Below are 144179 nucleotides of genomic sequence, written 5' to 3' on the forward strand. Positions count from 1 at the left end.
ACTGTTTATTGTTATCCTGACCAGTTCACTGTTTGTAAGACAATTTGTATTTTGGAAATTAGATGAGCTGCTGTCTTCTGTCACATGGATGTACTTTCAAAGGAAGGCTACTGACCTGTGGTCTTTGTAGTGTTAAAACAGTGTGTGACATTTACAATAAATCCAGCTGAGCAAAAGTATGTGTGTATGAGGAAGGGATGGGGTGATGTTCATGTGTGCCCATGCGTATGATGTGGCTCTTTGCGGTAACTCTGTAAAAAATGTGGCTCTTCGTCTGGTTGGCCACCCCTGCTCTAAGTCAATCTTTTTTTTTTTGGGGCAAATGGGCCTACCTTGAGAGAGGGGCCTGGAGCTGCAGCTCCAATAGCCCCTATGTTAATGCGGCCCTGGGGACGTGGATCAATGCAAAAAAAAGTTTTAAAAACGGACGTTTTTTCAGGAGCAGTGATTTTAACCACTTGCCGCCCGCCCTATAGCAAATGGACGGCGGCAAAGTGGTTTCATAATCCTGACCGGACGTCATATGACGTGATCAGGATTATGAGCCGCTGCGCGCCCCCGGGGGCGCGCATCGCGGCGATCGTTGTTGCGGGGTGTCAGTCTGACACCCGGCAACTACGATCTCGGTAAAGAGTCTCCGACGGAGACTCTTTACCACGTGATCAGCCGTGTCCAATCACGGCTGATCACAGTGTAAATAGAAAAAGCCGGTGATCGGCTTTTCCTCACTCGCGTCTGTCAGACGCGAGTAGAGGAGAGCCGATCGGCTGCTCCTCTGACAGGGGGGGTCTGTGCTGATCGATTATCAGCACAGCCCCCCCAAGGATGCCCACACTGGACCACCAGGGACGCCACCAGACCACCAGGGATGCCAAGGACAAGGTATGCCACCCTAGACCACCAGGGATTCTAGTCAGTGCCACAATGGATGCCAATCAGTGCCCATAATGGATGCCAATCAGTGCCCACAATGGGCATCACTGATTGGCATGCATTATTGATTGGCACTGATTGACATCCATTAGTGCAATATATTATAATACAATGCCGCCTATCAGTTCCCATCTGTGCCGCCTATCAGTGCCTACCCATGCCCACCTGTGCCGCCTACCCATGCCCACCTGTGCCGCCTACCCATTTCCACCTGTGCCACTTATCCATGCCCATCCATGCCAATTTGTGCCACCTATCAGTGCCCATCCGTGTCGCCCATCAGTGCCACCCATCAGTGCCGCCTATCAGTGCCACATATCAGTGTCCATCAATGCCACCTCATCAGTGTCACTTCATTGGTGCCACCTCATCGGTGCCCATCAGTGCCGCCTTATCATTGCCCATCAGTGTAACCCCATCAGTGCCCATCAGTGAAGGAGAAAACTTACTTATTTGCAAAGTTTTGAAACTGAAACAAAAAAAAACATTATTTTTTTCAAAATTTTCGGTATTTTTTTATTTGTTTAGCAAAAAATAAAAACCGTAGAGGTGATCAAATACCACCAAAAGAAAGCTCTATTTGTGGGAAAAAAATGATACAAATTTCATTTGGGTACAGTGTAGCATGACCGCGCAATTGTCATTCAAAGTGCGACAGCGCTGAAAGCTCAAAATTGGTCTGGGCAGGAAGGTGTTTAAATGCCCGGTATTGAAGTGGTTAATAATGATTAAAGTGAAACAATAAAAGTGTAATATTCCTTTAAATTTCGTACCTCGGAGTGTCTATAGTATGCCTGTGAAGGGGCGCATGTTTCCCGTGCTTAGAACTGTCCCTGCACAAAGTGTAATTTCTGCAGGAAAAAAAGTCTTTTAAAATCACTCGTGGCTATAATGAATTGTCGGCTCCCGTAATACAGAGAACACTCAATGAGTGTTCTCTGTATTACGGGAGCCGACAATTCATTCATTGATAAAAAAAATAAAAAAAAATAAAAAAAAGCGTGGGGTTCCCCTAAATTCAATTACCAGGCCCTTCAAGTCTGGTATGGATATTAAGGGGAAACCCGCATCAAATTTTAAAAAAACATTGACGTGGGGGTCCCCCTAAAAATCCATACCAGACCCTTTATCCGAGCACGCAACCTGGCAGGCCGCAGGAAAAGAGGGGGGATGAGAGAGCGGCCCCCCTTCCTGAACCGTTCCAGGCCACATGCCCTCAACATTGGGAAGATGCTTTGGGGGTCTGTGACCCTTCAAAGCACCATGTCCCCATGTTGATGGGAACAAGGGCCTCATCCCCACAACCCTGGCCGGTGGTTGTGGGGGTCTGCGGGCGAGGGGCTTATCAGAATCTAGAAACCCTCTTTAACAAGGGGACCCCCAGATCCCACCCCTCCCGTTTGAAATGGTAAGGAGGTACAAAAGTACCCCTACCATTTCACAAAGAAAGTGTAAAAAATGGTTAAATAAGACAAACACACTTTTGAAAAATTCCTTTATTAAAAATAAAAAAAAATAAAAAAAAGATTCCAGCGGTGGTAATCCACTCTTGCTATCCAGCGACGGATGATCATCTCTCCGGGGTCCAGCAATGGCTGATCTGATCCAGCGACGGGTGATTTTCAGTCCAGCGCAGTCCATCCATGCATCCATCTTCTGTCTCCACTGAGGAGACACTGCGGGGATCCCAGCGCCTGACGTTTCTTATATTAGGAGGGCGCCTGACCCCGCCCCCTCTGACACTAGTGGGGGAAGCCAGGGGTTCCCCAATGACGTATGGGTGACCCCACTTTACAGCCCTTTAAGTGTACAGTAGAGCATAGGCCGGGTGAGCTCCAAAACAATGCGGATGGCCTCTCCTGCAGGCACTGTATGCTTGGGAAAATTGCTCAGCCGCAGGGGCTTGAGCAGAGTGGGAGGATATGTGATGGTATGCGAGGTGAGGTAATATATAATTGGTATATTTCACCTCGCATGTGTTCTATTGTAAGAGACTGAACCGGATTTTTCCAGCCTCTGTGGCAGGCTTGGTTCCGGTTTGGATGTTGTGGTCCACTTGAGTCCACACTCAGGTGGACTTTAAATGAGCAGGAAGAGAGCACAGGGTAGCTCTGGCCTGAGACTCAGAAGGGAATCAGAGAGAGAGAGAGAGAGAGAGAGAGAGAAAGAGATAGAGAGAGAGAAGCTCCGTTTGGATTTAAAATGGTTTGCTTTACCACATGTTTAGCCCCACACTGTATAGAGAGGAGTCTACTGTTTAGTTTAGCGTCGGGCGGCAAAGATTTACTTTACTGTTTTTTGTTTGTTTTCATGACTTTGCAAACCTCTTCTAAATAAATCTGGCAACCCAGATTTTAAAGAAACTGCCTGCACGCTGACCTTAATTTCCAGAAAAGGTCATCCCACAAGCTAATCTCCCACAAATATATATATATATATATATATATATATATATATATATATATGTGTGTGTGTTTGTGTACTTAAATTTTTTTTTTCTTTAACTTTTTCTGTTTTAATTATATGGAAAAACAATCTATAGCTGATTATTGTGCATCATTTTCATTGTGTTTTTTACCTTTAGTGCCCTCTCACACTGCCTGCATACTCCATTTTAGCTCTCCCTATCCTCTCGCCGGCACTGGCATTACAACTGTGGGCACCCAGCTGTGACAGCTTTCAGCTTCACAGCCGGGTGTGCACTGCGCATGCACGAGTTGCGCTGCGCCTCCTGAATAGTCGGGCAATCTTCTGGGACCTGTGGCGTGTGCCAGAAGATTGCAGGGGCGAATTTCCCCTCGGATCGCCTAGGCGAGTACCTGTCAAAACTAGGTATGATCAGAGAGCCAGGCGCATGATCGTGAACAAGGATGCCTGTGCAAAAAAAAAAAAAGTAGTAAAGATCTGTTCCAAAACTCATACAACCAAATGAAAAACAACAAAATTCCAACACAAGGAGCACTGTTCCAGTATACTATTAGGCCCCTTTCACACATGCGGACAGTATGACCGTATTTCATCCATCTGTTTGCGGATGAAATACGGACATACATGCATCCCTATGGGATAGAGTGTGTCTGCGGATGAACATCCGCAGACACCCGCTATTGTCCGCCTCTGCAACTGTCCGATTCTGCAGACGGAGGAAAATCCTATTTTTCTATCCGTCTGCAGAGTGGATCGAATGAACACGGACAGACGGTCCGTGTTCATCCGATCCCCCATAGAGGAGAGCGGAGAGCTGACAGGCTAAGCGGGGACAACGGAGCGATCCCTGCTGAGCGAGCGGATCATCACGGGGCGGATCATTACTGATCCGCCCCGTGTGAAAGGGGCCTTACACAAGAAAATTAAGTGAAAAGTATCAATCTTTAATGACAATTGTTTCCACGCATAAACTTCACCAATGATCGAATAAGGGAATGCCTTGAAAACAGAGTAATGCCGCGTACACATGATCAGAATTTTGGACGGAAAAGGCTCTGATGGTTTTCCCAACGGAATTCCGATGGGATTTTGCTCAAGCTATCTTGCATACACACAGTCACACCAAATTCCGACCTTCAAGAACGTGGTGACGTACAACACATATGACGAGACTAGAAAAAGGAAGTTCAATACCCAGTAGCCAATAGCTTCCAACTTGTAGTTGAATCTGAGCATGCGCATCAGAATAGCATACACACAAATGCATTTTCGGATAGGAACTTTTTCCGACCGAAAAATTGAGAACATGCTCTCAATCTTTTGCTGGCCGAAATTCCACCAGCAAAAGTCCGATGGAGCATACACAGAATCGCATTTTCCGACCAAAAGCTCTCATCAGTCTTTTGCTGGCCAAAATTCCGATCATGTGTACGGGGCATAACTCATGGCTGGGCATGTCATCCTCTGTAGTCCCGGAGGGATGGATGGCTGTGACAGACCCTGATGGTATGTAAAAAAGCAGCGAGGCATTCATGGAGGATGTAAAATCAAGCACCCACTCTCAAACTGTCAGGTTCCAAACAAGGAATGGTGGAGAGGGACACAAGTGCTCCAGGATGTAAGTTTTCAGCCCCGGAAAGGCACACTCAGTTCCCGGTGATGTAGAAGGCACACTCTGTTCCCGTTGATCGGGTAGGGGAGACAGAGCTGTACAGTGCTGCACAGTCCTTACTGGAGGAACAGGGACAAACCAGTAGCTTGTAGTAGTGATCACAGACTAGCTGGAGACGGTCATAGGACCACAGAGCAATTGAACGAACAGGATTATGATATAAAGCCAGAGCTCAGTGTTTGACTACATGTTTCTAGGATTAACCCCTTTGTCAGGTCCATGATCTGAGCTGACAGGAAATGGGAGTGTAAGTACCAGGGGTGGGACAGCCATTTAGTTCCGAACACATATCCACATACATATAAAAAAAGATAAGATGTTGTAATATTACCATTCGAATATCAATATATGAGAAAATTATTTTGGTGAAAAATAGATTAAAATACTTTTTTTTTTTTAAACAAAGGACTCTAAAATTATAATAGCTAACTGAAACCAGCTTTTATCAGAGTCAACCAGACTGAAAACAACTAACATATGTGACAAGGACACACACATTCAAACCATGACAAAAACGTTCTTGGGAATATGAGAGTAGCTAAAAACTGTCAGGAAATCATTCCATGACAGGGTGGATATCCAGATCTTCATTCAAACCATGAGGAGAAAGAGAATTCAATTTATAAAACCATATGGTTTTCCTTTTGCATAATAACATAAATCTCACATTGTCTTTGAGAGACTTTTTTGGTATATGTTCAATAGCTAACACTAAAAAATTATTGTTATCATGAAAACGAGAGAAATTACGTGATACACTGTATTTGTTCTTTCTTTTTATGATGGACCAACGATGTTCACCCACTCGGATACGTATCTATCTTTCGACCCACATAAAGCAGATTTCAGAACATATATCACAAACTGGGTAGAACACATAATGAACTGTTTTATTGAAAAGATCTTTCCAGAACTATCCGATAACGAAGAATGGCCATGTGGAATAGATGATCCAAGCTTTTTTTCAAATGTCTCTACGAGGAGGTCTTTAGGATAGCCCTTTTCCCTAAATGTAATAATCAATGTCTGACTCTCAAAAGTATAATAATGGCGTTTGAAGCAATTCCTCTTGAGTCTGAGGAACTGGCTCTTCAGTATATTCTTTTTCCATGCTGGGTGGTGGCATTACTGTCATAATGAAGATAAGAGTTGCCACCGACCGGCTTGGAGTGGTTCCTGGTATAAATAGAACTTCATGCAACAGTTCGAGGTCCAAAAAGACCAGCCGATCAGGATCAATGACACCACTGAAACTCAAACCCAAATTGTTACCGTTACAATGGGCAACAAAGGACATGAACAGATCCTTGTCACTGTCCCATATTAGAAGCACATCATCAATGTACCTCCCATAGTAGATTATGTGCCTAAGGAAAGGATTATCTTTCCAAACTTATTGCTTCTCCCATAGCTCCATGGTAATATTCACATAACACGGGGCAAAACTAGTACCCAATGACATGCCAAATGTGGCATAGGAGGGGGAAGGAGTGTTTAAAGAACTTCCCCTTTTGGGTGGAGTTATGCTTTAACGTTATAAGAAATGCACACAGTGACACTTCATTTACAGTATGGCTCCGCGCAGCAGTGCATTGTTGCTCTCTATGACATGTAGTGCTTACCTGTGGGCTGCAGTAACATGCAGCATGTCTGCATTTTACTGCAGCTTACTGCACACGCACCTCCAGGCTGCAGTGCAGTCCAAGTGGGGCACATGGCAAAACAATTGCCCTAGCAGTCACCAGTCACTGGGCTTTTATTCAATGCGAAAAACACCGGTCTCTGCCCTATGTGTGAACAAACCCTTAGGCCACATTCACTTGTGTGCGACATGTCACTTTTCTTGTTAATTTTTTTGGCACGTTTGTCGCTCAGCAACATAGGGAAGACAATTCACTTGAATGAGCTTCTCTATGCACGAAAAAAATTCACCAAAAGTAGCTCAAGCGCCTTTTTTAAAGTATGTTTTACATTCTGTTTTGCTGCATTTTTCACACGAATACGAGGGCAGAATTGTGCATTTCTGTCCATGTTTTTGGAACTCCTAGGTGTGAAAAGGGCCTTACTGTTTCACATTTCTCCTCTAACCAAGACTGCAATCTGATCAATGTTACATTAGCCCATAAGGACAACACATTTGTAGCCTACCCAGTTTGCAGCAATGTTGCTAATGCTGTGATAAAATTAATGCTTTCATAGTGATATGCTGTACATTGTACAACATGTAAACAACTAACCAGTTTTGGGAACCTAAAAAAAACATTCATGAAGGTGTGGCATGAAGACTGTAATTGGCTTATACATACAAGCAAATAAAAAAAACAATACTTTTAACAGACATTTATTATTTGTTTTTTATGCAGTTTATGGGCAGCTCTAGTTGGAATGCAGCTTTTACTGACAGTCCATAAATCTCTGGGTGGTTGGCAGCCCTCTCTACAACTGTGGGTAAGAGTTGTATTTTTAGAGGAATCGTGTGGTGATTTTGTACATATTAACTTTCTTTATTTAATACAAATTTAAATATGAAATGCTGCATATGAATATTGTGTTTTCTCCAACAGATGTAGCTCGAGTTTATATACACTCACCGGCTACTTTATTAGGTACACCTGTTCAATTGCTTGGTAACACAAATTGCTAATCAGCCAATCGCATGGCAGCAACTCCATGCATTTAGGCATCTAGATGTGGCGAAGACAACTTTCTGAAGTTCAAAGCCAGCATCAGAATGGGGAAGAAAGGGGATTTAAGGGACTTTGAATGTGGCATGGTTGTTAGTGGCAGATGGGCTGGTCTAAGTATTTCAAAAACTGTGGGGATATTCACGCACAACCATCTCTAGGGTTTACAGAGAATGATCAGAAAAAGAGAAAATATCCAGTGAGCAGCAGTTGTGTGGATGAAAATGCCTTGTTGATGTTAGAGGTCAGAGGAGAATGGCCAGACCGGTTTGAGATGATACAAAGGCAACAGTATCTCAAACAACCACTTGTTATAACCAAGGTATGCAGAATACGGTCTCTGAATGCACAACACATTGCACAATACATTGAAGCAGATGGGCTACAGAATCAGAAGACCACACCGGGTGCCACTCCTGTCTTTAGCTACAATTTGCACAGGCTCACCAAAATTGGACAATAGAAGTGTAGCACTGACCCCCGAAAGAGCAGCTGGTTTAATTGGGCTTACCGTTACCTTCTTGACCTTTTGTACATCTAGGGGTTTCCTGAGGTAGATGGTCCAAAGAACTGCAGAAACTGACACTGGATCTACTTTTGGGATATTTATTTAACAACAAGTAGACAGGACAGTCTCTCAATGAAGGATAGAGCGTCGCGTCGGGTAGGAAGTTCAGGTACTCTTGGAACTGCAAAAGATAGGAAGTCTCTCACTATAGAAATCCAGAAATGTACTGCTCACAACTGGATTCTCACAGCTACCGGATAGATATCCTCTTACTAGGCCTAGCAGCCGATAGAGTGTTTAAGTAAAGCAAAGTCTCTTCCACAGACTTGCATATAGAACACTTGAACAAAGTCTCTGCCACAGACTTGGATGTAGAACACTTGTGAATAAAGTCTCTGCCACAGACTTGGATGTAGAACACTTGTGAATAAAGTCTCTGCCACAGACTTGAATGTAACTGAAGGATGTAGATAAATTTTTCTGAGAAGCCAGACTTATGCATGGCCTTCTCCCGAAGAGTCCCTCCCTGGTTACTTCTCCAGTTGTTGGGCCTCTCCACAGATGAGACAGCACCGGACCACGTTTAAATCCTCCTCCCAGTTACTTTGCTTCGGAGGGTAGCCAGCCCGAGACTCTGAATTGGATGGATCCGCACCGCAGGCCATGAGGGCCATGGGAACTGGTCAGAATGACCAGGACCAAACAGACAGAAAGATCTTCTGGACCGGAACCCAGAAGCATGTGATGTCAGTACCTTAAGTACCCTCTCCAGAATGCACAGCAAGATGACACTACCACTGGGCTGGTTCAGAGAAAGAATGGCACTCAATACACCTAGCTAAACTGCGTTCTCACACTTGCCAGTGGTGACAGCAACACCTGTGGCCAAGCAGAACCCAATGCAATCCAGCTAGACTGGTACTGAAACCATAATTTGGTGTAATTGATCCTAAAACCCAACTGTGGCTTTAGGAATTTGAAATAAAAAAAAAACACATAGCGCGTGTTCTTCAGGAGGTGGTGGTGTAACGATGTGGGGGATATTTTCTTGGCACATTTTGGCCCCCTTAGTACCAATTGAGCATTGTTTAACCACTTGCTTACTGGGCACTTAAACCCCCCTCCTGCCCAGACCAATTTTCAGCTTTCAGCACTGATGCACTTTGAATGACAATTGCGCGACCATACAACACCGTACCCAAATGAACTTTTTATCATTTTTTTCCCACAAATAGAGCTTTCTTTTGGGGGTATTTAATTACAGCTGGGAGTTTTATTTTTTGCTAAACAAACAAAAAAAGATGCAAAAAAAAAAAATCATGTTTAATAGTTTGTTATAAAATTTTGCAAACAGGTCATTTTTCTCCTTCATTGAAATGCGCTTATGAAGCGGCACTGGTGGGCACTGATAGGCTGCACTGGTGGGCACTGATAGGCACAGTTAAGGCGGCACTAATAGGCACAGATATGGTGGCACCGATAGGCACAGATAAGGCAGTACGGATGGGCACAGATAAGGCGGCACTGATGGGCAAAGATGGGCACAGATAAGATGGCACTGATGAGTGGCACTGATGGGTGGCCCGGATGGGTGGCACGGATGGGTGGCACTAAGGGGCACTGATAGGTACCACTGATAGATGGGACTAATGGCCACTGATAGGTGGCTCTGATAGGTGGCACTGCTGGGCACTGATGGGCGGCACTGATGGGCGGCACTGATGGGCACTGGTAGATGACACTGATGGGCACAGATATGTGGCACTGGGGTGCAGCACTGTTGTTGAGGCAGATTATAGGCACTGATGGGTGGCACTGTGGGTACTGATGGGTGGCACTGTGGGCACTGATGGGTGGCACTGATGGGGGGCACTTTTTTATTATTTGGGTGGCATTGGCAGGGGGCAGGTGGGCACTGATAAGCTGGCCCTGATTGGGACTGATGTCCCGATCACGGCCGCTGGTGATCGGATTTTTTTTTTCTCCTCGCGCTGTCAGCGCGAGGAGGAAAAATAGCCGATTTCCGGCTCTGTTGTGTCACATGATCGGCTGTCATTGGCTGACAGCTGATCACGTGGTAAGGGGTTCGGGATCGACCCCTTGCTCCGATCCATGATCAGGTGAGTCTTATAGACTCTCTGATCACATAGCGCACCACGCGCTCCCCTCAGGGGGCGCGCAGGCCACTCGTGCACGGGACAACGTCAATAGATGTAGTCCCGGCAAAGCAGGTCCGCGCTGTAGCCGTCATTCGGCTATAGCGCGGATCTCAAGCGGTTAAATGCCACAGCCTACCTGAGCATTGTTGTTGACAATGTCCATCCCTTTATGACTACAGTGTACCCATCTTCTGATGGCTACTTCCAGCAGGATAATGCACCATGTCACAAAGCTCAAATCATCTAACAACAGCCCAAATCATCTCACCACTGGTTTCTTGAACATGACAATGAGATCACTGTACTCCAATGGCCTCCACAGTCACCAGATCTCAGACCAACATCTCAGAGAAATGTCAAGCCTGGTACCAATCAATACTGTAATATTTATAATGGATAGATTACAGAATGGGTAGTAACCTTGGAGGATTGTTTTGTTGTCTATGGCTTTTCACCCTTACCTTGCAATCCTGCCATTGATACATTTCTTCATGTATTATGGTGACAACGTTAACTCATTGTAAGGTATCTATTGAGGAGCAGTGGACAGAACTACAGAATGACTTTCCTTTTTTCCATAACATAGGGAAATTGTCCTGTAGTCCACAAAGATTGCGGGTAACAAGGCTGTCTGATTAGAGTCAGAAAAAGCAGAGAGCAAAGTAAATTAACGGCTCACTGGATTTCTGCATAGCTCCCCGTTCTGGATTACGAGGGACTGTCCCTGATTTGGAACAAAGTCCCTGTTTTCTCCTCATTTGTCCCTCATTTTGGTCTGATGTAATCTTTTATTTTATGGTGCCAACCAGGACAAAATAGTACAACATGTCATCACAATCTGTAAAGTTAGTTACATGCAAAACGCATACAAACATGAGTGCAAAGTGCACTAGCAATAAAATGTACCAGGAAACACCACTTGGACATGATTTAGCTAAAGTCTAAGGGCCGTAATACCCATAGAAAAGTGACTGTGCTTTTGGAGAACAATACTAACATGTTTATAATGGGAGGATAATCCCACCTATGGGTATATTACCACTATAAGGCAGGGGTAGGACAAAGACCCCCCCCCCCCCCACAGTAAAGGCCGCCAATCTCCAGCTACAGAGTAGTTATACCCCAAAGTCAGCGTATATCGGGTAGAATCTTCCTGTGTTTTTAGGATAGAAAAGAAGACACCAAGGGTGTCCAAAAGGAAAAAAAAGGAGGGAGGGGGATAGGGAGTATAAGGGTGCAGCAGGGTAGACAGCACAAAGAGTGGAGCTCCATTGGGAAGCAGCCTCAAATTAAGAAAAGGTTAACTATGCATTTGAAAAGTAAAATATGTCACAATGTCACCAGCGTGTATTGTGGTCCTCTGTCTTATCTCTGAGGACAGTCGTCAGAAATTCCATCTGTTGGATATCACTCACCCTGGCAAACCATTGCGACACAGTGGGGCAAGGATTGTTTCCACATGCTAGGGATGCATGCCCTAAAGACATTCAGGAGATGTTTCAGTAACAACTTGCGATAACTCTTAAAACACACTTTTTATCTTTCGGAAAGTGTTTTCAAGTACTAAACCTTTCATTCAATTTCTAAATTTCTAAATTGCACATTTGTAGATTTCAGAAGCCAGTATAAAGGAATGTATTGGTAAAAAAAAGCACTTGTGAGTAGGGGCTGTGCACTATGCTGACATACCTTTGCTAATAGTTGTCCCTCGTTCCCATCTCAAAAAGTTGGGAGGTATGTTCTTGGCAGGATCAATGGGTATTTTTTTACTCAACTTATCGATATAACAAAGCACTTTAAATTATATATTGATTCCCTTGACTCCAGCTCCTGCTGCCCTTTTAAGGGGTTCTGAAAGATGGGTGGCTAAGTTCCTGATCATGTTACCACTGTGATTGGCTGTTGCAGTTTTCCCATGATTGAAAGCTCTAATCACCAATTCTTGATTGTAAGAAGTGACAGAGAGCTGTTGATGAAAGCACAATCACTGTGCTGGGGAGTCACATGATCAGAAGCCCTACCCACCGACTCCTGATGATGGGAGCTGTTGGTAATAGTTCAGTCACTGTGCTAATAAGGAGAAAAGAGTGTTTGGGACTTTATATGAGGCACAGTGCATGTGCCTCCATCCCTAATTGCTGAGATACATGGGAGAGGGGTTTGGGACTTTATATGAGGCACAGTGCATGTGCCTCCATCCCTAATTGCTGAGATACATGGGAGAGGGGTTTGGGACTTTATATGAGGCACAGTGCATGTGCCTCCATCCCTAATTGCTGAGATACATGGGAGAGGGGTTTGGGACTTTATATGAGGCACAGTGCATGTGCCTCCATCCCTAATTGCTGAGATACATGGGAGAGGGGTTTGGGATTTTATATGAAACATGCAGCCAGTGAGGCATCATGGAATGAATGTGTCTGGTGGGTAATTATCTCAGTCACTGTGCTGACAGTGCACAGTGAGGGCGCTCTTAGCACAGAACAGTGGAATTAGCTTATACATATACAGTTAGGTCCATATATATGTGAACACAAGCACAATTTTCATACCACCAGAATAAAATTAAAGCAAAACAATCCAAATTAATTTGAAGTGCAGACCTTTGGCTTTAATTCAAGGGGTTGAACATAAGTACCAAGTACAATTTTTTTGGAATTGCAACCATTTTTATACACAGTCCCCATGGGGGATTAATATGATCATATATAAAAAGTTCATTTTTAATATTTTGTTGTGAATACTGACTGCCTAAAGTCTAGAACCCGTGGACATTACCAAAGACTGGGTTTTCTCCTTTCTGATGCTTTGCCAGGCTCTAACTGCAGCTGTCTTCAGTTGTTCTTTGTTTGTGGGTCACCTTTAGTTTTGCATTCAGCAAGTGAAATGTATGCTCAGTTGGGTTGAGATCAGGTGATTCACTCGGCCATTGCAGAGTATTCCACTTCTTTTCCTTCAAAGGCTACTGGCTTGCTTTTACAGTGTTTTGGATCATTGTACATCTGGGCTGACAGTCTCTCTCTAAACACTGCATAATTCATCCGGCTACTTCTGTCTTCTGTCACATCATCAATAAATACCAATGACCCAGTGCCACTGGAAGCCGTACATGCCCATGCTATCACACTGCCTCTACCATGTTTTACAGATGACGTTGTCTGCTTTGGATCATGAGCTGTTCCAAGCCTTCTCCACACTTTTTTCTTACCATCATTCTGGTACAGATTAATCTTAGTTTCATCCGTCCAAAGAATGCTTTTCCAGAATTGGTCTGGCTTTTTTAGATGTTTTTTGGGCAATGTCTAATCTGGCTTTTGCATTGTTCAGGCTTTTGTCCTATGGATTTAGTCCGAAACTGTTGCATACACACGGTCGGACCAAGTTGTCGGATTTTGCGGTTGCCAAGAACGCGGTGACGTAATCCGTGTACGGCGGGACTAGAAAAGGGAAGTTCAGCACCACATCCGGCACCCTTTGGTCTCCTTCTGCTGATCTCGTGTTAGTAGAAGTTTGGTGAGAGACGATTCGCGCTTTTCAGATTAGTGATTCAGATCGCTACTGCTCTTCGGTTTGTGCTTGTGTGTGCGTATCTGATAATCAGTGCGTGCAGTCAGTAAGTATTTGTTTCTCATTGTGGACTATATCTTGGTATAGTACACTTTGAAAGGCATTTCTTATTGTCTGCTTGCTTCTGCTATTCAGGTCGTTCTTTCAGGCCTTGCTGTTTATCGGTGCTTTCTGTTGTCCGTTCTGACCAGCCGACCGTTTTCAAACCATGTTTCGTCTACGTACTCATCGTAGAGTTTGTGCTGTGCAGGGTCTTCGTGTTGGGGTTCTTATTTTGACACAAGCCCGGTCCATGAACAGGGAGGGGAGGCGTTTGTGGACCAAGAATTGGCTGCGCCAGCGTGGCCAGTTCTCGCACATGCCTTTGCTCAGTGAGATCCGCGAGAATAATCCTGATGATTTTAGGAATTATCTCCGGATGACGGACCCCGTTTTTCACCGTCTGCTGGCTTTGCTGACCCCTTATATCACCAGGCAGGATACCTGCATGTGGCAAGCCATCACTCCGGAGCAGAGGCTCATCGCCACGTTGCGCTACTTGGCGACAGGGAGAAGCCTTCAGGACCTCAAGTTCTCTACAGGCATCTCCCCCCAGGCTCTGGGGATCATTATTCCAGAGACCTGTTCTGCCATCATTCAGGTCCTGCAGAAGGACTATATGAAGCTAAGTTTTCTCCTTAAACATCACATTCTATGTATTTCATGATTGCTAATGTCTTGCATTTCTTTCCTCATTCCCTAATTACCATCATTGCAATATGCTCTAATTCATATGCTCTGCCCCTTTGTCCTCGTGCATTTTTGCCTCACTAACTTCCCCACCATGCTTTTCTTGGCCCATCAAACTATAGTCTAGTCACTTACCAATGTCTTTTGTCAGCTCCATAGTATTGTTTTCCCCTAAACACCCCCTATAATGTCTACAAATGTGACGTGTGTGCTTCAATTCATGCAGAGTGACATTTTAACATTTTTTGGGGTTGTGCCAAACTCATTAGGAACCCCCCTCCCCCAACTGCTAGCTCAGCTGATAGCAATCCTCTATCTGATGACTTTACCAAACCCAATACACACTATACCTACCTTTTTGGCGCAATGAAAAAGGAAGCCCCACATTGTTGATAATTAAACTTTTTAATATAAGCACATTCACATGTGCGTTTCGAAAAGGTTTTTACAACAAACCAAGAAATTGTGTGTATCAAAAACAGAGTTTAATCAAAATTTTGTTTACTTGTTGTTTTTGTGTAAACAGGCATGTATCAAACCGTAAAATACAGAACACAGGAACTTACAAAGTTCAACTTTGAAAAGTGAAGACAATATCAGACATGAGTATGTACAAACTGGGCTGATATTGCCTTCATCACATGGGGTGTCACCCCTGAAAAATCCAAATTTGGAAGATGCACACAGTGTGTCAACATGTGCTATCTCCCATCATGGGGGATCAATGTACATGCTTTGGGGCTGCAACCCCTTCATCTCAGACACTTTACACAAAACACGTACATTGATCCCCCATGATGGGAGATAGCGCATGTTTACACACTCTGTGCATCTTCCATATTTGTCATTTCGATAAATACAAATTTTTTTGTTTAAAATAGCAAAAATAAAACCCTATCTAGTTTTTGTGTTTCACACTCTCCCCAAAACATCAATGATGTTCTTCGTTTTATTTTTAACATCATTGATGTTTTGCTATATATTTTCCAAATCCCAATTGCACCCCATTATCTCCCTAATCAGGATCTGAGCACTTTCACTGGTAAAATGGGAATCTTCTTCCTCATCACCAACAAAACAAAGCAAAAAAACACACCATGTAATAAAAATATGGTGACATACATTGATGTGCTTACCGGAAGCTGTGTTCTCCGACACTCACCTGTTGTGGTGACAATTTGCCCAACCTCCATGATCTCTCCTTCCTCCTCCTCCTCCTGCTTCTCTGTTTCTGCTTTTGGAAGTTGCCCTTCTTTGGGAGGGGTGTGGTCCCTGGTGTCCTCATACTTGCCGAGTCTTCTCTCCCCTATGAGAATGTAAAAAAAGAATAATTAGCACACAGAGGGCAGAAATAGGAATATGAAACATTGCTTGGAAGTGTTGTACAATTGTGTTTTTTGGCCGAGTTCCAAGGTGAGACGAACGAATGAAACCATGAACTTGAAAGGGGCCATTTTAAAATGCACAACATGAAATCAAAGCACATTGGTGCAGTATGCAAGCAAGAATAATCATATGAACACACGACAACTACTTACTTTTTTTAAGAAACATCACATTCTATGTATTTCATGATTGCTAATGTCTTGCATTTCTTTCCTCATTCCCTAATTACCATCATTGCAATATGCTCTAATTCATATGCTCTGCCCCTTTGTCCTCGTGCATATTTGCCTCACTAACTTCCCCACCATGCTCTTCTTGGCCCATCAAACTATAGTCTAGTCACTTATCAATGTCTTTTGTCAGCTCCATAGTATTGTTTTCCCCTAAACGCCCCCTATAATGTCTACAAATGTGATGTGTGTGCTTTAATTCATGCAGAGTGACATTTTAAAATTTTTTGGGGTTGTGCCAAACTCATTAGGAACCCCCCTCCCCCCAACTGCTAGCTCAGCTGATAGCAATCCTCTATCTGATGACTTTACCAAACCCAATACACACTATACCTACCCTTTTGATGAGCACATTTCTGGATGAATTCACCTAAGCATGTAGTGCCTGCCTCAATACTTTCAAATGCTATTTTTTTTTAACCTATTAATTATCTTGATATGTAATAGCAGAATGTCAAAATGTGCTTCCATTTTGTTTTCTTTTTGGGATTATGACACTTCTTACCTGTCCGGTGGGCTGCCAATAGTGTAAGTAAGGAGGGGCTTCCCAAAGTATCACACATTATTTAGGCATTCAGCTCTCAATCAAGTGGAGAGGGTTACCTGTCCTAAACATCCCCCCTCATTTTTTAGCAAGGGCCCATCAGATGGGGGGGGGGGGGGTGGGGGGTGATGACTCTCATAAGGGGACCTTATACTTTAGGCTTTAAATACTCAGTTCCCAAAATGTTATACTAATTTGGTCAAAAAATGTTGGTGTCTAATCTGCTTGCAATGTGCATTTATCAAATTACAAATTTTTGTTCTTGTTTCACTACACAGTGTCCTTCAACGCCACAGGAATGGCAGACTGTGGCCTCCCACTTTGCCAGTTTTTTTCAAGTTGTGCCTTTTTCACCAACAGTGCAAACCCAAGTTCAGAGCGAGATGAGGGGACAGTCTCTTCTTCAGATAATGTTATTATGTTGTGGGTCTGCTACACACACACCTTGTTTATGTAACTAATGTATGTAGTGTACTACTGACCAAAATCGTGTTCATTTTCAGCACCATGGCAGGAAAATGGCCTGATTGTCCAAATTTACACCTCACTGTGGGTGTTTTTTACTAAAGGCACATCCACTATGCACTACAAGTGCACTGCAAAAGTACACCTGAAACTGCACTTGGAGTGCAAAGTGGAGTTGCCTTTAGTAAATCACACTCCTTCTCAGCACAAACTAAAATTTTTCTACAAATACATTTTTGGAGCAATGAAAAAGGAAGCCACACATTGTTGATAATTAAACTTTTTAATACAAGCACATTCACATGTGCGTTTCGAAAAGGTTTTTACAACAAACCAAGAAATTGTGTGTATCAAAAACAGAGTTTAATCAAAATTTTGTTTACTTGTTGTTTTTGTGTAAACAGGCATGTATCAAACCGTAAAATACAGAACACAGGAACTTACAAAGTTCAACTTTGAAAAGTGAAGACAATATCAGACATGAGTATGTACAAACTGGGCTGATATTACCTTCATCACATGGGGTGTCACCCCTGAAAAATCCAAATTTGGAAGATGCACACAGTGTGTCAACATGTGCTATCTCCCATCATGGGGGATCAATGTACATGCTTTGGGGCTGCAACCCCTTCATCTCAGACACTTTACACAAAACACGTACATTGATCCCCCATGATGGGAGATAGCGCATGTTGACACACTCTTCCAAATTTGTAATTTCGATAAATACTAAATTTTTTGTTTAAAATAGAAAAAATAAAACCCTGTCTAGTTTTTGTGTTTCACACTCTCCCCAAAACATCAATGATGTTCTTCATTTTATTTTTAACATCATTGATGTTTTGCTGTATATTTTCCAAATCCCAATTGCACCCCATTATCTCCCCAATTAGGATCTGGGCACTTTCACTGGTAAAACGGGAATCTTCTTCCACATCACCTACAAAACAAAGCAAAAAACACACCATGTAATAAAAATATGGTGACATACATTGATGAGCTTACCGGAAGCTGTGTTCTCCGACACTCACCTGTTGTGGTGACAATTTGCCCAACCTCCACGAAGTTGCCCTTCTTTGGGAGGGGTGTGGTCCCTGGTGTCCTCATACTTGCCGAGTCTTCTCTCCCCTATGAGAATGTAAAAAAAGAATAATTAGCACACAGAGGGCAGAAATAGGAATATGAAACATTGCTTGGAAGTGTTGTACAACTGTGTTTTTTGGCCGAGTTCCAAGGTGAGAACATGATTGTGGACACTTTGTTAAGCTGGAATACTTCCCTGCAGAACGATGTTTCTTACGAACGAATGAAACCATGAACTTGAAAGGGGCCATTTTAAAATGCACAACATGAAATCAAAGCACATTGGAGCAGTATGCAAGCAAGAATAATCATATGAACACACGACAACTACTTACTTTTTTTAAGAACACGCTTGATCCTTAGGTACTGCTCGTGCTCCCTCAGTTTCAGGTCTGACCAGCATTTTCTCAGTTGATCCTTGGATCATCGTACCCCAAAATTCTTATGAAGACTCTTCACAACTTTAGACATGATCTTGGCCTTTCTGATATTTGGGTTTGGGTAAGGTCCATACTTCCCATCATAGTCGGTCCTGTTCAATATGTCCACCATTTCCAACATCTCTCCAAAAGACATATTTGAGGCCTTAAATCTCCTCTTCCTGGATCAGGACGTTTCAGGCTCCGGGCTTTCCTCACCCTCCTCCTCGTTAGTGGAACTATTATTAGTGCGCACCTGCGTTCTCTCCGCCATGTGCTCTCCCCACTGCGCCAGAAGCGAAAGGGCGGGGAATAGTCTAGAAAGAACGTCAGGGGCGGGCGGAGTTTCACGCATGCGCACTGTATATAAAACACAACATACGTGTATCGTCCGTACGATCTGTGAAGGGAGTGAGGCGCGGACGCGACGATCGAGCAAACGAAGGTACAATTTTTAACTTGGTGCATCACTAGACTAGACTGCTTCTATCTAGGCCGATGTTGGGACAAGATTAGGAGGTTTTTTAATGGCATTATTAGTATTTGAGGGTTTGTCTTGTGTTGTGTCTTGCAGACAATATGGATCCATTCAAAAACCCAAATTTTATGGGGCTATTCCTCGAACTCTACAAGGAGATGCCCTGCCTGTGGCAGTTCCACAACGAGTTTTACTACGACATAAGAAAGAGGAATGCAGCGCTGGAGAAACTTCTTTCTTTGGTGTGGATCATGGTCCCCACGGCAGACATGGCCTATCTGAATAGGAAAATTGGGGCCATGAAGATTACATATCTCAGGGAGAGAAAGAAGCACCTGAAGTCCTTGAGAGCAGGAGATCCAGATGCAGTTTATTACCCCAGGGTGGTTTACTTTGAGAGGCTGCATTTTCTGGTAGACCAGGGGGTACCCAGGCCACCACTCAGGCCACCACTCTCCAGTCTTCCTTCAAGGCATCCTTCACCCCCAGCTGAGGCTTCTGATGTCCAACCTGGGCCTTCCAGGCAGCAACATGTGGTGGGGCCCAGCTTGAGACAGGTATTGCATTGTTGAACATATTTCTTGTGTTACATTTAATGATGTTAACTAGCTGTTCTTATTGATCAGTAAGTTGTGATTTAACAAAGTGGTTTACATATCAAGAGACAGTAGTGACCAAAAATGATTGGGACGGGAAAGAAAAATGCTGGGCTCAGAATGATAGTCTGTTCTATTTGGTAACATTCAATTTTCAAAAGCCAGGAGCACAAAATGGTGTGATTGTTGAGCAAAAAACTAAAACTATGTCCCCTTTTCATACACAGGAAGACCTCAGTCGGGGGAGGCTGTGGCAAGTGGCAGCCAAGAGGTTCGACCAACGCCCTCCTTCTCCTCCTTCTGCCCCAACTACAGGAGCCCAGGCACAGCCTCGAAGGATGCCTGGTGGGAAGTGCCGAAGGAAGACGAGTGAGTGATGGCCTGGGTTCAGTCTGGTCTGCCAGAAGATGCAGCCTCTTGAAGAACCACAACCTGGGGACATAAATGGCATCTGAATTTCCTGTTCTCTAGGACTTCGGGACCAGACTTCTCTCCCTGAGATAAGTACTCCTCAGGCCACCAATTTTTTATATTCTAATTTTTTCATGTCTGCCCTGGGGGCCAAAGGCTGCACCAAAGTAACAAGTTTCTCCAGCGCTGCGTTCCTCTTTTTATTTTATTGCGACCAAAATAAAGGTCTTTTTTGTTTGATGAAATACTTGTGTATGTCTTTTCCTTCCAAAAGGCCAGTTTATTTGTGAGCAGGCAGGTACATTTCAAAAATACAAAGTGAAATGAATAACAAGGGGCACCAACACTAAACAACCGAAAAACCAAAGATAAAAAATAAATAATGTTGTTGTGGTAAGTTTACACACAAAAAACACCCCAAAAAAAAGGAGAAATTAGCAAACTGTCTTTAAAGGAGATTTTTAGGAATTTAAACAAAAAAAAATCCAAAAAAGAATAAACAAAATCTAAAATTGTGTAGATGTGACGCAAACTAAAATTGTATTTCCGAAATGGTTAAAAAAGAGTAATGACATATGTTCGGGAGAAGTGTGTGTGACTATGAGCATCAAAAGAAGTTCCTTCTTGCAGCATTGTAAAGAACAAGAGAATGCGCTTCATGAAAGAATTTTTAACATTGCAGCGTGACGAATGTGCTATATCGCTTACGAGCAGTAGTTTTACCTGAACGAGCGCTTCCGTGTCAGAATTTGAATGTGAGCATGCGTGGCACCTTGTCCGTCGGAGTAGGCTACACATGATTGGAGTATGTCCGATTGGACCAGTTTGTCGGAAAATATTTCCAGCAAGTTGGAAAATTTGGTCCGACGGAAACAGTCCGATGCATACCACACAAAGTCGGATTATCCGACAAAACGGTCCGATAGGACACATTCCGTCAGAATCTCCGACCATGTGTACAAGGGCTTAGAATCAACTCCAGACCTTTTACTTGCTTAATTGATGAGCAAATAATGGAGTAGCCCACACACACCTGGTTATGAAACAGTTTTTGATTCAATTGCCCAATTACTTTTGGTCTCTTTGAAAAAGGGAGATGGCTATTCTTAAAAACTGTAATTCCTAAACCCTTCCTCTGATTTGGATGTACATACCCTTAAATGAATCCTGCGAGTGTTCACTTTCAGCCCATATCCATTATATAGCTTTAGCTTGAATATGCTTTGGTAAATACCCGAAAAAAACTAAAACTGTGCCTGTGTCCAAATATATATGGATCTGACTGTATGTGTACAGCTGACGTTAAGGCCCCCCACGCACATATGTTTGTTTACATCTCTGGAAACAGACTAACAGTCCCACAGGTAGTAAATAAGCGCATTGTTAGGATATACTTACAATGTAACCTCTACATCGGTCTTGTGGCAAATATGTTGCTTGTAGGATGACTGGTATCAGCTGGCAGGAGACCTGTATGCTTATGGTCTTGTACCCACTGAAATTATACAATACTAGCCCATTTGCCTTGTGTGCCAGGCAGTAGACTGCATTTTTTATTTCTTAAGAACAAAAGTTTGGAAATTTAGATATATTTTGTCTTTCACCACTAATCTGATTAATCTGATTTTTTTTTCCTTCTTTTTATACTTTTGTTTAAAAAAGAAAAATATTAATCATAAGATCAGTGGTGAATCTGAAAATATGCCACTGGCAGACAGAAGCTTTGACCAAAGTTTTGACCAAAGTTCAATAATGAAAATTATAAAATGTATAATTATTTGGAAGTACTAGGGAGATATAGTAAAGTGCAAGTGCTAACACCTAAAACTATAAAGTGAAAATGGCATCTGTAATGACTGGGATATTAGCATATAAATATGCATATAAACAAGAAAATGCTATTCCTTAAAAGTATATGTAGGGGCCATAACCCTTTGTAGGACAGCCTTAACTTACCGGTTACCTCCGCTTGACTTGTTCTTCCACGTCTAGGGGTTCCCAGGGTTGATACCCAACAACTTGGACGCTGACAACAATAAAGTCCTTTTGAAAGGTTTTATTTTGCAGGGTTAACATCCAACAACACAGTCTCATATAGGAACAGAGTGCAAGGGTGAAGAACTCAGGCACCTTGAACTGCAGACATAATAAAGTCTCTAGTACCACCCAGAGAGTAGCCACTCCCAGCTGGGCGCTTCAAGGCTGAACAAATCTCTAGCCAGAGATTATGGCAGTCAGCATTTTGATTCAGAACTTGTAAAATCTCTGACCTTGAACAAGTTGTAACTGAAAGTGAACAGGAACCTTTTTCCTCAGTACCTGGAACGTTCTCTGTCAATATCCTTCCCAACTCAGTAACCAGGCACTTCTCAGGATGCCAGCTTGTTGGCCCTCCTCCGAAGAGTCCTCCCCAGTCACTTTCAGGAGCTGTGGTGCCCCTCCAAGCCGAGGGCACCCCCGGACACCTTGAATCCTCCCTCAGTTACTGCGCCTCAGACCAGCCGGCTCCGAGACTCGGGAACAGACGGATCCCTACCCCAGACCAGGCGGGCCTATTGGGGGTAACCAACAGAAGCACGTTGCGGGATGTCGAACACCCCATGACAGGGACCCCTCGCGGGGCTACCCTGGTCAGGAAACAAGAACAGACCACTTGGGCCTCACAAACTCCTCCTGAACACGTGACTTCAACATCTTAAGTGCCCCTTCCCAGACTCCTCAGCGGGGCAGGGGCACACCCACTGATTGGTTTCGAGAAGGCTGATACCCAAATCGTCCAACCAGGTCTGGTTCTGGCTTGTCATGTGCACCTCAATGTACACATGACCAAGCAGAACGTCTAACACTGCCGAGCCAAACTAATGTCAAAGTTAACCTACATAAATAACCCTCAGAACCCCTTTACTGTTCTGAGGCAAAAAACTAAATTTGACACATATATATATACACACACACACACACATATATATATATATATATTCAAAAATATAGGGAAAAAAACCCATATATATATATATATATATATATATATATATATATATATATATATATATAAACATAAAGTGACAAGTGCTTGTGTTCTACCAAAATCAGTCCCAAATCATATACGTAAACACATAAGTATATAAATATAAAAATAAAGTAACAAGTACTAGTGTTTTACAAAAATCAGTCCCAAATCATATACCTAAACACATGAGTAAGTGTCCAAAAAAAAAAAAAAGTAAAATTGTATATATATATATATATATATATATATATATATATATATATATATATATATATATATATATATGTGTGTATATACACCACTTAGGTGGTGTTCTTTAATTAGGGATGGGCTGCAGTTCAGCATTTTTCCTAAGCGTGGAGATCTGCTTTTTAATATCAAAGTTGAATAATGCCCTTGCTGTAGGTGTAAGCCATTTTCATACCTCATGAAGCCCATTTCCTTAGCAACGTCCTTGGAGTTTTCCAGTCAGGCTTTCATGAAGTATGTAAATGGCCCACCCCTAAAGCAAGGGCATTATTTAAAGTGGAAGTAAACCCTCCTATCGTTTTCAGCAAAGGAAGCTGACATCTTGGCCTCTCTTTAATCTTAAACTGCCATGATGCTGCACATGTGATCAGTTCTGACACCAGCCTTTGGATGGTTTGACAGTTAGCATTCCGGGCACACTGGGAATGTTACAGTTTTTTGAAACTGTTAAATCAATGCCCTTACTTCATCTTTAACTTAGGTCAAAGCTACACAGCTTGTTGTTATCAACAGACGCCCCTTATCTGCATAGGCAGTTTTTTGGGAAAAGTGAACTAACCCTTTAAGGATAAACAGCAGGCATTATAACTGCTTGAAAAGAAATTTTTTTTTTTTACTGCAGTTCCTTTTAGTCCAGTTTATTTCTTTCCCTTTACTTCCTTAGCCTTAATGAATTGTGCCGCCTGCACAGGCAATGGCAAGGCCGGACTTGTGTAACTGAAACTTCTCTATCAGGGAAAGAAAGAGAAGGGAGTTATTTTGTCTGTCCCTTGACATCTCTTTCCCTCTCTCTGACTTGTCATTGCTGTTCTCCATTGAGACCCATTTCTTTCAGCAAAACACACTTTGCTTCATCCCCCCCAGCCATATAATGGAGGCCCAGCTGAGCCAAACAAAAGTCTTGCCCTCCCGCTGCTCCGTAGTAAAACAAACCAGGGAAGGCTCAGTCATTCTTGTCTGTTGTGTAGTTTTACGGCCCTTCTTCACCATGTAAAAGTATCCGTGTCCTGCGGGTTTTAATGCAAGTTAAAGAGCTGTGCTAAATCTGTGTTTGAATAGGGTGAGGGTAGAAGGAGGGAGAGAGCGGGGGCCAGCTTACAAGGCGAGCCCGGGCCTAATATGGCCTCCTGCAGCTCTTCCTCTCTTTCACAGGACCTCAATTGTGTGGAGGCTGCTGACAGCACAAATAGGGCCACAAAAAGAGTTACGTATCCCCCTCCCGAGGTCACTGGTGGAGCACCCCTCCAAAAGCATCAAAGAAGATGTTTATGGGCAACAACAAGTTAATTGGCGTCAGAGATTTGGGGTGCCAGAAATGCAAACAAGATTCTGAGAAGTTGGGGGGGAAAAAAAATCATAATCTGCCCGTGATGTTTGCTGGTCTTCATTTATCATCTGTTTGACGGGACAGCTTGAATAGAAATATAGATTTAACAAGTACAGAAAAGAACCATGTGCAGAGTACTATAGGCCACAGCAACCAATCAGGAGTGTTCTTATATTGATCTAAATCCCCATATAAAAATGGTACTATATTGCAGCTTACCTTAAGTCCTTAAGTGTGGTGGTTGCATTTAATACATTTTTTCATGCTAAGACAATTTACAGAAAAATACCAGATTTTCAGTGTCCATGTAACTTTCAGTGAACTAGGGCAACCACATGTTTTTACCACCTAGTTTCATAGTTATAGTTAGTAAGGTTGAATAAAGACACCAGTCCATCCAGTTCAACCTGAGTGTCTACAATTGTCCCTATCCCTGTACATTACACACTCACATTGGTCCCTACCCTCAAGGAGCCCACAATCCAAGGTACCCATTCATATACTAGGGCCAATTTTTGATAGAAGCCAATTAACCTACCTGCATGTCTTTGGTTAGTGGGAGGAAACCGGAGTACCCGGAGGAAACCCACGCAGGCACAGGGAGAACATGTAAACTCCAGGCAGGTAGAGTCGTGGTTGGGATTTGAACCAGCGACCCTTCTTACTGCTAGGCGAGAGTGCTAACCACTACACCACTGTGCCACCTCACTAGCCATCCACATAAACAAGGCCTAATAGAGAAGAGGATAACGGAAGGTGCTGGTAGTCCGAATCAGGAGAACAACCTAGGGTGACAACACTGGTGCTCCATAGATCCTCTGGAATGAGTAAGCGTTGTCACCCTAGGACAGGAAGTGAGTTACTGGCAGGATCACCAGGTGAAATAAAGGGGAAACGCCTGAAAGGTAAACGAATGCAGCCACTACGTCTAAAGACTAATAGGTTACAATATAATACATTATATATTATACATGGGTTTAGATACGCTTTAAATGGTTGTAAACCCTTGCATATACCCAGTGAAGTTACTGGCCTAGGGTGATACACAGAGATGAAACAAATCCTCCTACATAAGTTGTACCCGTTTATCTGAATTATTCTCCACATCTGTTCAAAGTACAGAATTTCTAAAACTTGTCGGAGCTCTCAGCGGGGGGGGGGGGGGGGGGGGAGCTGAAGTTAAACTCCACAGAGCTTAGTGAGGAGAGCTTTGAGAGCTGATTGGAGGGAGGGGACACACCCAGTGATGGAACAAAGTCATCTAGAGCCCAGGGCAAACATGCAAAATTGTACCCCCCCCCCCCCCAAGATGTTATGAGCGTTATGTGCCAGCAAAAATCTCCCCCGAAAAAACATTGAGCACTAATCTGCATGTTTACCCATTAAGAATAAATTCCCCCTACTCCCAGTAAACATCTGCCCCCCTGCTGAAATCCCTCATTTCAGCACAAATCTTTGACCCATCCCCCAAATAATCCCAACTCAAATGCCACCCCCCCCCCCCAAAAACAAATCCTCTACCCCTAAATATTCCCCTCCAAATACACATCTTATCCTCCCTCCCAGCACAAATGCTCCTCAAATTCCCCCACTCAGCACACATCTTCTTTCCCCCATCCCCCTCTCAACACAAATCCCCCTAAGGCCCCTTTCACACTCGGGCAGTGCGGGCATCCGTGGTAAAGCGCCGCTATTTTTAGCGGCACTTTATGGTCGTTTTAGCAGGGGTATACGGCCGCTAGCGGGGCGGTTTTAACCCCCACTAGTGGCCGAAAAACGGTTAAAACCATCCGCAAAGCGCCGCTGCAGCAGCGCTTTGCCTTGCGGTATAGCCACGCTGCCCCATTGATTTCAATGGGTAGGAGCGGTTTAGGAGCGGTGAATACACCGCTCCTTCACCGCTCCAAAGATGCGTCTAGCAGGACTTTTTTCACCGTCCTGCCAGCGCACCGCTCTAGTGTGAAAGCCCTCTGGCTTTCACACTAGAGTGAAAGGGGCCGTTTTTTTCAGGCGCTATTTTTAGCGCTGTAGCACCTGATAACCGCCTCGGTGTGAAAGGGGGCCTAAATCACTCTTACCACCCCCCTAAATTTCACCTCCTAGAACTATCCAATACCACCTGCAGCCCCCCATATTCCTCTTTCAAACACAAATCCCCTCTCCCTCAATCTCCCTGTGGCACCCCCCTCCTCACATGATACCACAGTGCCCAGGGCTGCCACCCCTTCTGTCCATCCCTGGACACACACCCCTTCACACAGCTCACACCCAGATAGCAAGGATAACTTGCTCCAAATATGTGGCAGATTGAAGTGTAATGCCCCATACACAAGGTCGGACATTCCGACCACAAAATCCGTCTGATTTTTTCGGACAGATTTTGGCCGAAACTTGTCTTGCATACACACGGTTGCACAAAGTTGTCGGAAAATCTGATCGCTCGGAACGAGGTGACGTACAAAACGTACAACGGGACTAGGTAGAAATAGCCAATAGCTTTCGTCTCCAATTTTTTTCTGAGCATGCGTGGCACTTTGTGCGTCGGAATTCTCTACACACGATCGGAAAAAGTCCGATAGGATTTTGTTGTCGTAAAATTTTAGATCCAGCTCTCAAACTTTTTCCGTTGGAAATTCCGACAGAAAAAGTCCAATAGAGCCCACACACGATCGGATTTTCCGAAAACATAATCCGATCAGACTTTTTCCGTCTGAATTTCTGATCATGTGTATGGGGCATGAGTCTGTTGAAGCGGAGTTCCATCCAAAAATGTAACTTCCGCTTTAAGCACTCCTCGCCCCCTTACATGCCACATTTGGCATGTCTTTTTTTGAGGTGGGGAGTGGGGGCTTCATTAGGGGGGGGGCTTCCTGTCCCACTTCCTCCTTCCGCCCAGGGACCGCCAAGGCGACTCCTCCTTTCGTTTCAGGCGGCCCCTCCCTCTAGGCGATCTCCTGGGACACATGACAGGTCCCAGGAGATTGTCTGTCCACTCCGGGAGCGCAGAGCGACTCGTGAATGCGCCACGCGTGCCTGGCTGCGAAGCCGAAAGCTGTCACGGCCAGGTGCCCAGAGTGGCAGTGGAGGCGCCAGCGCAGAGGAGGGGGAGAGGAGTGACACCCCCTTTGGTCGCATCGCTGGACTGTGGAACAGGTAAGTGTCTGTTTATTAAAAGTCAGCAACTACATTTTTTGTAGCTGCTGACTTTTAACATAAAAAGCCTTTAACTCCCCTTTAACTTGTTGCATATTTTCACTGGTAAGTTGTACACTTGCAAAGCACTTGAAGCACAATTTCTAGTTGACACTTTTCCAATTTGTAGCCACATTTGCGTTGCAAGTCTCTAGCAAGAGCAAAGTTGCAGTGCTGAGTCTACAGCAATAGCGCTGCAAGTCTACAGCATGGCATTTCAGCCACAGTGACCCCTGTGGTGGTAAGACTATTGCATAAATGAACCAGAACTTGCAGAAGACTTGCAGTATGTTTGCAAAGGAAGTTGATCTGGAGTCATGCAACGAGGACTAGCTGCAATTGTGCAACAAACTCGTGAAGCCTGGCAAGTCTAGCAATAGCTTAGCAAGTCATTTTACAACTTGCAGCACAATTGCTTGCTATCTGGGCAGGAACAGAGCTGAGCCTGTCTCTCAGCTGGAACTCCCTCCCCTGTCACCTTTTTTCTCTTGGTGTCAGGAAAACCTGCCAGAAATGACTCAGCCTGACAATGAAGCAGCAGAGAGAAATGACACTTAGTGCTCCTAATTGAGACAAGTAAACTCTATAGATATGCTTTTTCATATTTCAGCCACTTTAAAGAGGAAGTAAACCCTGATGAGTTTTACTTTCTCTTTATTCCCCTGCAAAGTAAAAGCATAATGGGCTAATATGCATTGCATACTAGCTCATTATCTGGCACTTACCCACAAACGAAACCGTTTACAATATGCCCGCTGGTGGAAGCATCCATCTTTGACCTTCTTCCTTCTTTCAGCTCCTTGACTGGCCAGAACCACGTGACGTCACTCCCGCGCATGCATGCAGTAGCCGCCAGTCACGTCACATGCTGGGGAAGAAATGGCACGGAGGATCGATTCTTCACTGCTCATGCGCAGATGACCTCATGGGCATGCTACAAGGTAAATATCTCCTAAACAGCGCACATTTAGGAGATATTTTCAGTACATATAGGTAACCCTTATTATAGGCTTACCTATATGTAGAAATGTCTCAGGGGGGTTTACAACCACTTTAAGTCCAATTCATAAGGTGTCCATAGCGTGCTCCCACTGCTGTGCATTGTAGATGTGTGCTGCAATGTATTGTACAACACATTGCAGTGCTTGTTATTGTTTTATTTTTTCTATCTTTATTAATGCCTTCCTGCTGCCACCCCCAGCTCTTTAGGAGAATCTAAATGCAGTGATAAAGAGGTGGACCATCTAATCATTTGACAACTGTGATTGGTTGTCACAGCAGTCACATGATCAGAAGTTCACAATCATCATTTGCAAGTATGCATCAGGACTTTCCATGACACTTTAGTTACTGTGTTGGAAGCGCACAGTGAAGTGTTCTCAACACAGAAAGACATTCCCTATGGATGCATACATTGGCCGCTTGGCATTACAGGTTGTGTCTTGTTACACAGTTACATAGTTTAGTCCGGTTGAAAAAGACACAAGTCCATCTAGTTTAACCACTTCCCACCCGGCCAATGCACATATACGGCCGGGTGGGAGCCGTCTACTCCTGATAGGACGTTCAGGAACGTCCATCAGCAGGAGCGGGATCGCGCGCGCGCGTGCCCGCGCAGCGGCGCGATCCCGATGCTCCCGTGTCACCGTGTCTCAGATCGGCAGGAGGGCTCTGTGATTGGCCCTCCTGATCACATGACGGCCATGTCCAATCACGGCCGTTATGTGATGTAAACAAACAGCCGGTTGCTAGGCAATCGGCTCCTCCTCTCCTCACACAGAAGTCATCGCTGAGGAGAGGAGAGCAGATTGCTGCAGCCGGCTGATGATCAGTGAGTATGAGCTGTTTTTTACAGCTTTTTACTCACTGATCTTCAGTCTAGTGTAAACACACAACACACCACACAGTGTAAACACAGTCCCCACATATGTCCCCATAACACACATGTCCCCAAAACATACATGTCCCCAAAAAATAAAAACACATGTCCCTAATAATAAAAACATGTCCCCCACATATGTCCCACTAAAATCACTTGTCCCAATGATTATGTGCACACATATGTACGTGATCACCTGCACACATATGTACATGATCATTTGCGTACATATGTCCGTGATCACACAAACCAATTATTATACACTTAACGGAATTTTTTTTACCAAAAACATGTAGCAGAATACATTTTGGCTTAAATTTATGACAAAATTTGATTTTATTGGATTTCTTTTAAAATAGAAAAAAGAAAATATAGTTTTTTTTCCAAATTTCCGCTTTTTTGCGCTTATATCGCAAAAAATAAAAAACGGAGTCGTGAATAAATACCACCAAAATAAATCTCTATTTGTGCGAACAAAATGATAAAAATTTCATTTGGGTACAGTGTAGCATGACCGCGCAATTGTCACTGAAAGCGCTAGAGCGATGAAAGCTGAAAATTGGGCTGGGAAGGAAGGGGGCGAAAGTGCCCTGTATTGTAGTGGTTAACCAATAAAAGAGAAAAAAAAAATCATTTAATCCCATATACACAATCCTATACCCACAGTTGATCCAGAAGAAGGCAAAAAACCCCAGCAAACCATGTTCCAATTTGCTACAGTGGGGGAAAATATTCCTTCCTGATCCCCCGAGAGGCAATCGGATTTTCCCCGGATCAACTTTACCTATAATTGTTAGTACCCAGTTATGTTATGTACATTAAGGAAATAATCCAGGCCTTTTTTAAAGTAATCTACTGAGCTGGCCAGAACCAGCACTTGAGGGAGTCTAGTGCACATTTTCACAGCTCTTACTGTGAAGAAACCTTTCCGTATTTGGAGATTAAATCTCTTTTCCTCTAGACGTAAAGAGTTGTGATGTGTTGTGGCTGCATTGCGTAAAAGTCAAACATGTCAGCACATGCCAAAGCAGTGCACTAAAGCAATAAAACATAAGGTAAACTGCTTTCTCTATGCCTTGGAAATGTTTGCTGAACTCTTCATACTTAGGCCGCGTACACACGGGCGGATTGTCTGCCCAACTAAGTTTGTCAGACAATCCGACAGACAGTCCGTTCAACTTTTGAACTTTTTGGCCTAAGGCCGCGTACACACGAGAGGATTGTCTGCCCAACTTAGTCCGCTGAACCGTGTTTCAGCGGACAGTCCGCTCGTGTGTGGGCTTCAGCGGACTTTTTCAGCGGACAGTCTGGCGGACTAAGTCTTTCGGAATTTCCGTAATACAGTCCGTCCAAACTTGGTTTCAGCGGACAGTCCGCTCGTGTGTAGGCAAGTTGGACGGACTAAGTATGCCGCATGCTCAGAAAGGATTTACACGGCCGAAGGTTGCATTGCAGTGTATTGGACGTCGTATTCCTAGTCCCGTCGTACGTGCTGTACACGTCATCGCGCAAGCTTTCAGCGGACTGTCTGTTCGTCGTGTGTGGTCAAGTCCGTTCATTCAAAAGTAGGACGGACTGTCTGTCGGATTGTCTGACGGACTTAGTTGGCCAGACAATCCGCCCGTGTGTACGCGGCCTAAGTGTATGTAAACCCTAAGGCCGCGTACACACGGGCGGACTGTCCGCCCAACTAGGTTCGTCAAACAGTTTGACAAACAGTCCGTTCAAAATTAGCATGAACGGACTTGACCACACACGACGAACGAACAGTCCGCTGAAAACTTGCGCGATGACGTGAACGGCACGTACGACGGGACGAAAAATTCGAAGTCCAATACACTGCAATGCAACCTTCGCCGTGTAAATTCTTTCTGAGCATGCGCGAGACTTAGTTTATCGAACAAGCCTACACACGAGCGGACTGTCCGCTCAAACCAAGTTTCAGCGGACAGTCTTACAGAAATTCCGAAAAACTTTGTCCGTCAGACTGTCCGCTGAAACTGTCCGCTGAAGCCCACACACGAGCGGACTGTCCGCTGAAACACTGTTCAGCGGACAAAGTTGGGCGAACAGTCCGCCCGTGTGTACGCGGCCTAACAATAAACTTTTCTCATTTGGTCCCTTTATGTCTGTTAAATATAAGAAAAAATTTATTCTAGGTTCAAAAAATACCTGTTGATCCTGCCAAAAATCGTGTGAGCTGATAACACAGGCCGCACAGGAAATTGACTGATATCATTTACATTGTTCTCTGAGGATTAGTGAACAGTTCTCTATGTTATAAGAGTAGACAGTAGAAGAGGTTTGTCCTGATTGAGAAAGGTGAGTGAGTGTTGTCACCCTAGAACTAGAAGTGTCTTACTGACAGGATCACCAGATAAAATAAAGCACGCTATATTTAATTAATTATTTACATTTATTTTATTTATTTAACCACTTCAATACAGGGCACTTATACACCTTCCTGCCCAGACCAATTTTAAGCTTTCAGCACTGTTGCAGTTTGAATGACAATTGCACGGTCATGCTACACTGTACCCAAACTAAATTTTTATCATTTTGTTCCCACAAATAGAGCTTTTTTTTGGTGGTATTTGATCGTCTCTAGGATTTTTAATTTCTGCTAAACAGATAAAAAAAGGCCGAAAATCTTGAAAAAAAAACATGTTTTTTTTGTTTCAGTTACAAAACTTTGTAAATAAGTAAGTTTTCTCCTTCACTGATGGGCACTGACTGGGCTGCAGTGATGGGCACCGATGAGGTGGCACTGATAGGCGGCACTGATAGGTGGCACTGATATGCGACACAGATAGACACTGATAGGTGGCACGGATTGTCATGGATAGGTGGCACGGATTGGCATGGATGGGCGGCATGGATAGGTCGCACAAATGGGCATGGATAGGCGGCACGGATGGGCATGGATAGGGGGCACGGATGGGTGGCACGGATGGGTATGGATAGGTGGCATGGATGGGCATGGATGGGCACTGATAGGTGGCTAGGATGGGCACTGATAGGTGGCATGGATGGGCACTGATAGGCGGCATTGTAATTTAAAGTTTTGTAGGGATGGATGCCAATCAGTGCCAAACAATAATGCATGCCAATCAGTGATGCCCATTGTGGGCACTGATTGGCATTCATTATGGGCACTGATTGGCATTCATTATGGGCACTGACTGGCATCCCTGGTGGTCTAGGGGCCATACCTGGTGCTGGGCATCTCCTGGTGGTCTGATGGCGTCCCTGGTGGTCCAGTGTGGGCATCCTCGGGGGGGGCTGTGCTGATAATCGATCAGCACAGACCCCCCCTGTCAGAGGAGCAGCCGATCGGCTCTCCTCTACTCACGTCTGACAGAAGCGAGTGAGGAAAAGCCGATCACCGGCTCTTCCTATTTGCACTGTGATCAGCCGTGATTGGACACGGCTGATCACCTGGTAAAGAGTCTCCGTCGGAGACTCTTTACCGAGATCGTAGTTGCAGGGTGTCAGACTGACACCCCGCAATAACGATCGCCACGATGCGCGGCTTAATATCCTGATCACGTCATATGACGTCCGGTCAGGATATTAAAATCACTTTGCCACCGTCATTTTGCTATATGGCGGGCGGCAAGTGGTTAAAAAAAGAAAACAAATGCTGCAATGTTTTAAAGAGTAACTTCACCCTCCCTAACTACATTCACACCACCACGCATGCACGTTGCAGTGCTTTTTTGAAATGCGTTGTAATGCATTGGTTTACATTTTACATGTGTTGCGTTTTTGTTTTTTACATTTTTTTTCTGCTTGTTAACCTTGCTTTTCAGGGAGTTGCATTTATGCGCATTTTAACGCACTGTAATGTGCTGTGCTGAAAAAAGGTAGTGCACGCTGTACTTTTTCTCAGCACTGGGAAAATGCAAGGCATTGCAACACACCGGTGTGGACTGCATTAAAATGAACCATTTTTTTTTTTTGCCATGCATTGGGAATGCACTCACAAATTAACATTAGCGCATCTGGTGTGAATGAACTCTTATGCCACGTACCAAAAGCTCACATCAGACTTTTTCTGGCAGAATTTCTGATCGTGTTTTTTCATTTAGAGGTTCCTGTGGAGGCAGAGTCATTAAAAAATGACAGAAGCCTATAGGGCAGTGATGGCGAACCTTGACACTCCAGATGTTTTGGAACTACATTTCCCATGATGCTCCACTACACTGCAGAGTACATGAGTATCATGGGAAATGTAGTTCCAAAACATCTGGGGTGCCAAGGTTTGCCATCACTGCTATAGGGAAAAGAACTCAGGATTCTGTAATTGGGGTGGAGGGCTACAGACTGTGACCATATGGGTGTAAGGCTGGCCATACATCTGAAGAATTTAGTTCTCAAATTTTCATTTGAAGCATACACTGATCAGCAGCTGCAACTGATTGGCTACAGCCGCTGATCTAGAAAAGTTTTCCAGCAAGTCCATTTAATAGAAGCCGATCAAACAATCGACTTCTACTGAGCGGGGATGACCACACACTCGAATGGCGGCTACAGCGCGGACCTACTTTGCCGGGAGTATGTCTACTGACGTCCTCCCGTGCTCGAGCGGCCTGCATGCCCCCTGCAAGGCGCACGCATCACGCTCTGTGATCAGTGAGTCTATGAGACTCAGCTGATCACTGATTGGAGTAAGGGGTCAATCCCCATCAAATGGTCAGCCAATGACAGCTGATCATGTGATGTAAACAGAGCCGTTAATCGGCTATTTTTTCTTCTCACACTGATAGCGTGAGGAGAAAAAAAAAGGCGATGAGCTATAAGAGGGACATCAGTCCCGATCAAGGAAAGCTGCTGCCAGCTCATCTGTGCCCACCTGTGCCACCTAGCAGTACACAACAGCACCGCCTACCAGTGCTACCTACCAGTGCCCACAGTGCCACCTATCAGTGCCCACAATCAGTGCCTCATCAACAGTGCTGTCCAACAGTGCCGCCTATCAGTGCCCACAATCAGTGCCTCATCAATAATGCTGCCCATCAGTTTTACCTACCGGTGCCCATCAGTGTCACCTACCAGTGCTCATGAGTGCCATCTATCCGTGGTACCTATCAGTAACACCTATCAGTGCCACTCAGTGCCACCCATCAGTGCCACCCATCAGGGCCCATCAGTGCCATCTTATCAGTGGCCATCAGTGCAGCCTTATTTGTGCCAATCAGTACAGCCTTATCTGTCCCCATCAGTGCCGCCTTATATGTGCCTATCAGTGCCGCCTTAACTGTGCCTATCAGTGCCCAAAAGTGCACGATGTCAGTGCCCACCAGTGCGGCCTCATCAGCACATATTAATAAAGGAGAAAAATTACCTGTTTCCAAAATGTTATAATAAACTATGAAACATGATTTTTTTTTTTATCAACATTTTCCATTTTTTTTGTTTGTTTAGCAAAAAATCAAACCCTCAGCTGTGATTAAATACCACCAAAAGAAAGCTGCATTTGTGTGAAAAAAATGATAAAAATGTAATTTGGGTATAGTGTAGCATGAGCGCGCAATTGTCATTCAAAATACGTCAGCGATGAAAGCTGAAAATTGGTCTGGGCAGGAGGGGGGTTTAAGTGCCCAGTAAGCAAGTGGTTAAAGGGCTGTCAAGGCATGGAATTAAGGGGTTAACTATTCAGAAATCTAACGATTGTTGCAAAAACAAATGTTGACAGAAATTCTACTGGTGGGCGGCCGGTGTTAGCACTGGGGCTCAATCATCACTTGGGAGGAGTTCACAGAAATGCTGCCCTCATGTGTTTGCACCTTCGGGGAAAATATTGTATAAATTGAGTGTTTCTGCTTTCACTGTGCCAAGTCCTAATCGTTCTAATTGTCCCTGTTCATACGTTCTATGCTCAAAAGGGTACATGAGCTTTCTTTTTAGCATGTTCAGGTGTTTTTTGTCCCATAGACATCAATTGGAGCACCTGTAAACGCACATTACATGCGTTTTTTACGCCTGAACAGCTCCTTTCCTCCTATAGAACTACTCTTTCCCATCTCAGGAAACAAACTCTTGAAGCTTGATACACATGCAAAAGCACCTGTAATGCAGCGTAAACACGACCGGACTTTTCGACAGACTAGGTCCGACGGTCTTCCCAGCGGACTTTCGGTGGAGGTCCGACGGACCTTCTGAACAAGCGGACTTGGCCACACACAACCGGACTAAGTCCATTCGAGACTCCATTCGTTTTGAACGTGATGACGTAAACGGGACTAAACAAGGAAGTTCAATAGCCAGTAGCCAATAGCTGCCCTTGCGTCGTATTTGGTCCGTCGGACCAGCATACAGACGAACGGTTTGCCTGATTTTGTGGTCTGTCGTATAGATTTGAAACATGTTCTATTTCTAGGTCCATTGGACTTTTGGGGAAAAAAAAGTAAGCTGGAGCCCACACATGATTGAATTGTCCGGCGGATTCCGGTCTGCAGAACCAAGACTGCCGGAAAGTCCAATTGTGTGTACACAGCATAAGGTCTCTTTCACATTAGTGGTAATGCTTAGCTGGTGGCAGCGGATCACATTGTATGATCGCATCTTAACTATCGATCAAAATCCACTTCCCCGTGTGTGGCATATTGATTGTATGGGTGATCAACTATAGAAAGATTTTCCCTTTCGGAAGAGAGCGATCGGAAAAGAAGTAGATAATTTATTGAAGCGTGTTTGGCTTGGAAATCCCCAGAAATACGCTCTGCTCTGAATGCAGGCTAATAAAACATTCTCATAAGATTTGATGTATCTATATATCATTATATATATCCATATATATCTATATCTACAAATCTATATAGGTAGATAGATATATCTGTATATATATATTAATTGATTATATATATATATATATATATATATATATATATATATATATATATATATATATATATATATATATATATATATATATATATACATACACACACAGATCATTTGTAGTAACATTAAAAACATTGTCCTGATGTTGGATGTATCAATACAAACATGGATCATTTCTAATAACATTTTGGTTTCCAGCACACTGTTTTACTCAATCATCCAGTTTTAGAATGTGTGAACTAGTTGTAACGCTGCCCCCCTCTTATTGGCCACAGTCAGCCAGAAGCCAGTTGTGATTGGGCTAGGCTTGGGAAAATTCACTAGAGCCCCGCCCCCTGGAAGTCTGGAGACTTAGCTGAAAAGTGAGCTTTGAATGTGACACCCGGGAGTCAGAGAGACACACAGGAGACAGGAGGGACACAGGAGATACACAGGACCACAGGAGATCTACAGGGACACAGGAGATCAATAGGGACACTGGAGATCCACAGGGACACTGGAGATCAATAGGGACACTGGAGATCCACAGCCCACAGTAGATCAATAAGACCCAAGAAGATCAATAGGGACATAGGAGATCAGTAGGACCACAGGAGATCAACAGGGACATTGGAGATCAATAATCAGACAGGAGGGACACTGGAGATCAATAGGACCACAGGAGATCAGGGGGGACACAGGAGATCAATAGGGATTCAGGGAGAATAGGTAGGTCAGGGACACCAGGGAGATAGACACACAGGAGAAAGGAGCTCAGGTAGGAGAGGGACACAGGGGGACTTTATCCAAAAAGCGATTCTCTATTTATGTCATAGAACATATTTAAAGGGACTTGAGAAGGAACTCCTGTGACATCTGAAGCCATGTCCCTGCACTGGATGATGCTGATCTTCCTGTCTATGGAGCTGATCCAGGCTGCTGACTCGTCTCCTGCAGGGATGCTGAACCCAGCCACAGACCCCCTATCCATGCACATGATGAGACTCTATGAGAAGTACAGCCGGGAAGGCAGCAGAGCTCAGGATGGGAACACGGTGAGGAGCTACAGAGCGCAGCCAGGTAAGTCCCAGGTCGGTGTGTGGATGAGGGGTGATGGGGTTCTGGTTCTGGATACAGGGAATCAATGGATAAACGAGCTTTGTTTATGGATTATAAATATGTGCAGCACCTTGTAGAAATCAGAGCAATCATGTGAAAGTTGTCGGTAGGTTCTGCGAAATCCATCAGGGTACCAGACTAAGGCTCGGTTTCCACTAGTGCGACTTGGGACTGCAAAGTCACATGACAAGTCGTACCCCATGATATCCAATGAGTACCGTTCATATCTGTGCGACTTCAAAGTAGTCCCTGTACTACTCTGGTCCCACTTTGATACGACTTGAGGTCCATAGACCTCAAGAATATACAGGCATTGCTGCAAGTCGTGGAAAAATCACGCGACTTTGGGGTTGCAATAGTGGAAGCCGAGCCTTAGGGTGGCAATACACAGTACAATTTGATTATACAATCACATTTAGATTGATCAAAACAATATAATATAAGAAAAAACCTATCCAATCCAATCTTTATCTATTAAACCACACAGGTACTTATATTACATAGTTGTTGGTAGATCTAAAGGAAACTGTACAATCCAATTGAGTAGTGTATGGCCAGCTTAAGGTCACCATATTACAAAATAACCATACAATTTCTGTACAATCATGTTTAGATTTACCAAAACTTTGTTATATGAGGACCTACCTCTCCTAGCCAATAATTTTATTGTTGTCAAGTTATTGGCAGATTTAAAGGATATCGTACAAGTGCGCATCATAAGCATTGCTCGGTAACTGTACAATCTCTGTAAAACCAACCTTAGATTTACTGGAACTGTGTAATCTAAGAGGATCTATAGACTAGCCAATCAATTTGTATCCAATCAGGCAGATCCTTGCACTGTATAGATCTGATGGGGCCACACACTTTTGGTTTTATTATCCAATCAATGTGCAATTCGATCAAATCTGTAAAAAATTGATTTGCCATAACTTCCCTTCTGATTGATTTACATTGTATTCGATCAAACTGACCTTTTGGGTCAGGACTGGAAGTAATTGATAGTTTTGCATTGATTAGCATAAATGCTTTGTTCACGAATACAATCACAGATAATGGTTTACATGGCGGAGAAGCAATCGCTAACTTGTTGGTACGAATATTCCCAGTACAATCGATAACTTGAAGAACGTCAGTCAAAAGTATTTAAAAATTGAATTTGCTTTTAGCATTCAGTTTTGGAATGATTGGACGTTTCCTAAACAAGAACCACTTTCTACTAGTGTATGGCAAAATTTGGTATATTGATTAGAATCAAATTGTGATTACAATTTTCCTCTGTGTGGTATATTGATTGGATGGGTTGTCAACTAAAGATCGATTATTCCTATTAGAAAAGATTGATCAAAAAAGAAATCAATCATTTATCAAAGTGTGTATGGCCACCATTAAGGAGATTGTACAATCAGAATGAATAATATATGACCAGCTGACATCAGTCATGGAAAACTTTTATGGCGTTTTTACATGCATTGTTGTTGCATTACCATTGAACTCTATATTCTATATAAAATGTGTTTTGATTAAACTTGATTTGAGCTATAAAAATACAGTAACGCACTGTACCTAAAGCCCATGTAAAATGCACAGGACCTAAGGTTGGCAATACACTATACAATCGGATTGTACAATCTTATTTAGATCTATAGCAGTGTAATGCAAGGGTCTGCATGTCTGAGTACATATTGAATAGATTCTTTAGATTAGTCTTTTTAGTAAAGCTAAATGAGTTTGTACAAACAGATCATATAGTGCACAGCCAACCTATGATCTGTCAAATCTGATATAGCGTTACTGGGCTGACTAAAGATTGACATACACACTACAATCTGATTATACAATGTTCAAGCTCATTAACCTCTACCTAAACTATGTAATAAGAGGACAGACTAATGCCCTGTACACACGATCAGAAAATCATATGGAAAATACCGATTTCGAATCGATCTTACGACAATTGGATTGTTAATACAGAGCTTTCAACAGCCGATCATGACAGTTCATCCGATATTATTCTATCGGACATACACAAAATGTTTTTTTTTTGTACGGTGCCAGATCGTACGATTTTCATTAAATCAGTACAGCAATCGTTTGATAATGCAATACAAATACATTACAGCACATGACATCACTTCCAAAAAAAATTTCTGTCGTACGGGAATTTTCGTGACTTTAGTAAACTCATCAGATTCGATCTGAGATTTGCATGCAAAAAAAAAAAATGGACGATCATTCGTCCGATAATCTCACCGTGTGTATGAGGCTTAAGGCTGGCCATACATTATACAATTTTCTTGTACAATTTACCAAAACCATATGATATGAACAAACCTAAACACTTTCAATTTGTATGCAATCAGGCAGACCCTTGCACTACATAGCCGAAAGTAAATCTAAAGGAAATTGAATAATGTATGGCCAGCATTATACAGTCCAATCAGTGTCTGTCCTTTCACACAGGCCTTTATGATTTATAGTTGTTAGCAGATCTAAAAGAGGTTATTCAATCAATTGAATAGTGTATGGTCAGCTTCAAACTATGTACAGATTACTTTTCTTTTTTATAGCCAGTCTGTCATTGCTGAGTAGCCTGCAGTGGAAAATGAATGGCTTTTGACCTCTCTGATACTACAAGAGAAAATGGTATGGAGTCAGGAGCTCCTGATGCTGGATGATGCTTGAACACTGCATATTATCTAATTGGCTGCTCCTGGGGTCCATTCAGTGGCTACTGGTGGTATATTCTTTGGGGGGGGGGTGGCAAACAATCCACCACCTCACCCTCGGTCGGGTCACCAGCCCCGCACTTACCCCATATAGGTTGCGGGCAGCGCTTCCCCCGGGCAACGGGCGACATCTCCTCATGGCAGCTTCCTATGCATCTCCTCCCTCCTACTCCTCCTCCTCGGCCATCAATAGGATTGCTTCACCTCTCTGCCAATCGGGTGATGGGTCTCATGAGGAGAATCAGGAAGACAATAGCGAATATTAATTTGCTATTGTCACACAACTGGGTGCAGTGCTCCGTGCCCCGAGCCCACCCCTTTTTGAAGCCTATTAGAGCCTCAGGTTCTAATCACGTGCTTCTAAAAAAGAAAACCACATTGGAATCCATGTGTCCGGTGCCCGGCATGCAGGTTAGGGGGCCGGATGCATGGATTAGGTGGGCAGCGCCCCTGCGCCCTGCATTACGATCCGCCCACTTGGTTTATTGTTACAATGAAGCCGATATGACAGGCTGTACTGTAACCTGGTACTTTATTTAAGGAATTAGCTGATACATCCTCTACAGTTCTATTCTAGGAAACACATCTTTAACCCCTTTATGACTGCCCAACACATATTTAAGGGAGCAAAAGAGTGGGTTCCAGTGTTTTTGTGCCGAGAGCGTGCCCACTGTGTGCTCCCAGCACAGAGACTGAGCTGTCAAAGACGGCTCTCAGTCTAGGTGGGACCGGCTCCTGATCATGTGACCACTGTCACAGCAGTCATATGATCGCCTATCCCTCCCATCCCTAACGATCCACAGCGGGAAGGGGTTAAGGGCTCACATTCAGAGGTGCTGCAGAGGGGGGAGTAAAGTTTAACCTTCTAAATGTAACCATACACTGTACAATCTCTTTTAGATCTACCATTAACCATGTAGTGCCATGTAGGACACAATTGGAATGCATTGTTTAGGTGTGTCCTCTTATTACATAATTTTGGAAGAGCTAAGATTGCACGGAGATTGCACAATCTTATTGTATGGTGTATGGTGTTTACATCCCCTTGACAGAGATATCTCTTCCTGCCTTCAGTTCATTGTGAATGCCAGGAATCTGGCTGGACTTCTCTAGGAATTCTACTTATATTTATAGGAGACATTCCCTACGGGTGGGTGATGTTGTTGGCTCTCTGTGGATTATAGTAATATATGAAGAGCGTACAGCAGAGAGGAGCCCTAGCTCTCTGCAATGGGGCCAAGGAAAGCAGTAAACACCTGGGATGATCATAGAAGGTTTATTCCTATTGGATTCCTCCATCAACACAAGCACAATGGATAGAGCATAGGTGTGCGCACAGGCTGTGTCAGCTGTGCCTGGGCACACCCTAATCGCCCCATGTGGCACTGCTCATGCCCTGGTCTGTTTAGTCTCCTGATAGCTCACGAGCCCCCACCAGCGTGGCTAATAAAAAAAATTGTAAAAAAAATTATAAATGAAAAATATTATTGTAAAAATGATATAAAAAATTAAATTGTAAAAAATATAAAAATGTATAAATAAATACTGACTGACCCACTGACACCTATCCGTGCCCTACTGACACATCCACTGCTCTACTCACACCGTCCACACATACATGCGGTTGAGCTTTCGGATGCCCAACCTAATGCAATAGGCTGCACACAGCTATGGGATGGAGGAATCCTCCTAGCTGGGATATTGTTTTCTGACAGCGGTTCCCACTATTGTCAGAATACAAATGATCAGCCGCTGCAGCATATTGGCTGCATCCGCTGATCGAGAAAAGTTTTCCAGCTTGTCCATTAGATAGAAGCTGAACTAATGTCCGGTACACACGATGAGATTATCGGACGAAAGATCGTCCTTTGCATGCTAATCTCAGATCGAATCTGATGAGTTTACTAAAGTCCCGAAAATTCCCATACGACAGGAAAATTTTTTGGAAGTGATGTCGTGTGTTGTAATGCATTTTTTGAACGATAGCTGTACTGATTATATGAAAAAAAGCTTGAAAGCTCTGTACTAACAATCCGATTATCGTACGATCGCTTAGAAAGCTGTATTTTCCGCATGATTTTCTGATCGTGTGTTCAGGGCTTAACAGTCAACTTTTGTCTAACAGGGATGTCCCCACACTGATCAAAATTTTGGCTGGTCCTGCTGAACCGTGCAAATTTTATCTATGGCCAGGTTAAGTGACTGGTCAACATTGTATTTCTGGCCATCCAGTTCTACGATTTACACAGCTTTGCTCCACCGCACAATCCAGTATGACAGGGCAGGAGACCTGTTTTGTCTTTCCAATGCAGATAAACCTCAAAACAAAAATGCCATTCCCAACATGCACAGGAACATACTGCTCTTTAGACAAAGTATTGGTGGGGACAATAATTATCAATGCCCCCCCCCCCCCCCCCACACACACACATTGGTAACTGTGTGTATTTTTGTTCAAATCGCATGGTGTTGCAGGAGATTTACAAAAGGGGTGGGGGACTTATTTCCTTGGGTTTCTTATGGGTAGGGCAGCCCATTGAAATGAATAGACTGGACTACAGGTAATGTGGGAAACGCACTGAAAACATGCAGAAAGCCTACATCCACAGTAGTGTGAACCAAGCCTTAGGGCTCATTCACACAGAGTGAAGAGCCCCATGTTTATCTTTTCTTTCATACCACTGAGCTGCTGTCAGGCAGCTCATATTAGTGAATGGACACGCTGTGAAGCCGACAGCATCCTCAAAGAGGAACTGCAGTCTGCTCACATAATTTGTAATAAAAACCTCTTTGCCATTCTGAAGCTTCCCTCCAACCACTTTGTATATCATTTTATACTGTGATTTTGTACTTGCCAAATATGCTGCAGAAATCTCCCTCAACTAAGTCTGGCTGCATCCATTTTAACTGTGGGAAGCTGAAGCGGATGCCTGTTCACTTCCTGGATTTACACAGACACACTGAGGCACACCTTCAGCCTTGTAGCTCTCATTGGCCCTCTTATGACTCATTCCCCCTCCCTTCCTGGCAAACTCTCACAAGAGTGAGAGAGAGAGCTCTGATGATGTCATCCGCCTAGGTTTTTTTCCAGAGAAGAAACAGGAAGTGGGCTGTATAAGGTATTTACTGGCAGAAAAAAATATATTTTACTATCCAAAGTTAAAGCAACAAGGCCAGAAGATTTAATAGATGGAAAGATGAAAAAATGACTCTCTGCCCGTCTCTGTACACCAACTTATGCCCTGAACACATGAGCAGAATTTCCGTCTGAAAAATCTTGGATGGTTTTTCTGCCGGAATTCCACTCAAGCTTGATTTGCATACACACAGTCACACAAAAGTTTTCTGAACTCTTGACTGTCAAGAACGCGGTGATGTACAACACTGCGACGAGCCGAGAAAATAAAGTTCAATGCTTCCGAGCATACGTCAAATTGTTTCCGAGCATGAGTAGGAATTTTGCACGTCAGAATTGCTACAGACGATCAGAATTTCCAATCGGAACTTTTTCCGACTGAAAAATAGAGAGCCTGCTCTCAATCTTTTGCTGGCAGGAATTCCGCCAGCAAAAGTTCGATGGAGCATACACGTGGTTACATTTTCTGACCAAAAGCTCACATCGGTCTTTTGCTGGCCGAATTTCCGATCGTGTGTACGCGGCTTTAGAGTAGGTCTTAATTACCTCCAATTTTGTTATCAACGAACTGGAAGTAATTCTTTTTGAAATTGATGTGTCAGAACTACCTGAATTTGTAGTGTCAGTAAAGTTATGGAAACAGATGGCAGAGATTTTTTGATTTAAAATAGGCCATAGCCAGAAAAATGTCTGTAGGGATTTATTGAATCCTCCCCAATTGCTTATTACAGCTACATCACTTTTGCAATGCCGAGGTACACTTCTGCTGTCGGCATTTGAATCACCTACAGGACTCCATGATGCTGACCACGGTGGTAGAGATGTCAGCAGAATAAGCTGTCTAGTAGCCAAGGAGAGACATCTTCTAGTAAAAAAGTCAGTGCCAAATGGATCTTAATATGCTTCTACATTCAATCCCCAACTGGAAATGTCCCAAACTGGTGAGATACTGGCTGGATGTTATCAAGTTTATTAATGATATATATCAGGTCCAACTTGACTTTAATCCAGTTACGTGTATTTTGGGTGGCTTGGTAGAGGAACTATCACAAAAGCATTTGACACAGTTCCCCTTAAACATTTACTGTACAAAATAAGGTCCGTTGGCATGGACCATGGGGTGAGTACATGGATTGAAAACTGGCTACAAGGGCGAGTTCAGAGGGAGGTGATAAATGGGGAGTACTTGGAATGGTCAGGGGTGGGTAGTGGGGTCCCTCAGGGTTCTGTGCTGGGACCAATCCTATTTAATTTGTTCATAAACGACCTGGAGGATGGGGTAAACAGTTCAATGTCTGTATTTGCGGGCGATAACTTCTCCGTAGGAGGTCGAAACCTTGCAAGAAGATCTGAACAAATTAATGGGGTGGGCAACTACATGGCAAATGAGGTTCAATGTAGAAAAATGTAAAATAATGCAATAATGGCAAAAATATGAATGCAATCTGTACACTGGGGGGAGAACCTCGGGGGGAATCTAGGATGGAAAAGGACCTGGGGGTCCTAGTAGATGATAGGCTCAGTAATGGCACGCAATGCCAAGCTTCTGCTAACAAAACAAACAGAATATCGGCATGCATTAAAAAGGGGATCAACTCCAGAGATAAAATGATAATTCTCCTGCTCTACAAGACCCAGGTCCGGCCGCACCTAGAGTATGCTGTCCAGTTCTGGGCGCCAGTCCTCAGGAAGGATGTACTGGAGATTGAGTGACTACAAAGAAGGGCAACAAAGCTAATAAAGGGTCTGGAGGATATTAGTTATGATGAAAGGTTGTGAGCACTGAACTTATTCTCTCTGGAGAAGACGCTTGAGAGGGGCTATGATTTCAATTCATAAATAACATACTGGTGACACCACAATAGGGATAAAACTTTTTTGCGGAAGGGAGTTTAACATGACTCGTAGCCACTCATTAAAATTAGAAGAAAAGAGTTTTAACCTCAAACTACGTAGAGAGTTCTTTACAGTAAGAGCGGCAAAGACATTGAAGTCGGTGGTCTCAGCGGGGAGCATCGATCGTTTCAAAAAACTATTAGATAAGCACCTGAACAACTACAACATACAGGGATATACAAGGTAATACTGACATATAATCACACACATGGGTTGAACTTGTGTCTTTTTTCAACCTCACCTTCTATGTAACAATGTAACTATATCCCCCCGTCTACTAATATCTACCATCACAGGAATACCCCTTATAAATTTCAAGAAGATTTGTCAGGAGTGTCTGGAGACTCCTGGGGTGGCTCCCTCTCAGCTCACACTTACCAGACTACTTCAAACTTGAGAATTCCATATGTCCCTGTGCATGGTGTGCCAGATAGAGGAGGGCAGATTCCTTTATACCTATGTATGGAAGAGATACCTACACTGCAAGAGTTCGTTTTTTTTTTTTTTTCTATGTTTTATGTTTGTTTCATTTTTATTGTTACTTTGCCTGAGCTGAAAATATCACTGTTTGAAACAAGCTCATACTTTATGTAGTGTAAAACAAATCTTTGTCTACTTACTGCATATGGAGTCTCTGCTTGAATGTTTGTACTTTATATTTTCTTGTACAATAAAACCTTTTTTGATCAAAAAAAAAAGGCTTAACCACTTGAGGACCGCCGTATTGCCATTGTACGTCAGCACAATGGCACAGGCAGGCATAATCACGTACATCTACGTGATTGCCTTCCAGCGGGTGGGGGGTCCGATCGGACCCCCTCCCGCTGGTTACGGCGGTCCGATTCGGTCCAGGAGCGCTCCGTGATGAGGGGATGGCCGTTGGTTTTCGGCCACCCCCTCTGGATCGCTCCTGGCCAATGAGAAGCTTCCTCCCCTGTGTATTGTTTACACAGGAAGGAGGAAGTGATGTCATTCTCCTCGGGGCGGTCTTTTTGACCGGACTACGAGGAGAAGAGTAAAAGTAAGTGTGCACCAACACTACACTGACATGTAGGTACACACAGGCACACAAACCCCCCCCGATCCCCCCCCCGATCGCCCCCCGATCCCCCCCGCCCCCCCTCCCCCCCCAGTCACAGTGTCACTGATTGCATTGATCATTTCTTTACTGATCAATGCATTCAGTGTCAGTTGTGACAGTAAAAACTGTCAGGACAGTTAGTGTTAGGTCCAGGGTAGCCCCCTATCACCCCCCAATAAAGATTTAACCCCCTGATTGCCCCTAGAGTTAACCCTTTCACCCCCTTTTGCCAGTGTCACTAAGCGATCATTTTTCTGATCGCTGCATGTGTCGCTAGTGTCGCTAGGTAGCTAGTTATTTTTTTAGGTTCACCGCCAGGTTTTTATATCGCTAGGTACCCCGATATACTACCCAATAATGTTTTTAACCCCCTGATTGCCGCTAGTTAACCCTTTCACCCCCTTTTGCCAGTGTCACTAAGCGATCGTTTTTCTGATCGCTGCATTAGTGTCGCTACAGTCGCTAGGTAGCTAGTTATTTTTTTAGGTTCACCGCCAGGTTTTTATAGCGCTAGGTACCCCGATATACTACCCAATAATGTTTTTAACCCCCTGATTGCCGCTAGTTAACCCTTTCACCCCCTTTTGCCAGTGTCACTAAGCGATCATTTTTCTGATCGCTGCATGTGTCGCTAGGTAGCTAGTTATTTTTTTAGGTTCACCGCCAGGTTTTTATATCGCTAGGTACCCCAATATACTACCCAATAATGGTTTTAACCCCCTGATTGCCGCTAGTTAACCCTTTCACCCCCTTTTGCCAGTGTCACTAAGCGATCGTTTTTCTGATCGCTGCATTAGTGTCGCTACAGTCGCTAGGTAGCTAGTTATTTTTTTAGGTTCACCGCCAGGTTTTTATAGCGCTAGGTACCCCGATATACTACCCAATAATGGTTTTAACCCCCTGATTTCCGCTAGTTAACCCTTTCACCCCCTTTTGCCAGTGTCACTAAGCGATAATTTTTCTGAACGCTGCATCAGTGTCGCTAGTGTCGCTAGGTAGCTAGTTATTTTTTTAGGTTCACCGCCAGGTTTTTATAGCGCTAGGTACCCCGATATACTACCCAATAATGGTTTTAACCCCCTGATTGCTGCTAGTTAACCCTTTCACCCCCTTTCACCAGCGATCACAGTATAAGTGTCACTGGTGACGCTGGTTAGCCAGTTAGTTATTTAGGTTCCCCGTCAGGTTTTTATATAGCGCCAGGGACCCCCATATACTACCTAATAAAAATTTGAACCCCCTGATTGCCCCTAGTTAACCCTTTCACCACTGATCACCGTATAAGTGTTACGGGTGACTCTGGTTAGTTTGTTTTTTATAGCATTTTATATTCAAATCCGGAAGGCAGTGCTTGGTTTTCGGGGTCCCGTACGTGGCTAGGCTCCCAAAAAGTCCCCCACATGTGGTATCCCCGTACTCGGGAGAAGCAGCAGAATGTATTTTGGGGTGTCATTTCACATATGCCCATAGCATGTGTGAGCAATATATCATTTAGTGACAACTTGGTGCAAAAAAAAAAAAGTTTGTAATATTCCCGCAACTTGTGGCAAAATATAAAATATTCCATGGACTCAACATGCCTCTCAGTAAATAGCTTGGGGTGTCTACTTTCCAAAATGGGGTCATTTTGGGGGGTTTTGTGCTATTTTGGCATTTTATGGCCTTCGAAACTGTGATAGGTAGTGAGGAGTTAAATCAAAAATTTGCACCCTTAGAAATCCTGAAGGTGGTGATTGGTTTTCGGGGTGCCGTGCGCGACTAGACTCCCAAAAAGTCCCACACACGTGGTATCGCCATACTCGGGAGAAGTAGCGGAATATATTTTGGGGTGCAATTCCACATATAACCATGGCATGTGTGAGCAATATATCATTTAGTGACAACTTTTTGTAAAAAAATTTTTTTTTTTTTTTTTTTTGTCATTATTCAATCCCTTAGGACAAAAAAAATAAATATTCAATGGGCTCAACATACCCATCAGCAATTTCCTTGGGGTGTCTACTTTCCAAAATGGGGTCATTTGGGGGGGATTTGTACTGCCCTGCCATTTTAGCACCTCAAGAAATGAGATCGGCAGTCATAAATTAAAAGCTGTGTAAATTCCAGAAAATGTACTCTAGTTTGTAGACGCTATAACTTTTGCGCAAACCAAAAAATATACGCTTATTGACATTTTTTTTACTAAAGACATGTGGCTGAATAAATTTTGCCCTCAATGTATGACTAAAATTTAGTTTATTCGATTTTTCTTATAACAAAAAGAAGAAAATATCTTTTTTTTTCAAAATTTTCGCTCTTTTTCCATTTATATCGCAAAAAAAAAAATTGCAGAGGCAATCAAATACCATCAAAAGAAAGCTCTATTTGTGGGAAGAAAAGGACGCAAATTTCGTTTGGGTGCAATATTGCATGACCGCGCAATTACCAGTTAAAGCAGCGCAGTGCGAAATTGCAAAAAGACCTCTGGTCCTTAAGGTGTTTATTGGTCCGGAGCTGAAGTGGTTAAAGAATGCCAAGGTGCAAATGTAAATACAATAAATACAATTCATCTATATATTGCACATGAACATCCATGTGATAAATCATTTATTCACATACATTTTTCACATGAATATTTATTTGTGTGTAGATGAATATGTAGATGAATTGTATTTATTTATTTTAGCCTTAATGCCGTCACATTTTTTAATTTTAAGGTGAGGTGTCTGCCACCCCCATCAGCTGCTGTAGTACCGGTATACTGTATGCAGAACACGGGCACTTTCTTCGGTGGGTGAATCAAGTCCATCTGTCTTGTGGTGATGTATTTTAGATGAACCCTCTCTGCTTTGTGTTCTAGATATTGGTTGGCACGATGTCTGTAGGAGATGGAAATCAGACAAGAGGCCATACCTCCTACATTACTCTATGGGGGTTATTTACTAAAGGTAACTCCACTTTGCACTACCAGTACACTTGGAAGTTCAGTCGCTGTAGATCTGAGGGGACATGCAAGGAAAATAAAAAAACAGCATTTTTGCGTGCACATGATTGGATGATAAAATCAGCAGAGCTTCCCTTAATTTCAGAGCTTCCCCTCAGGTCTACAGTGATCTATAGCGACTGCACTTTCAGTGCACTTGTAATGCAAAGTGGATTTGCCTTTAGTAAATGTGCCCTGATTGTACATACCTTGGTGGAGTTCCTCTGCTGATAGCAGGGTTGTTTACGTCTATGTTTAGTTGGCAGTTGTTATATTTTCTTTCTGTACTGTTTTGTCTATTTCACAGATAATCCATGATCTTCCCTCATGGGTCTGCTTTTTATTTACATTTTTTTTTAAACTGCACAACTGTGCCGGAGTTTAAAAAGTCCATTAAATGTATTTTAAAGGCAACTTCTACTGAGGGATTGAAAGTATTTCTAAACCTGAGAACAAAAATTTAATATAACCACTTGGTCACTGGGCACCTAAACCCCCCTCCTGCCCAGAAGAATTTTCAGCTTTTAGCGCTGTCGCACTTTGAATGACAATTGCGCGGTCATACAATACTGAACCCAAATGAAATTTTTATAATTTTTTCCCCAAAAATAGAGCTTTTTTTTGGTGGTATTTGATTACCTCTGTTTTATTTTTTATTTTTTGTTAAGCAAATTAAAAATGACCAAATAAAAAAAAAAAAAAATCTGTTTTATATTTTGTTAATACATTTTGCAAACAGGTAATTTTTCTCCTTCATTGATGTATGCTAAAGAGGGTACACTGATGGGCACTGATAGACACTCATAGGCTTCACTGATGGGCACCGATAGGCTGCATTGGTCGGGCACCGATAAGGCGACACTGATGGGCACTGATAAAGCGGCACTGATGGGCACTAATAGGCGGCACTGGTGGACATTGATGAGGTGGCACTGGTGGGCACTGATTGGCGGCACTGAAGGGCATTGATAGGTGGCACTGAAGGACACTAATAGGTGGCACTGATAGCTGGCACTGATGGGCACTGATCGGCACTGGTAGGTGACACCGATAGGCAGCAGTGCTCGTGGCACTGATGAGGCACTGATTGGCACGACTGGTGGGCATTGATAGGTGGCACTCATGGGCATTGATAGGTGGCACTGATTGCTGGCACTTATGTGCTGGTGGGAACTGATTGGTGGGTACTGTGGGCACTGATTTGTGGCACTGGCAGGTGGTTCTGGTGGGCACATATGAGGAGGCTTTGCCTCTTCATCTTTGGGACCGATGTGCCTTCCACAGAAGCCGGTGATTGCCTTTTTGTTTTTCCTCACGCTGTCAGCGTGAGAAGAAAAATTAATCGATTACCGGTTTTCTGTTTACACCATGTGATCAGCTGTCATTGGCTGACAGCTGATCACCCGATAAGGGGTCAGGATCATCCCCTTAGTCCGATCTGTTATCACTCGAGTCTCATTGACCCTGGTAATCACAGCGCGCGCCCTTCAGGGGGGCGTGGCTAGAGTGCAAAGGGAAGATGTCTATTGATGGCCTCCTGGCAAAGCAGATCTGAAGGTGATATATGGCAGCGTACCAGTCCTTAGATATGTGGTGGCTGCATTAAGGGGTCCCCACTCTGCATGGAGGAGCAATGGAGACACTATTGGCATTTGCAAAGGGTGTGCCAGGTGTGCCTTGGCACACACTACTGCTGAGGTTGGCAACCCGTCAATTGTGGGCAGCTGACAGGTAAACTGCGATCCTTCCTTGCTGACCCCCAGAACCTGGTCAGGAGAGGCGGCAGGAGTAGAATTTAGTGGAACAGATCAGTATTTTCCTCCTGCAGCAGCTGAAAGTAGGCTTCTCCTCAGCTCCCTCTCATCGACATTCAGCTAACACAAAAGGAAAATTCAGGGGGTCAGTACCAATATATGCCACCCCTCCTGTCCCTGTTCTTTCTGCCACCCCCGTGTGCTTCCTTGCTTCCCTCATTGGTTCAGGACGCAGAGCGGGGAAGAGGCCGGTACGTATGTCACACACACACACACACACACACACACACATATATATGTTGGAGCCTTGAGGTGCGCACTCCAATGCAATAGGCTGTGCACGCCTGTGGGAGACACATTTGGACACCAGCATTGTCACTGTAGAAATTAGTGATAGTGGTAGATGCACTAGCTGAGTTATGCCCAGTGCACACACGATGAAAAAATCCGACGAAAAATACCACTTTCGGAGTGATCGTCCGATAATCTGATTAGTATGTGGCTTTTCGAGAGCCGATCACAACAGTTCATGTGAAATTTTTCAGAAGGGAAAAGCATGAAAATGATTCAATAACAGAGAAAACGATTTTTGTGTAATCAGTAGGGTATTTGTACAAAAAAAAAAATTGTGTGACTAAGGCCACTCATGCTCAGAAGTGAAAGAGTACATTACAGTACAATATATTACATCACTTCCAAAGTTGTATTCTGTCGTACGACAATTTTTGTAACTTTAGTAACCTATTAAGAAAAGACAGGAGAAGGGGCGAGTGGGACTTTTAAGGTACCAAGGATTGAAAATTAACAATACATTTAGAAAAATATTAATTTTATTATAAACAACTCGTAAAATCACGATAAACATTTACAAGAATCCTTTATCAGTTTTTTAAATGTACAACCACTTCTTACTCTACATGTTTTTCGCTCAGATAAGCTTCCTCAGGAGATTTTTTGAAGTGTCACATGAAGTAAAGTATACTATAAGAGAAACAACATTTGTAAATGATTATACTTGAAAAGTTGCCAGAAAATAAAATAACAAGGCATGTCAAACAAGCATGCCAATATCCATTGTTGTAGTGTAAACATGTAGAAGAAGTGGTTGTACATGTAAAAAATTTATATTGTTTATAATAAAATGTATACTTTTCTAAATTTATTGTTTATTTTCAATCCTTGGTACCTTAAATGTCCCACTCGACCCCTCTCCTGTCTTTTTTCTTTATATATATATATGGGATGCGGTACCTAATCTTGATCTCATGTCACCCAGTTCCTAAATTTAGTAACCTATTGGTTTTCAATATGAGACTAGCATGCAAAAAACAAAACCAAAAAAAACCTGTCAATCATTCGTTTTATATTCTCATTATGTGTATGAGGCTTTATATGGATTTGACTAACAATTAAAAGCTGAACTCCATTTAACGCTTTTTAATCAGTTACAGGAACAGTTTTTTTTTTTTGTGAAAAATAAACAAAAATCTAACCATTGTAGGCACCCCTGTCAGTGTTAAAGGGTTTGTCTCAACCCTCTAACTGTCACTTTTGCTGGACAGCTTGGTCTGTTAAAGGAAGTTGAAAAATAGCAGACCACCTTATGAATATAAGAGAAATAAAAAACAAACCAAAAAAACAAAACAAATGCAGTCACCAAATCTAAATATGGGTAAGTGGCAATATAATACATTTTATCGGGTTTAATACCACTTTAGTCCTAAATATAGGTTTGCTTAATAATAATTGCATGCAAAAAGCAGTTTATCAGTCTATTATCTAATAGTTGGACAGTTTTTTGGATCTGTCATACTCCCTAAGTGTCGTGTGTCATAGTTTAGAGAGTTTTCAGAATAGGCGTGAGAGTGGCATGGGCTTGTATTGCCATGGAGCTGTATGTAATCGAATCATTTGTTATTTCTGTTCGGAGGAATCCTGCAATAAAAGTCCTTACTGCCTGCTCCTGGTCTGTGAACCATGCATGAGAAATAGGGGACTAATTACATCCATCTGTCAAGTCACCTCACTGCCTGGGAAAGAAGTCATTAGAAATATATCTAATACAGTCATAGACTTATGATGTAAGCAGGGAACTCTGAGAAGTCATTATTCCAGAATACCATTCACTGTTAAATCTACTTCCTTCCATAGGATCCCCTTCATTTCCCTGCCAGAGGCTGTGGAGCAAGTTAAGTGTGTTTATTGATGGTTTCTTTAGCCTGGCATAGCATTTTCTACTCCCACTGGCCACAGTCCGGCAACCCTAAGTTTAAATTGCAGTCCCTTTGTTTCAAAAGTTTGGAGACATCTGCTTTAAACCTTGTGTCACTAGATCCTGCCTATTTTTTGACAATTGTTAAGTTCAGGGACTTACACGGAAATAAATGTTAAAGGTTTTCATGATTTCAATTCCCGGTCAGCAACCACTGTCAAGCTGTTCCTACTTTGGAGCAGGTCCAGTACTAGTTCTACTATAGACCTGTGAAGTCAAAGTTTTCTGAGTCCCTCATCTTGTGTTGAGCCCTGATGAAGGGTGAATGGTGTTGTCCCCAAAATGCGTAGGCTGTTTTTTTTTATCAGCAATTAATAATATCTTGTACTCTTTTATGCGGTTTTCTCTGGAGCTCTTTTCTGTATTTCTGTGGTTTGAACTACTGCTGGGTGCCCATCAAGAGAAGCCTTGCTGTGTGAAAGCCGCCTTTTCAGATCATTGAACTTGTTTGAAGTTTTCCTTCATCTGGCTATATATGCAATTCTAAAAGTTCCCAGGGAATCTTTAAGTAGGTTGTTCTGGAGTTCATCTGTTTTTATGACAGCTTTTCTGTAATTTATTAGGATATGTGCTACAATTTAGAAATTTGAATGACAAATACTTCTATGCATAGCTCAATTATGCAAACACATTGAGGAACTTGAATGCATCTACCCATGATGTCTAGCGGTTAATCCAAACATAAAAAATAGATTGACAGTAAACGGGTCTTCATTAACCTAAAGCTGATTTCTCTTCCAGATTTTTTGGCTCCTCGTCCCGCGTACCGCTTCAATTTAACTTCTCTCCAGTCATCTGAAGTTGTCTTGGCTGCCACTCTCCATTTTGGACCTGACAAAAGCCCTAGACCTCCTAGAGACTCCTTCTGCAAACGTTCCAAAAATGCTTCTTGTCGCCTCTTGCTGCCATCTCCATCCCAGAAGATCAGCGTCACTTTTCGAAGCCTTCTTCACCACACAGACTTGGGTATGGTGAAATGGAATGTCAGCAGCGCTGTGCCCTATAAAAAGGGGGTCTGGCACACCAAAGACATAACGAGCATTATCAAGGAGGCCCAACATCAACAAGACTTGTTTATTTCGGCTGAGATTGACTTTGGACATAAACATTCTACAATCTTTGAGACTAACCCTAGTGATGTTCCATATATCCTGGTATTTGCTAATGATAGAGCAATTTCAGAACCCAATAGTGTGGCTTTGACCTTGCAGAGATATGACCCATTTCATTCCAATGGTGGAGACCCAAAGCAAGGGTCCAATGCATCTTCAGACAGCAGAGTGAAGAGGGACATCCCATATGTGACTTCCACTCATGATAATGAACTGCCGGATGTCAAGTATGTACGTTACAGCAAACAGGACTTGTGGGAGGGCACGTACAAAGCCCTTAAGCAAAAAACCCCAAAGAAAGAGAAGAAAAAGAAGGGTCCCGAAAGTTTGGACAAGGTTTTAAAGTCTCCAGTGCTGCACTTTGATGAAAGAACCATGAAAAAAGCGCGAAGGCGCCAGTGGGATGAACCCAGAGTGTGCTCTCGACGATACTTAAAAGTAGACTTTGCTGACATTGGGTGGAGTGAATGGATTATATCTCCAAAATCATTTGATGCTTACTACTGCTCTGGAATTTGTGAGTTTCCCATGCCAAAGGTATGTGAAGGATATATTTGTAAAATATAAAAATATGAAATCCAGGTAAGCTGATTAATAGGCAAAATACATACCTGTTGACCGTTTACCTTCCAAATGATTTGCTTCATGCCTGGGATGCTGTAGATGTAGCTGGTTAAAGCAAAAAAGTCAACAAGCAATATAAACATTTCCCATATTGTTTCAACATATACATCAAGAGTCTGTGCAAGACTTAATTATTGATACTAAACTAAATTGTATTCAAGTATGTACTCTTAAGGCCCAACTCGGGACAAACAATAAATTATTCCTTGCAGTGGGGCTGCATCATTAAAATTGCTGTGGCTGCTGCATATGTACAGCCCCCATGGCCAGAGTGCGGTAAAACTATGGCTCAACTGCCTGTTTTTACCACACACACCCCCCTTGGCGTGTGAAAGAGCCCTTATACACTTCCTCAATGGTGGGAGCAAATAAAAGAGGATATTAGGCTTATGTTTTTGTACAGCATTTTCCAAGCATTTTGGAGCATTGCCGTTTTTGTAATAGCCAATAGAGAATACTAATCTCTCTGACATCATTTGTTGCTATGTGTTTTTGCTTTTAGTTTCTTAAAAAACGCAGCAATCTGCCTGAATCGAGCTAAAAAAATAGCTCCACAACTTTTTTGAGCTTCAGGCATTTTGGAGTGGAGGTGGACCACCACCATAGAGAAAATTTGTTTTATTTTCTCCCTGAGCGTTTTCGAGCTTCAAGCTCCAAAATGCTCAGGTGTCATTTGCTTCATGTTGAAGATGAATGTGAAAGATTTGTTTTTGAATGTCACGCTGTAATCCACTGATTGCAGAGGAGCCAAAAGGAACTAATGTGCCTAATCCTAGCAATAGACACATGCAGTTGGCTTTGGTCTGAATGCAGATTCGGATACATTTTTGGTTACTTGGAGATTCGGATCTAAAATATTAACGAATTTTGTTGAAATTAGTTTTAGTTGTTTTCTAACAAATTCCACATTTTTAGAACTCGAATTTGGATTGTTTGAACAGTTATAGACTGTTTTGAATTCTGTGTGAAGAATAGCAGCTGGTTGTTTAGGAGCGGGCTGAGAAGCCGGCCGCCGCGTCCTTAAAGCAGAGTTCCACCCAAAAATAGTACTTGTGACCCCCTGAAGTGCCACATTTGGCATGTCATTTTTTTTGCGGGGGAGTGTGTACCTAGTTTTCACATGTTCCCAGCTCCCACTTCCTCTTCTGGAGCAGAGGTTCACCTCTCCCCCTTCCTCCCTGCAATCTTCTGGGACACATCACAGGTCCAAGAAGATTGCTCGGCCATTCATATCGTGCAGCGCAGATCACAGCCGGGCATCCACATCAGTGCCGACGCCGCAGAGAGGAGGGGGAGAGAAGCGAGGCTTCGGGTGCCCACATCACTGGACCATGGGACAGGTGAGTGTTTGTTTATTAAAAGTCAGCAGCTACACTTTTTGTAGCTGCTGACTTTTAAATGTGGTGTACTCCGCTTTAACAACTGACGATCAGTGGGCTTCCCCACTGAGAGCTGAAATGAAAACAATAGAATGCCGGTGTTCTGCCTAATAGAGTCCGGCCATCAATATGTGTCCGCTCCGTACTGCGCATGCCCAGTACGGAGCAGACGAAGCTTCGGAAAATCTCCGAAGCTGAACGGCGCCTGCGCCGTGAGTGGAGGTGGTAGGCCCACCATCCAAGCGGACATAGGGTTGTGAATTTTAGAGGGCCCCTCGCGGGCGAGCTTCGCTCGCCATGCTTCGGGCTCGGCCTCGCTGCGCTCGGCTCTTTTTTATTCTAACTCTATGTCCACTTATATAGTGGGGATAGAACCTGGACTCACGGCGCAGGCGCCGTTCATCCTCTGCAATTTTCGGAATCTGTGTTCCTGTGTACTGCGCATGCGCAGTACGCAGGGGACAGCATCTGATGGAGGACCCTATTTGACAAGACACCGGCAATGCAAAAGTCTGAAAAAAAAACAGTGTGGGGTCTCCCCCAATCCATTCCAGGCCCTTAGAGTCTGGTATGGATTCTAAGGGGAACCCCATGCCAAAAAAAAAAATCTGTCCCCCCCCCAAATCTATACCAGACCCTTATCCAAGCATGCAGCCTGGCAGGTCAAGAATGGGGGGAATGAGCAAACGCCCCCCCCCCCTTCTGAACCATACTAGGCCACATGTCCTCAACATGGAGGGGTGCTTTGGGGCGGGGGGGGCTCTGCCTACCCCAAAGCACCTACGTTGATGGGTACAAGGACCTCTTTCCCACAACCCTAGGCTGTGGTTGTGGGGGTCTGGGGGCCCCCAGATCCCCCCCATGTAAATGAGTAGGGGTACATAGCAAAAAAAAAGTGAATAAAGACAGTACACAAGTTTTTGACAATTCCTTATTTTCCTTTATAATTCCTTTATTAAAAAATAAAGAACAATGTCCACCCGATGTAGAGCAATCATCAGTCACGGCGCCCGCTGCACTGCCAGACCCGAAAACCCCCAAAAAACGAATCGAAGGCTCCCCACCGACTGCCTGCTCCTATGTCTGACACGTCAGTGGGCAACCCAGCCCCTTGTGAAGTCACTGACCATGGCATGCTTGGTCATTCTCATTCACATAGAGGGGGGTAATAAATACCTGGGTGCTTTCACTTACTACACTATGAGGCGACCTTTGTTCTCATTCTGGCACATCTATATAGGAATCTAAACTATTTTTTATTGAGATTTTGTCAGAGGGGACAACAAAATGTGAGCCTTTTGTGCAGTCTATAGTGAACAGGAGCAAGCCTGATGACTGTTTGGCCGCTGTCAGACCACCTAGTGGTCCACTTCTGAAAGTAAAAGACTCAGTTTGCTGGGGTCTTGTTGAAGGATTGTCATTTCACCTGTAGATTTGCTACTGTTACACACCCTGGGTGCTCCCTAACAATTGTGGACTTTATCTGAATGGACTTTTAATAATAATAATCTTTTATGAATGTTCTGTTGATTGTTACCCACAGTTTATGCTAGCTGTTGTTCTTTGTAAAAAAAAAAACATGTTCAGTGAAGTTTTCTATTTACACATGGGGTGGGGAGGTGGCTGTGGGTACCCCTGTTAAAGGGGACTTCCAGGATTCTGATAATCCCACCACCCCCCACAATCACAGCCCAGGGTTGTGAAGAGACTTGTTGTTCGCTCACCCCCCCCCCCCCCCTTCCTGACCTTCTGGGCTGCATACTTGGACAAGAGTCTGATATGGATCTTGGAGGCGTGGGGTTCCCCTTAGAAATATCACCAGACCCAAAGTGCTTGGTATATATGGATTGGGGGGTGACCTCACGATGTTTTTTTTCCAGACTTTTCTGTTGCCAGCATTCTTTTGTATACATTTCAAACTTGTTTCCCGATTGGCCAAAATGTCAGTCGGACACCTAGCCTGATGACTATGCTGTACTATGGGGACAGGAGGTAGCTGGCAGAGGTAGCTGGCAGATGTGCTAGTGTCGCTCCACCGGGGGGGGGGTGTTGTTTGCCGCCCCTCCAAAAAAACAAAACCACCAGCCGACCACTGTTGCCAACAATGGAGTATCCCATAATTACAAGGACAGTGAAAGGAATGTAACAAGGTAGCAGATGTGGCATCCCACATAGTAAAATTCATTTGATCAAGTGCAAAACGTTCAAGTGCAAAATTTTTTGTACATTTTTGTACATGAAAATGGGGGACTGGTGCCAGGCCAAGTAGGTAGCCTTTCAGCGTCAAAACTGTTACAGCAATAATCTGACATATAAACATATATAAACATTTAAACAGTCTAGACTGTAGCTTAGACCAGCTTTTTTTAACCAGGATGCCCAGACACCCTGGGGTACCTTCAGTTTTCTTCAGGGGTGCCTTGGTAAAATCCCTAAAAATTGCCCCAAAATTGTATACAAGCCAGTGGGTGGATGAAGCCTGACTTTTAATTACACAAAGCCATCGGTTTTCATTGTGCATCTTTATAACCTTCCAGCTATTGAAGTTCCAATAACCAATGATATTATAGGTTGATAGGGAGGAAACCAAATCCTTGTTTGACCCTCCCTTGCCCCTCTCCATTGTTACTGGGGTCAGATTTAGCTGAGTGAGGGAGAAGAGAACAGAATACTAGTCAATTCCAGTGTGCAATGGTATATTTGATTTAGAAGAATAAAGCGCCTCTAATGTTGGTTGTCCTATGTGTGATGTTGCTGCATATGTAAAACTATTACCTTAGTTTTTTCCATTTTAGAATGGGGTGTCTTGAGATTGTCAATAATATTAAAGGGTGCCTTAAATAATAAAAGGTTGAGAAACATTGGGTGTGACTGTAGTAACATGAAAAATTTTATGAAGACCTAGATTTCCTAATTAAAGTGGTTGTATAGCCAAATTGGGGACTTTTACCTACAGGAAAGCCTATAATAGGGCTTACCTGTAGGTAAAAAAAATATCTCCTAAACCTGTACGGTTTAGGAGATATTCCCCTCGCATTGCGATGCTGACTGCAGCGGCGCATGCACACAGGGGATTCCCGGCTGGAAGATCGGCAGACGGAAAAAATAAAAATTCAGCGGGTATACAACCGCTTTAAGAAAAGTAAAACTAGATTTTAAGCGAATGCCAAAGAATTTGACTCATTCTGGCGAACATGCAAATGGTGAATCTCAGAGAAGTGTGAATGTAGCCCCCAGAACCCATTTGTATAGGTTTTTCAAGCTTTTAGAGGAAAAAGCAACACACTGACATCAATACATTTTTTTTTTCTACATGCTAGTATAGGAGGCCCCATGCACACGACATCTAGGGGCTGCAAAATCCTCTAGTGTAAAATCCCTGATACTTTAGGAAAACTGTAGATGCCACATACAGTTGCCCTCACAAGTGAATGACTATGTGTGGTCATACTAATGTAAACACAAATGGCATCAGCATTTATCGGCATAGGCCCATATGGCATATTTACCCAATTGTGATGCTTTCACATTTGTGGAAATACCCTGTACTTGCATGCGTGAAGCCATCTATGTTTACAGAAATGTGGCCACGTGCAGCCATTCACTTGTATGGGTGGCTGTACATGCCACCTATGGCTCCCCTGGCGCGGGAAAGTGCCTAGGATTTTATGCTAGAGGGTTTTGGAGCCTCTTGGCGTCAGTGAGTATGAGGCCTAATAAACAGTGGAAAACCTATAAAATTCAAGTAAGAACTGAGATGGTTACAAAAGATGACAGTTATATTGACCGGAACTGAATGGCGTGAGATGTTGTCTTTGATGTCTGATTTAGCCACAGAGATCAGCTTTCCTCCTAGAGGATCTCTAGCCATGCACCTATATGTAAAAACAACATGTAGCAAATTCATGGATTCTTTCAGAAGTTAAATTCAGCTAAGGCTTTGTGTTAAAGGGTTAGCTTACCTACCAAAAACTGTCAATGCAGGTAAAAGGTGCCTGTAGATAAAAACAAACGGGGCAGCTTTGACCAAAGTTGGTTAATACACCCTGCTATCATTGTAGGCTATTTATGTTCCTCCAGAAGTCTAGCCAACAGACTCCAAAAAATGCCATCCTGCGTTGTTGCTGGAATATTGCTAGGGCAATCCCAGCCATTACTGCTCATCCCGACCATCACAGGAGCAAGTTCACAAACCTATAAAAACACATGTGGTCCACTATCTCCTTAGTCACAGCATTGCTTAGCTCAGAGCTACTATGCCAGTGGAGAGAAGAGCACATATGAGGTTTGAATTGACTGGGAGTGTCTTTACAATGTCCTAGTAAAACTGCACAGTTGGTTTTTATCTACAGGTGCCCCTTACATACACAGGCAGTTTTTGGTAAAGGTGAACTCGCCCTTTAAGCTGACCATACACCAGCAGAATTTTCATTCAAACCTTCGAGAAATCTTTCGCTAGAGCATCACATCTTGCCATCATTGAGTCAATAACAATTTTGCTAAAAAGCCCTTAAGACCCCTTTTCCCACTGAGGTGCTCCAAAACTGCTCATAAAACGCCTGGCATTTTTGCGGTGCTTTTGCAGCGTTAGCGGTGCGCTTTCTTTAATGTAACGTAACTCAAAAGAACCATTTTGCGGCACTTTTCTTGTCATTTTCAGGCGCTTTTGGAGTGCTTCAAACATGCTCCAAAGATGCTGCTTGCAAGACTTTTCACCACCTCAGTGTGAAAGGATCCATTGATATTAATGGCAAGCAGTTTCCAGGAGCTTTTTAGGCACTTTTCTTTTAGCATGAAAACACCTGAAAAGTGCCTCAGTGTGAAAAGGTTCTAAATCTTTTTCAAATCTGATACTTGAATGTAATCCCAGATGTAATAAAACGTTTCTTTGCACCTAGGTCATGCCCATTACAAAAATGTAGGATTTTTCCTGAACAAAAACCACATTCAAATCTAGAATGTCTTTCATTCTTATATTGATTTGACCCCACTAACAACTAGAAAAGCAAACAAATGTCCTGAAAATGTGCTCGTAACTGAACTTCCAACCCATCAAATGTCATAACTGTTCACACGTGCAGCACCATGGCAACAGCAGATCAAACAGAGCCTAAGATGGCAGCTTCCATGGCTGAAAAGGATAGGAGGGTTTAGTTCCACTTTAAAACTGAAATGTTTCCTGTCACTTTAAAAAGATCATAGGTTCCAACTTGGCACAAATTACATATTTAACCACTTGCTGACTAGCTCAAGTACTTTTACTGCGGCAGGTTGGAACCGCTGAGTAAATCGCCGTCCCTGTACGGCGGCTCACGCAGTTGCGGGTACCCATGATCACCTAGTACTGAGGCAGAACGGGGATCTGCCTATGTAAACAAGGCGGATCCCCATTTTGACATGTCAGAGATCTTCTGTTCTCAGTAATTGGGAACAGTGTCATATTCCTGGCAGCCCATCCCCACTACAGTTAGTCCCCTAGTGTTAACCCCTTCCCTGCCAGTGTCATTTTTACTTTGATCAGTGATTTTTATAGCACTGGTCCCCAAAAAGTGTCATTTAGGGTCAACATTGTCCGCTGCAATGTCGCAGTTCCGCTAAAAATCGCAGATCGCCACCATTACTAGGAAAAACAATAAAAAATAAATAAAAGTACCTAAATCAATTTCATAGTTTATAGGCGCAATAACGTTTGCGCAAACCAATCAGTATATGCCTATTGCGTTTTTTTTTTTTTTTAACCAAAAATATGTAGAAGAATATATATCGGCCTAAACTGATTAATAAATGTTTTTTTTACTTTTTTTTTTTTTTGATATGTAGTATAGCAAAAAGTTAAAAAAAGTTTTTCTTTTTTAAAATTGTCGCTCCTTGTTTATTAAAAAAAAAAAAAAAAACTGCAGAGGTGATCAAATACCACCAAAAGAAAGCTCTATTTGTGGGGACGTCTATTTTGTTTGGGTACAGCCTCGCATAATTGTCAGTTAAATCAACGCAGTGCCTTATCGCAACACTGTCATTAAGGGGGAAAATCCTTTCAGGTCCTCTGGTTAAAGTGGCTGGAAACATGAAATATAGCTATATCTTAAGATTCAGTCTATGTACTGTCTGACCCTACCTGGGGCCTGGCTAAAATCTACTAGTGGGCCGCATGCAGCCTACGGGTGGTAGTTTGCAGAACTCTGATTTAGAGCCTTAGATCTGCTATCGGAGCATCTGTAAAATAATGTTTGGAAGCTTTTCTGGATGTAGAACAGCTCCTCCTAGTGGCTATTTTCTATTAGACATTACCTAGGAAAAGATAAAAGCATCCAAGTTTTTTTATCGCGTCAGTCTTGAAGGGAAGCTTTACGCTTGCTAAATAAAAAATTGAAACGTATATAACTGCTACATATGCCATTTAGCAATTTAATGTTATTAAAATTACTATTGAATTTTAAACTCCTACGCTATTTGAAAATTAAAAAGATTTTGCTTTAGAGAGACACAAGCAAGAAATCAAATTACTCAGTTGCAAGAAAGCAACATTTGGATTTTCTGGCAGTGTTAAACATACAGTATCTAATGGAAAAGTAATTTTTAATAATATTAAAATACAAATTTGCATGCATAGCATGCATAGCATTGGTATGAAATATTCATTTTTTCTTTATTTCCAAAGTATAATTTTCCTTATCCTATTATAATTATTATAATATATATTGTATATAAATTACATACAAATGCAATTACAAATATAACTATTTTCAAATAAGATCTTGAGACATAGATGTAGATTTGGCAATGAAAATAAATGTTGTGTACTTACAGATTTCAGCCGAACTGTCCATAGGTCATAAATGACACGCCATCGGGCTTTTGCTACTTTAACACATAACAGACGTTTTGTGCGTTGGTGTCATTCTTTGGCACAAGAAGTGCTTTGTTCTTGTAAGTAGATTCATGTATGTCTCAGGGGGCTTCTTCTGTATTTATAGAAGACATTTATACACAAGGCTTAGACTGCTTGAGGGACTTGTATTCTTAATGGAATTTAAAAGGAGATTTTATTAACTGGCAGCTTTCAAAAACTGTTGAAGGATAACAATAATTTTTAAAGACTGGTTGACAATTGCTTCCCTGGGAATAAAATGACATAGAAGTGCAGACCTATGATTGTGCCTTTACTGGGTTTCTGCTTCAACTGCCCAACGGCTACTAGTCATTGTTCACTGACTGGTACTGTGCGACTCACCCACTGAAACAATAGAAATGAATAAAATACATGACTCAAGTGGGTAATATTAAGGGCTCATTCAAACATCCTAAGCGACTATGGGTGCGGCAAGTTTACCTGCAGCTGGGATACCAGGTTATTGCATGTATGCTCACATCCAGTGGTTACCTGCGATTAGGGAAAGATGTCCGCCTATGGACGAAATCACTCTGCTTCTAGATATGTGAAAGAGGCCTGAGACTTCTCCTTTATAAAACCAGTTTCATGGGAATTCTGTATTGTTATATTTCATGAGATTCGGAAGATCAGTGAACGTTAAGAACTCTGTCCAGATAGCTGGCCATATAACATGCCCTCTGTAAAATTGTGGAAATTCAATAACCTCCTTCTGTGAAGAAACAAAAACATGTCATGGGGTCTCTGTGTCTCTAACAGTCATAAACATGACAAAATAAATGTAAGGCTACCCTCCCCGTCTCATTGTTTTGCAGCTGTCGGTGCTGGAGATGGATAGGGACCCAGGAATAGTTTAGCTACCACTGAGTCCCTTTGTTCTTAAAGTTAAGAAGGACTATATATACACTATCTTACTAAAAGTATTAGGGAGTCTGCCTTTAAATGCACATGAACTTAATGGAATCCCAGTCTTAGACCCCATATGCACTATTAGATTTTCTGCAGATTTTTGTCTTCAGATTTACCAAAACCATGTAGTGCAAGGGCCTGCCTGATTGCATACAAGTTGAAACTCTTAAGGTGTGACCTCATATTATATGGTTATGAACTAATAATGTGTTTGGGGTCTTAGTCCGTAGGGTTCAATATTGAGTTGAGCCACCCCTTGCTGCTTCAACTCTGTTGGGAAGGCTGTCTACAAGGTTTAGGAGTATATCTATGGAAATGTTTTTACCATTTTTCCAGAAGCACATTTGTGAGTTCAGGCACTGATGTTGGACAAGTCTCCACTCAAATTCATCCCAAAGATGTTAAGGTCAGGACTGTGCAGACCAGTCAAGTTCTTCCACAACAAACTCATCCATGTCTTTATGGACCTTGCTTTGTTCACTGGTCCAAATCATTTGGTGGAGGGGGGATTATGGTGTGAGGTTGTTTTTCAGAGGTTGGGCTTGGCCCTTTAGTTCAAGTGAAGGGAACTGTTAAGCTGTCAGCATACCAAGCCATTTTTGGAAAATGTAATGCTCCCAACTTTGTGGAAAGAGTTTGGGGATGGCCCCTTCCTGTCCCAACATGACTGCGCACCAGTGTACAAAACAAGGTCCATAAAGACATGGATGAGTGAGTTTGGGTTGGAGAAACTTGACTGGCCTGCACGGAGTCCTGACCTCAACCCAATAGTGGAGATTGTGAGCCAGGATTTCTCATCTCCATCAGTGCCTGATCTCACAAATGTGCTTCTGGAAGAATGGTCAAACATTCCCATAGACACACTCCTAAACCTTGTGGACAGTCTTCCCAAAAGAGTTGAAGCTGGTATAGCTGCAAAGGGTGGGCCAACTCAATATTGGACCCTACAGACTAAGCCCTTTACACACGGTCGGACATTTCGACAACCAAATCCATCGGATTTTGTCCTTCAGATCTTGTCCGAAACTGTTGCATACACACGGTCGGACAAAGTTGTCGAAAAATCCGATCTTTCAGAACGTAATGACATAATTTCGTTACGATGGGACTACGTTCAGGCTAGTAGCCAATAGCTTTGATGTAGGAATTTGATCTGAGCATGCGTGGCACTTTGTCCGATCGAAATTCTCTACACATGATCGGAGTATGTCCTATCGGACCAGTTTGTCGGAAAATATTTCCAGCAAGTTTGAAAATTTGGTCCGACGGATATTCCGACGGAAACAGTCCGATGCATACCACACACAGTCGGATTATCCGACAACGCGGTCCGGTAGGACACATTCCGACGGATTCTCCGACCGTGTGTACAAGGGCTTAGACTGCAATGCCATTAAAGTTAACGTAAAGGCAGGCATCACAATACTTTTGGTAATATTGTGTGTGTATGTGTATATATATATATATATATATATATATATATATATATATATATATATATATATATATACAGTGCCTTGCGAAAGTATTCGGCCCCCTTGAACTTTTCAACCTTTTGCCACATTTCAGGCTTCAAACATAAAGATATAAAATTTTAATTTTTTGTGAAGAATCACCAACAAGTGGGACACAATTGTGAAGTGAAACTTTTTTAGCTAATAAAAAAATGAAAAGTGGGGCGTGCAAAATTATTCGGCCCCCTTGCGTTAATACTTTGTAGAGCCACCTTTTGCTGCAATTACAGCTGCAAGTCGCTTGGGGTATGTCTCTATCAGTTTTGCACATCAAAAGACTGAAATTCTTGCCCATTCTTCCTTGCAAAACAGCTTGAGCTCAGTGAGGTTGGATGGAGAGCGTTTGTGAACATCAGTTTTCAGCTCTTTCCACAGATTCTCGATTGGATTCAGGTCTGGACTTTGACTTGGCCATTCTAACACCTGGATACGTTTATTTGTGAACCATTCCTTTGTAGATTTTGCTGTATGTTTGGGATCATTATCTTGTTGGAAGATAAATCTCCGTCCCAGTTTCAGGTCTTTTGCAGACTCCAACAGGTTTTCATCCAGAATGGTCCTGTATTTGGCTGCATCCATCTTCCCCTCAAGTTTAACCATCTTCCCTGTCCCTGCTGAAGAAAAACAGGCCCAAACCATGATGCTGCCATCACCATGTTTGACAGTGGGGATGGTGTGTTGAGGGTGATGAGCTGTGTTGCTTTTACGCCAAACATATCGTTTTGCATTGTGGGCAAAAAGTTCAATTTTGGTTTCATCTGACCAGAGCACCTTCTTCCACATGTTTGGTGTGTCTCCCAGGTGGCTTGTGGCAAACTTTAGACAAGACTTTTTATGGATATCTTTGAGAAATGGCTTTCTTCTTGCCACTCTTCCATAAAGGCCAGATTTGTGCAGTGTACGACTGATTGTTGTCCTATGGACAGACTCTCCCACCTCAGCTGTAGTTCTCTGCAGTTCATCCAGAGTGATCATGGGCCTCTTGGCTGCATCTCTGATCAGTCTTCTCCTTGTCTGAGCTGAAAGTTTAGAGGGACAGCCAGGTCTTGGTAGATTTGCGGTGGTCTGATACTCCTTTCATTTCAAAATGATCGCTTGCACAGTGCTCCTTGGGATGTTTAAAGCTTGGGAAATCTTTTTGTATCCAAATCCGGCTTTAAACTTCTCCACAACAGTATTACGGACCTGCCTGGTGTGTTCCTTGGTCTTCATGATGCTCTCTGTGCTTTCAATAGAACCCTGAGACTATCACAGAGCAGGTGCATTTATACAGAGACTTGATTACACACAGGTGGATTCTATTTATCACCATCAGTCATTTAGGACAACATTGGATCATTCAGAGATCCTCGCTGAACTTCTGGAGTGAGTTTGCTGCACTGAAAGTAAAGGGGCCGAATAATTTTGCACGCACCACTTTTCAGTTTTTTATTTGCTAAAAAAGTTTAAATTATCCAATAGATTTCATTCCACTTCACAATTGTGTCCCACTTGTTGGTGATTCTTCACAAAAATTTTAAATGTTATATCTTTATATTTGAAGCCTGCAATGTGGCAAAAGGTTGAAAAGTTCAAGGGGGCCAAATACTTTCGCAAGGCATTGTGTGTGTGTGTGTGTGTGTGTGTATATATATATATATATATATATATATATATAAAATCACAGTCACGGCGTCCCTGCATTTCTGTCAGATAATGCACTACTTCACCCAGAAGATTTTTGCAATTACAAATGTTTAGGCATTCTCATGTTTATTTCTTTTGTTTGTATTGGTATGATGCAAAAAAGTGGAGAAACAAAAAGCCAAATCTGACACATTCCAAAATGGACTTCTACCTTCTAAAAAATTTTAAGAAACAGTGCATTCCAAGTTTGTGATACTCCTGTAATTTGTAATTAAACTCACCTGTATCAATTAACGGGTGCTGACAATATAGAAATCACACTGGCAACCAGTTCAAATGGTGAAAAATTCACTCAACTTTTCTGTTGTCTGTCTGTGTGCCATATGGAGAAGAGAAAGAGCAGAAAAGAATTGTCTGAGATTTGAGAACAATTATGCAAACGCATAGACAATCTCAAGGTTACAAGCCCATCTCCAGAGATCTTAATGTTCCTGTATCCACCGTGGGGACAGTTGTTGTTAGGTGGGTGTGGGATAGGCTTCCCTGAATAAATGAGTTTTCAGGGCTCTCCTAAAGGTGGACAGGGTAGGGGCTGATTGGACATACTGGGACAGGGAGTTCCAGAGGATGGGAGAGGCTCTGGAGAAGTCCTGAAGGTGAGCATAGGAGGAGGTAACAAGGGAGCTAGAGAGCAGTAGGTCCTGGGAGGAGCGGAGGGGATGATTTAGGCGATATCTGCAGATGATGTTGGTGATGTAGATGAGGGCAATGTTGTGGATGGCTTTGTATGTTATGGTTAGCATTTTGAATTTTACACAGTGGTGTAGGGGAAGCCAGTGAAGGGATTGGCAGAGAGGGGCGGCAGTCATGGATCGGTTAGTGAGGTGTATTAGTCTAGCAGCAGCATTCATAATAGACTGAAGGGGGGATAGCCAGCTTAAGGGGAGGCCATTAAGGAGAGAGTTGCAGTAGTCAATGTGGGAAATAATCAAGGAGTGAATGTGTTGCTTTGTGGTGTCATTAGTCAGGAAGGGTTGATTTCTGGAGATGTTGCGGAGGTGAAAGCGGCAGGATTTAGCCAGTGATTGGATATGGGGGCTGAAGGATAGGTCAGAGTCAAGGATTATACCCAGGACCCTGGCATGTGTCGAGGGACCAATGGTTGTGTTGTTGATATTAATGGTGAAGTCACGGGGGGGGGGGGGACGTGAAGGAGGAAATAACAAGCTCAGTTTTCGAAAGATTGAGTTTGAGGAAGTGGTATGACATCCGTACCGATATGTCATTCAGTAAGTTTGAGATCTGTGAGGAGATCGAGGGGGTGAGTTGAGGAGTGGAGAGATAGATTTGGGTGTCGTCAGCATTGAGGTGGTATTGGAAACCATGGGAGGTTAACAACTGGCCCAGGGAAGAGGTATAGAGCGAGAATAGGAGGGGCCCAAGGACGGAACCTTGGGGTATCCCAACAGAAAGAGCAAGGGGAATGGAGGAGATGGATATTTAAGTGACACTGAAAGTGCGCTGAGATAGGTAGGAGGAGAACCAGGATAAAGCAGAATCACGGAGGCCAAGGGAGTGTAATTTGCTGAGTAGGAGCAGGTGGCCAACTCTGTCAAAGGCAGCAGAGAGGTCTAAAAGTATGAGTATGGAGTAGTGGCCGTTGGTTTTAGCAGTTAGTAGGTCATTGGTGAGTTTTAGTAGGGCAGTTTCAGTAGAATGTTGTGGGCGGAAGCCAGACTGTAGGGGGTCGAGAAGGTTGATGTCCATGAGGTAGCGATTCATTTGGTCATGGACAAGGTGTTCAATGAGCTTGGAGGCAAACGGGAGCAGGGAGATTGGTCTTGAGTTATTCAAACAGGTGGGATCTAGTGAGGGTTTTTTGAGTATGGGGGTAACCTGTGCATGTTTGAATGGGGAAGGAAAGGTGCTGGAGGAGAGGGAGAGGTTGAAGATGTGGGTTAGGGAGTTGAGGATAGAGTGGGAAGGTGGTCGCAGTAATTGTGAGGGGGAAGGGTCCAAGGAACAGGTAGTGAGGTGGGCCATGGAGAGGAATTTATCAACTTCATCTGTGGTAACTGGGAAAAAAGAGGAGAGTATTGAGTGTGGTGTTGGACCTGATGTATTGGGTAGGGGAGGAATTTGAATGCTAGCTATCTCCTTGCGAATTGTGGTGATTTTACTATTAAAATGGTTGGCAATCTGTTGAGTGGTAAGCAAGTTGGTGGGTGGGGCAGTGGGAGGTGAAGTAAGGAATTAAGGGTAGAAAAGAGTTGACAAGGTTTGGATGAGAGGGTTTTGATGAGAGTTTTGTAATAGGTTTGTTTAGCAGTGTGGAGGCAGGAATTGTATTTGAGAAGGGAAGATTTGTAGAGGGTAAAGTCTTGCAGGGACTTAGATTTACGCCATGCTCCCTCAAGAGCACGGCTGTGTCTCTTGAGACTTCTGGTGTCGTCTGTTTGCCAGGATTGTGGCAGATGGGGCCAGGATCTGCGTGTAGAAAGAGGAGCAAGTACATCTAGGGAGAATGACAGCGTGTTGTAGATGGAAGTGGCTAGGTCTGGGCAGGACAGGGGTGCGATTTTGTCATAAAGGCCATCAGTAGCAGAGTGAAGAAGGGGGTTTGTGGGTTTGTATATATATATAAACATACACACACACATATACGGTATCTCACAAAAGTAAGTAGTACAGCCCTCACGTTTTTGTAAATATTTTATATCATTTTATGTAACAACACTGAATAAATTACACTTTACTACAATGTAATGTAGTGAGTGTACAGCATGTATCACAGTGTAAATTTGCTGTCCCCTCAAAATAACTCAACACACAGCCATTAATGTCTAAACCGCTGGCAACATAAGTGAGTACACCTCTAAGTGAAAATGTCCAAATAGGGACCAAAGTGTCAATATTTTGCATGGCCACCATTATTTTCCAGTACTGCCTTAAACCTCTTGGGCATGGAGTTCACCAGAGCTTCACAGGTTGCCACTGGAGTCCACTTCCACTCCTCCATGACAACATCACGGAGCTGGTGGATGTAAGAGACTTTGTGCTCCTCTACCTTTCATTCGAGGATGTCCCACAGATGCTCAATAGGGTTTAGGTCTGGAGACATGCTTGGCCAGGCCATCAGCTTCTTTGGCAGGGCAGTGATCGTCTTGGAGGTGTGTTTGGGGTCATTATCATGTTGGAATACTGCCCTGGGGCCCAGTCTTCACAGGGAGGGGATCATGCTCTTCTTCTGTATGTCACAGTACATGTTGGCATTCATGGTTCCCTCAATGAGATGTAGCTCCCCAGTGCCAGCAGCACACATGCAGCCCCAGACCATGACACTCCCACCACCATGCTTGACTGTAGGCAAGACACACTTATATTTGCACTCCTTACCTGGTTGGCGTCACACACGCTTGACACGCTTGACACCATCTGAACCAAATACGTTTATCTTGGTGTCATTAGTCTGCTTGTCTTCAGCAAACTGTTTGCGGCTTTCTTGTGCATCATCTTTAGAAGAGGCTTCCTTCTGGGATGACAGCCATGCAGACCAATTTGATGCAGTGAGCGGTGTATGGTCTGAGCACTGACAGGCTGACCCCCCACCCCTTCAGCCTCTGCAGCAATGCTGGCAGTACTCATACGTCTATTTCCCAAAGAAAACCTCTAGATATAACACTGAGCACGTGCAATCAACTTCTTTGGTCAACCATGGCAAGGCCGGTCCTGAGTGGAACCTGTCCTGTTGAACCGCTGTATGGTCTTAACCACTGTGCTGCTCAGTTTCAGCGTCTTTTTTTCAGATCCTCAGAGAGTTCTTTGCCATGAGGTACCATGTTAAACTACCAGTATGAGAGAGTGAGAGCGATAACACCAAATTTACACACCTGCTCTCCAGTCACACCTGAGACCTTGTAACACTAACGAGTCACATGACATGACATGAGGGGAAATGGCTAATTGTGCCCAATTTGGACATTTTCACTTAGGGGTGTACTCACTTTTGTTGCCAGCAGTTTAGACATTAATGGCTGTGTGTTGAGATATTTTGAGGTGACAGCAAATGTGCACTGTTATACAACCTGTACACTCACTAATTTACATTGTAGCAAAGTGTAATTTCTTCAGTGTTGTCACATGAAAAGATATAAAAAAAAATTACAAAAATGTGAGGGTGTACTTTGGTGAGATACTGAATTTACAGGGCTTTCTTTCTCAGAGAATATGGGCTGGAACTCAACCCCATAACCACCTTCCCCCAAACTACATGAATGGTGGGTATGGCTAAATTGGACTGGCAGGGCCTTAAAGGGGCATTAAAATATCAGAGTTCAGAGGTGTGCCATGTACAGGGAGTAGATTTCAGGGGTGCTAATGTACAGGTTGCAGAGTCCAGGTCTATTTCACGGCTCTTCACCTCTGCATCCCCCATCCACATTTCCCTTCTATCCCTCTTCAGCCCTGACCTCTGCATAAACTGTCCCTCCCCAATTAAAATCTATCCCATCTTCCATGTGTCTCATCTTTGTTGATACATAAGGCTGAACCACTTGCTCTTGTATCTTCCTGCATACTGTGGCTCAACCTCTTGCATTTGCAGTCATCATCCAGCAAGGGCATCGGCATCTGGCCACCAGATGAAAGATGGTGATCATGGGGGGTCAGCCTACCATACAACGCCCCCACCTGTATTCAAAATAATGTGACTGCGCTAATTTTGAGTAAATACATATATATATATATATTACCACTAATACAGTGTTTAAACGTTTGTATTTTTGCATGTCAACCTCATTTTTTAAAGTGCAACGTGAGAAAATGTAAAAATTATAATATTAAAATATAATAGAAAACAAAAAAATGACAAAATTTTAAAAGTGAAACAGAAATCACAATTATACATCATGTACATATATCATAAGTCTCCAATGTTCATGCTATTCTAACATGTATATTCAGAAGTGCTCTTGTGCTTCAAATTTCATCCGTGCTGCATAACCATGACTTGTTCACCACTTCTTGTGCCACCACCACCTTCTAAAATGGTCACTTACCAGAGCCTAGAAAAAGTTTTGCCTTTGGTTCATATAGGGATAACTATGCCACTATCCTGGCGTTCTCCCAGTCAGTTAACTACTAGACGTTTCTTAATGCCCAATGTTGGTATCTCATAAAGATTAAAGATTTATCATTGCGCAGTATGTTTTATAAAATAGATTTATTTGTAGCCATTAAAAACATAAAGAATGCACACTCACATTTCATAGTTACATAGTTACATAGTTACATAATTAGTCAGGTTGAAAAAAGACACAAGTCCATCCAGTTCAACCAAAAAAAAAAAAATATATATATATAATAAATATCATACCAACCCATATACCCAATTCTATACCCACAGTTGATCCAGAGGAAGGCAAAAAACCCCAGCAGAGCATGATCCAATTTGCTAAAGCAGGGGAAAAAATACCTCCCTGATCCCCCGAGAGGCAATCGGATTTTCCCCGGATCAACTTTACCTATAAATTTTAGCACCCAGTTATATTACGTACACTTAGGAAATAATCCAGGCCTTTCTTAAAGCAATCCACTGAGCTGGCCATAACCACCTCTGCAGGGAGTCTATTCCACATTTTCACAGCTCTTACTGTGAAGAAACCTTTCCGTATTTGGAGATGAAATCTCTTCTCCTCTAGACGTAAAGAGTGCCCCCTTGTCCTCTTTGTTGACTGTAAAGTGAATAACTCGACACCAAGTTCCCTATATGGACCCCTTATATATTTGTACATGTTGATCAAATCCCCCCTTAATCTCCTCTTATCAAGAGTGAATAAATTCAGTTCCTCTAATCTTTCCTCATAGCTGAGTTCCTCCATGCCTCTTATCAGTTTGGTTGCCCTTCTCTGCACTTTCTCCAGTTCCCCGATATCCTTTTTGAGAACTGGAGCCCAAAACTGAACGGCATATTCCAGATGAGGTCTTACTAATGATTTGAACAGGGGCAAAATTATATCTCTCTCTCTGGAGTACATACCTCTCTTAATACAAGAAAGGACTTTGCTCGCTTTGGAAACCGCAGCTTGGCATTGCATGCTATTATTGAGTTTATGATCTACCAAAACCCCCAGATCCCTCTCCACTAAGGATTCCCCCAGTTGTACTCCCCCTAGCATGTATGATGCATGCACATTCTTAGTCCCCAAGTGCATAACTTTACATTTCTCAACATTAAACCTCATCTGCCACATAGTCGCCCAATTAGACAGAGCATTGAGGTCGGCTTGTAAATTGGAGACATCCTGTAAGGACGTTATTGCACTGCATAGCTTGGTGTCATCTGCAAAGACGGAAATGTTACTTTTGATCCCAGACCCAATATCATTTATAAAGATATTAAAAAGAAAGGGTCCCAGCACTGAACCTTGGGGTACACCACTGATAACCTTAGACCATTCAGAGTAAGAATCATTAACCACTACTCTCTGAATTCTGTCTTTTAGCCAGTTTTCTATCCATCTACAAACTGATGTTTCCAAACCTGTAGACTTTACCTTACACATGAGCCGTGTGTGCGGAACTGTATCGAACGCTTTTGCAAAATCCAAATATATCACGTCCACCGCCACCCCTCTGTCCAAGGTTTTACTTACCACCTCATAAAAATAAATCAGGTTTGTCCGACAACTTCTGTCTTTCATGAATCCATGCTGTCTGTTGCTCAAAATATTTTTTTCCTGCAAGAACTCGTCTATGTGGTCTTTTATTAATCCCTCCAGTATCTTCCCAACTATAGAAGTTAAACTAACGGGTCTACAATGACTTGGTAAAGACTTTGTTCCCTTTTTAAATATAGGCACCACATTGGCCCTGCGCCAATCCAGTGGTACTATTCCTGTCATTAATGAGTCCCTAAAAATTAGATACAATGTCTTTGAAATTACAGGGCTCAATTCTTTTAGGATCCGTGGGTGGATGCCATCAGGTCCAGGTGCTTTATCCACCTTTATTCTGTCCAAATATTTCTGGACCATATCACTTATGAGCCATTGTGGATTTGGGGCTGCGTCAATACCACCCCCATTATGGACATGAGCTCCCCCATGCTCCTTTGTATACACAGAGCTGAATAAAGTATTTAATAAGTTAGCCTTCTCTTTGTCCCCAGTCACACACTCTAGATTATTTATTATTATTTATTTATTATTATTATTTCCCAGTACCTTAGACCGCCACTGGGTCTATCCAGCGTTCTATTGTGGGGCTCTGTTATGCCGATTCGCTCGTCGTTCCGGCTTGCACTACAAGCATCATTTTAGTTCGGGTTAGTTACCGGAAGTGACGTTCGTAATTACCCAGAAGCCTCTATGCATTTTGCATTCATACATTTGTCATCAGGAAGCCCTAATTCAAAGCTGAACCACTTGCCCTTGTATTTTTCCTGCATACTGTGAGTGGCTCAGCCTCTTGCACTTGCAGTCATCATTCATCAAGGGCATTGGCACCTGGCCATCAGATGAAAGATGGTGATCATGGGGGGGTTAGCCTACCATACAATGCCCCCCTCCTGCCTATGACCATCTGCACTACACCCAGGACATATGCATCTACAAGTGCAGGGCATGGATGGATATGTTTGAGCTGCTAGAAGGGAGTTAGCTGTGACTTGTGAAGTGAGAGTGAGAAGTAAAAGGCTATAGTCGGAAGTGGCTGGACCAAGCCACATTCCGGCTGAAAAAAGCCATATACAGTGGGGGAAAAAATATTTGACCCCTTGCAGATTTTGTGATGTACAAAATAAAATGAAGGGCCTATAATTGTTATTGGTGTATTTACGGGGGCGGCACAGTGGTGTAGTGGTTAGCACTCTCACCTAGCAGTAAAAAGGGTCGCTGGTTCAAATCCCAACCACGACACTACCTGCCTGGAGTTTGCATGTTCTCCCTGTGCTTGCATGGGTTTCCTCCGGGTACTCCGGTTTCCTCCCACAATCCAAAGACATGCAGGTAGGTTGATTGGCTTCTGTCCAGGATTGGCCCTAGTATATGGATGGGGACCTTGGATTGTGGGCTCCTTGAAGGTAGGGACCGATTTGAGTGTTCAGTGTGCAGGGATAGGGGCAATGCAATTGTGGACACTCACTCAGGTTGAACTGGATGGACTGGTGTCTTTATTCAACCTTACTAACTATGAAACTATGAAACTATGAAACAATGACAGAGACCGAATATAAACCAAAAATCCATAAAAAACACATCAGGCAAATGTTATAAATTGAGTTGCAATTCATTGGGTAAAATAAGTATTTTATCCCCTACCAACCAACAATAATGCTGGATCCCACAGCCTAGCTACAGTATGTGCTCATGTGGTACACAGATTAGTCCTGTATAATATAAGAAGATGCTCCTAAAAACAACTCTTTCTTTCAAACCACGATCTTGGGCAAGACCAAGGAGCTGTCAAAGGATGTCAGGGACAAGATTGTAGACCTGCACAAGGCTGGAATGGGCTACAAGACCATCAGCAAGAAGCTTGGTCAGGAGACAACTGTTGGAGCGATTATTCACAAATGAAAGAAATACAAAATAACCATCAATCGCCCTCAGTCTGGAGCTCCATGCAACATTTTGTCTCAAGGGGTAAGGATGATCATTAGAAAAGTGTGGAATTAACCCAGAACTACATGAGAGGAGCTTGTGAGATTATGTCAAAGCAGTTGGGACCACAATTGCCCAAAAAAACATTGGTAACATAATACGTCACCATACAGTAGATTGAAATCCTGCAGCGCCCACAAGGTCCCCCGCCCCAAGAAGGTACATGTAAAGCCCCATCTGAAGTTTGCCAGTGAACATCTAAATGACTCATCTGACTATGACCCTAAGAACACCACCCCTACAGTCAAGCACAGAGGTGGAAATATTATGCTTTGAGGCTGTTTCTCTACTAAAGGTACAGAGCAACTTTGTCGCAATGAGGGGCCAATGGATGGGGGCATGTATTGTAAAATCTTGGATGAGAACCTTCTTCCCTCAGCCACTGGAGATGGGTCGTGGATGGGTCTTCCAGCATGACAGTGACCGAAAAAATACTGTCAAAGCAACAAAGGAGTGGCTCAAAAATATGCACATTAAGGTCATGGAGTGGCCTAGCTAGTCTCCAGACCTTAATGCTATAAAAAATGTAAGGAGGGAGCTGATACTTCGAGTTCTCAAGCGACAGCCAAGAAACCTTAAGGATTTAGAGAAGATCTGTAAAGAAGCATAGTCCAACATCCCTCCTGAGATGTGTGCAAACCTCGTAACCAACAAGAAATGTCTTAACACTGTGCTTGCCAACAAGGGTTTCTCCACCAAGTGCTAAGTCATGTTTTGCTTGGGGATTAAATACTTATTTTACTCACTGAACTGCAACTCATTTTATAACATTTGTATCATAGGCATCGGCATAGTTCAGGGCTTACATTAGAAGACAGTTGTGCTCCATTCAGGGGACAGGTGTGCTCCACCCAGTAGCCAAGAGATCTCAGGCTAGGACACAGGAGGGCTTCATACAGATGCCGGTACATTCTCCAATTGAGAGGCGAGGGTGTGGATCCATGCAGCAGGGAGCTATGGAGTGGTATGCAGAGGATGCGTGCAAGAGGTGCATGGACTGCAGTTGAGCACAGTTGGTACTGTTGACTGGTCCAAGGGACCAACTCATAGGTCTGAAGTTGAGGCCTGAGCAGCACACAACTGAGAGTACACAACTGAGCATACAGCAGCAAACATCAAATATTGACACAGTTAAGTTACATAAAATATTTGTAAGTGTAGATGAATCAGCCAAACGGATGTCCCCATGTAATTTGACAACATAGTACGTCTGTTAAACAAGATCAGAAAGACTGTCCGAGCTCTGTGAGTGGTTATGGTTAGTGTTCATTGATATGTGGCTCAGAGTTAATTGGGACTCCAGAGAGTCCCCTATTTTATTGATATTACATGGGGGAGAGGGGGGTTAAGAACAACGTAGAGGAAGGAAGGACAGGGGGAAAATAAAACTGATTGAATTTTCTCATTCAGTCTACAAGCTGAATGAAAAAAAAATAACAGATTCTTCTATCCATGCTATGAAGTACAGATAGATGAATCTGCAGTACCAGCTATTATATATATATATGGGGGATTCCTTCCTGAGGCAATCGGATATTCCCTGGATCAACTTTATCTATAAATATTAGTATCCAATTATATGCATTTAGGATGACCTTAAAGTGAATAACTCAACACCAAGTTCATATGGACCACTAATGGATTTATACATGTTGCGCATATCCCCCTTAATCTCCTCTTCTCAAGAGAGAATAAATTCAGTTCCTCTAATGCCGCGTACACACGATCGAATTGTACCAAAGTACGCTGGACAATTCGATCGTGTGTGGGCTCCAGCGGACTTTTTCATCTTAAAAGTCCGGCGAACTTAGAAAGTAGTTTTGACTCAAAATATGTCCGCCGGACTTGGCTTTCAGCAGACAATCCGTTCATCGGTGTGCTAGTCCGGCGGACTAAGAATGACGCATGCTCTGAAGCAAGTACGAGAAGAAAGCTATTGGCTACTGGCTTTTGAACTTCCTTTTTCTAGTCCCGTCGTACGTGCTGTATGTCATCGCGTTAGCAATCGCTGGAATTTCGGAGTGTCCGTGTGTTGCCAAGTCCATTCGTTATAAAGTCCGGCGGATTGCTTGCCGGATTGTTTGCCGGACCAAGTCCACCGGACAATTCGATCGTGTGTGCGCATAATCTTTCCTCATAGCTAAGCTCCTCCATGCCTCTTATCATTTTGGTTATCCTTCTCTGCACTTTCTCCAGTTCCTCAATATCCTTTTTTTTATGAACTGGTGCCCAGAACTGAACTGTCTATACTTCTCTTACATAGTCTATGTAAGAGTCTATACTTCTCTTACATAGTACATAGTTATATTGTAGGTGAGGTTGAAAAAAGTCCATCAAATCCAACCTAGGTGTGTGATTTTATGTCAGTATTACATTGTAATTTAGTATTTTGTGGTCGTTAAGGTGCTTATCTAATATTTTTATTGAAATTATCAATACTCCCCACTGAAACCACTGCCGGTGCAAGGGAATTCCTTACCACTCTTAGACATAGAGATTACCGTTCCAACCTCCCAGATCCACAATAAAGTGCTCACCCTGATGGAACACACAGGTGCTGGCTCTGCTCAAGAATAAGGCGCTATGAATAAGCGCCATGATGGGGCATGAAAAGCGTTAGCTATTTGTCCTGTTTTCCCTACCTTTATGAGGTGACTGTACTTGGATTTTAATAGTTTGCCAATAAAGATGCCTTTTTTGATGTGCGGCCATCCAGGAATTCTTTTTCTCCTTACCACTCTTATGCCCCATACACACGGTCAGATTTTCAGATGGAAAATATTCGATGGGAGCTTGTCGGAAATTCCAACCACGTGTAGGCTCCATCGGACATTTTCCATCAGAATTTCCGACACACAAAATTTGAGATCTGGATCTCACATTTTCAGACAACAAAATCCGTTGTACACAATTCCGACGAACAAAGTTCCACGCATGCTCGGAATCAAGCAGAAGAGCCACACTGGCTATTGAGCTTCAATTTTCTCGGCTCGTCAATACATCCCCGAGTTCTTGATGTTCGGAATTTCCGACAATATTGTGTGACCCTGTGTATGCAAGACAAGTTTGAGCCAACCGTCTGAAAAAATCCCATGGATTTTGATGTCGGAATATGAGATCGTGTGTACGTGGCATTACAGTAAAGAACCCTCTACACAGTTTAAGGTTAAACCGCTTTTCTTCTAATTTTAGTGAATTTTAGTGTGGCCACATGTTTTATTAAATTCCCTTACGCTGAAAAGTTTTATCCCTATTGTGGGGTCACCAGTACGGTATTTGTACATTGAAATCATATCCCCTCTCAAGCGTCTCTTCTCCAGAGAGAAAAAGTTCAGTGCTTGTAACCTTTCTCCTAACTAATGTCCTCCAATCCCTTTTATTAGTTTATTAGCTCTGTTCTTTCTCCAGTTCCAGCACATCCTTCCTGAGGACTGGACAGCATACTCCAGGTACGGCCTGATCAGAGTCTTGTAGAGTGGGAGAATTATCTTTTTATCTCTGGAGTCAATCCCCTTTTTAATGCATGCCAATATTCAGTTTGCTTTTCTTGCTGCAGCTTGGCATAGCATGTCATTGCTGAGTCTGTCATCTACTAGGACCCCCAGTTCCTTTTCCATCCTAGATTCTTCCAGAGGATCTTCCCCTAGTGAGTAGATTCATATTTTTGCCATACAAATGCATTATTTTCAATTTTTCTACATTAAACATAATTTTCCATGCAGTTGCCCACCCCATTAATTTAAGACCTTCTTACAAGGTTTCCACATCCTGCAGAGAAATTATTGCCCTGCTTAGCTTAGTATCGTCTGCAAATACAGAGATTGAACTGTTTATCCCATCCTCCAGGTCGTTTATGAATAAATTAAATGGGATTGGTCCCAGGACAAAACCCAGGGGGACCTCACTTTCCACCCCTGACCATTCTGAGTACTCCCCATTTATCACTACCCTCTGAACTTACCCCTGTAGCCAGTTCTCAATACATGTACTCACCCTATGATCCATGCCAACTGACCTTACTTTGTACAGTAAACGTTTATGGGGAACTGTATCAAATGCTTTTGCAAAATCAAGATACACCACATCTACAGGCCTTTCATTATCCAGATGGCAACTCAGCTCCTCATAGAAGGTTAATTGATTGGTTTGGCAAGAAAGATTCTTCATGAATCCATGCTAATTACTGCTAATGATACCTGTTGTACTGTTGATGTTGCTCAATGAACGGTACATTGAGGTCACCTTGTAAATTGGAGACATCCTGTAAGGATGTTATTTCACTGCATAGCTTAGTGTCATCTGCAAAGACTGAAATTGTACTTTTAATACCAGACTCTACCGTATATAATTTATAAATATATTAATAAGTAAGGACCCTAGCACTGAACCTTAGGGTACACCACTAATAACCAGAGTATAATTAACCACTGTTCTCTGAATTTGGTCTTTAGCCAATTTTCTATCCATTTACAAACTGATTTTCCAAGCCTGTAGACTTTACCTTACACATTGACACAGTTACCCACACACAGCTAAACGCTTTGGCAAAATCTAAATATACTATGTCCACAGCCACTCCTTTGTTCAAGGTTTTGCTCACCTCTTAAATAAAAGAAATCAGATTTGTTTGACAACTTCTGTCGTTCATGAATCCATGCTGTCTGTTACTTAAAATATTTTTTCCAGCAAGAACTCATCTATGTGGTCTTTTATTAAACGCTCCAGTATCTTCCCAATTATATAAGTTAAACTAACAGGTCTATAGTTACTTGGCAAAGACTTTGATCCCTTTTCAAATATAGGCACCACGTTGGCCTTATGCTAATCCAGTGGTACTATGCCAGTCATAAAAGAGTCGCTAAAATTTTTAAACAATGGCTTTGAAATGACAGAGCTTAATTCTTTTAGGATCTGTGGGTGCATGCCATCTGGTCTAGGTGCTTTATTCACCTTTATTCTGTCTAAATATTTCTTGATCATATCAATTTTGAGCCATAGTGGTTCATTTGAAGCTGTGTCAATTTCATCTCCATTTTGGACATGAGCTCCCCCTATGCTGAAGAAGGTAGTTAATACATTTGCCTTCTTTTTGTCCCCAGTCACTGGTGGCTGTCAGGATACCCAAACAGCAGCTGCATCAGACTGACTGCAGATGCTGTTGTGATGACCATTTGCCAGTCAGCTCCTTTTAGTTTTTTTTATCTAAGAGTGTTGGCCTGGAGGGGGAAGACAGGGTCACCCACAAGGCAAATTTTGGCTGGCTCATGAGAAACTGGTCAAATTCGCTCAGTGTATGGCCAGCTTAAAAGGGATAGGAAGCTTGAGGAAAAAAGAGTGCACTGATTAGGGTAATAAAGAAGACTAAAGAAGAGGAAGAAAGGGCGAAGAGCTAGAAAACAGTGGCAGAGAAAAGTAAAACCAAGTGTACCAGGTGGTTGAATAAGCTCAGGCCCTCAGCCCCAATTTCCAGAATATAAATTGCTGCAATGTTTTTGTACGCAGATGAGAATCTGAATTGATGCCAGTAGCACCAGGTCTTTTGAAAGAAAAGGAACTATAGTTTTATATGCTTTTATACAGTGTATGCAGGTTAAAGAGAACTGATTGTTCCTATTTATCTTGTTTCTATGTTTGCTCATAGTGAGGCTGCATAATTAATGATGTGAATAGTCTTGGTAGTCAGAAAACATGTGACCATTGTCTAGAGTTTAGGTCATGCCACAGAACTTGGGAGCAGTATTTTTTTCTGAAAAAAGAGGTCCGTTTAGGAATGATAATGGTATTTGACTTGCTAAAATGTGCCTTCATTCAAGTAGTGTTAATATAGACACTAAAGCCCCACATCAGATTTTCTGCTGATTTTTGTCTTCAGATTTACCAAAACCATGTAGTGCAAGGGCCTGCCTGATTGCATACAAATTGAAACTCCTAATGTTTGACCTCATATTATATGGTTTTGGTAACTCTGAAGGAAAAAATCAGCAGAAAATCTGTGTGTATGGGGCTTAAGAAGTCTATATATCAAGCATTCGCTTTGTGGATGTCTTAAAGAGGAAGTAAACCCTGATTCCCTGCAGAGGTAAAGCATAATGGACTACTATGCATCGCATAGTAGTCCATTATGTGTCACTTACCTGACACAAGAGCCAGCGAAGTGACTGCTTTCCCCTTGTGTACAGAGCCTGCATCTTCTTGGTGGGTCTCGCTGCTACGGCGCTGTCATTCGATGGAGCCGCGATGACCTCACTCCCGTGCATGCACATGGGAGCCGCCACTCGCGGCATATCGCCGTTAACTGCGGCGTGCTCAGTGCGCCTGTACGCCGCTGTCTACGGCGCATGCGCCATAGACAGCAGTGCCTGTCTTTTGGCAAATATCTCCTAAACCTACACGGTTTCTTGGACCTACAGGTAAGCCTTAATCTAGGCTTACCTGTAGGTCAAAGTGGTTTGTAAGGGTTTACAACCACTTTAAACATTCGTACAGGCACCACAACTGTCTGTAATGTTTGTCATAAGATTATCTCCTCTAATCATCAGCCCTATGCTTTGGCCATAATGCAGTATTTTTTGAGGTATTTCAAAATATCAGGAATTGTGAAGGTATATACATGTTACCTAGGTTTGTCACCTATGTACTAGGGCTGCGGAAATTCATGATTAATTGTTCGATTAACTGTTAATTTCTTTGATCGATCAAAATTATTGTGAGCTCCGCAGTCTTGCCCATAGGAAAGGCCTAGCTCCGGAGCCGCGGCAATCTTGGTCCACCCGACGGTGGCTTAGACGCACGTGCTGACGTCATCATCGCCCGCCTGCTTGTGCCGTCTACTCTGAGGACGGACGGGTCTGCCTGCTGTCTATTCCAGACAGAGCAGACAATCATGAATATTAAGGTATGGGGGAGATGTGGGGAGATGTGGACAGTACAGCATGGGGGGAGATGTGGGCAGTACAGCATGGGGGGAGATGTGGGCAGTACAGCATGGGGGGAGATGTGGACAGTACTGCATGGGGGGAGATGTGGACAGTACAGCATGGGGGGAGATGTGGGGAAATGTGGACAGTACAGTATGGGGGAGATGTGGACAATACAGTATGGGGGGAGATGAGGACATTAAAGTTAAACTACATTTCTACGTTTTTCTTAAAGTTTAATAAAAAAAAGTTGTAAAAACTGTATGTGCGTTATAATTAATCGAAATTAGTCGATTAATCGATAAAAAAAAAAACGATTAATCGAACAGGAAAATTTTAATCAGTAACAGCCCTACTATGTACACATGGTGAGGGGCTCCAGGGTTTAAGTCTGAAAAGGATTAAAGACATTTTGTTTTCTCAGAATCTTGATAGGTCCTGTCCTTGATTCTGGAGCCCAAGGGGCTTGTAGAGGTTTGGGTGGATAAAACCCCATTATGAGGTCCATATCGTACGTAGTAGCCAAACCTCATCACTAGTCTGCTGCTGAGTGAAAAGGCTTACTGCTGACAGAACACCAAAATGTACAACAGTTTGTTTAGGGAAACCCATTGGGGGCACCCAGTTAATAAGGAACTGACATTAGTTTAGGTACCCTGCAAAACAGGGGATTTATGTTTCCCTGCTAAAAACGAAAGAAATAATGTATCTATAGATACTTTAACCACTTGCTGACCAGCCGCCACAGTTTTACTGCAGCAGAATGGCACGGCTGGGCGAAGCGATGTTATGTTATGTTGCTGCGCCCTGTGGCCACTAGGGACGCGCGCGTCGCCGGAGCCAATGCAAGTGACCGGCGGTCATGATCACTGCCAGGCTCCCACGATCGCAGCTGACACACTGTGAACTGGGATCTGTGTGCGTAAACACACAGTTTCCGGTTCTCTGAGGGGAGAAGAGACAGATTATCTGTTCATACAGAGTATGAACAGTGATCTGTCATCTCCCCTACACAGTCCCCTCCCCCTTCAGTTAGAATAACCTCCCAGTGAACACAATTAACCCCTTGATCGCCCCCTAGTGTTAATCCCTTCCCTGCCAGTGACATTTTTACAGTAATCAATACATTTTTATAGCACTGATCGCTGTAAAAATGCCAATGATCCCAAAAATGTGTCAGAATTGTCCGATATGCCCGCCATAACGTCGCAGTCCCAATAAAAATCGCAGATCGCCGACATTACTAGTAAAAAAATGAATAATAAAAATGCCATAAAACTATCCCCTATTTTGTAGACACTATAACTTTTGCGCAAACTAATCAATATATGCTTATTGCATTTTGTTCTTACCAAAAATATGTAGAAGAATACATACAGTGGTGTGAAAAAGTGTTTGCCCCCTTCCTCATTTCCTGTTCCTTTGCATGTTTGTCACACTTAAGTGTTTCGGAACATCAAACCAATTTAAACAATAGTCAAGGACAACACAAGTAAACACAAAATGCAATCTGTAAATGAAGGTGTTTATTATTAATTATTATTGTGGCGGGAGGCCGTCATATGACGGCCTCCCGTTTAAACAGGGAATGCGCGCGATCGTGCGCGCGCATCCCTGTTTCTTCGGTGGCGGCGTGTCACGGAGACACCGCTTGCCACCGAAGGGGGTGAACAGCCATTCGTTATGGCTGTTTACCACGTGATCGGCCGTGATGAAGTCACGGCCGATCACAGATGGTCACACCCCGAACGTGCACGGCGCATGCGCGCGATCGCGCACACGCTGCGCGTGCACGTCGGTGTCGGCGTGTTCCCCGGGAACACTGCTCGTCACCGACGCTGGTAAACAGCCATTGGCCGGCTGTTTACCCACGTGATCGGCTGTGATCCTTTCACAGCCGATCACAAAAATGTAAACAAACTGCGGTAACGGGATGTTACCGGGTTCTCCTCCTCACACACCGATCGTGTGTGAGGAGGAGATTGCGGTAACATCTCGTTACCGCATACAGTGTACACCAATCATACTGATTGCCCCCCCCCCCCAATAAAGAGGACCTGTCACCACCCTTCATAGTACCTGTCAATCACAGTCCATCAGAGTACCTGTCACAGTCCATCAGAGTATTTGAGTAGCTGTCACAGCACATCAGAGTACCCGAGTACCTGTCACAGCCCATCAGAGTACCTGTCAGCCCATCAGAGTACCCGAGTACCTGTCACAGCCCATCTGAGTACCCGAGTACCTGTCACAGTTCATCTGAGTACCCGAGTACCTGTCACAGTTCATCTGAGTACCCGAGTACCTGTCCCAGCCCATCAGAGTACCCGAGTACCTGTCACGGCACATCAGAGTACCCGAGTACCTGTCACGGCACATCAGGGTACCCGAGTACCTGTCACGGCACATCAGGGTACCCGAGTACCTGTCACGGCACATCAGGGTACCCGAGTACCTGTCACGGCACATCAGGGTACCCGAGTACCTGTCACGGCCCATCAGGGTACCCGAGTACCTGTCACGGCCCATCAGGGTACCCGAGTACCTGTCACGGCCCATCAGGGTACCCGAGTACCTGTCACGGCCCATCAGGGTACCCGAGTACCTGTCACGGCCCATCAGGGTACCCGAGTACCTGTCACGGCCCATCAGGGTACCCGAGCACCTGTCACAGTCCATTAGAGTACCGAGTACCTGTCACAGTCCATCAGGGTACCCGAGTACCTGTCACAGTCCATTAGAGTACCGAGTACCTGTCACAGTCCATTAGAGTACCCGAGTACCTGTCACGGTCCATTAGAGTACCGAGTACCTGTCACAGTCCATTAGAGTACCGAGTACCTGTCACAGTCCATCAGGGTACCCGAGTACCTGTCACAGCCCATCTGAGTACCCGAGTACCTGTTCCAGTCCATCTGTGTACCAGAGTACCTGTCACAGTCCATCTGAGTACCCGAGTACCTGTCACAGTCCATATGAGTACCTGTCACCGCCCTTCAGAGTACCCAAATACCAGTCACCAAACCATCAGAGTACCTGTCACCAGGCCATCAGAGTACCCGAGTACCTGTCACCAGGCCATCAGAGTACCCGAGTACCTGTCACCAGGCCATCAGAGTACCCGAGTACCTGTCACCAGGCCATCAGAGTACCCGAGTACCTGCCACCAGGCCATCAGAGAACCCGAGTACCTGCCACCAGGCCATCAGAGTACCCGAGTACCTGCCACCAGGCCATCAGAGTACCCGAGTACCTGTCACCAGACCATCAGAGTACCCGAGTACCTGTCACCAGACCATCAGAGTACCCGAGTACCTGTCACCAGACCATCAGAGTACCCGAGTACCTGTCACCAGGCCATCAGAGTACCCGAGTACCTGTCACCAGGCCATCAGAGTACCCGAGTACCTATCTCCAGCCCATGTCTCATAGAATATACGTTGGGGTGTTTGCTTTCCAAAATGGGGTCATTTTGTGGGTAATTTCACTGTCCTGGTGGTCCAGGACCTTCAAAAGTGTGATGGGTAGGAATGAAATGAGATGCGTCATTTATGCTCCTAGAACGCCTGAACGTACTACTTCAATGTTCGGCCTCTCTATGTGGCCAGGCTGTGTAAAAGTCCTACACATGTGGTATCGCCATACTCGGGAGGAGTAGCAGAATGTATTTTGGGGTGTAATTTTTGCTATATACATGCTATGTGTTAGAAATATCTTATAAATTGACAATTTTGTGTAAAAAAAAAATGCGTTTTAATTTTTTTCCACATATTCCAAAAACTTCTGGAAAAAAATGAACCGTTCAAAAGACTCATTATGCCTCGCAGATTATACGTTGGGGTGTTTGCTTTCCAAAATGGGGTAATTTTATGGGAAATTCTATTGTCCTGGTACTCCAGGGCCTTCAAAAGTGTAATAGGTGGTTGAGAAATGAGATGCGTAATTTTTGCTCGTAGAACGTCTGAAGGTACTACATCAATGTTAGTGCTCTGTATGTGGCCAGGCTGTGTAAAAGTCCTACATATGTGGTATCACCGTACTCGGGAAGAGTAGCAGAATGTATTTTGGGGTGTAATTTGTTGTATGCATATGTTGTGTGTGAGAAATAACCTGATAATATGACAATTTAGTAAAAAAAAAAAAAAAAAATCTTCATTTTGCAAAGAATTGTGGGAAAAAATGACAACTTAAAAAAACTCACCATGCTACTTACTTAATACCTTGGGATGTCTACTTTGTAAAAAGGGGTCATTTGGGGGGTATTTGTACTTTCCTGACTTGTTAGTGTCTCAAGACATGAGGTACACCTGATGTACTGAAGGTCTGATCAGAAGTGATCAATTTTCAGTGATTGGCACCATAGATTGTAGACTCTATAACTTTCACAAAGACCAAATAATATATACTAATGTGGGTTATTTTTACCAAAGATATGTAGCAGTATAAATTTTGGCCAAAATTTATGAAGAAAAATTACTAATTAGCAAAAATTTATGACAGAAACGAAGAAAAAGGCATTTTTTTCACAAAATTTACGTTTTATTTTATTTATAGCACAAAAAATAAAAAACCCACTAGTGATTAAATACCACTAAAAGAAAGCTCTATTTGTGTGGAAAAAAGGACGCAAGTTTCATATGGATACAGTGTAGGATGACTGAGTAATTGTCATTCAAACTGTGAGAGCGCTGAAAGCTGAAAATTGGTCTGGTCAGGAAGGGGGTGTAACTGCACTGTATTGAGGTGGTTAAAGGTGGAAAAAAATCCAAACCATCATGGCCCTGTGTGAAAAAGTGATTGCCCCCTAAACCTAATAACTGGTTGGGCCACCCTTAGCAGCAACAACTGCAACCAAGCGTTTCCGATAACGTGCAATGAGGCTTTTACAGCGTCCTGGAGGAATTTTGGCCCACTCATCTTTGCAGAATTGTCCTAATTCAGTTACATTAGAGGGTTTTCGAGCATGAACGGCCTTTTTAAGGTCATACCACAACATCTCAATAGGATTCAGGTCAGGACTTTGGCTAGGCCACTCCAAAGTCTTCATTTTGTTTTTCTTCAGCCATTCGGTGGTGGACTTGCTGGTGTGTTTAGGATCATTGTCCTGCTGCAGAACCCAAGTTCGTTTCAGCTTGAGTACACGAACAGATGGTCGGACATTCTCCTTCAGGATCTCTTGGTAGACAGCAGAATTCATAGTTCCTTTTATCACGGCAAGTCTTCCAGGTCCTGAAGCAGCAAAACATCCCCAGACCATCACACTACCACCACCATATTTTACTGTTGGTATAATGTTCTTTTTATGAAATGCAGTGTTCCTTCTACGCCAGATATACTTGGACACACACCTTCCAAAGAGTTCCACTTTTGTCTCATCGGTCCACAGAATGTTGTCCCAAAAGTCTTGGGGATCATCAAGATGTGTTGTGGAGAAATTGAGACGAGCTTTGATGTTCTTTTTGCTCAGCAGTGGTTTTCTCCTTGGAACTCTGCCATGCAGGCCATTTTTGCCCAGTCTTTTCCTGATGGTGGAGGCATGAACGCTGACCTTAACTGAGGCAAGTGAGGCCTGCAGTTCCTTGGACGTTGTTGTGGGGTCTTTTGTGACCTCTTGGATGAGTCGTCGCTGCGCTCTTGGGGTAATTTTGGGCGGCCGGCCACTCCTGGGAAGGTTCACCACTGTTCCATGTCTTCGCCATTTGTGGATAATGGCTCTCACTGTGGTTCGCTGGATTCCCAAAGCTTTGGAAATGGCTTTATAACCCTTTCCAGACTGATAGATCTCAATTACTTTCTTTCTCAATTGTTCCTGAATTTCTTTGGGTCTCGGGATGAGGAGTAGCTTTTAAGGATCTTCTGGTGGACCTTACTGTGTCAAGCAGCTCCTATTTAAGTGATGCCTTGATTGTGAACAGGTGTGGCAATAATCAGGCCTGGGTGTGGCTAGAGAAATTGAACTCAGGTGTGGACAACCACAGTTATAGTATGTTTTAACAAGGGGGGCAATCACTTTTTCACACAGGGCCATGATGGTTTGGATTTTTTTCACCTTTAATAATAAACACCTTCATTTACAAATTGCATTTTGTGTTTACTTGTGTTGTCCTTGACTATTGTTTAAATTGGTTTGATGTTCCGAAACACTTAAGTGTGACAAACATGCAAAGGGACAGGAAATGAGGAAGGGGGCAAACACTTTTTCACACCACTGTATTGGCCTAAACTGAGGAAAAAAAATGTTTTTTTTATATATATTTGGGGGATATTTATTATAGCAAAAAGTAAAAAATATTGTGTTTTTTTTCAAAATTGTCACTCTTTTTTGTTTATAGTGCAAAAAATTAAAACCGCGGAGGTGATCAAATAGCACCAAAAGAAAGCTCTATTTGTGGAAAAAAAAAGGACAATTTTGTTTGGGTGCAACGTTGCACGACCACGCAATTGTCAGTTAAATCGGCGCAGTACTGAATCGCAAAAAGTGCTCTGGTCAGGAAAGGGGTAAAATCTTCCGGGGCTGAAGTGGTTAATGTTCCCCCAGTTTGGTGTACCATACCAAAGACTGTTATACTGCACACCTTTAGTGAATGGGACATAAGCGCCTAAATTGATGTATATTGTAATAAACAGCAGGTTTGAAGGCTTAAAAGAGACATTGTCACTGCTACATATAGTTGCGTTCACACAGACGTTTAAAAAAACGGTCTGTAAAGCTAGTACAGACACCAGGAAGAAAGCTGCGTTTGCATTGAATTCAATGCATGTTAAGCCGCGCTAGCTTTCAGCCGCATTTCTCTGTCTCCATTCAAAATCAATGGTTCTCTATGGGAGCCTATTGATTTGAATAGAGGTCGTACCAGAAGTCGGATCAAGATGATCCGACTTGCGGTGTGACTTCTGTGCTGAGAATCTTGAAGGGGAAAATTAAACATTTTTTTTTCCGTGAGGTTCCCCCCAAGACGATACCAGACCCTTCGGTCTGGTATGGATCTTAAGGAAAACCCCCACACCGAAAAAAACGGTGTGGGGTCCCCCCAAAATCCATACCAGACCCTTATCCGAGCATGCAGCCCCGCCGGTCAGGAAAGGGGGTGGGGACGAGCGAGCACCCCCCCTCCTGAACCGTACCAGGCTGCATGCCTTCAACTTGGGGGGGTGAGTTCTTTGGGGAAGGGGGGCACCCTGCGGGCTCCCCACCCAAAAGCACCTTGTCCCCATGTTGATGAGGACAAGGGCCTCTTCCCGACAACCCTGCCCGTTGGTTGTCGGGGTCTGCGGGCGGGAGGGTTATCGGAATCTGGGAGCCCCCTTTAATAAGGGGGCCCCCAGATCCTGCCACCCCACCCTATGTGAATGAGTAAGCAGTACATCGTACCCCTACCCACTCACCTGGGGGAAAAGTGTCAATATAAAGCAAACACACTACACAGGTTTTTACAGTAATTTATTAGGCAGCTCCGGGGATCTTCTTCGGACTTCGGGGGTCTCTTCCGACTTCTCTGGCCTCTTCTCCCGCTCTCTGATGTCTTCTCCCGCTCTCTGGTGCCTTCTGCCATGCTCCTCCACTACCTTCTTCCAGCTCTTTTACTAGCGTTGGCCAGGTCTTCTCCACCGTCGCCGTCATCTTCTCTCCACTCTCTTCCGATGTTGACATAGCTCTCTCTCCCGCTGTAATGCAGTGTACACGGTGCACAATTATTTATATAGGCATGGGGTGTGGTCACCGGGTGATGTCACCTGGTGACCCCGCCACCTTATGACATCACAGCCCGGGGCATGATGGGACTCTGACGTCATAAGGGGGTGGGGTCACCGGGTGACATCACCCGGTGACCACACCCCATGCCTATATAAATCAATGTACCCCTTACTCACCCAAACCACTCACCTCCCCCCATGTTGAGGGCATGCAGCTTGGTACAGTTGGGGGGGGTGCTCACTCGTCCCTACCCCTTTCCTGACTGGCCGGGCTGCGTGCTCGTACAAGGGTCTGGTATGGAGTTTGGGGGGACCCCCACACTGTTTTTTCGACGTAGGGAGTTCCCCTTAAGATCCATACCAGACCGAAGGGTCTGGTATTGTCTTGGGGGGAACCTCACACAAATTTTTTTTCTACTTTGTCGTGGCGTTCCCCTTCAAGATTCTCAGCGCGCAAGTCAGATGATCTTGATCTGACTTCTGGTACGACCTCTATTCAAATCAATGTGCTCCCATAGGGAACCATTGATTTTGAATGGAGACAGAAATGCCCGACAAGACTTAACACAGCATTAAGCCTCGTTAATTCGCATTTAACACCTTTTGCCGGCGTCTGATGTTTTTACAGCTCTAACGCTGGAGCCTCAGAACGCACTGGTCCTGTTTTTTTTTTTTTACAGCTTAAAAATGCCTATGCCATTTGCAGCTCAAAAATGCATAGGTGGGCATGAGGCTGTAGACTAACATGGACAGGCGTTTTTAAGCTGCAAAAAACGCTAAAAAAGTGACTGTAAAAACATGTGCATGCAGCCTTAGGGCTGCTAGCTTCTAATAGCCCACACCCCTCAAACAATCACATTGCTTTACTAACTGCTACAGGAATCCACACTGGGTAAGATTTGACCTATGGTGTCAAAGCTTATCAGAGTGGGTGACATCACTGCCCTTTCCCAGGTAATGAACTCTGGGTGGGTCTTGAGGGGTACCAAATACACACCCAATGTGTTTGGGAAGGAAAGGCCTCCCCATGTGACAGCGTTTCTGTCTGGGGATTGGCTGCTAGCATACTCTCCTATATCCAGGAGCTACGCTCAGTTAGAGTAACTGTGTTTTGATTGAGCGGGAAGTGGTGATGGATGTATATCGCTTTCTTGGGGAAGGGGTTGCTATCAGCGGACACTGCATTTTTCACTAAATGGACAAAGTAGCACTATCTTTTTGACAGTTGCAATGGTTACTGTTTATCTATATCATATTTTATTATTACAGCTTTGGGGCCTGAAGTATTAATCAATTTGTCTAGTTAGTCTATTGTTAGACAGTTTTTTTTATTGAAGAACAATGAAATTTCAGTAGCAGATATACTCTGATCCTTCTGCTTTTTTTTTCCAACAGGTTGTCCGACCTTCAAACCATGCAACCATTCAGAGCATTGTCAAGGCTGTAGGGATAATACCTGGAGTCCCAGAGCCCTGTTGTACACCTGACAAAATGAGTTCTCTCAGTGTTCTTTTCTTGGATGAAAGCCGAAATGTGGTGTTGAAAATCTACCCCAACATGTCTGTAGAGAGTTGCTCCTGCAGATAATCAACCTTCTTGGTCTTCTATTGCCAGCAGGTCATGGACAGTTGGGGCCTGTATTCTAGTCATTGGCTGCCCTACATCAACCCTTCTGAACAAGGATTGCTAGGGGATAAACAATTACAGGAACATTCCAGGCAAAAACATTTAATTACATTCATGTGCCACTGGACACATAAAGTTCTTGGTCAGTAATTATGTGGTATAAGAGCAGAGACTAGTCCATTCTCACTGAACAAGCATGTATCTGGATTTTCTTGACTGGTTTCAAATCATTTAATTGTGTTAGGCTAGGTCATTGAGATGCATGATTGTAAGTGATTATGAATGTTAAAAAAAATAAATAAAAGTGCAATAAACTGCACATCACAGTTACTTTTATTATTTTTTTTAGTATCATTATCACTTATGGGTACTTCTCACCATAAAAGTGGAAATTCCAATCAAGTATACATAGCTTAGAAGAGTTGGAAAATAATGCATAGTTGATTGCAAGGGGAGTGATGATGTAATCAGAGCTGTAAGGTTTCCTCCATAGTGTCTATGTCCACTTTGGACAGCTCTGATGCTGGCAGTTTTACAGCATACCGTAAGCATTGGGGTAAAAAGGAGAGGGTCTAACAACAGTCAAGGTGGACCCTGTAGAGAAGTATTTGCCAGAAAGCCATCTAATAGCTAGTGAGAAGAAGAGAATCTTTTATTGTCCGCTTCCTTATTATTAAGTGTTTGACATTTGTACAATGCAGACTATAGAAGCCATTAAAACATTTGCTTTGCAAAATCGTCAAATTAAATTTACAGTTAATATCACACAGCTTCTTTAACTTTTAAAGCCTAACTTTAGCCGGTTTTAATAAAAAAAAATTGACCCTTTCCCAACAATGAAAGAACACTCACCAATTAAATTAAAGGAGAATTAACTTGGAAAATAAACCTATTTACCATTTGTTTCTGTCTAAATGCAAATGCAGAACTAAAGGTTTAATATTTTGCTGCATTAATGATATATATATATATATATATATATATATATAAAAAATTATTGTAGGAAAAATTGGATTCAAGTATTGATACAAGGGAAATCATTTTTCTATTATTAACTATGGAATTTAGACCATTTTTTTACTATTATTAAACTTAGTATTTAAATCTATTAGATAAGATATTAAATGAATGTCATTTTATTTAATTAGAAAAATAATTCATAGCCTTAAATATATGTAGTCTCCTTTTTTTCTTTTTTCTTTTTTTTTTTTACTGTTTACAGGATAGCTTTCACCGATATCAATATTAATACATATGTTGCCTAGCATATTAAAATAGAGCTTCTGATCTTCCTATCTGTTAAATATATACATTTTGTCAGGTTACATAGTCTCAGAAACTGCTTGATAGGCAGTACCAAATAATACAAGGCACTTTAGAATTATTATTATTTTTTTTTCAATTGAATAAGTCTAATTTAATAGCTATTGAGCTTATTTGGACCTATTTAGTAAATCGATAAGTCACATTGAAAGCGCAGTTACCCACAGCAGCCATCAACTAGCCAAATATAAATGGTTGTTAAAGGTGACCGACAGTGTTATAATGTGTGACTGTGACTGGAGAGCATGTTAGCGTCTTCCTATTGTGCAAGAAAAGTAGAAAAACCTGTTAGTTAATTTGAATATAAATGGGTCAATTACATTAATATTCTCTTTTTTAAATAATATATTGAATTGTATTTAGCCTGGAATTTATCTTTAAACTGGAATTCCAGACTATACCTATATAATCTTAAAAATCCTCCTATGCTTACTAACCTGTGTAAGAAAGATATGCATACTTACGGTACCTATTTGCATGCTGCTCTGGTTTAAGCATATGATCTCCCCTGTGTCAGCTAGTGGTGGCTGCAGGGGAGAGGACAATGACTGAGAATACCAGGAAGCGGCGAGATTGTCAGTTGTTGGCTATCCCTTCTCTCCCCTACTGACTGACACGGGGAGGCAAGATCATATGTTTGGACTGGAGCAAGCCGAAAATCGGTAAGTATATACAGTATATCTTACTTACACAGGTTAGTCAGCATAGGTGTTAGGAGGGGGAGGGAGCATATTAAAAATGTGTTTGATATGACATGAAATTCCAATTTAATGTAAACCTGTGTTCAGTATAGGTTAACTAAACTTTTGTTTCTGAATACAGCACCCAACACATTAGTTATATAAAATTGTGTGTATCCCATTACCTGCAGGTGGCCACTTCCGGTAAAAAATGTCCATGCAGTGTCTCCTTAATAGCCGCTGAATACTGCCTTGAGCAGCTGTTTCCAATGCCACGACGGCAGCTGAGAAAAGTTGCACTGCTCTCCCATGCCCTTCTGTCTTATCCACTATTTATGTTGCATGTGTTACTACACTCCCACAATGCATTCTGTGAATAGAGGAGGAGCAGTTGAATGACAAGATCTCCAGCGCACATTCACTGAATGGGATGCATTGTGTGACAATAGTATTATGAGCAATATGAATGGCAGAGAGGGCAGAAGAGGTGCACACTGAGTTCCCAGAATAACTAGAGAACTGACCACAGTGTGTTTTCCTGCTTAGTGTGGTCAGTTTTTAATAGGTAGGGAACTGACACCAGGGATTTCACATAAAATAAACCATACAAAAAGAAAAGGATACTTTCTCAAACAAGTACATGGTACAGCAGGCACATATCAGGAATATGAAGGGTTTGGGTAACAAACACTTTAATTCTTACACCAGCAGAGGACAGCTTCTCAGACCAGTATCCAGATTCTGTGAAGGAGGCACTACAGGGAAGATTTTTACCAGAAGCAGCCACTTGTCAGTTATTACGATACACATCATTACACATAACTATACATGGTGCATTGTCTAAATAAAAAAAATAAAAAAAAAAGACTGAACTTTACTCTTAAAGCCCATGATCACATGAACTTCTCCCCAACACCCCGGATCCTTCAATAGAAGGAAAGGGTCCCTTTTTTAATCCTATCACTTCAACAAGAAGTAGAGTAAAATATCCCCAACGGGACAAAACATGACTGAGTTTAGCCTTCCCAATAGGGTTGCTATCTGTACAGGATTCACCCAGATAGTCTGGGGTTTTGAATCTTGTGTCCGGGTTTCAGGTGGACTGAAACCCAGTCACATTATTCAGACCAGGGTGTGGATATCCAAGTAACCCAGATAGTCACGCACAAGTCACACACAAAAACAGCTGTAGATGGCTGTCTGGGGGCAGGTCCGACTTCACAGGGGGGCAGGGGGATGATGTAAGCAAAAGCAATTTGCCCAAACCCATTGTTCACTGCGGCACGCTATGCACACCGCATTACTACTCTCCTTGGGGTACCCATAGGGGTCCCAGACCGCTCAAGTGTTTGGGGTTGGCTTGAAGAAAAGGTGGCAACCCTACTTCCCAAAGCTGCTAAAATATTGTTATTTTATTTTCTGCTGGCTGTTTTTCCATTGGTGAATGTTTGCTTCATTTCCTGTTTAGGTGACAGTCACTTTAACTTTAACTTTAGATCAGTTAAATACATTCCAGCTACATCAAAACAAAAGCTGTACATTTTATTTATAAATGCAGCCACAGCATGAATAAATAGCCTGTCCGCTGCCAAGATGTTAGAGAGAAAAAACTCTTGTTCTCTGTGGTGAAGAAAGGATCTCTCTGCAGAGGTCTGCCACACCTCCTGCTCAGTCGGAACAATAGTCCTGTAATCAGTATAGCTCATGCTTTCTTCTGATTGCAAAGCTATAGCTCTGACTCCGTGGGAGGTGTGACCAACTATAAGCCTTTTCACATGTCTTATTTTAAAGCACTTGGAATTCACTTAGCTGATTTAAATTGGAAGTAAAGTACAGGCAAAGTACAGGTTCACTTTAACTGCCTTAGTTTCAAAAAGTCAAAATCTTAATAGGAATTACAGGGATTATTGGAATGGTGAGGGAACACTGGTGGTAAGCATTGTCAATTTAGGGTGCCTTCTACACAGCCTGGCAGATAGTTACATAGTTGGAAAAAAAGGCACAAGTCCACCTGGTTCAACCAATAGAATTTTTTTTTTTTAAAACCTCCATATACACTATCCTATAATTGATGTAGAGGAGGTGTTAATTAAGTAAATGTGCAGAATGAATGCTACAAGTCACAGCGTTACTAGACTGATGACATTAACATAGTTTTAGAACAAGCAGAGTAATCATGGACAAGGTGATGAGTGTAATGCCCTGTACACACGATCGGACATTCCGACAACAAAATCCATGGATTTTTTCCGACAGATGTTGGCTCAAATTTGTATTGCATACACACAGTCACACAAAGTTGGTCGGAAATTGTGAATGTCTAGAACTCGGTGACGTACAACACGTATGATGAGCCGAGAAAAATTAAGTTCAATAGCCAGTGCAGCTCTTCTGCTTGATTCCGAGCATGCGTGGAACTTTGTGTGTCAAAATTTTGTACACACAATTGGAACTTCCGATAACGGATTTTGCTGTCGGGAAATTTAAGATCCAGATCTCAAATTTTGTGTGTCGGAAATTCTGATGGAAAATATCCGATGTAGCCTACACGCGGTTGGAGTTTCCGACAAAAAGCTCCCATCGAATATTTTCCGTCGGAAAATCCGACCACGTGTACGGGGCGTTAGAGATGAATATTCAGACTGCTACTTAACCACAATTGATAAAATTGTCAGGATATATTTGGCAATGTTGGTTGACAATTTAAAAAAAAAGTTTGGGAATTATGTGTTTATTTGAACATGTTTCTTTCTTTCTTTCCATGTACTGATCTTTGCCATTTTATAATATCAACATAATATAAGATTTTTATTTTTGTAACATTAATGGTCATCTAAAATTTTCAGAACTGCCTAACTGACTTTTATGAGACATCCAAATTACTAAGGTAAACCCTTCTACTTTGTAAAGGAAATTTAATAGCATCCCTTATTTTTCCTTCCAGCACCCCCTTAAAAGGAATTAGAGCTTTTGTACAAACGTTCTTTATTTATTATGGTTTGGAATAAAAAAATATTTTAAAAAACTTGTTTCCTCAGTTAGGTAAATCTGAAATGCTGCATATAAAAATGATATATATTAATATTATATACACTTGTGTCTCCTTACATTCTGTTGTTAAAATCCCATTGTTAACAGTGTTTAGTAGCTCAATCAGAAATTGACACCTGAAAATGAACGAGTCAAAGCAGTGACTTCCACTAGCCCCCCCTCCTTTCAGAGGACCTGGTCAGAAGTGTCAATCAGAGTGTATGAAAGGAAACAGTCGTGTGTGTTTGTGTGTGTGTGTGTGTGTATATATATATATATATATATATATACACACACACACACACATGTGACAACACTGAAGAAATGACAATGTAATACAATGTAAAGTAGTGAGTGTACAGCTTGTATAACAGTAAATTTGCTGTCCCCTCAAAATAACTCAACACACAGCCATTAATGTCTAAACCGCTGCAAACAAAAGTGAGTACACCCCTAAGTGAAAATTAGCCTTTTTCCCTCCCCGGTGTCATGTGACTCATTGGTGTTACAAGGTCTCAGGTGTGAATGGGGAGCAGGTGTGTTAAATTTGGTGTTATCGCTCTCACTCTTTCATACTGGTTGCTAGAAGTGCAACATGGCACCTCATGGCAAAGAACTCTCTGAGGATCTGAAAAAAAGATGGCCTAGGCTATAAGAAGATTGCCAAGACCCTGAAACTGAGCCTGAAACTTAGCTGCAGCACGGTGGTTAAGGACATACAGCGGTTTAACAGCTCAGGTTCCACTCAGAACAGGCCTTGTCATGGTCGACCAAAGAAGCTGAGGGCACGTGCTCAGCGTCATATCCAGAGGTTGTCTTTGCGAAATAAATGTATGAATGTTGCCAGCATTGCGGCAGAGGTTGAAGGGGTGGGGGGTCAGCCTGTCAGTGTTCAGATGGTGTCAAGTGTGTGTGGCAGGAACCAGGTGAGGAGTAAAGAGACAAGTGTGTCATGCATACAGTCAACCATGGTGGTGGGAGGGTCATGGCCTGGGGCTGTATGAGTGCTGCCGGACTGTTCGTTCGTCGTGTGTGGGCAAGTCCGTCCATGCTAATTTTGAGCGGACTGTCCGCTGAAACTGTTTGACGGACAAAGTTGAGCGAACAGTCCCCGCGTGTGTACGCGGCCTAAGAGGGTTAAGGCAATGCTGGAAAATAATGGTCGCCACCAAAATATTGACAATTTGGGCCCAATTTGGACATTTTCACTTAGGGGTGTACTCACTTTTGTTGATAGCCGTTTAGACATTAATGGCTGTGTGTTGAGTTATTTTGAGGGGACAGCAAATTTACTTTGTTATACAAGCTGTACACTCACTACTTTGCATTGTAGCAAAGTGTAATTTCCTCAGTATTGTCACATGAAAAGCTATAATAAAATATTTACAAAAATGTGAGGGGTGTACTCACTTGTGAGTACACCCCTCACATGAGATGATTTATGTAAATATATATATATAGATAGAGAGAGAGAGAGATGGTTTTGTATGATTGACCAGATAGGATATAAGATTTAAGGTTTCTTAAATGCTGTTACGTAAAGCGGTTGTTTACTTTGGAAAAAAATAAAATAAAATTCAGCAGCCACAAATCCTGGGATACAGTGCCAGCCACTGTATCTGCCAGGATCCAAAGGCTAGTTCTTCACTAGCCTTTGGGTTCCTGGCAGCCAGCTGTGCTGCTTGTGCCTTCACAGCAGGCCACCCACACTGCACATGCGCAAGACTGAGGGAGAGGAGAACTTCACCTAGGCGATCCTAGCATAAGTGGGAGCGAGTACAAGTCAAAACTAGGTACCTGCTCCCCCTCCAAAAAAATGACATGCCAATTGTGGCAGGAGGAGGACTTAAAGAAGATCTTCTCCTTTTGGGGGTAGTTCCGATTTAAGTACATTAATTTTAAATTATTTTGTTCATGTTGTCCTCTTATATTTTCACCCAACTATGGGACAGACCTGGTCAGCACTTGGTAGGGGGTTTTGATCCATACCAGCACTCCCTCAAAAATAGAGCTGAAGTGGTGTACTAATCAGCTTGGTTCACGTGTGTTTGATTAGAGGGTAGTGCATTATGGCTGCCTGAACGTTTTGTGTTTCACTTGATCTATGGGACAGGCAAGAGACCACCCTGGAATGGTTCTAGTTTTGTAGAGAAAGAAAGGCACAATGCAGTCAAACACAACTGCATGCTTATTCAAAGCTGTCTGTCCATCATAAGTTTTGGGCCTTAAAGTGGTTGTATGGTCAATTTTTTAACTTTTACCTACAGGAAAGCCTATAATAAGGCTTACATGTAGGTAAAAAAAATATCTCCTAAACCTGTACGGTTTAGGAGATATTCCCCTCGGTATGCGCCGCTGACTGCAGCGGCGCATGCGCACAAGGGGGTTCTCGCCGTGAAAATCCGGCAGCGTTTGTCCGGCCGGACTGAAATCTCCCGCGTGCATGCGCGGGAGTGACGATATCGCGGCTCCGGCCACTCACAGCGCCGGAGCCGCGATACCCGGAAGAGACGCCGAGGGAGCATGTCAGCTCCCTCGGCGTGGATCGGGCCAGATGTCGGGGCCTCGTTCTAAGGTAAGTATTTCATAATGAGCTAGTATGCGGTGCATACTAGCTCATTATGCCTTTTGCTTTGCAGGTTTAAAAAAAAAAATAATAATTTGCGGGTTTACTACCGCTTTAAGGGGAATGCTGTGGAGAGAAAGAGGATTGGTATAAATTTATGTCACCCCCATGGTAGGGTAGGGTTTTTTCTTTGTCAAACCCAGATTGTTGTCAAACACTGTGTTATTAGACTAGTGTGTGCGGAAGATCTAATGTCTATAGCCAACTGTACACACATTTGCCATGCCAGTGATTGCTTTCAGCTGTTCCTCAGTAATAATATATTGGCATTAAGGGTTGGTGTGATTCCACACAAACCTATTGGGGGTCCCAGCAATATATCAAACCTACTTTGCTCCCCAAAAATTCACACCTCCATTTTTATTATCCATACTGTAAAAAAAAGTTACAAAATAAATGGTAAGTCTTCCTCTTAGCTACCCTGGCACATAGTTGGTACTGCAAAGTCAAATTTTCTCTTCAAAGGGTAAAATAAGGTGGTGGGTGACTCAGTCTGCCAACATCTACCCAACACCAAAACGTTGGTTTTGAATCAACAGACCCTTTAAATAGTTCAGGAAGTTGTTTTCTTTGTTAATGTAGATAACGTCCACTGTGCCTCATCATTTTGAGAATGTAATTTATATGTTGGAATCTCAAGTAATATGTGTATGAGATATTTTTATATTAAATAACTTTAAAAATATATTTTTTGTTTGTTTGAGTTTTAATTAAAGATACACAATTTTTCAATGCAGTCTTTACTTTTACCTCTGGCATTCTATCTCTATGAGACATACTGTTTATTAGCCTGCCCACATTAAACTTTAGTCAGAAGCCCCATGAGTGTTTTTATCATGTAGAATTCTCTTTAATTTTTGGTGTAAAGACAAGGGTACTGGTATCACCGAGGCTTTTTTATTTCGTTGTGAGCACCAGTTTGGCAGCCCAATTGGGATAATAATTACTTTATATTTCTTACATGTTCCCATTCACATAGCATAACTTAAAACTTCAATTCACACAGGTATGACTTTCATGCACCTTTTGAGGGTTAACATTGAAGCCTATGACTCTCAAGTTTCATGAAAGTCGGGCCACAGTAGTGCACAAACTACTTTGAAGTCGCTGCACCTTTAAGTCACACATACATGAATAGTTATCATTGGAAAACATGGGGTAGGACTTGTCATGCGACTTTGATGTCCAAAGTCACATGACAAGTTGCACAAGTGTGAATGGGGTCCTACTTGTATAATTAACTCTGTCCTTACTGTGCTAGCAGATCCTCAACATCCTCAACAAGACCAACCCCTGAAAACCAACCCCACACCATAAAATCCCCCTCCACCAAATGATTTGGACCAGTGCACAAAGCAAGGTCCATAAGCGAGTTTGGCGTGGAGGAACTTGACTGTCCTGCACAGTGTCCTGACCTCAACCTGACAGAACACATTTGGGCTAAATTAGAGAGGAGGCTGCAAGCCAGGCCTTCACATCCAACATCAGTGCCTGACCTCATAAATGTGATTCTGGAAGAATAGTCAAACATTCCCATAGACACACTCCTAAACCTTGTGGACAGCCTTCCCAGAAGAGTTGAAACTGTTATAGCTGCAAGGGGTGGGCCAACTCAATATTGAACCCTACAGACTAATGCCCCATACACACGGTCAGATTTTCCAATAGAAAATGTGCGATCGGATCATGTTATCGGAAAATCCGACCGTGTGTGGGCTCCATCTGACTTTTTCCGTCGGAATTCCCGACGCACAAAGTTTGAGAGCTGGATCTCAAATTTTCCGACAACAAAATCCGATCGCATAAATTCCGATCGCGTGTAGCCTAGTCCGACGCACAATGTGCCACGCATGCTCAGAATAAATTAAGAGCGCTTGGTCTGGTAAAACTAGCATTCGTAATGTATATAGCACATTCATCACCCTGCAATGTTAAAAATTATTTAATGTAGTACATTCTCTTTTTCTTTATAATGCTAGAAGAATGAAGTCGTTTTGCTGCTCATATTCACACAGACTTCTCACAAACTTCTTTCTTTATTCTTTCTCTTGATTTCATGAATAGAATATTTTTATTCATCAGATCTCCAAATCCTTTTTGATTTTTATGTTTTAATATGTTTAAAAAAATGTGTGGTTGCGTTTTTAATCAAGATCTCCTTTTTTTTAATTTTGGTCATCTTCGTAAATGTTGTGTGTTTTGTGTGTCAACTTACCACAACACTATTATTATCTTTTTATTTTATTGTTTTATTTTTTAATCTCGAGGAGGTTTTTTTTATTGTTGACGTCCCTTGTTAATTTGATTTTGTATTTTTGAAATGTACCATCCTACTCACAAATAAACTGTCCTTTTTTTAAGTAAAGCACATAGGCAAGTATTTCTTTAACCAAAAAAACCCTTTATTAGATGTTATAACCAAATAAAGAGGAAGACAAAGCTGGAAAAACTAGTGAAATTGGCAAAGCCTTTGGCCCCCGGGCACACATCAACTATTTAAAGCCAAAAATTGGTGGCCTGAGGAGTCCCTATATAAGGGAGTACAGTCTGGTCCTGAAGACCAAGAGATCAGGAACAGCAGCAGATGACATATATGTCCCCAGGCTGTGGTCATACAAGAGCCTGCATCTTTTGTCAGACCAGACTGAACCCAGGCCATCACTCTCTGGTCTTCCTTCCAGGAGGAGTATGGTCCAACTAACACAGGTGGGTTTTTAGGGTTAGTTCACCCCTCAAACCCTTGTTTAGTGTGAGGTAAATTAGCTCCTCACACATGAGGCGTTGGCCCTCCCCCATTTTCTCCAGTTTACAGGCAGCCAAGGTGGCAAAGGCCTCTTGATGAGTGGGGGTGTTTTTTTTTAAATGTATTCTTTATTTTAATATTTTTTTTACAAATTCAATATACTCACTTAATAAACAAGGTATACAAAGATAAAACCATCTTGGATCATATGGGACTACATTTGAATACACATTCCCTAGGCATGCCTGAGGATGGTAGGGGGGGGGGCTTCCATTGCCTTACCCCATCCTCCTCTATCCAACCCAGACAAGTATAGGCACAATACATCCCTTTCCCTTCACCATAATAATCCTTTATTTCCCCCTTCCCTCCCTTCTATTTTATACTTCTCCCTCCCTCCCACCCCCTTCTCTATCCTCCTACAGCCCTATTACCTCGCTATATTTCTTCGTTAATTTGAACAGTTTCCATTGTTCCCATTTCTTTTGAGGATTCCTTCTTTCACTCTCCTCATCTGCTATCCAGCCTTCCATTTTATACATTTCGTCTACCCTTTCTAACCATTCCCTCATTTTCGGTGCTTCTACTTGTTTCCAATTCTTTGGAATCAGGCTCTTTGCCACATTTATTAGGCAACTTATAAGGGAATCCTTATACTTTTTTATTGGGATATCTGTACCATGGAAGAGACATGTCCAGGGATTTTCTGGTATCTGTATTTCAGTTATTATTTTTATGTAACCCAGTATTTCTCTCCAAAACTCTCTGATCTTTGGCCATTCCCACCAAATGTGTGCCGTGTTCCCCTATTGTCCACAATCCCTCCAACAATTCCCAGATTGACCTTCTTGATATCTCTTCATCGTATCTGGTGTCCTATACCACCTTACAAGACTTTTATAATTCATTTCTATTACACTAATATTTTTGGAGGTCCCGTGTATTAGGTGCAGAATTTTTTCTATGGTCCTATTTCTTCTTCCCATTTTTTTTTATATAAATAGGCACCTCCATCTCATCCATTCGTCCGAGCATCTTATATATCTGCAAAATATTTATCTGTGTTATATTCCCTTCGCACATCCGTTCAAGAGCGTTTAGTTCTTCTCCACTTCTCAGGGGTTGCAGAAATGCAGAGACAAAATGTCTGAGCTGGAGGTACCACCACCTATCTATATCTATATATTCCTTCCCTTCCTGTAGTATTTCTAATGTGTTTATTTTCCCATCTTTTATTATATGTCTCAATTGAGTGTCTTCTCTTTTAATCCAGTGCCCTCCCATGGTGCTTTTCCCTGGTGGGAATAAGTTATTTTCTTTTAAAGCCATTAGTGGGGAGTTATAGTTCCATTTGTTATGTTTATGGGCTCCATCCCATATTCTAAACACATTTTTCGTGAGTGCAAGTGTTGTTACCCCTAGTGTTCTATGTTTTGGCAGTATCCAAATTTCCCTTCCTAAACGTGTCCCTGCTAAAATGTGTTCTATTGCCACCCATCTCTTTTTATTTTCTCGTTTTGTCCATTCCACCACTCGTGTTAAGATTACTGATTCATAATATTTTTTGAAATCCGGTATATTTAAGCCTCCTCTCTCTTTTCCCAATTGTAGTATCCTTAAAGCTATTCTAGGTTTCTTGTTTTTCCAAATAAGCTTGGTGATTAAGGACTTAATGATATTAAAATATATTGGAGGAATGTATATCGGGAGCATCTGGAGCTTGTATAGGATTTTTGGTTGTATAATCATTTTTAAGCCATTTATCCGGCCTATCCACAAGGGTTTCATCATTATTTTTTTTGTATCTTCTCTTACTTCATCTAGAAGGGGGATATAGTTCACCTGATAGATTTTCTCCATTTAAGCAGCCAATTTTATACCAAGGTATTTGATTTCCTTCTTCCACAAGAAAGGGAATTCACCTTTAATATTCTGCTCCTCTTTATTGCTAACGTTGACATTTAACACTTCTGATTTCTTTGAATTTATTTAAAAATTTGATAGCTCTCCATACTGCTCAATAGCCTTCACCAGGTTTGGCATAGAGATTCTGGGTTTTGACACAAAAAATAGGACATCATCCGCAAATGCGGCTACCTTATGTGTCTCTTCCCCGACCTCTATCCCTCCTATATCGATGTTTTTCTCGACTGTCTCCAGAAATGGTTCCAATGTCAACACAAACAATAGGGGTGACAGAGGGCACCCCTGTCTGGTCCCGTTGTACATCCTAAAGGGGGCAGACAGATTACCGTTAACCCTTACCACTGCCATTGGACACTTGTAAAGTGTCTTTATCCAACTCAGGATTCGGTACCGAATCCCATACCCTCCAGCGTGCCTATCATGAATCCCAGGTCTACTCGATTGAATGCTTTACCGCATATATTGATAGGAGTAGACTGGGGATTCTACTCTCTTGTATTTTCTGGAGGAGCATTAGTGTCCTCACTCCGTTATCCTTTCCCTCTCGGCCCGCCACAAATCCCACTTGATCTGAGTGGACCAGACTCAGGATTCGTTTTTTGATTCTGGCAGCTATTACTTTCGCAAACAATTTTTAATAATGAGATTGGTCTATAGTTCGAGCATATTGTACAATCTTTCCCCTCTTTCAATATTGTAGTAATTGTCACTAAAGAGGCTTCTTTACTCAAATCATAGTTTCTGCCTAGTCCATTATAATATGTACATAACCTTGGTACCAATATTTTCCCAAATTTCTTTTCCCACTGACTTATTTCCTGTACTGATATGGGGTTCTCCAATTCCTTTGCTATTTCCTGTGATATTCTAGGTACCTTGGCTTTTTTTTACATATTCTTCAATTTTTCCCCTTCTGATGGTCTCTTGTTGTTCTGTCTCTTTTTTTTTTAACCAAGTATAGTTGCCCATAATATTCCCTAAAAACCTCTGCTATATCTTTGGTCTTGTACTTCAGTTCACAATTTTTATCTAATATTTTCTCTATATAATTTTTAGCTTTCTTTTTCCTCAGTATCCTGGCTCTCTTTCGCTATCCTATTATATTCTCTCTTCATTTCCTGTTCCATTATTTCCTTTAACTCCTCTTTTTTAATAACTAATTTACGTTGTATGCCCTGTACCTGACCCTGTTTATTCTGTTTCTCTTTTTTATGTTTTAATTCAAATCTACGGATTTCTTCCCTTAGCTCCTTATCCTTGTTATTTCCTTATTTTTTGCTTTTTGCTCCAAGGGAAATGTATATTCCTCTTATGTAGGCCTCGTGAGCCTCCCATAACATGTTCTCCGCAATCTCTCCATTTCCATTTGTGGCAAAAAATAACTATTTTCTTATTATTTCCTCTCCTTCTGCATCTAGCAGTTCCTTGTTATGTTTCCAAGTGAATGGAGGTTTTTTCACTTCTGGGATTTTAATTTTCATATTTATAGGGGCGTGATCTGAGAAGGTCCTGATTCCTATGTCCGTGGATACAACCTCATCCAGTAACTGGTGTTCCACCAACCAGTAATCAATCCTGGTGTACGTCCCGTGCACAGGTAGAACGAGTAATCTCGAGTCTTCGGGTGTTGTATTCTCCACACGTCTATCAGCTGTAGCTGCGCCAGCCATTGTTTCATTGCTTTCCGCTGTGTGCTCCCAATCCCCTGTGCACAGGACGAACTATCCATCCCTGAGTTCATCAGGAAATTCAGGTCTCCTGCAATAATCACCTTCCCCTCCTTAAAATCCCAGAGTTTTTCCAATGTTTTTTTCAAATATATTGTTGGGTTCTTGTTCGGGCAATATATATTTGCCAGAGTATATTTTATTCCCAATAATTTCCCTTTTAGAAAAAGGTACCTTCCTTCAGGGTCCCCTAACCTATCCTCTAGCCTAAATTGTATGTCTCGTCTTATACCCACAGCCAGCCCCCTTGACTTGCTTGACACTGAATCTCCATAGAACCAAAGCGGGTACTTTGGGGACTATGATCTTATTTTACTTTCATGGACTAGGTGCGTTTCTTGCAGGAACACAATCCCTGCGTTTAGCTGTTCCATTTCTTTCAATACTTTAAACCGTTTGTTTGCTACATTCAAGCCTCTCACATTATACGTCACACAATTTACTATTGACATCATAGCACCTTACATATGTCCTTTTTACGCAAGGTCCTGAGCTGTAGTTCCTCCTCCTCCTGTTCTTCTTCCAGAAATCTCAGCCTCACTGTCTTTCCCTCCCTGTGTACTATCAATGCTGCTGGGAATCCCCAGCTGTATCTTATGTTGGCCTCTCTTAATTGATCCAGCAATGGCTTGAGTTTTCTTCTTCTTGTTAGTGTCTCTGCCGATAGATCCGCGTACACTTGCAGCGTCTTTTGTTCGTACTGTAGGGGGGGTCTTTTTCTTAGATTACTCCATATTCTTTCTTTAACTGAGTACTCATGAAACTTGATGAGCACATCTGGGGGTATATCCTCCTTAAATCCTAGTGGTTTCCTCACTCTGTGTACTCGGTCGATTTTTATCTTTTCTACTTCTCCTGTCTCCAATAAAGGATTAAATATTTTCTTTATCTTTTCCTCCAGGTTCTCTCCATTTTGTTCTGGTATAGCCCTTATCCTTAGATTTTGGTGCCTGTTCTGATTTTCTTGCACTTCCATTTTATAAGAACACTCTCTCTGCTGTCTTTGCATTTCTTTCATTTGTGTTCTTAACTCAACAATCTCTTGTGCTTATCTCTCCGTTTTCTCCTCTGCCTCCTCTACTCTCTTTAACAGGTGCCCCAGATCCATACGTATATTAGAGACCTCACTTTTAATCAGGTTCTCCATTCTCTCAAACATTGCTAGCATCTCTAATTTAGTGGGCATTTGAGATACACTTCTCGGATCTTCTCCTTCTATAGCCTCTGTATCCATTTCCATATTTTCTCGTGATTTATCCCCTTGAGCCCCCTTTAATTTAGCCAACTCTTTTTTGGCACTTTTAGCTGACTGGACTGTTTTTTTTTCCATACTAGGACTGCTAAGATTTCCTTCTTTAGTTGTCAAATATTTCTGGATTGAACTTGTATTTGTACTTGTATTTAAGCTCTCCCTGGGGATTTTTTGGTTCTGAAGTTTTTTGGGATCGGCCTCTCATTTTTCTTTTTTCTTTTTTTTGCTCAACTCACACCACCTCTGGCCACTCTTCTTGCCACCTTCAATAGTTTACCCTATGGTATGTATAGTATCTCTCCTCCTTTCCTTCCCCTCTCCCCTCTTTTTATTGTTGGCTGATGACCTTCCTTAAGGGAGGTTTTTCTCTTTAGGGGTTTGGGGGTAACCAGGTCATGTATTTTTTAGCTAGATGCCGTAAAAAAAAAAAACAAAACCGTTCCAACGTGACCTTCACTCAATCCGTGCCCATCCATATTTATCCAATATTTCCAGTCGCTCGTATCCTATATTTATGAGTAACCAATATCCTTCACCCCCTCTCATTTAATTTTACCATTTAATTCTACCATTTAAGTCTACTAGCATGGATTTAAAGGCGTATATACCATAGGAACATTTCAATAAGGTCATCGCCTCCTATTCATTTCCGTTCCTGGATAAGAATATCTTATATATAACAAGTGTCTTATATGAGACAGGAGAGTATAATCGCCTTTTTCTCTTTATGAACTATCAGCAGCAGTAAACATCTTAGCGTCAGTCCCCTCAAGCAATACACAGTCTGTATCTTTATCCATTCATGTTCAGTACCTTTGCATTGCATATATTGTCCATAAATTAACTTTATACCTTTAAGGGATGTTTCTCTTTACCTTCACTGCGCCGTTCAGATCCCAGACCAAGGTCTATTTTTTTCTCTTTACCATACAGTACCTTATCTCCTTGTTTCCGTCATATTCCTGTTTAAGGCTAGTGAGCCTGACAGAGCCCGTCGGAGAGCAGAAAGAGGGATGAGGGAGGGGAAGGGGCGGCAAGATCTCTTTGAGAAGAGTAGGAGTAGGGAGAGTTCACCTTCTACCACCAGCTGCCTTCCTGTGACGCCCTGTGGAGGCCATTCGAGGGAAGGCTGCTCTCACCAGTCCTCCGGTAGCCACTGCACGCCACCGGCCATTCTCCCGCTCTGTGTGAGGGTGTCTGTGTCAGGGGGGCCTCCGTGCAGTGTCCCTAGAACATATATTCAGTCCCTCCACCGCCACAGAGATCTGTCTCCCCTTCCGCCCTCACGGGCGCCGCATCAAGCTTCTCCCCCAGCGTTCTGACGTCATATCACGTCCGGCGCCCGGCCGCTGACACTGGGTGAGTGGGGGTGGTTTTGAGGGCAGTGAAAGCCTCCCCAATCAGCCTGAGCTGACTCCTCCACGCCCCCCCCCCCCTTTTTGGGCCTTTTGGCTGGAAGGTGGAGGGGAGGGACCTGGGATTCTGTCAGGCTCCAAGGCCTGCTCACCTCCTGGCTACCACTAACCCCTGCCTCCTCCTGGCTGCCACATTCCACAGCCACCTCCTGGCTGCCACATTCCACGCCCTCCTCCTGGCTGAGGTCTTCCTGTGCATGAAAAAGGGACATACTTTTAGTTTTTGGTTCATCAATCACACACAATTTTCAGCTCATGACTGTTGCAAATTGAATGTTAACAAACAGAAAAGACTATCATTCTGAGCCCAGCATTTTTCATTCTTGTCCCAATTATTTTTGGCTACTACTGTCTATTGATATGTAAAACACTTTATTAAATCAGCAATTAGTGATCAACAATCTCATATAGTTAACCGCATTCATTTTTACTCAAAAAATATGTTGAAAAATACTATACCTGGCACAAGCTGGGCTCCTCCACTTCTTCCTGGCTGGAAGGCCCAGAGTGGGCATCGGAAGCCTCGGCAGGGGTGGAACAAAGCGTGGGAGGAAGTGTTGAGAGGGATACCCTGACCTCATTTTCTCTGCAAGACACAACACAAGACAAACCCTAATGTCAGGCTAAACTCTCCTAATCTCGACCCAATCTAGGCCTCAATCTAGAAGCAGTAAAGGCCAGTGATGTACCAAGTTTAAATTGTACCTTTGTTCGAACGATCGGCGCTTCCGCTACTCCTTCCTCCGCTCACATATCGTACGTACAACACACGCGTGTAACGTTTTATATACAGTGCGCATGCGTGAACCTCCACAAGATTTAAGGCCTCAAGTATGTCTCATGACTAAAGTTGTGAAGAGTCTGCAGAAGAATTTTGGGGTACGACGATCCAGGGATCAACTGAGGAAACACTGGCCAGACCTGAAACTGAGGGAGCACGATCAGTACAGAAAGATCAAGTGAGATCTTCAAAAAAGTAAGTAGTTGTCATGTGTTCATATTATTATTATTGCTTGCATACTGCTCTATGTGCTTTTCTTTACTGTTGTACAGTTTAAAATGGCCACTTTTATGTTAATGGATTCAGTCGTTCATAGTAAACATTGTTTGTTCGCCCACCTTAAATACGATGTTTTGGAAAGTTGCAGTTAACTACATTTGTTCATGCTTATTTCTAGTCAAAAGAAGTTTGTTGTGTAGATGTGTTTGTAATTAGAATGAAATGCAAACTTGATTCAGTGTACAGGAGAGGACACTCAGTAGCTGTTTACACATCTGGACTCATCTGGGACACCAGAACACCCTTTTTATTAGGGTGTCCCACACATGTGCTCCAGTGGATACTATAGGGATGTGTCCATCTGTGAAACGTGCACAAAACAGGTAAGTATTCCAGCTTTAGAAAGTCTCAAAAATAATGTTTTCAGCTTGGAACTCTGCCAAAAAAGACAATTGTACGGCACTTCCAAGCAATGCTTCATATTCCTATTTTTGTGTGCTAAGTATTCCTTTTTTACATTCATAGGGGAGAGAAGACTCGGGACGTCTGAGGACACCAGGGACCCCACACCTCCCAAAGAAGGGGAAATCCAAAAACCAGTAGCAGAGGTGGAGGAAGGAGAGGTTGTTGAAATTGGCACCACAACAGGTGAATGTCTGAGACCACAGCTTCAGGTAATAGATATATGCCTGCATTTTTATAATACATGGTGTGTTTTTTTATTTTTAGTTGATGTGGACATTGTGGAAGAAGAATCACGTTTTACCAGTGAAAGTGCCCAGATTCTCAGCAGGGAGATAATGGGGTGCATTCGCGATTTAGGTAATCTCAAGAAAAACATCAATGACGCTCAACAAAAAAGGAAGAACATCATTGATGTTTTAGGGAGAATCTGAAACACACAAAACTAGCTAGCATAAATTTTATCTTTTAAAAAACTGTTTTATATTTTGACAAAAGCCAAATTTGGAAGATGCACACAGTGTTTCAACATGTGCTAACTCCCATCATGGGGTATCAATGTATGCGTTTTGTGGGTGCAACCCCTTCCTCGCTAAGTAGCTGAGATGAAGGGGTAGCACCCCTCAGGACCTGAATGATGGCAGAACAGGTCTCTGGAATAATGATCCCCAGAGCCATGGGCGTCCGCAGCAGGGGGCAAGGGGGGTCAAGTGCCCCCCCTGGAATCCCCAAGGTGTCTACCGTAGCTGCTGCCATGCTGCATTTTTTTCACTTTTTTTTTTTCATTTTTTTGTCCGCTGGCGGCTGCATCCTCTGCCCTCTCCTATGGATCAGAGCGCTGGATGGCTCTGTGTTCAGAGGCCGCTCTGTAACACAGTCCCGCCCCCTCAGACCAGCTTGTGTGATAGTAAAGAGAATCAACGTTCCCCCTATCACACGAGCCGGTCTGGGGGGGCGGGCCGTGTTTCAGAGCAGCCGCCGAATACAGAGCCATCCAGCGTGGTGATCAAGAGAAGGAGTTACTGCATGTACAGCGCCTTATCTGCATTAAATTGTGTGCCACAGTGCCTGGATAGGAGGATCGAGGGGGGGGGGGGGTCTGAGGGGGGCTGCAGGGGGCCCCCTGCCAATTTTCCTATCCAACTTATTTTACTGTCCCCAGTTCACCTTGTGCTCCCTACCCCCCCTCTCTCCTCCACCACCACACTCTCCTGCCCCCTCACAGTTTTCTCCTCCCCTGTTCTTGCTGCCCCCTCAGTGCTTCCCCCCCGTTCCCCCCCTAGTGCTCTCCACTCCCCCCAGTGCTCCCCCCGTTCTCCCCCCCACAGTGCTCTCCACTCCCCCCGTTCTCTCCCCTACGTGCTCTCCCCCCGTTCTCCTCCCCAGTGCTCCCCCTCCTGTTCTTCCCAGTGCTGTCCCCCGTGCTCTCCCCCTCAATGCTCTCCCTCTCAGTGCTCTCCCTTCTGTTCTTTCTCACCCCCAGTGCTCTCCAGCTCTCCTCATCACTCTCCAGCCCCCACCCCAGTGCTCTCCAGCCCCCCATTCTCCCCACCCCTGTTCTTTCTGGCCCCCTGGTGCTCTCCAGCCCCCCCAGTGCTCTCCACCGCTGTTCTTTTTGGCTCCCCCCAGCACTCTCCACTCCCCACCCCTGTACTCTCCACTCCCCCTGCATTCTGCCCCCACCCATGTGCTCTCCAACCCTACCAGTGCTCTCCACCCCCCATAGTGCTCTCCAGTCCCCAGTGCTTTCCACCCCTGTTCTTTCTGGCCCCCACTGGTGCTCTCCACTCCCCCCTGCTCTTTGTACCCCCCCAGTACTCTTCAGCCCCCGTGCTCTCCACCCATGTTTTTCTGCTTCCCCAGTGCTCTTCACCACACCACACTCTCCTGCCCCCCGTGCTCTCCTCCACCACCACAATCTCCTGCCCCCCCACAATTTTCTCCTCCCCTGTTCTTGCTGCCCCCCTGCTCTCCAGCTCTCCCCATCCTTCTCCAGCCACCATCCCAGTGCTCTCCCCCCCAGTGCTCTCTCCCCTGCCCCCCTACCCGTTCCCCCCCGTTCCCTCCCAGTGCTCTTCAATCCCCCCAGTGCTCTCCACTCCCCCCAGTCCTCTCCCCTCAGTGCTCTCCCCCTTTCTCCTCCCCAGTGCTCTCCCCCCAGTGCTCTCCCCCCTGTTCTCCCCCAGTGCTCTCCACTCCCACCAGTGCTATCCCCCCTGTTCTCCCCCCCAATGCCATCCACTCCCCCCAGTGCTCTCCCCCCAGTGCTCTCCCCCCAGTGCTCTCCCCCCCTGTTCTTTCTCCCCCCTTGCTCTCCACTCCCCCCAGTGCCCCCAGTTCTCCCCCCAGTGCTCTCCACTCCCCCCAGTGCTCCCCCGTGCTCTCCCCCCTGTTCTTTCCCCCCACTGTCCTTTCTGCCCCCTGGTGCTCTCCAGCCCCCCCCCCCCAGTGCTCTCTACCCTCCGTGCTCTCCATCCCTGCATTTTGCCCCCACCCAAGTGCTCTCCAACCCTACCAGTGCTCTTCACCCCAATAGTGCTCTCCAGTCCCCCGTGCTTTCCACCCCTGTTCTTTCTGGCCCCCACTGGTGCTCTCCACTCCCCCTTGCTCTTTGTACCCCCCCAGTACTCTCCAGCCCCCGTGCTCTCCACCCCTGTTTTTCTGCCCCCCCAGTGCTCTTCACCGCCCCACACTCTTAGCCCCTCCAGCGCTCTCAGCCTACCGTGCTCTCTACCCCTGTTCTTATTGGCCTTCCCAGTGCTCTCCACTCCCCCTCGCTCTTTGCCCCCACCCATGTGTTCTCCAACCCCGCCAGTACTCTCTACTCTCTAGTACACACTCCCTTCTCTCCAACTCCCACCCAGTGCTCTCCACTTCCCCAGGACCAGAGGACAGGCTGACTGGGGCCGGAAAATGAGGATGGCTGAAGGTGCAGGTGGCCAGGGACCACTCCATCTCACAGCAGACAGATCCTCTGGAAGGAGCACCGTCCCCATCCAAAACTAGAACAGACCCTGCCTGCTGCTGCCCGTCATGGATATCCTGCTGGCATGCAAGGTACCGTACCAAGCATCAACAACACACCTTCCCACAGACAGGGACTGCAGACTGGGGCATGGGGCACAGGAGGGGCTGCAATGATGGGCACAGTAAAGATGCATTTGATGGACACAGTGAGGCTGCATTGGTGGGCACAGTGAGGCTGCATTTGATGGCCACTGGTGAGGCTGCATTGAGCTCTTGCATCAAGTCTGCAGTCTCTGACCATCTCCTGTAGCATGTCTGCAGTCTCTGAGGGAGTCTGGAGAGGAGTCAAGAGTGGGAGCGCCGCCGGGATGGGGGTCATGGGAGAAGTCAGACTTGTCTGGACTGTAGACAGGAGACTATAGGACAAAACCAGCGCCACCAAGCTGGAGCCGACTGACTGAGCCCTCCGCAGTGCACCTGAGAGGAGGTCAGTGAAAGCACCACCAGGCCAGTCGGGGGGGAGGGGGGGGTCACTAATGTAAGGGGGAGTGAATACGAATATTAGGGGCACTGATATAAAGTGTTTCCTCCTTATGTTAGTAACCCACCCCCCTTATCTTAGAGTATTCTTTCTGCAGAAGGTGCCCCCCCCCCCCACGTTCTGAGTTCCTGGGGTCCCCCTTGATGATTGATCACTTACCACTATTAACTGTAATTTGAATATATATATATATATATATATATATATATATATATATATATATATATATATATAAGCCCTATGTGATTTCATATCTATATATAATACACTCTTCATCAAATATGCTTTAAAATGTATGGTTTTCCCTTTCATGAACAAGAAAATAATGACGTTATGCTGTTGGACTGGTATAATAATGCTGTGAGGCTGGTATGAAATTTTTTCCAGGGCTGGTTTTTGAAAGCATGGGCGTCTGCAAGGTTACTCAGGTGGCTGGGTACCATGCCCATATAGCCTAGAGAATGTACATCTTTGTACATTGCAATACATCTGTTTTTGCCATATTTTTATCTTGATGAAAACAGCCTATACAGTGACAGTATGAGATCAAAATATGGCCACAACAGATGTATTGCAATGTAAAAAGATGTACATTCTCTAGGCTATATGGGCATGGAACACAGCCGCCAGAGTAACTTCCAATACAAAGTGAAGATGAATTATCTGTTATATAACACATATGTATTTCCAGTGGAAAGATTTTAATGAGATTGTCGAAAAGGGGCGGAGCATGAGTGGCCTTAAAATGGTGCCCCCCCTTGGAAAAAGTTCTGGTTACGCCCATGCCCAGAGCCTGGGGGGAGATGCCTGTAGAGAACTTGAGGTCCTGAAGGCTTCTCCCAGTCGCCAAGTACCGCAATGTAGCAACTAGCCTCTGCTCTGGAGTGATGGCTTGCCTCATGCAGGTATCCTGCCTGCTGATATAAGGGGTCAGCAAAGCCAACAGATGAAAAACAGGGTCCGTCATCCGGAGATAATTCCTGAAATCATCAGGATTATTCTCCCGGATCTCACGAAGCAAAGGCATGTGTGAGAATTGGTCACGCTGGAGCAACCAATTCTTGCTCCGTGAACTCCTCCTCACCCTGTTCATGGACTGGGCTTGTGTCAAAGCTAAAAGCCCAACACCAAGCCCCTGCACAGCACAAACTCTATGACAAGTACATACACGATACATTGCTTCAAAACGGTCAGCTGGTCAGAAGGGACTAACAGAAAGGACTGAAAAACAGCAAGGCCTGAAAGAACGAACTGAAAATCAGCAACAAGCGGACAATAAGCACTGCAAATCAAAGACAGTACTATAAATAGCACGCAATGACAAACAAATGTAAACTGACTACACGCACTGATAAGCAGATACGAACCCACAAGCACAAACTGAAGAGCAGTAACGATCTGAAGCACAAGTCTGAAAAGCGTGAATCGTCTCTAACCAAACAACTACTAACACGCGATAAACACGAGATCAGCAGAAGGAGCCCAAAGGGTGCCGCACGTGGTGCTGAACTTCCGTTTTATAGTCCCGTCGTACACATTGTACGTCACTGCGTTCTTGACGATCGGAAATTCCGACAACTTTGTGCGACCGTGTGTATGCAAGACAAGTTTGAGCCAACATTCGTCGGAAAAAATCTGATGTATTTTGTTGTCGGAATGTCCGACCGTGTGTATGGGGCATAAGACTGGGAAAGTTCACATGCATGTAAAGGCAGGCATCCCAATACTTTTGGCAATATAGTGTTAATGCACTGTCCCTACATGTGTTCCCTAATTGCACAATGCAAGCTATTCAAAACAATATAAGGTGCCTTATGGAGTCCTGTGTAAAAACAACTAGAAAAAGAAGAAATATTTTTCAAATTAATTTAAGAAATGTTGTACATTACAAATGTACATTACAAACATATGGTGGGGTTTCTCAAAATGCAAAAGTGTAAATACGCTTAATTAATATTAAACCTTGGATTTAAAAAATAAAATAAAATAATAAACATGCCATACCTGTTCTGTGCAGTGGTTTTTGCACAGAGCAGCCTTGATCCTCCTCTTCTTGGGTTCCTCTCCTGCGCTCCTGACTCCTCCTCCTTTCTATGGGGGCACTCATGGAGGCTCTTTTTCGAGCTACCCTCTCTGCCTCTATTGACACAGATAGGCCCGCTCGGCCCTGCCCCTTGCTCACAGAGTTTGATTTATAGCAGAATGCATTCAGGTTTTACAACCAATTTAAAGCATATCTAAATGGTAGACTGCAAAAATATAATATTTTGCAGTCTACCAGCAATTAAATGTGGTGGCTGCATTCGTTTTCTTTTTTTCCAAGCATTTTTACCATTATTTTTACATGATGATCATGCAAATAACACACTTTCTTGATCATACATCACGGGACACAGGAGCTTCATTACATAGTGGGTTATATAGGCACCTCTGGTGATTGGACACTAGTTAACCCCAATTAAGGAGAATTCCTCCCCTATATAACCCCTCCCATATGGGAGGCACCTCAGTTTTTTCGCCAGTGACTATGGTGGTTGGTCACGTAAAACATTAGCTCTGTGCAGGTCCCTGCGGGGGCCTAAGGGCTACAACAAACCGGATCCAAACCTCGGGCCGATATTTGACTCCCAAGATGGTATGGTACCCGGGCCTTGTCAGCCGAAGAAACGAGGTTTGGCCTGTAAGTCCTCTCCTATTGGAAGACTGGGCTCTGGGAAAACCAGACTTGGTGTATTGTTTATACAGAGCGCACGAAAGAGTCTTTTACATGGTCCAGGTAGGAGGCTCTTCCGAGAAAGAGCCCCAGATAAACCTGAAGGTTGGCTAACACTGCCCGCCGTGATGGGTGAAGGCTGGAATTTGTCTGTTTCAGCAATTCCTGCGGCGAGGACAGGTAAGGGAATTTAATCCTATATATATAATTATATGATCGATTTCTTCATTTTGAGTAGTTGTATGTCTTACCTGGTTTCCACCACTAGAGGGAGTAAGAGCAGCCTGATGCATACTTACATGCCTTTCAGTACACACGCTCAGTGCAGCCTGGTTCTCCAGCTGTCTCACGTCTCCACTGCAGTCCCTGCCACATCAAGGTAAAACAGGGGTCCCACGTAGTCCCACGTAGTCTGGGGGTCCCACGCAGCTCCGATGGAGTTCTCCTTTCCCCCCTGAATCCCGCGGCCCTCGTGCACGCGCGCTGGACGCGTTCCCGGCCTAATGGAGGACGGGGGGTGGGGTTATTTGTTTCCCTGAAAGTTAGCAGGAAAAGGGGTAGATCCCCTCCCTCTGCTGAAATTCCTCTCTCAGATGATTCTTCTGAAAATGAGGAGAGATCCCTATCTTGGGACAGGAATCAGGAGCAGTCGGATGATTCAGAAGAAGAGAAGAGAGTCCCCTCCTCACAGGCACTCAGAAAACAGGTGCAGTATTATACTGAATTGGTGCGTACCACATTCAGAATGCCTGCTGCTGAAGTCGCTACGTCCTCTGTTTCTTCCCTGGGAGTCAGGAAAGCCCCACAGACTGCCTATTCCTTTCCAATTCATCCCTTAATGAATGAATTGTTGTATGAGGATTGGGGACATCCCGATAAACTGTTTGCTCCTCCTAAAAAGTTTTCTATGCATTATCCTATGGAGGAAAGTTTCACCAAGACGTGGGGGGTCCCATCTGTTGATGCGGCTGTTTCTTGCGTGAATAAAAACCTGACTTGTCCTTTGGATAATGCGCAGGTATTTAAAGATCCAACTGATAAGAAGCTGGAAACATTGTTAAAAGCCTCCTTTTCCATGGCTAGCGCTGTAGTGCAACCTACAGTCGCAGCCGTGGGGTTGTGCCAGTTCCTCAAGGAACAGGTTAAACAGATGCTTGGGTTCCTTCCCATCGAGGAAGTAGAGAAGTATGCAGAGATGCCTCATATTCTGTGTTTCATGATTGATGCGATTTTGGATTCTGTCCAACAAGCATCACATTTGTCCCTCATGTTGGTACACATGCGAAGGGCCCTATGGCTAAAGAATTGGGCAGCTGAGCTGTCATGCAAAAAGCATTTGATTGGGTTCCCGTTTAAAGGGGAACGTTTGTTTGGAGAAGAATTAGATAAATTCGTCCAAAAAATTTCAGGAGGTAAATCTACTCTCCTTCCAGCCAAAAGGAGCAAGCGTCCTTCATTCAGGCATGCTCTCTCTCCCAGAGCATCAAGCTCTAAGCCTTCTCAACCCTCCTCTACAGGAAAGGCTCAGGGGCAGAAAAAGACTTGGGGGCGAAAGCCTGCCAAGCAGAGCCCAAAAGCTTCCTTGTGAAGGGGCACCCCTGCTCGGCCGAGTGGGGGAAAGGCTCTTGCAGCTTGCAGGAGCCTGGCGGGAAGAGATCCGGGACAAGTGGGTGATCTCTTCGGTATCTCTGGGCTACAGGCTAGAGTTTCAGGAGATTCCACCTTCTCGCTTTCTAAGGTCAAGGATCCCCAGGGATCCAGTAAAGCAAAAAACGCTATTTCTGGCCTTAGATCACTTACTATCCCAGGGGGTGATAGTAGAAGTGGACCCAAAAGAACAGGGTTCAGAGTTTTACTCAAATCTCTTCACCGTTCCAAAGCCAAATGGAAGTGTCAGACCTATCCTAGATCTGAAGGATCTGAACCGGTTTTTACGCATCCGGTCCTTCCGAATGCAGTCAATCCGCACTGTGATCTCCTCCCTGCAAGGGGGAGGGTTTATGGCATCAATAGATATCAAGGATGCATATCTCCATGTGCCAATTTTTAACACACCCCAAAAATTTCTAAGGTTCATGGTAGAGCGGTGCCATTTTCAATTTGTGGCCTTGCCGTTCGGGCTTGCTACGGTCCCTCGAGTCTTTACAAAGATTCTGGACCCTCTCTTGGCAAATCTAAGAGCTCAGGGTATAGCCGTCATGGCTTATTTAGACAACTTGCTTCTCATGGAGAAAACAGTAGCATTCCTGAACCACAGTGTCACCAGAACGCTAGAACACCTGGAACGCCTAGGTTGGATCATAAACCTAGAAAAGTCGTCCCTACAGCCTGCCACCAGGTTGGAATACTTGGGTATGATCATCGACACCGCTCAGGGAAAGGTGTTTCTTCCAAGACCAAAGGCCTTGGCCATTGGGGATCTGGTGCGCCTAATTCTGGGCAGAAGATCTTCCCCCATTCGGCTGTGCATGAGAATAGGCCGCGTACACACGCGCGGACTGTTGGCCCAACCTTGTCCGCTGAACAGTGTTTGGGCGGACAGTCCGCTCGTGTGTGGGCTTTCAGCGGACAGTTTCAGCGGACAGTTGGACGGACAAGGTTTTACGGAAATTCCGAAAAACTGTCCGCTGAAACCTTGTTTCAACGAACAGTCCGCCCGTGTGTAGGCTTGTTCGTCAAACTAAGTTCCGCGCATGCTCAGAAAGGATTTTCAAGCCGAAAGTTATAATGCAGTGTATAGGACGTCGTATTTTGCGTCCCGTCGTACGTGCCGTTCACGTCATCGCGCACGGTTTCAGCAAACTGTTCGTTCGTCGTGTGTGGCCATGTCCGTCCATGCTAAGTTTGAGCGGACTGTTCGCTCAAACTGTTGGACGGACAAAGTTGGGCCAACAGTCCGCGCGTGTGTACGCGGCCTTAGGGAAAATGGTCGCCTCCATCGAGGCCGTCCCATTCGCCCAGTTCCACTTAAGGCCTCTGCAAAGATGCATCCTTGGGGCTTGGAACAGGAAGCCCCAATCCTTGGATCTTCCTATGCGCCTATCCCCAGGGACACGCAGGAGTCTCATCTGGTGGTTACAAACCAAGAATTTGCTGAAGGGCAAAACTTTTCTTCCTCTTCCATGGAAGATTATCACAACAGATTCCAGCCTGACAGGCTGGGGAGCAGTGTTGGAGGAGACGTGCTCGCAGGGGAAATGGTCTGCGATCGAGAAGCTATTACCCATAAATGTCCTGGAGATCCGGGCAATTTATATGGCTCTCATAAAGTGGTCTTACAGACTATGAGGTCTCCCTGTTCGGGTTCAGTCCGACAATGCCACAGCAGTGGCCTATATCAATCACCAGGGCGGTACCAGGAGTCTGGTGGCCCAAAAAGAGGTGAATCGCATACTTGTCTGGGCAGAAAAACATGTTCCGTGTCTTTCTGCAGTCTTCATTCCAGGAGTGGAAAATTGCCAGGTGGATTTTCTGAGCCGCCAGCAGTTGTGCCCAGGAGAATGGGCTCTGCACCCCGACGTGTTTCGGAACATATGTCACAGGTGGGGTACTCCAGACGTAGATCTGTTTGCATCCAGGTTCAACAGGAAACTGGCCAATTTTGTGTCGAGGACAAGAGATACACTTGCTCAGGGGTCAGATGCTCTGACAGTTCCCTGGGATCAGTACAATCTGATCTATGCCTTCCCCCCGAGCCCGCTTCTGTCGCGGTTCCTGGGAAGAGTCAAGAGGGAGACAAAATCGGTCCATTTGGTGGCCCCGACTTGGCCCAGGCAACCGTGGTACGCAGAGATCATGAAGTTGGCAGTAGGCAGGCCATGGATCCTCCCTCTCTGGCCAGATCTGCTCTCACAGGGTCCAATTTACCATCCTGCTTTACGCAGTCTGAATTTGACGGTTTGGCTGCTGAGACCCACATTCTGAGAGACCGTGGCCTTTCGGAGCCAGTCCTTTCTACTCTGGTCAATGCCAGAAAGCCGGCCTTCAGGCTTATTTATTACAAAATCTGGAGGGCATATGTTTCCTGGTGTGAACTCAGGAAATGGCATCCTAGAAAATATGTCATTAGCAGGATCTTGGCCTTTCTCCAGTCAGGCCTAGAAATGAATTTGGTCATAAGCACTATCAAGGTGCAGATTTCGGCCCTGTCAGTGTTTTTTTCAGAAGCCAATTGCATCGCATTCCCTGGTGCAGGCTTTCATCCAGGGGGCCATGCGGATAAGACCGCCAGTCAAACCTCCGGTATGCCCATGGGATCTGAATTTGGTTCTCTCGGCTTTGCAGGGGCAACCATTTGAACCTTTGCATCTGGCTTCATTAGTTCTCCTGACTAAAAAATTGGTCTTCTTGGTAGCCATATCTACGGCTAGAAGAGTATCAGAGCTAGCAGCTCTTTCCAGCAAGGAGCCATATCTAATTATTCATAAGGACCGGGTGGTCATGCGTCCCAACAGGTCCTTTCTACCTAAGGTGGTTTCGGGATTCAATTTGAATCAAGATGTAATCCTACCATCCTTTTTTTCTGACCCACAGTCCGCAGAAGAAGAATCTTTGCACACTTTGGATGTGGTTAGAGCAATCAGTATATATCTTCAGGCAACTGCTCAGATAAGGAAAACTGATTGCTTGTTTATTTTACCGGAAGGCCCTAGGAAGGGCCAGGCGGCGTCAAAATCCACTCTCTCAAGGTGGATTAGACAGATTATTTCTCAGGCCTATAGTGTTAAAGGGAAAATCCCTCCTTTTCCAGTGAAAGCGCACTCTACTAGGGCTGTAAGTGCTTCTTGGGCAGTGCATCACCAGGCCTCCCTGGCTCAGATCTGTAAGGCTGCAAATTGGTCATCGGTCCACACATTCACCAGATTCTATCAGGTGGATGTCAGAGGGCAAGAGGATATCGCCTTCGGGCGCAGTGTACTGCAGGCTGCAATTTAGGTCCTCCGGTCCCTGTCGGTCTATAATTATGATCTGTGTCTCCCTTCCCTCAATCTGAGCATTGCTTTGGGACATCCCACTATGTAATGAAGCTCCTGTGTCCCGTGATGTATGATCAAGAAAATGGGATTTTTATATACAGCTTACCTGTAAAATCCTTTTCTTGAGAGTACATCACGGGACACAGGGCTCCCGCCCCTCTTGGGTTTTACGTGGTTTCTTATTGCTTTGCTACAAAACTGAGGTGCCTCCCATATTATATAGGGGATGAATTTTCCTTAATTGGGGTTAACCAGTGTCCAATCACCAGGGCCTATATAACCCACTATGTAATGAAGCTCCTGTGTCCTGTGATGTACTCTCAAAAAAAGGATTTTACAGGTAAGCTATATATAAAAATCCAATTTTTTATGTGTATATATATGTGCGTGTGTGTGTGTATGTGTATATACAGTACTGTCAGTGTATATACTGTATAAGTGTGCGCGTGTATGTATATATGAAGAAATGACACTTTGCTACAATGTAAAGTAGTGAGTGTACAGCTTGTATAACAGTGTAAATTTGCTGTACGCTCAAAATAACTCAACACTCAGCCATTGATGTCTAAACCGCTGGCAATAAAAGTGAGTACAAGCCTGAGTAAAAATGTCCAAATTGGGCCCAGTTAGCCACTCCCCCGGTGTCATGACTTGTTACATGGTCTCAGGTGTAAATGGGGAGCAGGTGTGTTAAATTTGGTGTTATCGCTCTCACTCTCTCATACTGGTCACTGGAAGTTCAACATAGCACCTCATGGCAAAGAACTCTGTGAGAATCTGAAAAAAAGAATTACTGCCCTACATAAAGTGAAACTGAACTGCAGCACGATGGCCACAACCATACAGCAGTATAACAGGACAGGTTCCACTCAGAACAGGCCTAACCATACAGTATATACACATGCATATATAAACATACACACATACAGTATATATTATACATAAACACACACACATACATTTTTGAGCTTTGGGGTGCACACCCTAATGCAATAGGCTGCACACCCCTATTCATACTGAATATGCATTTAAAAATGTATGCTTGGCCAGAGTTCAAATTTACATTATGAACCCTTGTGTGCAATATATTAAAGGCCTTCCTCTCCTCTAGCCATACACAAGCCTTCTGTGTTTACATAATCTTCATTAAATGAGAAGCTGAACAAGATAAACAGAATAGATACATTGCAGTCCATTCCTGAGATAAGAGCAGTGAACATTTTAGTCTGATTAGTAACAGTTGTTCAAAGAATTTAAAAATAAAATAAAAATTATATATTATATATATATATATATATATATATATATATATATATATATATATATATATATATATATATATAAAAATACACATACATACATACACACAACTCAAGATTTTCCTGGCTTCCTGTCACATACACCCCCTCCCCCCACTTGATTCAACCCTAGGGTTGGAGCGCAGTTTGCCAGCACACGTGCACTCAGGACAAATCATCTGCATTTCCATTCTAACCCCGGGACCATGTTTCACTGTAAAACTGAATTTTTGAAGGGCCAGGAACCACCTATTTATCCTCCTATTGTGCTCTTTGTTCTGAGCCAGCCACTTTAACCACTTGACCACTGGGCTCTTAAACACCCTTAATAACCAGACCAATTTTTAGCTTTCGGTGCTCTCACATTTTGAATGACAATTACTCAGTCATGCAACACTGGACCTATATAACATTTTTGTCAATTTTTTTCACACAAATAGAGCTTTCTTTTGGTGGTATTTAATCACCGCTCGTTTTTTAATTTTTTGTGCTATAAAAGAAAAAATACCGAAAATTCAGTAAAAAAATGAATTTTTCTTTGTTTCTGTTATAAAATTTAGCAGATTAGTAATTTTTTCTTCATAAATTTTGGCCAAAATTTATACTACTACATATCTTTGGTGAAAATAAGTACAAATTTGTGGATATTATTTGGTCTTTGTGAAAGTTATAGAGTCCACAAGCTATGGTGCCAATATCTGAAAATTGATGACACCTGAAGTACTGACGGCCTATTTCAATTCTTGAGACCCTAACATGCCAGAAATGTACAAATACCCCCCAAATGACCCCTTTTTGGAAATAATACATTCCAATGTATTTAGTAAGAGGCATGATGTGTTTTTTGAAGTTGTCATTTTTTCCCACAATTCTTTGCAAAATCAAGATTTTTTTTACTTTTTTTTTCACAAAAGTGTCATATTATCAGTTTATTTCTCACACACAGCATATGCATACCACAAATTGCACCCCAAAACACATTCTGCTATTACTCCCGAGTACCACATGTGTGAGACTTTTACACAGTGTGGCCACATACAGAGGCCCAACATGCACAGAGCGCCATCAGGTGTTCTGGAGCACTCAGGACAATTCTGACATTTCTCTCCTACATGTAAAAATCATAATTAATTTGCTAGAAAATTACATAGAATCCCAAAACATTATATATGTTTTTTTAGCAAACACCCTAGAGAATACAATGGTGGTCGTTGCAAATTTTTATCTCGCACGGTATTTGCGCAGCAATTTTTCGAATGCCTTTTTTTGGGGAAAAAAACAGTTTTGTGCTTAAAAAAAAAAACACAGTAAAGTTAGCCCAATTTTTGCATAATGAAAGATGAAGTTACGCTGAGTAAATAGATACCTAACATGTCACTCTTCAAAATTGCACATGCTCGTGGAATGGCGCCAAACGTCGCTACTTAAAAATCCCCATAGGCAACACTTTAATTTTTTTTTACTGGTTACATGTTTTGAGTTACAGAGGAGTTCTAGGGCTAGAATTATTGCTCTCGCTCTAACGTTTGCAGCGATACCTCACATGTGTGGTTTGAACACCGTTTTGTATGTGGGCGGGACTTACGTATGCGTTCGCTTCTGTATGCGAGCACATGGGGACAGGGGCGCTTTTTTTTTTATTGCTCATTTTATTTTATTTATTTTATTTTGACATTTTTTCCCCAAAAATAAATTTTTTGATCACTTTTATTCCTATTACAAGGAATATAAACATCCCTTGTAATAGGAATATGGCATGACAGGTCCTCTTTACAGTGAGATATGGGGTCAATAAGACCCCACATCTCACCTCTAGGCTGGAAAGCCTGAAATAAAAAATAAAATAAAAAAGATTCTGGCTTTGATCGTATTGGCGAGTCGGTAGAAGCACCGGAGGGCGGCGGGAGGGGGGGATGTCTATGGCTGGGTATTGCAGGGTATTACCGACTATGGCTGGGTATTGCAGGGCATCTCCGAGTATGGCTGGGTATCTCCGAGTATGGCTGGGTATCTGCGAGTATGGCAATTTATGGAAGGGTATTGCAGAGTATTGGCAGGGTATTGCAGAGTATTGGCGGGTGTTGCAGAGTATTGGCAGGTGTTGCAGAGTATTGGCGGGCGTTGTAGAGTTTTTGCAGGGTATTTCAGAGTATTGCAGGGTATTGCAGAGTATTGCAGGGTATTGCAGAGTATTGCAGGGTATTGCAGGGTATTGCAGAGTATTGCAGGGTATTGCAGAGTATTTCAGAGTATTTGCTGGTACTGCAGAGTATTGCAGGGTATTGCAGAGTATTGCAGGGTATTTGCTGGTACTGCAGAGTATTGCAGGGTATTGCAGAGTATTGCAGGGTATTTGCTGGTACTGCAGAGTATTTCAGAGTATTTGCTGGTACTGCAGAGTATTGCAGGGTATTGCAGGGTATTTGCTGGTACTGCAGAGTATTGCAGGGTATTGCAGAGTATTTCAGAGTATTTGCTGGTACTGCAGAGTATTGCAGGGTTTTGCAGAGTAATGGCAGGGAATTGAGGGGTTAAATTTCAGTGAGCAGCGATGTGGGCACTGCAGATGCAGCCCACAGTGCTGCTGACACCGATCTCTTCCCCCTCCGCTGTACCGATCGGTACAGAGAGGTGGAGGGAGGAACCGGCGTCATAACATAATGCCGGTTTGTTTACAAGTGATCACTCCGTCATTTGACAGAGCGATCACGTGGTAAACGGCCGCAATGAGTGGCCATTTACCATGATCCGTGATGCGCCGGGTCCTGTGGACCCGGCAGTCACGGATGCTCTCGAATGCGTGCCCCAGGGGGCACGCGAGAGCGGAATTCTGGGAGGACGTCATATGACGGCCTCCCAGAGTTAACCAACCGCCCTGTAGCCGTCATTCGGCTATGGGCCGGTTGTTAAGTGGTTAATGGAGCATGAACTGTTACCAGTTCAAATTATCTACCCAAGAGAGAGTACCGGAGAGAATCCAAAGCCCATTTTATGGCTATACATTCTTTCTCAATGGTGGCATAATTTTCTTCATGGGCCTTTAATTTTTTGACTGAGGTAAATGGCAGGGTGTTCTTCCCCCTTGAAAACCTGAGACAACACAACTCCTAACCCAAAATTTGATGCATCAGTCTGGACCACAAAATCCCCTGAAAATTCAGGTGAGTATAACACTGACTAACGACATAAGGCCTGTTTTATTTAAAACATTTTATTGAGTTTTGAGAAACAGAACAGAAATTTATTTTTTGCGGACGCAGCCGCCAGATGTAGTGAATAACAAAAACGTTCCTAAGGTCAGAAACATTCAGGTAGGAAAATGACAATCAAGGCACGTAAATTAGGTTAAGTAGTATAAGTTACAGTTACAGTTATCTAGTAACATAAATATTTTATGTGGCAAGGATAACATTTGTACTTATTTCCATATTTATAACCCATATCAGAGTGTATAGGGTGCCGTAATGTATGTGTCAACAAGGGATTCATTCTGAATAATCCTATATTCTGTTACTAACAGGCATATTGTGTGTGTTTCTATAATCTGGGACGAAGAACAAGAGGCTGTAGAACCTCTTGTACAATCTTATTGACGCCGAGTTATAGTCCTACAGCCTGTCGGCAGTATATGGATTAGGTAGTTCTTGAGTGGGTTTTGTGAGACCCACCATGGTGGAGAATAAGCCAGAACTTCTACTCCTAAGGGCTATTAAGTGAAGATTCGGGACCCTGGTATTCCACTCCCCCTCCCTCTCACCCCAACTGGGATCTGACTGTGAGAGGGGAGGGAAGCCCAATAAAAAAAAAAAAAGAAATTATTTTAACTTCGTCCCATTGTTAGTGAATAATGACAGCCCAATCGTCAACTGGAGATTGTAACATGTAAGGTTTGAAAGTAACTATGTCAGTGAGGTTTAGAGACAGTAAAAGGGTTAACCATAGTTGCTACTATTGTTAAGTATGGGGGGGGGGGGGGGGTAAAGGAGGTAGGATAAAGGGAATATAAGATAGTGAGGTATAGATGTCTAATATGCATATCCTGAAGTAGGTACAGCCAGCAGGCCCATGTATTTTGGAATTTATGTGAGGTTTCTTTGGCTTGATGTATTAGGGCTTCCATCTCGGCAATTCTGGATACCCTCTGCAACCAGACTGTGACGCATAAGGCCTGTTTTAAGGCCTCAAAAGCTGCTTCTGCTTCGGGGGTCCATTTGATCATGACAGAGTCCTTCCCTTTTGTCAAATTGGTCAGGGGAGCAGCCTGTGAGACAAAATGGGGAATAAAGCAGCGATAATAACCAGTGATTCCTAAAAATGCTCGAACCTGCTTCTTGTTGGTGGGGCATGGCCAACTCTGAATAGCTTCAACTTTTTTTTACTTTGGGCTTTATTAGACCTCTCCTAATGTTATGTCCCAGATACTTTGCCTCCTCTAGCCCAAGGGTACATTTTTTTAAGATTGGTTGTAAACTTGGCTTTCCAGATGGAATCTAACACAGACTGAACCTTTGATAAGTGTGAGTCCCAATCCTTACTATGGATGACCACATCATCTAGGTATGCAGCAGCACATGCATTACCCATTGAAAAGTGGCCGGAGCATTCTGTAACCCAAAAGGCATCCTCCGATACTGGAAAGACCTCTGTTGAGTTAGAAAAGCCGTTTTTTCCTTGACCGATTCCGAGAGAGGAATATGCCAATACCCTTTGTTCAGGTCTAACGTCGTCATATACTGGGCTGTCCCTAGGCAATCAATCAGTTTGTCTATGTGGGGCACGGGATAGGTATCAAACTTAGTGATTTTATTCAAGTGGCGAAAGTCATTACAAAACCGCCAACTTCCATCTGGTTTTCGATAAGGTTTCAACTTGACCCTTTCCCCTGGTGTGGTGACAATGTCATGTTCAACCCCAGACACCCACCCTGGCAATTCAGAAAATGTCTCTTTATTTCAGAGCACAAACTCTCTAGCTTCCTGTTGCTGAGTTTTTGACAGAGTCTCTGATATCCCGACTTCAGGGATAACCAGGTTAGATGGTGCATAAAATGGGGTAGTCTCAGCGACCAAAGATTCCCTATTCTTTAGCAAATTCACATGATATATCTGCTCAGGATGGCTAATTTTATAATTCACATCACCCATTTTTGTCCAACACTTCATAGGGACCCTGCCATTTGGTTAGGATTTTACTTCGTGGGGACCAACACTAACACCCTATCACCAGGTGCAAAAAAACTGACTTGGGCTCGATTGTAAATCCTCTGCTGAGCCAACTGGGCTTGTGCCAAATGATTCCTTCACAATAGGCATCACTGAGGTGTACTCTCACTCTCCCATGTTTCCCTGGCAATGTCCAGCTCAAAAGGAAAGAACCCTGTGGACGATTGGGGAACCTCTCTGATGGCAAACATCAAATAAGGGAGTAAACAATCCCAATTCTCTCCATCTTTATCAACCACCTTCCTCAGCATTTTTTTTATGTTTTGTTAAATCTTTCAAGCAGTCCATCTGTTTGAGGGTGATACACTGAAGTACGTAATTGGATCACTTTCAGTTTTGCAAGTTTTTCAGTTTTGCAAGTTTGCAAAGCTCTTTGGTTACTCTAGACATAAACGGGGGGCCCTGGTAAGTTAGTACTTCTTTAGGAAGGCCCACATGGCTGAAAACCTGAAATAGCTCTTTTTACAATAGTTTTGGCAGCGGTGCTTCAGAGAGGAATTGCTTCTGGGTAATGGGTGGCATAGTCCAATATCACCAAGATGTGCTGGTGCCCTCTAGCGGACTTCAGCAAAGGGCCAACCCAATCCATGGCAATCCTCTCAAAAGGGACCTCAATGATGGGCAGGGGTACCAAAGGACTGCGGAAATGTGGCATGGGTGCAGAAATCTGACACACTGGACAGGAGGAACAGTACATTTCCACTTCTTTTTTTTTTTTTTTAATTAACAAAAGTTTTTATTACATTTCCACTTCTTTAGTGATCCTAGGCCAATAGAACCTCTGGCTGATTCTTTTGCGGGTCTTTTCAGCTCCTAAATGTCCCCCAAGAATGTGCCCATGGGCCAGTTGTAAGACCAACTTGCGGTAATGTTTGGGCACCACCAGTTGCTCAATGGTTTCCTCTTCCCTCTGTCACACCCGATATAACAGGTCCTTTTCCATGATAAAATAAGGGAGGGCAATCCTCTCATCAGGGTTAACTAATTCCCCATCTATATTCACTACAATCTCCCGGGCCCTTAGTAATTTTGGATCCTTTAATTGTTCAGTGGCAAAACTTTCTCCGTGTACCTCTAGCTCATCAAACACTAGAGGTCGCTGTTCCTCTTCTGTGTACCTCTAGATCATCAAACACTAGAGGTCGCTGTTCCTCTTCTGAGGTTGCAGGCTCTTCCCTAGAACCTGTTGTTCCATTGCTAAGACTGTGAAGGGAAACTCAGGAGAATCCTCACACTTAGAGGATTCCTTAGTAGAACCTTCAGGCTCTGAAGAACCACTTAATGGTGAATCTGGGCAATCCCAGAGCTCCCAGAATTTTGGGAAATCCCTTCCCACAATGGCATCATGTGGTAGTTGGGGAACCAAACCCACCTTGTGACAAAGGTTACCGAGGGAGGTTTCAAAGATTACTTTAGTCACCAGATACTCTCGAGTGTCTCCATATACATAAATAACCACCATTTTCCTAGGGTGCAAGGTTTTTCCCAACACCAGTTCAGTTTTTACCAAGGTAACCAGGCTAACTGAATCTAACAATACAACATTTTTACCATCTAAACACATTTTACATAAAGGTTTCTCATTTACCTTTACTGCAGTGCATGTAGTTGCAAATAGCGACTGCAGCCTCTCTGTAAGAAAGTCACAGTGCATTGGTTCATCAATAGCTGGGCAAACTGTCGCTACATGTCCCTCTTCCTGGCAACAGTAACAAACTAACTTTCGTGATGCAGTCTTACCCATAGCTGGGGACAGTCTGGTCTTGGGGTGGAAAGTCTGTGAGTCTTTGAGGGAAGATGTCAGATTTTTTAGGTACCTTTCCACAAGGTCTAGAAAGTTTGTCTGCTGTTTCTGGATTTCCATGGCTCACCCATTTCTGCAAGGTGGTAGGGAGAGACCTCAGAAATGTGTTCATGATTACCGTCTCCACTGTTTTTGGCCCAGACAGAGTTTCTGGCTGCAGCCATTTCCTGGTCAACTGGATAAGGTCATACATTTGTGACCGGGGTGGCTTTCTCAGCCAATAACTCCAACTGTGGACACGCTGAGCACAGATAGCCAGAGTTACACTCAGTCGTGCCAATATTTCCATTTTTAAACTATCATAGTTTTTTGCATCCGCAGTCTCCAAGTCAAAATAAGCCTTTTGGGATTCGTCGTTCAGGGCAGATTCCCCCTGCTGATATTTCATCAAAGCCCCCCAATAGGGCTCCTAAAAAAAATTGTAAAAAAGAATACGAAAATAAAATAATAAAAAAAAAAACTAATGACACCAACCTCTGCCCTACTGACACACCCACTGCCTTACTAACACTGTCCATGTTTTAATACATTTTAAAATGTTTTTTACATGTGTGTGTATATATTACACATACATACATGCACACACACGTGTTTGCAATTTGGGGTGCACACCCTATAGCAATAGCCTGCACACACCTATGATTGGTACTGTTCTAGAGTAACCTGGATGTGAAATACTGTCACTTATCCCAAAATAATGTATGCTTAAAGGGGTTTTAAAGGTAAAAAAAAAATTCACCTTAATGCAGTCTATGCATTAAGATGAAAAAACATTAGACAATGCCCCCCGTTTTACTTACCTGAAACTCAAAAGTCCCGCGCTTGCACCCGACATCCTCTTTGCTGATCAGACTGGCCGTTGATTGGTTACAGTGGATGGATTGAAAGCAGCGCAGCCATTGGCTCATCAGTGGAGGTAAGTATAACATGTTTGTTATTTAAAAAAAGATACCTTTACAACTACTTTAACCCAAGGACAGGCAGTAGGAAAGCTGTCAGCATAGTCAGTACCAAGATTCAGCTCAATGCATGTTAGGAAAACATTAATAAAGTGTAAGTGCCCAGATCCAAACCTCACTGAAGTCAGTGGGAGCTGAATGTTTAAAAAAACTAATAATGGCAATTTTCCAATAGTCAAGGGATTAACACACAAAATACATGGGGGACTTGGCACTGCCTTGGGAAACATTTACCAAAGCAAAAATATATATAAAAAATTCTGCTTGCCAGGGAGCAGCAGATGTATTATTTAATACCACTTAAAGGGCAACATTATAAATGCAAAATTTATTTTAAATAACATGGCCAGAGGATGCCCTTATGCTGTAAAGTAGCACATCTAATGATATCTACAATCTACTACCGCAAAACTGACAATTACAAAAGAATGCAATTTAAATTTGGTTTAATTATGTTTGTCAACAAACGGACGGGGATCAACTTTATCTATACCAGATCATTATCCTAGATGAGCAGATGTATAGATGTTAATGGGGGATCCCATACAATAAAAAAAATTTTTTATTGGCATTCCACTGAAAACACATACCAGACCCTTATCCTCAATGAGGGTTTGGTAAAGATGTCAAGGCACCCCATGCAAAAAAAAAACAGCTTGGTGTTCCCCAAAAAATCCTATACCCGACACCAAAAATCAAGAGCATGCAACCTGGCTGGCCTGTCATAGGGGGATGTGCATCTGGAACCCCCTGAACCGTACCAGGCCACATGTCCCCACTGGGGGATCTTGCCAGGAGGACCCTCTTCCATGGGCCACATTCAGCCTGCCAACATTTTGTGGCTCCCAGTGTTTTGGTCTAAGCCAGCCATAGTGTTTTGGTCTGGGCCAGAGTACTGGCAGAGCAGCAGGAGTTACAGATCATCTGCTTGCAGATGGTATAGCTGCATCCCAGTATCACCTGGCATTTCCTTTATAGCCCTGGTCACTAAGACTTAGGTGAAAGAAGAGAAATATAGACCAATGTGAGTTAAGTCGGGGACACACGGGCCGAATGTCAGAAAGCAACGGCTGGTTAAAATTAAAATAAACATTATTTATTGTATGTTTTAGATATTAGGTGTGTTATTTGATCTTTATTTGACGTGGCTAAATTTTATATGCATTCTTTATTTAAAAAAATGTAGGATTTAAATAGAGTACAGATTACAGTACAGTAGTAGAGTACAGTAAACCTGGTAGACAGATATATGCAAAGACCCACATAAGTGATCACAGAGGGCAGTGTTTCAGGCATTTGCTCAGAAGGAAGACTAGGCAACATAATGCATTTGCTAAATCTTGGTGGATGAAACATGAAGGTTTGCAAAATGTTAACTTGGATAGATCATTAAAGAGGAATTGTAGTCTGCTCACATAATCTGTAATAAAAAACATATTTTCCATTCTGAAGCTTCCCTCCAACCATTGCATATTATTTTATACATACTGTGATTCTGTGAATATGCTGGAGAAATCTCCCTCCACTGAGCCTGGCTGCAACCATTTTAACTGTGGGCAGCTGAAGCTTCTGCCTGTTCACTTTCTGGGTTTACACAGACACACAGAGGTACACCTCCAGCTCTGCAGCTCTCATTGGCCCTCTTGTGACTCATCTCCCCTCCTTTCCTGGCAAACGCTCATAAGAGTGAGAGAGAGAGAGCTGTGCACGATGTCATAAGCCTAGGCTTTTTACCAGACAAGAAACAGGAAGCGGGCTGTATAAGGTATTTACTGGCAGAAAAAAAATGTTTTACTATCCAAAGTTAAAACAAGGGCAGGAAAGATGAAAGAATGACTGAAGTTCCGCTTTTAGTCAACACAGAACAAGACTTCATGCAAGATTAAAACAGGTGAGACAAAAGTGGGTTGTGGTGTTCTATATTTAACTAAGAGCCTTTGGAAAGGCCGGGGAGAGAGAGAAGGAAGGGGAGAGAAAAAAGGAGAATGATAGGGGTAAATTTAAAAGGGGAAGTGGGTAATGGGAAATGTGCCAAAGGAGGGATATGTAGGCCCATAGGACCAGATAGTCTACGCAGATGGAGAGTTGAAAAAACTATGGAACATTAATAGGCTAGGGTCTACTGCTTGTAAGCACCTAAGTGCCACCAGTGGAACCATGTATTATGGAATCTTTCAGTAGTCCCCTTGAGAGAGCTGGTTACAGTTTCCAAATGTTCAATACCCTGAATTTGATGGAGCCACTGTCATAAGGTGGTAGGTGAGGGCAACTTCCATAGGGTTGGGATGCAAGATCGGGCCGAGTTGATCAAATGAATAAGAAAATACATTTTATATATTTTTAGAGGAATATTGTTATGGTGAAGAAAAAAGAAGCCTGGTCCTTAAGGATACGGCGATCAGTCAACTTTTTGGTTATCACATGTACCTGATTCCAAAAATCTTGCACATGAGGACAAGACCAGAAAATAGGTAGGTCTGCCCGTGGAGCGTCGCATCACAAGCAGGAACCCAGGATGGCTGGATATATGTAGAGTAAAAGCTTTGGGATACGATACCAACGAGACTACTTACTTGAATATTTAATTTGTGTCTGTCACTCTTTTCGGCACTTTTCATGAAACCAAAAGTATATTTTGTTGTTATATGTTGTCTGAACAGCCCTTCTCTCTGACATTTTGTAAATAAAACATATAAAGATTTTATTTTTCAAATAATCTGAATAACTACCAATTAAAAGAACATTTTCCTTAGCCACTTTTTATAGGGTTGTATCTAAAAATAGTACTATTTTAGTTGCAAATGCCATTCTATATAAATATAAATCATGGCACTATCCTGTAAATACTGCTAATTTTTCATCATGCCCAGCTCCAAATATGCTGGCTACATTATCTCTGATATTTTTATCCATACAAGTACAACAGTCTGAAAATATTAAAAAAAAATCCTATGATGTCACTTTATATTTTAATGAGGTTGGACTAGTTGTATTTTTGGAAATTTCACAAATCAAGAATGTGCTTCTTGGTTCATGAACAGTTAAGATCATTAAGTTATGACCCCTGTGCACAGTATATTAAGGGCCTTCTTCCCTCCAGACCATACACAAGTCTTCTGTGTTTACAGAATCTTCATTAACCAAGAAGTTCAATGTGATAAGCCTAATTGATACACTGCAATCCAGCTCCAAGATAGGAAGCAGTGAACATTTTGGTCTGGTTGGTAACTGACAGTTGCTAGAAGAAAAAAAAATCCACCGTCATAACATTTCTTAGTCCTGTCAAATCCATGCACAGTGCTTAGAGGAACTTATTAAATATTGGATCTGCTCAGAACCTCCGGACCAGAAAGACAAAGTTAAAACATTTATATATAATGTGGGGTTCCAGAATACCAGAGTTTGGCACTCTCTTGGTCCTCCTAGCAAGATTTACATTCCCCAAACCTTTGCCGGATTGGAAACAACAGCATCATGAAGAAGAGTCGATCCAGAGGTTATTTGGTGGGCAGAAGGTAGAGGGTCTAACAACAACCTGGAATGTATCAAGGGCATCAATGCCTGTGAAGCCAAAGATGAAACTACCCCAGTACATGATTGATCTCTACAATCAATATGCTGATGACAGGACATCAATGCCAATGGCTAACATAATCAGGAGCTTTGATGTTGAAGGTAGGTAGATATCAAAATGTTACAAGTAAAATCTGACCCACATCTTGCTTATACATGCTACATGGAAAGAGCATTGAAATCAATAGTGTTTATTGCATATCTTGTTGCAATGTTATCTAATGTGAGTTAAAGTTAAATTTGTCATCTACAGTAGAATGTTTACATAAAAATAACGAAAATCATGCCCATTAGCTAAGGGCATAAATGTTAAAACAAGACAAAGAGTAAAGCCATAAGGACAAAATCTAGCAACTATAACAACACATAAGTATTTATCTTAATCCTTTCTGCTTTTAGTGATGACTGAATTCTGACTTGCTTCTATAGGGCACTGTACTTTGCACAGCGTGACTCAAAATAATGATTCATTTATGAAAATTGTGTTGGTGTATTGATAAAACAAAAATGTTAATTAAATAATAAATGTAAGGTGCATTCTTTATAGGATAACAGTTAAAGAAATGGTTGTGGTTATTTAATATGACACGTGCATGTGTATAATAAGCATAAATATTAAGCATAATAATAATAATAATGTATAAATAATATGCATACATGCCTAAGCCTTTGAGGCAGAATATGTCTACTGTCACTGTATGAGACATGGAGCAGTTTGGCCATGTTACATTATAGCGTGTCAAAACACTTTGCAGTGTTGGAACCTATCACCTTGAGTACATCACACTGTGTGATGGGGATAGTTTGGGGGTGGATAAAATGTAGGGGAGGTGGGCTTGAAGGTGGAGTTGTGCTGTAAATATAAAATAGCATGTTATCCTAATGCCTCCTCATAAAAATGTCTCTGATGCAATGCATAGTGCCTGAATTTTGATTTTTTTATCATTAGACAAGAGCATTGTCCTGTGGGGGGGGGGTTGGGGGGTTGTGCAGAAATATCCCTAGCTCTGGGAAGCTATGAGTTTAGACTAATAGTTTGCGCTAAATAGCTACCTTTTGTGGTTAGTTTTATTTTGATTTGCCACAGTTTTAAAATAAAAAGAATAGGAGCTGTCATTGCCTACTTGCTTTAACTGTGTAGGCATGAGGGATGTCACTCATTAGCCTTGATTGCCTACTTGGTAAGCATGCACTGAAGTGTCTACATGAACTTATCCTCAGAACAGCAACTCTCTCAGTGAGGCCCACGGTATCTTTGGTAACACAGGTAAACAGTTGGAGGGATGTAAGTCTCAAGGACACAGGGGGCACCCTACTGGAACCAGAGTACTTTTGTTGCAATTGGGAAGGTGGTCCTGAAAATAGTTGGGTCCAGAGAAGCTGTATGTTATTAGGCTCCTGCCCGGCAGCCTGAGTGCTGCTCCTGACAGTTCTACCTTCACCTAATTAGGAATGGCCTCTCTGAGCTGTTGAGGGAGGGAAGTTTAATGGCAAGTTTCTAAACCATCCCTTCCTCCATGTGTGTCAGTTATTGGTTATTCAAATAACTCCATGGCAGGGGCATGTATAGCTGGGTGATCATCGGGCTGTGTAATAAAGTCAGGATCCATGGCTTCTCCTGGGGGTCTTGGAGATAATTGTGGAAGAGCAGTAGACAGTCACCATTAATCTTCTGGTGGCAGAGACATTTTTAACTCATGAACTTGGACAGTACCTCAAAACACTATAAACTGGAGGTCTCCGATTTACTTGGGTTCCTTTTTTCTGAATATCATAGATTGGCACACCTGGTACAGACTGTGGTAGGCATACCCAAGGGTATTTCCACGTTGTTTGCAAGTTTCCTTGCTGGTGTGTGCCTTTATATCAGACTCTGTCTCCAGGTTGAGGTCAAAGTCTGAGGCTGTCTGGTGGTCTGGCCGTGGCTCAGTACTTCCATCACATATTTGGTAAAGTCATCCACTATAATTAGAGTGTCATGATATCCATCTTCTGACATGTCAAGTGTAGGAAAATCGATCATGAGTACTTTCAGCGGGACACTGAACAGACCATGGAATGTCAGCATACTTGTTCAAAAAACTGGAGCAGACCCACACACAATAGCTTTCACCTAGAATCAGGTGAACATTTTGTGGACACCCCAGTGCCCACCTGTCAAATGGATTCTCTCTGCCATACAGAGGTTCCAGGCCTATGACAGTACAACCTGCCAGTAGAAACCATTATTCTTTGGTACAGTATACCATCCTTAGCATGAGACAGGACCAGGCACTCAGCAGTTTTTGGTTTCTGGTATTAGCTGTGGTCTTTCACAAGGATCGTATTGCCTCTATTGATGTGGGGGAGGGGTGGTAACACTGGGTATTTGCTCTGTGTGTCTTTGGCAAAATATTATCTTCCAGTACATGGGTGAGGTTCACCTGAGGCCTACTCTTAGGCCTTCCTCAAGACAGGGATTTCTATCTCTTCTGCTTCTTCCTCCACCTCTCAGGAAGGCCTGACTAGTGGATACCCTCACAAGTTGTCTGCCGACTTGTTGCTCTTTCCAAGATGATAAAGCAAGGTTAATTCAAGCTTTGTCAGATGGGCTGCCCAGCACTGCCAGAGTGCCAAGTTTAGCTTTTCGGAGATGTACCAGTGGATGGTTATCCATCCATTCCTTGAACTTGGCTCCTGTCATATACTCTAAAAAGGCATTCAGTGATTGCCCACACAGGCCAACATCATCAGTTTGAAGGAGCGTCAGTTTGCATGGTTCTTCTTAGTCACATATAGGCTTTGACTGGTGTAGACAATGACTTACATCTGCATACTGTACATATTGCATCTGATAAATAAAAATTAATGTGTTGATTTAGAGACTTAAGAGGAAAAATTCCACATATTTGCACCATAGCTATTAAGACTTTTTGAATATTTTTCAATTTGCATCTGTAAATATAAAATGTGTGTTTATTTAAAGACACCTGTCCATCCAGTTCAATCTGAGTGGGTGTCTACAATTGTCCCTATCCCTGTAAATTGTACATCACACACTCACATCAGTCCCTACCCTCAAGGAGCCCATAATCCAAGGTCCCCATTCATATACTAGTGCCAATTTTGGACAGAAGCCAATTAACCTACCAGCATGCCTTTGGAGTGTGGGAGGAAACCGGAGTACACGGAGGAAACCCATGCAGGCACAGGGAGAACATGCAAACCCCAGGCAGGTAGTGTCATGGTTGGGATTCAAACCAGCGACTCTTTTTACTGCTAGGTGAGAGTGCTAACCACTACACCACTGTGTTGCTGCTATTTGTTTAAAATTAAAAATTTTAAATTGTATAGATTTTCAAACACACCTTTTAACCACTTGCCGACCGCCGCACGCCGATGTACGTCGGCAGAATGGCACGGGCAGGCATAAGGGCTTACATGTACGTCCTTGCCTGCCCGCCGGTCGGGGGCCCGATCGGGCCCCCGCCCGGTGCCTGCGGCGGTCGGTATTCGTTCGGGAGCGATCCCGGACGAGGGGACGGCCATTCATTCATGGCCACCCCCTCTCGATCGCTCCCGGCGAATGAAAATGTCCGGTGACATCACTTCCTCTCCTGTAATGTAAACACAGGAGAGGAAGTGATGTATTCTCTCCTCCGTGTCGGTAGTTTTCGTTCCGGCACCGAGGAGAGAGGTTCGGTGAGTTGCACCAACACACCCCACATACAGTAGAACATGCCAGGCACACTCACACCCCCCCTTTACCCCCGATCACCCCCCAATTACCCCTGCCCCCCCAGTCACAGTGACACCAATTGCTTTTTTTTTTTTTTTTTGCATTGGTGTCATTTGTGACTGTAGTAACTGTTAGAGCAGTTAGGGTTAGCCCCCTTTAGTTCTAATGTGCCCCCCTAACCCCCCCCAATAAAGGTTTAACCCCGTGATCACCCCCCGTCGCCAGTGTCACTAAGGCTGGGTTCACATTGCAGCGGTTTATGAGAACGAATGTGATTCGCACCGCACTGCAGTGCAAATCACATCCGATCTCTGTGCGATTCGAGTTCAGCCATACAGATAGTATGGCTGAATTTGTGTCGCACCCGCCGCACCCGCCGCACCCGCCGCAAATTCGCACGGGACCCTTTTTTTGGCCCGCAGCAGAATCGGATCGCATGGGTGTTCACACCATGCGATCCGAGTTTGCAGATCGCACTGCGATATGCGAACTGATCTGGGGGTGTCATTAACATTTCACTGACACTCCCAGCAGTTCGCATAGGGCAGTGTGAACTGCCGCCGGGAGGCATGCGATGCGGGAACCCGCCGCGGATTCATGGCGCTCCCGCATCGCTCCAGTGTGAACCCAGCCTAATAAGCGATAGTTTTTCTGATCGCTGTATTAGTGTCACAGGTGACGCTAGTTAGGCAGGTAGGTATTTAGGTTCGCCGCAGCTTTTTATAGCGCCAGGGACCCCCATATACTACCGCATAAAGCCCCCTGATTGCCCCCTAGTTAACCCTTTCACCAGTGATCACCATATAACTGTTACAGGTGACGCTGGTTGGTTAGTTATTTTTTTATAGTTTCAGGGCACCCGCCATTTATTACCTAATAAAGGTTTAACCCCCTGATCACCCGGCGGGTGTCATTTGTGACTGTAATAACTGTTAGGGCAGTTAGGGTTAGCCCCCTTTAGTTCTAAGGTACCCCCCTAACCCCCCCAATAAAGGTTTAACCCCGTGATCACCCCCCGTCGCCAGTGTCACTAAGGCTGGGTTCACATTGCAGCGGTTTATGAGAACGGATGTGATTCGCACCGCACTGCAGTGCAAATCACATCTGATCTCTGTGCGATTCGAGTTCAGCCATACAGATAGTATGGCTGAATTCGTGTCGCACCCGCCGCACCCGCCGCAAACTCGCACGGGACCCTTTTTTTGGTCCGCAGCAGAATCGGATCGCATGGGTGTTCACACCATGCGATCCGAGTTTGCAGATCGCACTGCGATATGCGAACTGATCTGGGGGTGTCATTAACATTTCACTGACACTCCCAGCAGTTCGCATAGGGCAGTGTGAACTGCCGCCGGGAGGCATGTGATGCGGGAACCCGCCGCGGATTCGTGGCGTTCCCGCATCGCTCCAGTGTGAACCCAGCCTAATAAGCGATCGTTTTTCTGATCACTGTAATAGTGTCACAGGTGACGCTTGTTAGGCAGGTAGGTATTTAGGTTCGCCGCAGCTTTTTATAGCGCCAGGGACCCCCATATACTACCGCATAAAGCCCCCTGATTGCCCCCTAGTTAACCCTTTCACCAGTGATCACCATATAACTGTTACAGGTGACGCTGGTTGGTTAGTTATTTTTTTTATAGTTTCAGGGCACCCGCCATTTATTACCTAGTCTCACTAGTGTACCCCTAAATTTAGGGGTGTCTACTTTCCAAAATGGGGTCATTTGGGGGGGTTTGTGCCATCTTGGCATTTTATGGCCTTCAAAACTGTAACGCCCTTAGAAAGCCTGAAGGCGGTGCTTGGTTTTCGGGGCCCCGTACGCGGCTAGGCTCCCAAAAAGTCCCACATATGTGGTATCCCCGTAATCAGGAGAAGCAGCAGAATTTATTTTGGGGTGTCATTTCACATATGCCCATGGCATGCGTGAGCAATATATCATTTAGTGACAACTTTGTGAAAAAAAAAAAAAAAAAAAAAAGTTTGTAATTTTCCCGCAACTTGTGGCAAAATATAAAATATTCCATGGACTCAACATGCCTCTCAGCAAATAGCTTGGGGTGTCTACTTTCTAAAATGGGGTCATTTGTGGGGGTTTTGTGCCATCTTGGCATTTTATGGCCTTCAAAACTGTAATAGGTAGTGAGGAGTGAAGTCAAATATTTACGCCCTTAGAAAATCTGAAGGCGGTTCTTGGCTTTCGGGGCCCCGTACGCGGCTAGGCTCCCAAAAAGTCCCACATATGTGGTATCCCCGTACTCAGGAGAAGCAGCAGAATTTATTTTGGGGTGTCATTTCACATATGCCCATAGCATGTGTGAGCAATATATCATTTAGTGACAACTTTGTGAAAAAAAAATTAAAGTTTGTAATTTTCCCGCAACTTGTGGCAAAATATAAAATATTCCATGGACTCAAAATGCCTCTCAGCAAATAGCTTGGGGTGTCTACTTTCTAAAATGGGGTCATTTGTGGGGGTTTTGTGCCATCTTGGCATTTTATGGCCTTCAAAACTGTAATAGGTAGTGAGAAGTGAAATCAAAAAATTACGCCCTTAGAAAGCCTGAAGGCGGTGCTTGGTTTTCGGGGCCCCGTATGCGGCTAGGCTCCCAAAAAGTCCCACATATGTGGTATCCCCGTACTCAGGAGAAGCAGCAGAATTTATTTTGGGGTGTCATTTCACATATGCCCATAGCATGTGTGAGCAATATATCATTTAGTGACAACTTTGTGTAAAAAAAAAAAAAAAAAAAATTTTTTTTGTCATTATTCAATCGCTTGAGGCAAAAAAATAAAATATTCAATGGGCTCAACATGCCACTTATCAATTTCCTTAGGGTGTCTACTTTCCAAAATGGGGTCATTTGGGGGGGTTTTGTACTGCCCTGCCATTTTAGTACCTCAAGAAATGAGATAGGCAGTCGTAAACTAAAAGCTGCGTAAATTCCAGAAAACGTACCTTAGTTTGTAGATGTGACAACTTTTGCGCAAACCAATAAATATACAATTATTGACCCTTTTTTTACCAAAGACATGTGGCTGAATACATTTTGGCCTAAATGTATGACTAAAATTGAGTTTATTGGATTTTTCTAATAACAAAAAGTAGAAAATATCATTTTTTTTCAAAATTTGCGGTCTTTTTACGTTTATATCGCAAAAAATAAAAATCGCAGAGGCAATCAAATACCATCAAAAGAAAGCTCTATTTGTGGGAAGAAAAGGACGCAAATTTTGTTTGGGTACAACATTGCATGACCGCGCAATTACCAGTTAAAGCAGCGCAGTGCCAAATTGTAAAAAGACCTCTGGTCATTTACCAGCAAAATGGTCCGGTCTGAAGGTGGTTAAAGCCTTTGTTGGATAGGCCACAGTTTCTGAGGGTGCAAGCAAGCACATTACATTAAAACATTTGTGTCTTGTTTGAGAGACTGAGACTATAGAAAAATATTAGAGTTTATCACCACCGAGAGCAGGCCTGTATGAACAGGCTGCAACTTCTGATTGACTAAGTGGACATATCACATCTTTAAAAAAATAGGACAGGCCATAATTTCTTTCTAGTTCAATGTGATTTGAACGACTAGAATTGCGACGGTTTGAACAGTTCCATTGCCGCAAATAGAGTGCAACTTGTCATCTGATTTTGAACTGTCAAATCGCATGACCAATCACATTTGTGTGAACCAGGGCCTAGTGGGTTTTTTTTTCACATTTTTATTTAGAAATTGTGATGAGCGAGTATAAAATCACATTCAGGGACACTAGGCAGAGTCATAAATGTACAAAACAGGTGCAATTAGAATAGTGATGAATTTACAAAGATTGCCGTTTACAGAAACAGGGCTTAATGTTAAAGTTGAACTGCTGGCAAACCTTCATTTAAACATATTCCTCAATAGCCACAGAGTACACAAATTTACTTTGTGTGCACTAAATTCCTTTGCAGGTTTAAAGCAAAATTCTGTTTTTCCACACACTTTACATAGTTAGTTTGTGCAAAGCTGCCCCAAATGAACTATGTCCCTCACTAACCTGTGAGGCCACATGGTATACGGTATAAACTGTAAGTAACTGAGGCTACATACAGCATACTGTGTTCCTGGGGGAGAGCCAAGACTTTCTGTCTCATACCCAGAAAACAAAGAAGAGTTTACCGCAGTGGCTCTCAGCCACTCAGAGCAAGCCCCCCTCTCTGACTCAGCCAATCAGAAGCTTGTATTAATTGATGAAATACATTGCTTGCTCTGAGGGGCTGAGCGCCATTGTGGTAGACTCTTACGTATTCCAGGTGAGCTGGAAGTCTCCACTCGCACCTGGAACACATTGTGGTATGCTGTATGTAGCTACAGCTACATACAGTTTATACCACGCAGCTACATACAGTTTATACCACGCAGCTACATACAGTTTATACCATGCATCCAACAGACTCACAGGCCAGTGAGAGACATAGTTCTTTTGGGCCAGCTTGTAAAGTGTGTGGAAAGATGGAGTTCTATTTTAACCTTATATTGTGGAAAAGCTTCTTTACTGTTAGAGTAGTAAAAATAGGGAACTTCCCCCCCCCAGAAATTGGTACTAGCTAAGAGTGTCAACAACTTTATAAACCTGTAGATGCCTTCCTCAGAAAGCAGAATACACAGGGCTATGGGAATTATTGGGAGATAAAAATCAAACACACAATATGCTGATCTGGATGGATTTTTCAACCTTATAAATTATGTTACCATTTCCATTCATTAAGAAAATGCCTCCTGTGTTCATTATGCATGGCAGCCATTTCAACAGAACCCAGAAGCTAGCAGTCGATCAGTGCAGTAGTGGTGCCTACTACAGTGATTTCCAGCTTTAAGGAGGATTCAACAAAACTTCAGTTTTAATGATTGTATTGAAGAGAGGGGAAAAAAACATGTTCAGCTTATAGCGCTTCTTTGGGTGTCAAAAGAACAGGAATAAAAACCTGAGACTTTGAAAAACTTTATAAAAATCTAAGCATTTTTGGGAAGTTTTCTCTTTAGATTATGCTACTGTTACTGCAATTGTAACTTTATTATACTTTTTTGCAGAAATTTTGATATCATCACCTCAGAAAAGCTGCACACACAGTCCTATTCTGCAATTCAACGTTTCAATTCCAAAACATGAATTAGTGACAAAGGCAGAACTCAAGCTAAAGATATCTTTGGGAAAATGGGGTTTTGGACACCTCAGTTTATTCGATGCGGTAAACAATCAACCGTCTAATATATCAGAAAGCACAAATTACTTCTTGGCATCTAAAGATGTTGAAGACAATGAATCTGTAACAATTGACATCACCAAAACAGTTAAACGGTGGATAGAATCTGAGATGGAAAATCACAAGCTTAACATGATCTTGAAGGCCAAAATGCATCAGGCTACTTGTGCCAAATCAGGAATAGTTGGTGTCTCTTATGACCGCAGTCACCCACCAATTTTGATAATCTTTTCAGATGATCAGGGAAATCACATGAAAGAAACAACGATGGAGCTGAGCCAGATGATACTTCATGAAAAAGATAGAAACCCC

At 43.3% G+C, this 144179-nt stretch overlaps 2 protein-coding genes across 2 annotated transcripts in view; both read left to right on the forward strand.

Annotated features, from left to right (window-relative positions):
• Positions 1-37167: 37167 nt before the first annotated feature.
• On the forward strand, positions 37168-93731 carry GDF10 (growth differentiation factor 10). The gene is made up of 3 exons (XM_077454766.1): positions 37168-37853; positions 54464-55371; positions 92443-93731. The coding sequence occupies exons 1-3, from the start codon at positions 37658-37660 to the stop codon at positions 92632-92634; spliced, it is 1296 nt and encodes a 431-aa protein (XP_077310892.1). The 5' UTR covers positions 37168-37657; the 3' UTR covers positions 92635-93731.
• A 40690-nt stretch (positions 93732-134421) lies between these two features.
• LOC143930448 (dorsalin-1-like) overlaps positions 134422-144179 on the forward strand; it is a 14193-nt gene continuing 4435 nt past the window's right edge. The window contains exons 1-2 of the mRNA XM_077454767.1: positions 134422-135012; positions 143695-144179. The exon at positions 143695-144179 is cut by the window's right edge and continues 4435 nt beyond it. Of these exons, the coding sequence (XP_077310893.1) occupies positions 134715-135012; positions 143695-144179 (783 nt within the window). The 5' untranslated portion in view covers positions 134422-134714. The remainder of the gene's footprint in view (positions 135013-143694) is intronic.

Source organism: Lithobates pipiens, unplaced genomic scaffold, assembly GCF_037356315.1.
Source record: "Lithobates pipiens isolate NorthernLeopardFrog02 unplaced genomic scaffold, aLitPip1_a1.2 Scaffold_25, whole genome shotgun sequence".
Lineage (NCBI taxonomy): Eukaryota > Metazoa > Chordata > Amphibia > Anura > Ranidae > Lithobates > Lithobates pipiens.

What these genes read in the sequence shown, in the direction of transcription:
- GDF10 (XM_077454766.1), top strand. Translation starts at nt 37,658, where the DNA reads ATGTCCCTGCACTGGATGATGCTGATCTTCCTGTCTATGGAGCTGATC. An exon ending in GAGCTACAGAGCGCAGCCAG is followed by an intron (nt 37,854 to 54,463) that starts GTAAGTCCCAGG and finishes TTTCTCTTCCAG; the next exon opens with ATTTTTTGGCTCCTCGTCCC. An exon ending in GTGAGTTTCCCATGCCAAAG is followed by an intron (nt 55,372 to 92,442) that starts GTATGTGAAGGA and finishes TTTTTCCAACAG; the next exon opens with GTTGTCCGACCTTCAAACCA.